The sequence below is a fragment of the Bactrocera tryoni genome, chromosome 2 (assembly GCF_016617805.1).
Source record: "Bactrocera tryoni isolate S06 chromosome 2, CSIRO_BtryS06_freeze2, whole genome shotgun sequence".
NCBI lineage: Eukaryota > Metazoa > Arthropoda > Insecta > Diptera > Tephritidae > Bactrocera > Bactrocera tryoni.
Genome location: NC_052500.1, coordinates 13,328,939 through 13,444,438, shown reverse-complemented (window position 1 = coordinate 13,444,438; position 115,500 = coordinate 13,328,939). Strand labels below are relative to the sequence as shown.

At 35.9% G+C, this 115,500-nt stretch overlaps 11 protein-coding genes and 1 non-coding gene across 19 annotated transcripts; 6 read left to right on the top strand and 6 right to left on the bottom strand.

Annotated features, from left to right (window-relative positions):
* The first annotated feature begins 273 nt into the window (after nt 1-273).
* Nucleotides 274-24,676, top strand: LOC120768668 (myosin-VIIa). The gene is made up of 16 exons (XM_040095446.1): nt 274-872; nt 11,127-11,393; nt 11,463-12,590; nt 12,671-12,812; nt 12,942-13,315; nt 13,486-14,445; nt 19,988-20,188; nt 20,288-20,688; nt 20,743-20,947; nt 21,048-21,449; nt 21,512-21,622; nt 21,684-22,525; nt 22,588-22,750; nt 23,186-23,551; nt 23,619-24,347; nt 24,403-24,676. Exons 1-16 carry the CDS (start codon nt 849-851, stop codon nt 24,577-24,579), a joined length of 6,492 nt encoding a protein of 2,163 aa, XP_039951380.1. The 5' UTR covers nt 274-848; the 3' UTR covers nt 24,580-24,676.
* Nucleotides 24,677-25,890: 1,214 nt separating this feature from the next.
* Nucleotides 25,891-28,620, bottom strand: LOC120768418 (zinc carboxypeptidase-like). The gene is made up of 5 exons (XM_040095099.1): nt 28,442-28,620; nt 27,221-27,348; nt 26,673-27,057; nt 26,223-26,607; nt 25,891-26,104 (listed from the first exon to the last, which is right to left on the bottom strand). The coding sequence occupies exons 1-5, from the start codon at nt 28,604-28,606 to the stop codon at nt 25,893-25,895; spliced, it is 1,275 nt and encodes a 424-aa protein (XP_039951033.1). The 5' UTR covers nt 28,607-28,620; the 3' UTR covers nt 25,891-25,892.
* A 761-nt stretch (nt 28,621-29,381) lies between these two features.
* On the bottom strand, nt 29,382-31,043 carry LOC120769399 (zinc carboxypeptidase-like). The gene is made up of 5 exons (XM_040096375.1): nt 30,817-31,043; nt 30,617-30,744; nt 30,166-30,553; nt 29,714-30,098; nt 29,382-29,643 (listed from the first exon to the last, which is right to left on the bottom strand). Exons 1-5 carry the CDS (start codon nt 30,973-30,975, stop codon nt 29,435-29,437), a joined length of 1,269 nt encoding a protein of 422 aa, XP_039952309.1. The 5' UTR covers nt 30,976-31,043; the 3' UTR covers nt 29,382-29,434.
* Nucleotides 31,044-32,162: 1,119 nt separating this feature from the next.
* On the bottom strand, nt 32,163-33,846 carry LOC120769400 (zinc carboxypeptidase). Its single transcript, XM_040096376.1, has 5 exons — nt 33,682-33,846; nt 33,483-33,610; nt 33,034-33,421; nt 32,561-32,945; nt 32,163-32,461 (listed from the first exon to the last, which is right to left on the bottom strand). Exons 1-5 carry the CDS (start codon nt 33,838-33,840, stop codon nt 32,253-32,255), a joined length of 1,269 nt encoding a protein of 422 aa, XP_039952310.1. The 5' UTR covers nt 33,841-33,846; the 3' UTR covers nt 32,163-32,252.
* Nucleotides 33,847-35,920: 2,074 nt separating this feature from the next.
* On the bottom strand, nt 35,921-57,696 carry LOC120767979 (C3 and PZP-like alpha-2-macroglobulin domain-containing protein 8). Of its 7 annotated transcripts, none has more exons than XM_040094392.1 (11): nt 57,613-57,696; nt 56,271-56,434; nt 51,612-52,017; nt 50,610-51,526; nt 50,242-50,503; nt 49,892-50,159; nt 47,019-47,235; nt 39,446-39,624; nt 38,468-39,366; nt 36,831-37,373; nt 35,921-36,753 (listed from the first exon to the last, which is right to left on the bottom strand). In XM_040094392.1, the coding sequence occupies exons 2-11, from the start codon at nt 56,336-56,338 to the stop codon at nt 36,190-36,192; spliced, it is 4,323 nt and encodes a 1,440-aa protein (XP_039950326.1). In that variant the 5' UTR covers nt 56,339-56,434; nt 57,613-57,696; the 3' UTR covers nt 35,921-36,189. The 7 variants fall into 7 exon arrangements, with proteins under 7 accessions (XP_039950326.1, XP_039950330.1, XP_039950328.1 ...); XM_040094396.1 differs by lacking the exon at nt 47,019-47,235 and adding an exon at nt 49,585-49,768 and having other exon boundaries at nt 57,395-57,687; XM_040094394.1 differs by lacking the exon at nt 47,019-47,235 and adding an exon at nt 48,991-49,189 and having other exon boundaries at nt 57,395-57,687.
* Nucleotides 57,697-60,714: 3,018 nt separating this feature from the next.
* On the top strand, nt 60,715-65,165 carry LOC120767981 (murinoglobulin-1-like). The gene is made up of 8 exons (XM_040094399.1): nt 60,715-61,220; nt 61,315-61,568; nt 61,857-62,414; nt 62,482-62,749; nt 64,034-64,301; nt 64,364-64,457; nt 64,578-64,753; nt 64,825-65,165. Exons 1-8 carry the CDS (start codon nt 60,741-60,743, stop codon nt 65,097-65,099), a joined length of 2,373 nt encoding a protein of 790 aa, XP_039950333.1. The 5' UTR covers nt 60,715-60,740; the 3' UTR covers nt 65,100-65,165.
* Nucleotides 65,166-67,357: 2,192 nt separating this feature from the next.
* On the top strand, nt 67,358-74,925 carry LOC120767980 (alpha-1-macroglobulin-like). Its single transcript, XM_040094398.1, has 11 exons — nt 67,358-67,847; nt 67,938-68,191; nt 70,735-71,295; nt 71,364-71,631; nt 71,738-71,990; nt 72,048-72,150; nt 72,404-72,579; nt 72,657-73,189; nt 73,358-74,194; nt 74,268-74,552; nt 74,662-74,925. Exons 1-11 carry the CDS (start codon nt 67,368-67,370, stop codon nt 74,851-74,853), a joined length of 3,942 nt encoding a protein of 1,313 aa, XP_039950332.1. The 5' UTR covers nt 67,358-67,367; the 3' UTR covers nt 74,854-74,925.
* Nucleotides 74,926-76,019: 1,094 nt separating this feature from the next.
* Nucleotides 76,020-94,826, top strand: LOC120767923 (CD109 antigen). The gene is made up of 20 exons (XM_040094282.1): nt 76,020-76,741; nt 85,128-85,305; nt 85,373-85,851; nt 85,967-86,297; nt 86,391-86,579; nt 86,759-86,853; nt 87,898-88,009; nt 88,146-88,292; nt 88,346-88,469; nt 88,536-88,673; nt 88,730-89,137; nt 89,199-89,330; nt 89,421-89,839; nt 89,925-90,272; nt 93,125-93,302; nt 93,365-93,720; nt 93,786-93,961; nt 94,037-94,160; nt 94,230-94,383; nt 94,457-94,826. The coding sequence occupies exons 1-20, from the start codon at nt 76,638-76,640 to the stop codon at nt 94,681-94,683; spliced, it is 4,419 nt and encodes a 1,472-aa protein (XP_039950216.1). The 5' UTR covers nt 76,020-76,637; the 3' UTR covers nt 94,684-94,826.
* A 224-nt stretch (nt 94,827-95,050) lies between these two features.
* LOC120767924 lies at nt 95,051-98,698 on the bottom strand. The gene is made up of 8 exons (XM_040094283.1): nt 97,724-98,698; nt 97,364-97,619; nt 96,834-97,303; nt 96,468-96,761; nt 96,006-96,097; nt 95,796-95,941; nt 95,571-95,659; nt 95,051-95,496 (listed from the first exon to the last, which is right to left on the bottom strand). The coding sequence occupies exons 1-8, from the start codon at nt 98,645-98,647 to the stop codon at nt 95,203-95,205; spliced, it is 2,565 nt and encodes an 854-aa protein (XP_039950217.1). The 5' UTR covers nt 98,648-98,698; the 3' UTR covers nt 95,051-95,202.
* A 1,431-nt stretch (nt 98,699-100,129) lies between these two features.
* Nucleotides 100,130-106,797, top strand: LOC120767206 (sodium- and chloride-dependent glycine transporter 1). 2 transcript variants are annotated; one of them, XM_040093016.1, is made up of 11 exons: nt 100,130-100,530; nt 100,588-101,026; nt 102,654-102,785; nt 102,848-103,011; nt 104,232-104,293; nt 104,357-104,480; nt 104,564-104,897; nt 104,952-105,103; nt 105,164-105,292; nt 106,052-106,252; nt 106,312-106,797. In XM_040093016.1, the coding sequence occupies exons 2-11, from the start codon at nt 100,792-100,794 to the stop codon at nt 106,624-106,626; spliced, it is 1,848 nt and encodes a 615-aa protein (XP_039948950.1). In that variant the 5' UTR covers nt 100,130-100,530; nt 100,588-100,791; the 3' UTR covers nt 106,627-106,797. The 2 variants fall into 2 exon arrangements, with proteins under 2 accessions (XP_039948950.1, XP_039948949.1); XM_040093015.1 differs by having other exon boundaries at nt 100,130-101,026.
* Trnay-gua lies at nt 102,300-102,503 on the top strand. The gene is made up of 2 exons: nt 102,300-102,336; nt 102,468-102,503. It is a non-coding gene; the product is annotated as a tRNA-Tyr (tRNA).
* A 124-nt stretch (nt 106,798-106,921) lies between the features above and the next one.
* LOC120767208 (sodium- and chloride-dependent neutral and basic amino acid transporter B(0+)-like) lies at nt 106,922-113,559 on the bottom strand. Its single transcript, XM_040093017.1, has 10 exons — nt 112,862-113,559; nt 109,976-110,104; nt 109,657-109,826; nt 109,455-109,558; nt 109,240-109,381; nt 108,828-109,155; nt 108,603-108,766; nt 108,373-108,501; nt 107,488-107,694; nt 106,922-107,347 (listed from the first exon to the last, which is right to left on the bottom strand). Exons 1-10 carry the CDS (start codon nt 113,022-113,024, stop codon nt 107,063-107,065), a joined length of 1,821 nt encoding a protein of 606 aa, XP_039948951.1. The 5' UTR covers nt 113,025-113,559; the 3' UTR covers nt 106,922-107,062.
* Between the last annotated feature and the right edge of the window lie 1,941 nt (nt 113,560-115,500).

The following is a 115,500-nucleotide window of genomic DNA, read 5'->3' as shown; positions in this document are numbered from 1 at the left end:
GTGTTAATGAGCGTAAAAATTATCGCGGAGCGCCTGCTAACTATCATTAAAGCGCATGTTTATGTGCCTGTGTATTATCAAATATTTGTTATACAACTTGGCGTATCGCTATCAGCAAAATGATAACATCGACAAATAACAACAAACATATAAAGCACTGAGGTATGTGCGTTCTCTCTTAAGATATCGACAAGGCACACACATCTACATACTCATTTCGCCACTAATTAAACGCATTCTTAACTGAGGGAAATTCAAAAGTGCGCGAGGCATTGTTGGCTACGGATCGGCGTGAAATTGATCGCAACGTGTGCAAATAGCGTTGTGCTGACGGTGGCGCAAACATACTTATACATAGAGTAATTTTTGTAATTCGGCATATACATTGCGAAGTTGCGCTAGTTTGATAAGCATATTGGAAATATCGACTCGCTTGAAAAAATTAGTTTTTTGGAAAGTGATTTAAGTGAATACGCGAACAAGCAGAGCAAAAGAAATTGCTTTGAAAATAGTAATTTAAAAGCAAATGTATATAACACGAGTTTATTCTGATATCTTTGTATAAAGTGCAAAAAAGTGTCAAAACTCCAAACAAAAAAAAACAGAGAGAGAAATAGTGAGTGATTTTAGACAACTCATTGAAAGTGATTAATGAAATATAAACGAAGTTCATCAAACAAAAGCAACAGTCAGCATAATTAATTTGAGTGTTCAGAAAACCAAAAAGTTTAAACGGTAGATAATAATAAAAAGTTGATAACAATTTAACTGCATTTCTAAGAATACAGTAAAGTATAGCCGCACAATTCTCAAAGGGCACGCTGCTGATGCCTTCAACGTATTGAAAAATGACTAGTTTTCAAAATGAACTTGTAAGTAAAAAATTTACGTTTTGAAATATAGATATAACTAATGTTGTGGCTGTGAACCTCACATATATTTTCTCTATTTTCCTAAATCGAATATTGCAATAAAGTCAGAATGATTTAAAAAAAAGAGGATATTTCGATAGTCTAATTCATAATTTTATTATAACTATTTGAACAACCATATACCAAAAACAAGCAGAAGCGTTATATTCAGCTGTTCCGAAACTATAATACCCTTCACAAGTGTATTTCTTATAGCATGAAAGGGTATCTTTAACTTGATTTTTTGGGCAAGCATGCAGAATAGCTATACGCAATAGTGGTCCGATTTCAACAATTTGTTCGAGGATTATAGTGTGACCTTAAACAATAATATCTGTGAAGATGTTTTGTCAGATAAAAAACTTTTCCTTACAAGAACTTGATTTTGATCGGCAAATTTATATGACAGCTGTATGTTACAGTAGTCCAATCTCAATAATTTGTTTGGAGAATATAGTTTTATATTCGACAGTATTCTATGCCGAATTTCGTGAAAATATCTCGGTAAACGGAAAAGTTTTCTATACAAGGGCTTGATTCTGATCGTTCAGTTTGTATGACAGCTATATGCTAAAGTGATCAAGTAAGCATCCTCTTGAAGAGAAAAGGTTGTGTGCAAAATTTCAGTTCGATATCGAGAGACTAGTGCGTTAAAGCTATATATGTATGTATATACTGTGTTCTGGTTTTACCAGTATTCAGGTTATATATGTATATGTATATAATATGCGGATATTTCGATATTTAGATATAATATTTGCTAATGTTGTATAACCAGATAACAGAAATTAATAAAATACAAAAAGATAATTTATATACATACTAGTGGATCTGGCAACGCGTTGCTGTGATATATATTTTATACTATTATTCATATAATAATCTATTTATTGCAGTGAAAATTTTATTTACTAATAAAGGCGAAAACGTTTTTGTTGGTGTAAGAATTCAAGGGATTGTACTTGAGGTTTAATTTTGAATATGTTAATACAAATCAATTTCCTTGGAAAAAATAAAGAATTTAAGGCTGCCTTCTCAATGTTTGGTTACTAGCCTTTCTGTCCAGTTAACTGATTTTTCCGCATAATAGATTGTACTTAATAAACATACACAAATTGTGGGATCCGCCAATGTGCATGAGCGCCCATTTAATAGAGATTTCACTGTATTTTTTATTTATAAATTGTTTTTACTATCATATCTTCTAAGTTGGTTCGAACTGAACAGAGTGTGCTAAATTTTGCTAAAATCGGTTCAGTAGTTTAGGATGCGATGGACGGACAAACAATTTGACACGTAATTTTTATATATAAAGGTAGCTAAAAGTGAACAAAAAAGGTTGATTGTAGAAGAAATTTTTGCTTGTTAGCTTTTAAGGTTTTTTGGAGCAAAAATTCAAAATTATAGTTTGAAATATTTGTCTGCGAGGTTATAAACTTTTTATAAGATTGCGTAAACACATATTTTCAACGTTAAAAGTGACACCCTGTACTGCAAATATTTTATGCAGAGCCTTAGATAATGACAACGCCTCACACAATTGTGTTTTTGGTAATTCATTTGGTTTTTCCGGTACTTTCCGGTATAAAAAAGAAACAAATTGTTAACAGATGTTGCGTGAAGTTTGTTTGAGTAGAGTCTAACGGTTTCAAAAATGTGTTTGCAGAGCATTAAAATTTATTTTTAATAATAACGTTTGCGCTTTTGAAGTATGTAACCATAAATAGCAGCAACAATATATGCAAATAAAATCAAAGTAGTCTCTTAAGATAAGTGTGAGTGGCAAAGGGTTCGTGAGCAAAAATCTTTAAGAAAAAATCAAGTTTATTGTTTTTAAGTGCTTTCAAGTTGAAATCATAATTTACTAAAAAAATATTGATTTATGCGATTTTGCTCAGTAATCGACACTTGCTACCTAATTTTCGATAAGATCGACTAGTAAATAATGACTTCACATTAATTGAGAAAGAAATAATCAAGTGTAAGTATATAGCGGCAGGATATCTGTATTAAATCACTGCTAAATTAGGTTAATTTATAAATGCCTGTGATATCATAAGTCGAAAGTACGAAATCGAAAAAACCTAAATAATTTTTTATTTTGTTATTTATTGCCATATATTATATTATACTCAATAAGGCCTTTCTTAAAGACTTCAGAGATATTTTTTTGATAACAAAATAATTTATTAACTTAATTAATACAGTTTTTTCTGAACATAACATAATCCTTAAAAATGGCAGTGACATAATTCAGCTTTAATATGCGCTAGTTTTGAATTAAATAAATATGATTTCATATTGCCCAGTTCATTATTCAATGCTTCCTGAGTTTCTTTACATTTAATATATGACAAATTAATATTTTATACCCTGAACAGTGCATATTAAGTTTGCCGAGATGTTTTGTGTTTGTGATGGTTGGCGTGACAAGCCAAGTCAATTTAGACATTCCCGTCTGTCTACATATATACAAACTGGTTCCTATCTTATTGAGATATCGATGTGAAATTTCGCACACGTCCTTTCCTCCCCAAGATGCTTTTCATTTGTCGGAACGGCCAATATCAGATCACTATAGCATATAGCTGTCGTACAAAGCAACAGTACAATCTTCGAAGAAATTGTTCAGATCACTATAGCGTATAGCTGCCATACCAGATCGATCAAAATCAGGATAAAGATCTTTTCATATCCTTAATATTATAGCTTTGGTGTAACCGCAGTTAAACATCTATTTTTATTAGTGCTGCTGCTGAATACTCTTATGGAAGATTGTACTTTCTCTATGTAGCTCTGCAGCTCGTATTATTTTCTTCAGCATTATATTAAAGAAGTCACACCATAGGGAGCCTCCTTGTCGGAAATATTGCTTGGTATCGAACGGCTCGGAGAGTTCCTTCCCGATACTGACATAGCCGTATTAGCTTGGCGGGATACTAAGTTCAGGCATAGCGGCATAGAGGCGGTTTCTTCTGAAGGTGGATTTAAAATCGACGCAGAGGTGCTGAGTGTCCACCTTCCTTTCAGGGGTCCTTTCCGAGACTTGGGGCATGGTGAAAATCTGGTCGATTGTAGATTTTCCAGGTCTAAGGCAATACTGATAAGGTCCAATCAGTTTCTTGACCATGAGTTCAGTCTTTCACACAATACGCTCGATAGAACCTTCTTTCGATGTTGAGGAAGTTTATCCCACGGTAGTTGGCACGGATTGTGGGGTCTCCTTTTTGTGGATTGGGCAGAGCCAATCGTCCAATTGCCAGGCTAGGTTTAGTCCGACCGTATTCTATATATAAGCTCTTTATCAGTTCATCGCCGCTGTATTTGGATAGCTTGGACGACAATCCAATGCTCCCGCCGCTTTGTTGTTATTCAAACTGGTATTTGCTATTCGAACTTCTTCATGATCAGGCAATGTAACGTCTACTCTATCGTCATCGATTGGATAATCAGGTTAGGCTTTCACTGCCATTCAGGAGACTGGAATAGTATTCTCTCCATAATTTCAGTATACTCTTGGCATCAGATACTGGATAACCTCAGGCGGTTCTATAAGAGTATGCTCCGGTCTTGAAACCTTCTGTTACTGTACCCCTGTCAGCCAGGTTGTCAAGCTCTTCATACTCACACATTTCTATTGCTAGTTTTAATTACTCTTACGAAACTTAGGTGTACGTGATTATTTCCGGCGTCATCGCATTTTCGTGTTGACTGCAAAGTATTCCTAACTATTTGCTTACAAGCAGTTGATTTATTGCCAAAAATTCCATCGTTATGCTCATAAAAGCTTAACATCACACCTAGTTTGCCAATAATTTAAAAAATAAAGGCGCCGCAGGCCTAGTTGTCAAAAAAAGTATTTCTAAACTTGCCACCAATTCATTTACGCAAACATTTCGCTCAAAATTTTTAAATTACTCACATTTTCACTGCTGAGTTGTTTAATTAGTTTTGCGGCGTCGCCATATCGATGCGCTCGTCAGTCATATCGCCGCAATCAAATCTCAGCCCGCTATCAGCTATCGCATTACGTTTGTTGGTAATTTTTTGGTATCTCAGCTTTTATTTTGCATTTGTTGCTATTTATTTATGGCTGGTCATGCCTTTTTCCGCAATTTCTATTGATATTGATTTACCATAAAAAATTTAGCAGCTGTAGTGCTTTCAACTCGCTGTGCGCCACCAAACCCCGCTGCGTAAAATAGAATACGTAACAACGTAAAATAAATTAGAAGTGCATTACATAGTTGCACTAATGTTTCAGATGTACTTATGGAAGTATTAATCATATTTACACATGCTCGTTCTATTTATAATTGGCTGCAAGTGTACACCCTGTATTTGCTTGTAGCTTTATAGAGCGCTTTGCGTTTTTAAATGCACCAACAAGCTCTCTGGGTAAATGTCAATTAATTAAAATCCCCTATGAATGGCAGTTTAAGTTCTGCTCGCCAAATCTCTAAGCAAATATTGCTGTTGTCTATAGGCTTGTGTAAATTTATTGTCTGAATATCTCGAGTGCTGTCTTACTTAATTGATATGGTGTATTCAAAAAATATATTACAAAATAAAAAAAAATAAAAAGAAATAAAAGAAATAAAATTAAAAAAAAATAAATAAAAATTTAAGAAAAAAAAATTAAGTCGCAATAAAATTATTTAACTGCTCGCATTTTTGTGCTTTACTCGTAAATCACCAAATTTATGCTTTCATGCTTATCAGTAAATGTTTGTCTATTCTTTCTTCAACATTAGATAAAATGCACATAGCTGATAAGCGCATACCTATATTTGTATGTTTGTAGAAAAACATTACAGACGCCACCCGTAGATATCATTTCTGTGAAGAGCTTATGATCTAAGGAAATATGAACATTTATCGTTACTAAATACTTTGCCATTATTTTATACCCCGTAAAAGGTAAATTAGTTTGTCAAAAAGTCATAAGAAATCCAGAAGCAAACGACTTATAGGATCTAAATTATATATAGTGTGTATATGAGATGGAGTCAAGCGTCGAATACTCTCAGCGTTGGACTGTTTTCATCCATTCGAATGACATGACCTAGCCAGCGCTGCCACAGTCTCTTAATTCTCTGAAGTACAATCTCAATGTCGTCGTATAACTCGTATAGCTCATTGTTCCATCGAATTACTATAAATCTTCCACAGAACCTTTCTCTCGAAAACTCGTAACGTCGACTCATCCAATTGCGTCATCGTCCACGTCTCTGCACCATATAGCAGGACGGGAATAATGAGTAGCTTTTAAGGTTTGGTCTTTGTTCCTCGAGAGAGGACTTCACTTCTCAAGTACTTACTCAGTCCGAAGTAGCACCTGTGGGTAAGAGTTATTCTGTGTTGAATTTCGAGGCTGACTTTATTGTTGCTGTTAATGCTGGTTCCAAAATAGGCGAAATTATCTATGACTTCGAAGTTATACTGTCAACAGTGACATGGCAGCCAAGTCGTGAGTGCGACGACTGTTTGTTTGATGACAGGACATATTTCGTCTTGCCCTCAGTTCAAAACCAGACCCATACGCTTCGCTTCCTTATTCAGTTTGAAGAAAGCAGAACTAACGGCGCGGATGTTGACGCCAATGATTTCAATATAATGGGCGTACGTCAGCAGCTGTACACTCTTATAGAAGATGGTACCTTCTCTATTTAGCTCTGCAAATCGTTTTATTTTCTCAAGCAATAGATGGAAGAAGTCATACGATAAGGAGTATAATTGTCCGAAACCTCACTTACTGACGAATCTTCTGGTGTTACTCAATGTTAACTTACACAGTGGTATTAGCTTTGAGGGGATATCAAGATCAGACATCGTGGCATATAGGCTTGATAGAACCCTATATATGATTTTTAGGAGGCTTATCCGATGGTAGTTGGCGCAGATTGTTGAGCGCCCGTTTTATGGATTGGGTAGAGAATCAGGTATGCTTTCGCTCAACCATATTCTACAAAGAAGCATGTTTTTGCATGCTCCTTATCTGTTCTTCGCCGCCGTATTTGAATAACTTGGCCCGGCAATCCATTAGCCCCCGCTGCTTTGTAGTTCTTCAGACGGGCAATTGCTATACGAACTTCTTCTTCTTCTGGAAAAGTGTTTCCTCCATAATTTCAGTATGCTCTGGGCATCAGTCACTAGATCACCTCTGGAGGTTCTACAAGTGTAGAATGGATTAAGTCATGCCCGTCTCATTGCTGGTCTATTCTGTCTGTATATCCCCAAACTAGTCTCTCTTAAAGATATCGAAATGACATTATGTACGTGTTCATGTCTCTGCAAGAAACTGCTCATTTATTGGAATCGCCGGCATCGCATCACTATAGCAAAAATCTGCTTGATCGATCAAAATTACAATAAAAAATCATTTTAATGCTAAAAGAAATGCATGGAAAGGGTATCATACTAGCTTTGGTGGAGCCGAAACTAACCTTTTTCTCTGTTTTTTTTTGTGTTTGTGTAAATACAACCAAATTTTGGTAATCTTCCAATGGATTATGAAATAAAAATTAAAACGATCATGGCCAAGGAACGAAAAACGCTTTTAATAATTTTGAATGACCATATCTAACTATATATGTATGTATGTACATAATAAAGTGCTTATAAAATTTATTAATTTATTTTACCATGACCATTTCATTATACCTAATCAGTGGTAATAATTGATTTTGACCAACTGGTTTGCAAGAATGGAAAATACTTAATGCTCACTGTAACTGTAGTGGGCACTTAATAAAGCAATTACTTTTGGGAAAAATAAGATAAGTGAAAACGCTAGCCATTATTATTAGTGTTGCTATTTAAGTATCAGTTATGGATATATATATAGTATATTTAAAAAATGTGTGATACTAGCTAGGAGTAATAATTAATTTGCCGATGCCTGATCGATTGATCGTTAGTTAAGGTTTTATACCATCTGGTTCGTATCGTTTTAAAAAAAGCGTTTTAAAAAAAGTAGTATTGAGGACGATATAACAATACTAGTGATCTTCCAACTATTGAGCGCTTGCTTTTAACTGGGTACCAGGCGTTTAATATATGTGACCTGGTCTACGAAAAGGGAGCTAACGTGCGAAAACTAGTTTTCTGAGAAAAGCTGTTAAAAATAATCGTCAGTTTCTCGTTATCTCATTAATTGTTCTCCTTTTTTTTGACACCTAAGCCCCCTTTCCGTAGACCAGGTCACATATAGTTATCGTCATATTAAGGTTGAAGAATAAGAAAAGATCCTTGTTCAAAAAATTAAAACATAATTCATAAAATTTATCAATGATTTCACTGCTTTGTGATACTGTGAATTGATCTATGTATTGTCAATTCGCACAGAGCTTTCTCAAATCAAAATTTCAGGAAAATACTTCCAGTTCGTTAATTTGATATCTTCGTTGAAATACTGTTGAAGCCAAGGTTTGGATTGATTAACATTATCTAGATTTTGCACTAGAGAAATCAAGCGTTGTAAAATTGTTTGCTAAGTTGCAACGATGTGAAATGAGTACCAAAAACGATGATGGCAGTGGACGCCCTAAATAAGATGTTTCTGACAAAAGCCTCAAAAAAGTCCAAAATAATTTCGGATTCCCGTAAAGTGAAGTTGTACGATAGAACTGAGAGTCTAAAGATATCAAGCGAACGTACTGAATATATTGTAGATGAATATTTGGGTATGCGAAAATCCAACAAAAACATATACGAATTGCCTATTCTGAGGAGATTTTACAGCTCTTTACAAATAAAAAACCCAAATTTTTGCGACGATATGTGATAATGAATGAAATAAAGTTCTATTATTTTACACCGGAGTCTAATCGACAGTCAACTGAGTGGAGACTGCACATGATGAACCGACCGCAAAGCGTGGAATGTATGGAATTAGTACTATTTTGGGCTGCTCATCGTATAAAATTCATCAAATATCTTCAAAGGGGAAAACCATTAACTGCTTCTTTGCATTGTTGGAGCATTGGATTCCATTTGAAGAAGAAAAATGTGCTGTTTTACCAATATAATGAAACATGTCACAAAGCAATGTATATGATGTCAAAATTTCATGAATTCGGCTTCGAAGTTCTTCCGCATCCGCCGTATTGTCCAGATCTGGCCTCAGTGACTATTTTTTGTTCTCAGACCTCAAGAGAATGCTCGCTGGTAAGAGATTTCGCAACAATAAAGAGCTAATCGCACAGACTGAGTCCTAGTCTGAAGCTTAAGGCAAATGTATTATAAAAATGATATTGACAAATTTTTGTGAACGCTATAATCGTTGTATTACTCTCGAAGATAACTACATACATATGTATATTGAATAATAAAATCAAATTTTACAAACACCACATTTTTTTATATGTTAGTCTACGAATTTTTCAGCACATCCGTTACATCCGTTGATTTTTATATGTAACATAAATTTAAACAATAATATTTATCAGCAAAAGCTTTTCTTAATATGAATCCCAAAATATGTCTGTTTTCATGTTCGACTTTTTTTAATTTCATAAATGAAGCCAATGGCATGAAAATACAAAGTAACTTCTTTTCTTTTGATAATTATCCGACCATGTTTTTCTGCAACATTTCTGAAATACCAAATTATATTCTCTTAAGTTCCAACTGATAAAGAAGATTAAAAACCCATTAGTTATATCCTGTATTTGCACATAGCTTACCATTTAATTACCAATGTTAAGCAAATAAATTTTGCAGTAAGTATACAAGTTCTGATACATATGTACGTACATATATACAAATATCTGAGGGTGTTTTTTTAACTATTCATTTTTTCAACCGCTAATGAAATTTCTTTGGAAATAACCTAAAAAAGTCTGTGAAAATTTGAGCCATTTTATGGCATCGCTTTGACTTTAGACATACAAGTATATTCCTTAGAATTGAACACTCTTCAAAAGTGCCCATTGCGACAAAGTTGAAACACACATCGTTGAGGTAGTACATTGCTCTAAACCTGATTTGTCCACGAAAATCGCATTTTTTTGTATTTATCTCGTAAATGACAAGAGCTATAGAAAAAATGTAAATAACAAACTAGTAGGAAATTTATTAGCTACAAAAAAAGACCAAGGGCAAAATCGCTATCATTCATACTTCTTGAGATATTCGGTTTTTTAAGTAAGGTTGTATGGAGTTTTCATAGATTTTTTATTACATACCATCTATGAAAATTTCATAAAGCCTTAATTAAAACGCCGAATATCGAATAAAAAATGGGATTTTAGTGGAAAAATCAGGTTTAGAGCCCCGTACTACCTCACCGATGTGAGTTTCGACTTTGTCGCAATGGACGCTTTTGTAAAGTGTTCAATTCTGAGGAACATATCTGTAAGTCAAAGCGATGCCATAAAATGCCTCTGAGCTATAGAAATTTCAAGATATAGAATCACGATTTTTATGTATTTTCAACGGAAAATTTTTACATGCCTTGGTCCAGTCCTTAATGTTAATATTAAGGGCTCAAATTTTCATGGAATTTTTTTTATGGTATTTCCAAAGAAATTTCATAAAGGGTTGAAAAAAATGAATAGTTAAAAAAAACGCTCTAATATGTATATATTTATAAATATGTATTTAGATGTGTACAAATATACATGCAAATATTTGGAATAGAAATTCTCTAAGTACCACACAAATTTTGAATAACAATAACTGATATGAATAAATGTCTTAATACAGGAAATTACTACTTAGCTGCTAACCACAAATATATGAAATTGTAGTCGCAATAAATCTTGCAATAGTGCTGAATGTTGTTATATGTATATTATTAATCGTTTAGACATATTTAGAGTCATACACGGGTATAATACATACATGCCTTCACATACAGACAACAGTCGCGGTTGAGCGCACATAAGCCCCCTTGGCGTATAAGCAACCACTCGTGTCGATAAAGTGGCTTTTGAGGTCTATTGGTGTGATCAACTCGAGTATGTCAACCCATAAATAAGTCTGAATGGCTAACCGCTTATTTTGTACGCTTATAAATATGCAAATGCATATATACACACATGCAGAATTATTTCGGTCCTAAAACATATGTATATAATAAGCCCTTTTCAACAGCAAACTTTTTGCAAAATACACATATATAACCCAGCCTAAATCACCTTTGCCAAATTCAATCAATAATGAAGTGTTTGTTTTTCAATTTTCGCATCTATTTTTATGCCACTAAAACAGGGCGAATGTGTGTGGGTGCGGCCACAAAATGCCGGTGACAATGAGTTTGTGGTGCCGTTTGGTGCGCGCGTCATACGCACGGAGAAGACACGCACACTTATTGCCAATGATGAGGGTAAGCAATTTTGGGTGCCCGCAGAGGATGTAATGAAAGCGATGCATATCACATCACAGCAAGGTGTCGATGATATGATTACGCTAGGCGATTTGCAGGAGTACGCAATTTTACGCAACTTGGAGATGCGTTACGCCAAACAGCTTATTTATGTGAGTGGCCTGAACTTTCAAATATACTTGTGGAAAGCAAATTTTAATTAAATATTTTTTTTCTTTTAGACCTATACCGGCTCCATGCTGATCGCGCTCAATCCCTACCAAGCGCTGCCGATCTACACGAACCGTGAGATCGCCAAGTATCGCGGCAAGAAGATCAGCGAACTGCCGCCACATATATTTGCCATCAGCGACAATGCCTTCCAGCAGTTGAAACGGGAACACATGAATCAGTGCATCGTGATTAGCGGCGAATCGGGCGCGGGCAAAACCGAGAGCACCAAGCTCATATTACAGTATCTGGCCGCTATTAGCGGCAAGCATGCTTGGATCGAGCAGCAAATTATCGAGGCCAATCCAATTTTGGAGGCATTCGGCAATGCGAAGACGGTGCGAAATGACAATTCGTCACGCTTTGGCAAATACATAGAGATACGTTTCACGGATGCGGGCACGATACAGGGTGCGAATATTGAGCAATATCTTTTGGAGAAGTCACGTATTGTGGCACAGTCGCGCGACGAGCGCAATTATCACATTTTCTATTCAATGTTGGCGGGTCTGAGTGACGCCGAACTGGCACGCCTCGAACTTTCGGATAGATCTGCTACAAAGTACCACTATTTATCACAGGGGGGTTGTCATGAGTTGCAGGGCAAAAGTGATGCTAAAGATTATGCTGGCATACGTGCTGCTATGAAGGTGCTCTCTTTTGGCGCAGAGGAAGTGTGGAGCATATTTAGTCTATTGGCTGCCATTTTACATCTCGGCAATATGTACTTCAAGGCGACGGTAGTACAAAATATGGACGCCACTGAGGCCAACGATATTGTAAGTTTACAGCGTGTAGCTTCACTGCTGGGCGTTACGAAGCAAGCTTTGGCTAATGCGCTGACATACAAGACTATTTTTGTGCATGGCGAACGTGTAGTGACTAGCCTGTCGCGTGAAATGGTCATCGAGGGACGTGATGCATTCGTGAAGTCGTTATATGGCGCGATTTTTATACGCATCGTTGAGCGCATAAATGCGACTATTAACACGAAGGATAAGTCGTCGAAACCGCTAAATACCATCGGTGTACTGGATATCTTCGGCTTTGAGAATTTCGCCGACAATAGTTTCGAACAATTGTGCATCAATTATGCGAATGAGAATCTGCAGCAGTTCTTTGTGCGACACATTTTTAAGGTTAGTTGGTTGTAATAAAATATTTTCCTGTATTTTATTAAATATATTTCATGCAAATTTTTCTTTATATAATCCCTTAGATGGAGCAGGCGGAATATGAGCAAGAGAACATAAGGTGGCAACATATCGATTTCCAGGATAATCAGGAGATATTGGACTTAATTGGCATGAAGTCGGTGAATATTATGTCACTCATTGACGAAGAATCGAAGTTTCCCAAAGGTAATTACCGATTCACTTTTCACTCAAACTAAAGGAAAAAATAGCACTTTTCACACTTTCAGTTAACTTTTTGTATATTATATATCTCTAGAAATACTAATTGATACCTTTTTTAACCAAATTTCACAGGCACCGATAACACATTGCTGGAAAAGCTGCACGTGCAACATGGCAATCGGTCCATATATGTCAAACCTAAATCTAATCAAGCCGCACTTTTTGGCATAAGACATTATGCCGGCGTGGTTATGTATAACCCTAATGGATTTTTGGAGAAAAATCGTGATTCGTTCAGCATGGACCTACTGGAGATGATTAGGAAATCAAAAAATAAGTACCTCAAGGATATTTTTCCAATTCAACTGCCATACGACACCATGAAGAAACAGTTGACATTATCCGTTAAGTTCCGGAATTCATTGGATTTGCTCATGCGCACACTCTCTGCCGCACATCCCTTCTTCATTCGATGCATTAAACCCAATGAGGATAAGAAGTCTAATGTAAGTATACTAGTTTTATCATAAGAAGATTCCGAGACTTAGACAACCCTTTATCTTAGAAAACATTATAAAATACTCCAAGTCTAAATATTTTCAACATTAACTTAAAGAAAAAGTTTTACGTTACCAATTTTCTCTAATATGTTCTCTAATTTTCTTGCCTTTTACAGTTGTTTGACCGCGAGCTCTGCGTGCGCCAGCTGCGCTACTCCGGCATGATGGAGACGGCACGCATACGACACGCTGGCTACCCCATACGTCACAGCTACAAGGACTTCGTAGAACGCTATCGCTTGCTGCTGCCGAAGCTCGGTCCAACCGGCACCATCGACTGTCGACAAGTGACCGAGCAAATATGCAAAAAATTACTTCCCGCCACGGCTGATTATCAGTTCGGCCGACAGAAAGTGTTCCTGAAAGACGTTGACGATACTTACCTGGAGAAGGAGCGTGCGCGCATAGTACTCGAATCCATTATAGCCATACAACGCGGCTTTCGGCGTGTACTCTTCCGACGTCAGCTACGACGTTACCGCGAAGCAGCGCTCATCATACAGAAAGTGTGGCGCGCCTATAAGTACCGACGCGATTTCCGCATTGCGCGACAGGGCTTCCATCGCCTGGGCGCTTGCATTGCACAAAAACAATTGACGCATCAATTTACGAGACTGCGCAGTCATGTGACCCACTTGCAGGCTTACTGTCGCGGTCATTTAGCACGACAGGCGTTTAAACAACGCCGCCAGCGTCATAAGGAACTGCAAGCATTGCGCGCCTCGGAAGAATTGCTGGTACGACAAGCGCGTGAACATCAGCAGGCCGAGCGCGAGCGGCAGTCGCGGCTCAGCGCAAATGCAGCGGCCGCAGCAGTGGCGACAGCGGCGGCTAAGCCAACACTGCACACAACTCCAATTGCGACTCAGGCGCACATGAATGGCGGAGTGGCTGTGAATGGTAAGAACGGCGTGAATACCGTGAATGGCGTAAATGGCGTTAATGGCGTACCCGTGCCTGCGCAGCGGCAAATCAAAGAAGCGCCCAATGACAATTACATCGATCTGGAGTCTTCGAAGCAGATTGTGGACGACGTGTTTGGCTTCCTCGACGACGCCGATGTGAGTCCGCCCGTCGTGTCGAACGTTCGAGAGAAATCGTTGATGTTCGAACGCGAATTGCGTCTGAAAAAGAATATACCCATTAAACTGCTATCACGTCCGGTGAATTATTATGAGGCGCCACCAGCGCGTAAATTGTCGAATCAAACGAGATTATAAGCTAGAATTAGTTGTCAGCCGCAATTAGTGCTTAAGTGTGTTTGGAACGCTGTACATAGTTGGCTAGAAGGCGTGTGTAGTTAAAGAAATTGTGGGTGTTTTATTGTTACTATAAAACGAGTGCGCCTGAAAATATGCTATAAACATTTGTAGTCTAAATAAAAAAAGAAATGTACTATATAGTATTGTAATAATTTGTTGCTGTGTGGCTTAAATTGTAGCCGCCGGTTTCCATTTCATGCTCATGACACTTTGCTTATGAAATACCGTTAGCAAACGTTGTAAACTATCACTTGCACATCTATGTACATACGTAGTTAGCCTATATTTGCCATTTATATATTAGTAATAATTTTAAGCTTAGTGTTAATTGACAAAGGCGAGCAGCATTGATGCAGCAAAAGTTGAAAAATTGTATAGCAATGTTTTTTCTTAAGCATTGTTTTGACTCATTTCCGTGTATTTGTGCACAAGCCTGTAACAATTTGCTTTAGAATGCATTTAAATATTTTATTGTGCCTTAAGGCATTTGTAAATAAACATTTTTTACATTATTATGCAATAATAGTTTATCATTGTTGTGTTTATTCCTATGAATTGTTAGAATATGGTTGTAGTGGTGTGTTGCCTTGGTTTCTTGTTGTAAGAAATAGCTGAAATTTTGTGAATTTTATGCTGGTGCTTTTGTAGAAGAATGTAGGCTAATGTCTTTAATCCTAAAATTAAATATTTATAGCTGGTAATTACCCGAAAAATTCGTACATTTGTTGGTTAGAAAGCAGATGTCGCCAAAAATCTTATTGTATATGTTCCATTCAAATTCACCATAATTTATGTATTTAGTTCGAGCTAAGCACTTATAAAATTTTTGAAAGCGAATTATAGTTTTGTTCACCTAACGGTTGGACATATCACGTAAAAGTTATCGAGATAGATATAGTGTTATATATGTTGGGTAGTCGAAAAAGTCTTTTCGTATTTATAATCAAACTTCAACTTATTTCTTTTATATTTATACTAATGAATAAATAAATAAACAAATATGTACCATTTTGGTGGACCACTTTTTGCTATTTTTCCGCTATAGACATTATTCCATCAGTGTAAATCGAAATTTCCAGAACGGAAGCAAGCGAACCATTGTTGTGCTACACGAACTGATATAGTATCGTCTTCGTAAACCTCACAAATTTCATTAGTGGTTTGCGCAGTCTTCCTTTTTTCCTACAAAAATTTTAAAACATAGCGAATTTCACTCATTTTTGAAAAGCTTTAACTTTTTTTCAACTTCCCCAAATTTAATTTTTTTTGGTTAAATGAAGCTTAAAATACGAAAAGACTTTTTCGACTACCATATGTATTAAATTGCTTAGATTGCGATTCTCATGTTGACGTTTTACACCATAAAATATTTCCCTGACTTTCATTGTTGTAAGTTGCAAGAGCATAAAATTTTCGGTTGCACCCGAAGTTAGCGCTTCCGTACTTGCTTTATTTCAATTTTGGACACTGACTGGTCGAAAGTACCTTTTGGTTTCGTATAAAATTGGGGACCTGGACTCTAGTCCATTTTTACAAATGTTTCATCGTTCATTATTATGCATTCTACAGAATTTTTTAGAAAACGTTCGTACAACTTTCGTAACCTTCTTTTTGCTATTTTTATCTTTTTTGAATATCTTTGGGTTTTAATTATTTCTTTGCTTCACTCTTTGAATCCTAATGGCACTGGTTTTAGTTTTTTTCGCCTTATCGGGCACAAAAATTGATTTCTTTTGGTGTATAAAGGTCAACCCCTTTGCTTATCAAATTTTTGAAACATCTGCGCTCAGTATTTAAAATACATGTGATATGCTTTATCAAAGATTTTCTAAAACTAGTTTTTTGGAAAAAAATATGAAAATGAATTTTTTGTATGGACAAAGTTATTTCTCAATTAATTTGCTTGTAAAAACGGCTGTAAAAATTTAATTAAATCTAAAGGTATATTCCAGTCTAGAAATTAAAAAAAATCGTTTTTTTATGTTTCCTAAGTTTAACTATTCAAGAATATGTCTACCAGAAGATTTTTCGAAATTCAAATTTTTTCGATGATAGAGGCATTTCCATGATGACCCTGATGACCCAAACATGTTCGAACGGATTTGAGACTTTAAACGCATTTATCTTTTTCAAAACGAAAATATGGGTCCTCAGGTTCTACTGTACCAATTCATATGAAATTTTTGGAGTGTACTCTTAATGGACCTTTCTATATTTATAACTATCCATATCCTCTAATTTCAATTATAACTATTTTTAAAGTAAAAAAAAGTGGTACAAAATTTGATTTTTTTTTTAATTCTTTTAAACTTTTCCGTTATTCAAGATATTGCAACAATATTCAAGTTTAGTAATTTTGTTTGTTTCATATTGCTAACAGGGTTGAAATTGTAGATATGGTCACGTGCTGATATTTGATGACATCCCTCTTTATCAGCTGGAAATGTTTAGCTTTATTTAATTTTTGATATTTTTCTGTATTGTGATAATATTCAAAAATAATGAATAGAAAAATGGATATTTTTTTACAACCTTCAAAAATTACTTGAACTTCATGCCAATGGACTAGAATACTCCTCTATCTAATTTCGTTGGCAACAAATTCTACGTCAATTCATATTTATTCAGAGATTTTCTGCAAATTCATCATTTTTTATTACATTGTTTTTGCACTGAATTTGCGCTTGTACTTACCACTCCTCGCTCTCCACCAGATACATATACATGTGTCTAGAGTTTTAACCGTTTCTATTGCTTTTGTTTTAGTAGTTTTGGCATGTATTCACAATTGTTGTTGTTTTCTTTTTTGAAGCGCAGTTATCATCTTTTCACATTAGTTAATGCTAATTATTTACAAATTTATTTATCAATTATCTGAGCATATTAGGAATTTTTAATTAAAAGTTTGATAATCGCATTTTAAGTCATGCAAGTCATGCAAGTCATTATTATTATACATACATTAGTAATGACCAACGTATTCAATTAGCGGTATTTTTCCACCAGTCAAATTTACCGTTCCCGTCTCATCTCTTTTTTCTTCAAGTCGAAGGATGTGCAGATACGATTTTTCCAGTCCTCGAAACACTTTTAATGAGCACTTTCAGCGAATTTTTATATATTCGATCGACTGACAACGGGTTCCATAGTTGATTTGTTTACATTTCAAACTCATAAGCCCATACCACATCGGCAGTTATAATGCTCTCCATGAATGTGGTATCGGAATTCGCTCGATCAAGGAAAAAGCTGCTTTATGGAGGCGAGTTCACCAAAATCAATCGAATAGGCTCGCGAGAGATGTCGAGCTCTCTTGTCGTCTCTCTAACACTTGACCAACGATTTTCAAACACCATATCTTTCACTTTTTTAATATTTTCATCAGTTGAAGAGGTCGAAGGTCGTCCAGAACGAGTAATGATTTCAATGATCTCTCGACCGTCTTTGAAGGCCTCGCACCACTCGTAGGCCTGTGTTTATGATAAAACTGAATCACCGTAAGCTTTTTCCAACATACGCACTTTTCCCCGGAGATACTTATATCCGTAATAACTCTTCTTTTGTAAGCGAAAAATAAAGTCAAATAATAATATATGTATGCATTATTTTTTTATTATTTCCGTAAATCGAGATAAATCGTTTTTAATTCTTAAAACTTCAACCAACCCTCTCTTTTCTCTTCCTGATCTCTGATCGTCCGTAAATTTTTTTCCATTCATTGCTATTTTTTCTTTCGCCTCAAATGGGCTTCAACGTACTTGAACTTCTATCAATTTTTGTCATTTTCAAAGGCTTCTCCACTAGTGTACGAAGATCTTTGACCTTTACCTTTCATAGTTTTTAGAAATCATTATGAAATACTTAGCACTTTCGTGTTCCACTCAGGTCGAAACTTTTACTTACTGCTCGAGAAATAAAACAACTAAACCTTTGCTTTTCCTAAGAAATATATTAAGCTTAAATAAGTAGTTGTATATATAGTATGCGTGAATGTATTTCCAATATATTTCCTCCACCAATTTTGCAATAATTTTGTGGAGATCATTATCGTCCTGGAATCGAACAAAAACTAACCACGGCCAGCACCGAAGTTCAATACGACAAGCGTTAAAAAAAATATTTCCAAATTCATATAACAAAGCTTTATTAGCACCCATATCAATTTATAGCGCTGATAAAACCTGCAACTACCTTCAGTGGCCACCGCTCCTTATCTAAATACTAGTTAGTAAACATTTGACTAGCTGGTAGTTAAAATAACAGGTGGCAGTTAAAATAATAGGCGTCAGTAGCGGATTATGTTTATCGAATGGCAGCGTACTAGTGTGAAATGGATTGTCATAAAATTTGAAGCATAAATAGAGTGTTTGGTCTGGAAACTAAATAAACAAATAACCCAGCAAGCAACATGAAATATTAAACTGACATTTTATTAATGTAGGTCGAATGTGAATACCTATTCTACAAGTATATACATTGCACCCGAAAATTGTAATTAAAGTCCCCGGGTAAATGATATTTTAAAAATTTTCGAAGTTGGTTGGACTGCCTTTAACTAATTTGCCAAATATGAGCGCGATCTGTCATCCAGGTTGCTTACAGCAGATGTTTAAGTCGGTACACCTCAGAAGTGCGTTGCGATTTTTACAATGGATAAAAATATCGAACAAAGAATTTTTTTAATATTTTATATTTCCAATAAAATTTCGTATGTGGAATCATTTCGAATGCTTACGGTGATTCAGTTTTATCACAAACGCAAAACCTACAAGTGCTACAAAGCCTTCGTTGATTCTTGAAGACATGTCTCGTTTTGGACGACCTTCGACCTCTTCAACTGATTAAAATATTAAAAAGGTGAAGGATATGGTGCTTGAAAATCGTCAATGAAACATAAATTTATGAGTTTGGTATGCAAACTAGTCAAAAATTATCGGAATGGAGGCAAAAACGAGACGAGACCAAAAAAACTGCTGAAAAATCAAGATGCTTCTGGAAGACATACGGTCAATAAGAAGTTCTATTTCATCGTATTGAAGGCGTTTGCGTGGAAATATCCGTCGAAAACGGCCGGAATTCTGGAAGAACAATTCATGGATTTAAACGATGATAATGCGCCATCGCATCTAACCACGATTGTGACTCAATTCAAAGCCGAAAACGCAATGTATACCATCGATCAACCACCGTGTTCACGCTGAGCTGAAGGCCGTCCCAAAAATTGCTTATGAAAAATGTTTCGAAAAAATCTCCAGAATTTACCAACAACCCCTTATTTATTACCATTGCTTTCACGATACTGTTTTCCGCTTATTTATAGCCTATAGTTTCCAATGAAAGTGTTTTATTTTTTTAGCCGCTGCGTCGTGCGTTGCCTTCGGGTGGTACAATACGCATACCAAAGCTCGAAACAAGCACGATCGATACATCGGAATATAGCTTTGCCAAATTCGCTGCGACTTACTTTAATGCACAAGCGACGGGTTATCATAGTACAAAGCCGCTAAAGAGAACGTTACTCGAACATGACTTACCTATGGATGATATTGCCGCCAAGGTAAATACTATGACTTTGAGTTAACTCGACGGCGCAGTTATATATTTAACTATAAAATTCTGCACTCTTCTCTTCTCCTGCACTTATCGTTGAAATCAGGCGATTTGGATAATGATATTGCGTTTTATGGGCGACATGGCCGAGGCAAAATTTGAAGAAGATGTGGAAAGCGTTCACCTCAATTATCCTGATAAAGAGTTTGTAGGCACTGTGGGCAAATCTAGCGTTATGCAACGTTTAACAGTTACACTCTCGAAAAGTGCCCTTCAAAGTAAAGAGTTTCAAGCGGCACTCGCTGCGTTAAACGAAACCGAATCGAAACATCAACGTTTGATACGAAAAACACTGAAGCGCAAAACGAAATTGCCGGATCTATTGCGTAAGACACTAGATAATGCCGAGGAAATCGAGTTCTACAAGCAAGTTTTGAATGTACGCAGCAGTAATTTGGAGAAGCTGCATTTCATAATTGGACATGGCATACTGCGACCCACTCTGAGGTAAAGCTTGCATATTCTATTATGTTGAATATTTTAATATTTTCATGTTTTCAGGGATGAGATATTAGCACAAATCTGTAAACAGTTAACCAACAATCCTTATCGTACTTCTTTCGCTAAGGGTTGGATATTACTATCTCTCTGCATTGGCTGCTTTCCGCCTAGTATACGTTTCGAGCATTTCTTACGTTGCTTTATACAGCATGGACCCATGTTATATGCGCCGTATTGCGAGAATCGTTTGGACCGAACGCTAAAGGTAAATGATTAAACTACGCCATTATTTGTTTGTTAACTCATAGAGTTTCTTTTCTGTTTGCTCCATTAATCTAAATCCCTGCCTTATACATTCATGACAGAATGGACCGCGTACACAACCCCCATCGTGGCTAGAGTTACAGGCAACCCGAAATAAGTCCGCCATCACGTTAAATGTATTTCTATCCGATGGCAAAATGAAGAAGTTACAGGTGGACTCAGCTTCCACAGCAAAGGAAGCAGTACAGCAGTTAGCAGAGCATATTGGACTCTTGGATCATTTCGGCTTCTCTATTGTCATCACAATCTTCGATAAGGTCATGTCACTCGGTAATGGCAATGAACACATAATGGATGCTATCTCCAACTGTGAACAGTATGCTAAGGAACAGGGCCAGAATGAGAAGAATGCACCTTGGAAGTTGTACTTGCGTAAAGAGATGTTTAGTGCCTGGTACGATCCAAGTGTGGATCCATTGGCTACATATTTAATATATAAACAGGTGGGTATAAAATTCTGAAACAAATTTTGTCTTTCTGACTTTCTGACCTTTACATTTTTCAGATAACCCGTGGCCTCAATTTTGGTGAATATCGCTGTCGCACCGAAACAGATGTAGCTATGATCTGTGCACTTGAATATTACGTGGAACAGGGAGCAAATATGGATAGTAATGTAACAATCTTAAATTTGTCGAAGGTTTTGGATATAATTTATTGAAATCATACATTTTCAGGTCTTACGTAAACTCATACCCGACTTTGTACCAAAGAATCTCTTGACAGCCGGTGAGAAAAGCTTGAGAATATGGGAAGAGCTCATAATGAAAACATTTGCCGCCAATGAGTATGTCAAATCCGGTACACCGAAACAAGCTATGGAGGATATCTGTTTGTTTGCGCAACTAACTTGGTCCATGTATTTCTCACGATACTTTGAAGCTGTACGCACGGCAGGACCGAAACTCATAACAGATAATGTAGTTATAGCCATCAATTCGAATGGTGTCTATTTTGTCGACGAAACAGAGCAAGTCTTGGCTGAACTATCCTATGCTGAGTTTTGCCAGGTGACATGTGTTTCGGTTGAGAGCTCGAATCTCAGTGAGCTACATATTGAAACTGTGCAGAAGGAAAATTTCACCTTCAAATGTTATGAAGCCTCAGATATCGTGGAGTTGATCAACTTTATGCTGAAAAATCTCAAAGAACGCTCGAAGTACGGTATTGCCATTGAGGATTACAAGCCGGCATTAGAGGACCGTGAAGGACGTTTATTCTTACTAAAAGGTGATCTGGTGCAATTCGATGCTGATATCACAGGTGCGCAAGTAATGGCGGGTAAGAAGCGATGGTTGCCAGGAATCTGTAACGACGAGTTGGGCGAATTTCCGGTGGAAGTGGTAAGCGTACTAGCAACACTAGTGAAACCATCAACAAAGTTATTACAGTTATACAAAGAGAGCGCTGAAAGCGTGCACAAACGAAATTTAAAATCGGTAAAATATACCACAATACAGCGCCAACGTATGCATACATTGAGAAAATTTGCAGCAGATCATTTTCGTGATGAGATAATGTTAGTCAAATTAACTTTAAATATATATTTCTATTTACGCATGGTTGATACGTGTTTTTTAGCAACGGCTGGCCATCACAGGCACAACTGCATACAGTGAAGTCCACAAATGATGAGCTATGGCAACACTCATACAACATGCTGAAAGCTCCACTGCTGAAAGTGCTTTTACGTGATCCAGAGAATTTCCAAAAAGCGCTTGTAATATTTTACAATATTCTGAAGGTATTTGAGTATTAGTTTTTAGATACTCCTTTAAATAAATTAGCTATTGGTTTCACTAATTGACTCAATTAGGCAATTGCCAATTGAGCCTATATGCACTAGAGTGAGGATCAGTTTTTAGATACTTTATTAAGTAAATGAGCTAATTGTTACACTAATTGACTCAATTAGGGCATTGCCAATTAAGTCTATATGCACTAGAGTGAGGATCAGGTTTTAGATACTCCATTAATTAAATTAGCAAATTGTTACACTAACTGACTCAATTAGGGAATTGCCAATTAAGCCTAAGTCTACAAGAGACATAGACAAATATATGATTTTTATAACTATATTATCTTTCGATTGCTATACCAAAAACGTTTACCTTTTTTCTTCAAACAACTACTAATTGACTTCAATTAAGACTTAATTATAATACTTTCTCTTTTTTAGTACATGGGTGACACGCCACATGGTAATCAGAGCATAAATACCGATTTCATTTTCAAACACGCCTTAGAGTGTGAAACGCTCTGCGATGAGCTCTACTGCCAGCTGATGAAACAGTTGACGGCCAATCGTTTGCAACACAGCGAGGAACGCGGTTGGGATCTGATGTATTTAGCCACGGGCGTCATGTACCCCAGCTCATTGGTTATGAAAGAGCTGCTTGAGTTTTTAAACACACGGACTCATATTTTGGCAGCGGAGTCGCTAAAACGCTTGAAACGCACGCTGGCGAACGGACAGCGCAAACGACCACCACATGCCATTGAAGTGGAGGGGATACAGCAACGTTTCATGCATATTTATCATAAGGTGCGCGCTCACATGTTGATAACTAAAACATTTATTAATTGGTATTATCCCACTTTTCAACAACTAGATATACTTTCCGGATGGCAGCGTGGAAGCTTTTGAAATTGAATCCTTTACACGCGCTGCCCACGTCACACAAGACGTTGCAAAACGTTTTGAACTCAAATCTTGCGAAGGATTTTCACTCTTTGTGAAAATCGGCAATAAAGTATTTTCCATGCCGGAAACGGAATTCGCATTCGATTTCATTAACGAATTGGAGGAGTGGATGAGGTTGAATTTACCCCGTCGCTCACGAACACAAGTCGCATTACAGTATCAACTGTATTTCATGAAAAAACTCTGGTTTAATGTGGTGCCCGGTCGGGATCGTAATGCCGATATGATTTTTTACTATCCACAAGAAGTACCCAAATATTTGAGTGGCTATTATAAAGTGGATAAAGACTTGGCGATCACAATGGCTGGTTTAATTTACATAGTTGGCTTTGGCACGAGTACAACGCATTTGCATAAGATCGGTGATGTGTTGCCACATTTGGTGCCCGAAGATCTTATAATCCTTCTGAAAGTTACCCAATGGCGCCCACGTATAATACAATGTGTAAGTGGCCTGCTGGAAGAGCATGTCGATGAATGGGAAGCGAGACAACGTTTTCTCAGCCATTTAGCAGCGCAGCAAATGTTTGGTTCGACATTCTTTTTAGTGAAGCAGAGTGGCGACCAGAATTTGCCCGACACTATATTGATTGCAATAAATAAACGTGGGTTTCACATTATTCAGCCAGAAACGAAGGTGGGTGAAATAAAATATGTTTCTTCGTATATTTAATTTGAAAACTTATATCCAGGATATACTGCAGTCTTACGGTTATGGCGATTTAAGTTTCTGGAGCTCAGGCAATACATACTTTCATATGCGTTTTGGTAATATGATTGGTGCTTCGAAATTGCTTTGTACCACCACACAAGGCTACAAAATGGATGATTTGCTTACTTCTTATATCAAATATTTTAAAGAGAAATAGAGACCCCATATATATATGTATAGTATATATCCATAATGCAATGTAGTAATAAGTAATACTTAATCTCGTACAGTGAGAGAGATATGAGTTGGGATAACAAAACCTACTGTTCTGAGAATAAAAAACAATAAATAGAACACGGAATAGAACAATTGCGATACAAACAAGTTTTACTGTGAGAATATGGTGTTAGTTAATAGACGTCATAAATGCCTCTATAGTAGACTCAATCTTACCAGAGACCATACGTCTTTATACTAAAAAAAATTTGAAGACTCTTTCAAACTTATAAGACCAAAACCATAGGTTATCCAAAAGAAAGTCTTCTTGTATTGACCAGGAGTGTACACACAACAAGTAATATATTTACCATATACATATATAAAGATAACTAAACGGCTTTGAAATCTCTTAAGTTAGTCTTACGGTTTTGACAAAGATATCGATGGAATGCATTGATCTCTTATTAATCCTACTATATTTCACGGTAAAAATGCAATTGGTTGCAGGACATAGTGAGAACCCTGATAACTAAGAAGCAGATGAAGTAGCCACAGCAGGTACTACCCTACAATTAGACTTCGGAAAGGTGAAAATTTATATACCTCCGGCTACTTGTAGAAATTTTTTCGACATGTTATAAATATAGAGAAGGCTCGGTGGACGTAATCCTCGACTTAATGGATGGATGAGTGGAATATGGGTTGCATATGAAAATTGAAAAAAAAATGACACAAGAATTCCAGTAGGAGTGCTAACAGGTCACTCTAATTGACAGAATAATGACTATTGTATAAGCTGTCAGAAGAAAGAAGAGGAGACTATAAAACATCATCTATGCGAATGTAAGACATTGTATGTATAGTATAAGAATCGCAACTTACGCCGCGGGTTTGTTAACAATGTTTCGGAGTTTGCACAAATGAAACTTTTCGCATTCGAACTTCATCAAAATAATGGAGTGGTTCAGAGAGGAGATAATAGAGAGAAAGGTTTTTAGTCGCGCTGGTCTTACGATATATTTTATATGAGCCTAGGTGCGTCGTCCGACAGCCACTCTACATACCTAGCTACCTAAAACTGTTATAAGCTACTTCATTATAATATTAATATATGTATATAAATAGGCGAATTGAAAGTACGTCAGGGTGTTGCTAAGCGAATAGATTTCTGAAGTAAACGAGAAAGGAGCATTTTGATTATTCACAGAGGAGGTCATTCATCTCATGCAGAAACAAATGATCAATGGAAAATCCACTTATTAATTTTAATAAAATTTATATTTTCAAAAATTCTAGAATTTTCATTTTTCTTTAAATTGTATATTTTAATTCCAAATATTTCAATTCCTTGGCTTTCTCTACTAGAGCCAAAATACCCGCTAGTGTATCCTCGCAATGTGGCAATATTTGTATTGCCGGCAAGATAAAACCAAATCGTCCAGTATCACGGAATTCGATGGTGTAAGAAATACGTATGCCTTGTTCATTATAAACCCAATCTCTGGTGGAACCGGTGGTGTAATCTACGTAACAATGACAAAAAATATATAACGTCAATATATGCCTCCAAACTATTTATGCACTACACTACTAATATAATGCTTTAAAACTACTTTCATAAACTCCACTTGTCATACTTACACATAGCCGTCGCTGATGTGCCATACGTGTATTCCGTGTTGTAAGGCAACGCTTTGACAGCGTCTGAGTAAGCCTTAGCCACAGCCATTAAATCATCGTGGTTATCGGCTTGCTCAGTTGTGTGTCCATACGGTGAAAGCAGCACTTGACTATACGAGTGGAAAGCGAGATAAATATTTATGCGCTCCTTAATGCTGGTTATGTAATCGGCAATAGCTTTAATCTCTGGCTCTGAGAAAGGATGAGTGCCGGCATAAGTTTCACTGCACGGATCTGCGGAAGCACCACCACTTTCCATCCAATGTGAATCACTATTACGATTCGGATCAGCGCCAATGCAACTCGAACTCTCCACTGGTTGACGAGTCTTACGCCACATGCGGTCCTAAATATATATGCCTGTGTTAAATATGTGCTATTTCTTCACTGATGTTGTAAAATGGATTATACCGTTTCATGTGTGTAGACAAAGCCATCTACATTGAGTACTGGCACAATATACCAGTCATAACTCTCTGCCAACTCACGCACATCAGCATCCGTGGAAGTGAGTAACTCGTTGATATACCATGTCGCCGTAGCCGAAGTTATCCATTCACGTGCGTGTATGTTCGATTCAATAAATATGCCAGGGTTACCCTCCTTATAAGAGATTTTAATGCCGCGTATCTGGCGTCCTTCAAAAGACGTGCCAATATCTATGTGACTGGTAACTTCGGGGTATTTGGCAAGTATGTCGTCTAAGAAAGCTTCAATTGCTGATAAGGGATAATAACTCGTCCAACCAAAGGACAGATCATCGGTAGACTTAGTGGGCTGCTCATTGTCAATTAGACTGTTAATTTAAGAAATTTCGGTGTGATTAAAGTTTAAAAGTTTGTAAGAAGTATTATATTTAAAAAATCTTTGCTACTTTTGAGGTCAGATTTGTTTTTTTTTTTTTGAATTGGTTGTATCTGAACACCAGTTTTTACATATTATTTAGTTACTATACGTACCTCTGTACATTTGAGACCATCACTTGGAACGGTAGTTGATAGGAACGTGTAACATTTTGTAGATAAATAAGCTTTTCTGGATTTACCATTATATGGACTTCTTTATCATCGCTGTGCCATAAATTAAACTAATTGGTAAAATAAATATTATTAGCTAATCGCATAAAAAGTGGTAGCAACATTCCTATAGATATCTATATGACCGATACGTGATGGAATTCGACTTACTTCGTCGATAAAACATCGTTCAATGTATGTAAGAATAACGAATACAGGGTTTGCCCGGAAAGAAAGTAATAGGGCATGGGATGCCGGCCTTGGTTAGATAGCTGTACACAAGAAAGGCCGTGTGAGCCGAGGTGTTGTCGTGGCGCAACTTCCAATCGGCTGCGATGTCCTGTCGGACCTGATTGACCCTTTGTTTGAGTCTCTTGAGGACTTCCACGTAAAACTTGGCGTTGAAACTTTGTGCAGGAGAAACAACTTAATGGTGGGCGATGACTTTGATATCAAAAAAACAATAAGTATCGTTTTCATTTTGGATTTGCTCATTCGTCAGCCCTCCAAAAAGGCCTGGTGCCACCGAAACACAGCACTTCTTGTTGAAGCAAACGTCTCTGTCGCAGAATTATCGAGTTCCACATAGAATTTAATCGCATTCTTCTGCTCTAATGAACGCTGCATTTTCGGCTTGCACCACTCACAGAAACACGTCGCGTGAAAATGTTTCTTCTGACTTTCCAGGTGCTCAGACGCAACTGAAGAGCTGCTCGTTCGTTAGCTAGGAACGCCCTCTCCCGAATCCAGTCGGTGTGCACAAGCACCGAAGTACAGTCGTCGGACAAAACTTGTATGTTATATGAAAGTATGGGTGCTCGCTGAAGGATTATATGAAGCTTGTCTGGTATGAGTATACGTTGAAGGATTATGAAGATACTGGTATTCGTTGAGGGATTGTATGAAATTATGGCTAGTTTTTTTGTATCAATAGTTAAATATAAATTGTATATAAGTATCTCCAATCCAAATAATAGATTGAACCTATTACCCACACTGCAATTAATTTTATAGCTTTGTGTCCACTTATCAAACAAATCTCTTCACCTCGTAAATATCCCTTTCTTCACACAAAGCTCCCTTACTTCATTTCATTTTCACGTACGTACTTTTTACTATGTTTTTATTATATATACATATATATATAGCGATCCTTGTACTTACTCCTTTCACGTTTTCCGCCAATCCCTCGATGACTTGACGTTGTTTTGCATTTGCAGTTTGAATTTTGAAAACCTTAAAGTTATCATAGCGCACTTTGGATGCATCAGCTAGCACCAAGCATACGGCTAAAAATCCGAAAACTAACATTACCCGTGAAACTTTCATTTTGTCTGGCTGCTCGAAAAGGGTTGACTTACGACTAAAAGCACAAGTGGATTGAAGAATTGGGAAATACCTACAATCTAATTGAAGATTATAATCGATAAGCGTAATTTATATTTCCTGATAACTATGTGACCACATTATCAAGGTATTTAAGAATTAATTATCATATACATTATTTTTCTAAACGCATTAGAATATATGTACGTACGCCTTGCGATAAGTTAAGACCCTTGAAATATTAATCAAATGCTTCATATCCGTATGTGTTGTCGCAATGAAAAATAACTAAGAAAGGAGTTTTTCTACCAGGGAAACAGAGATAGCAAGTCTATAGCTATGGTTCTGCTCTCACAACAGCCGGTTCTACGCTACCTAAATCGACCCGGATTTTATCCGGCCAAGGACTGTACTTTTAGTTATGTTTTAAAACAAGGTTCTGTGTCAGTTGCGTCCTGATTTATGCTTTCAGTTTCGTCAAGAATGCAAAAATTATATTTTTATCAGGCACTGGTCTGCTAGATTTATTAAAAGCTTTGTCTAACTTTAAGTATAGCGTCTTCTAATTAGGGAACCTTTTATTTTGTGGGTCGATGTGAGAATTCTTTTTAGAAGCATAGTTAGTAATAATATCTTTATACATACATATATTTGGGAAAAAGTAGGTCTTTAGAAAATTAGATTTGTCAGCAGATTGACAAAAAAATATCATTTTAATACATAGTAAGCATAAAAAGGACATAACTCAACTTTTTTATTAATATATTATTTTATTCATTTCATTTCATATAAAAATTTACATATATCGTGTATAAATTTTAGCCTCTCAACTTATGTGTATTTAGGCTCGAGGTAACCCAATTCGTCGGCCTTTTCCACAAGTGCCAACAAACCAGTAAGAGTATCCTCACAATGTGGTAATATCTGTATTGGAGGTAGGATGAAACCGTAGCGCCCTGTATCACGGAATTCAATTGTGTAGGAAAGCGGAATATTTGCCTCACTATAGGCCCAGTCATTGGCACAACCAGAGGCGAAATCTGTACGAAATTAAAAATTGAAAACTTAGAGCTATACTGAACACAAAAATGAAACCCCACTCATACTCACACATCACATCAGCTGTTGCGCCGTAAGTATAACTTGTTTTATAAGGCAACTGGAGTACTGCATCGGAATACGCCTTCGCCACGGCAACTAAATCAGCATAATTCGTGGGGGGATCTATTGTCCAACCATAAGGTGTAAGTAAAACCTGACTGTATGAATGAAAAGCGAGGAAAATATTAATGCGATCTTTAATGCTCGTGACATAGTCGGCAAGGCCTTTAACTTCCGACTCCGAAAATGGTTGTGGACCACCGTATGTCTCGTCACAAGGATTCGAGGAAGCGCCGCCACTTTCCAACCAATGTGAATTGTAATTGCGATTCGGATCGGCACCAATGCAACTCGAACCCTCTACCGGTTGGCGAGTCTTACGCCACATGCGGTCCTAAAAATACATATGCTCGTGTTAAATGTGTGCTATTTCTTTAGTGATGTGGTACAATGGATTATACCGTTTCATGTGTGTAGACAAAGCCATCCACGTTCAGAACTGGCACAATATACCAATCGTGATTCTCGGCCAATTTTCTAACATCTGCATCTTCTGAAGAAAGTAGTTCGTTAATTAACCAAGTGGCCGTCGCCGATGTTATCCATTCACGTGCATGTATGTTCGATTCAATAAATATACCTGGGTTACCTTCCTTGTAAGATATTTTAACGCCGCGTATTTCGCGTCCTTCAAAAGACGTGCCAATATCTATTTGACTGGTAACATCGGGGTATTTGGCAAGTATATCGTCTATGAAAGTTTCAATTGCAGATAAGGGATAATAACGCGTCCAACCGAAATCGTTAAGATCATCTGCCGTTTTAGCGGTTTGCTCACCATCAATAAGACTTTGAAACAAAAATTGTGTTATTGTTGTTTTTTTTTTACAAATAAGTGTATTTAATATTCACCTTTGTACGTTAGAAACCATGACTTCAAAAGGCATATTATACGATCGTGTATAATTTTGTAGATATATCAATTTTTGTGGATTGACCATTATGTGGACCTCTCCTTTGCCACTGTGCCACAAATTAAACTGTCAATGATTTATGAATAGTTTCTTTATAATTTTTCATGCAATAAATTAAATTATAAATTATAAACCTACATTCTTTGAATCGCTAGCTAACTGCTCGATCCATTTTTGTTGTTCTAGATTTTGTGTCCTGATTTTAAAGACTTTGTAATTATCATAACGCACTTTCGTTGCACTGACGATGGCCATAAGCATGGCTAAAATGGCCAAAACAAATATTTCGCTCTTCATCTTGAACAGTTGGCCGTTAAAGCTTAACTAACTGCAGCTCGCATAATAGAAGCACTTAAGTACATGCCGTAATCACTAGATTCGCCTTATCGAAACTTTGAATTTCTTATAAAATTAATGGAGAATAGTTGCTTCATTGTATTTGAACATAAATTAATCCAAAACTTTATAAAGATAAGTAAACGGTATTAAGCTCAGTGCACACTGTAATATTTTAATAAGTTGGGGGGAAAACAGAAAAAGTAATTGGTCAGAAAATTACAAAAATATGCTGGGTAATAAGTGGTTGTCGAGAAGATTTAGTTAGAGATGTCGGAATAATGTTTATAGTCGTAAAACTGCTTCTTTCATTTGCTGTAAAGAACTGGCACTAACCAAAACAGTCAAGTAAGGTTGAGATATCCTCGAATTAGAACGTCACAAAGACGTGTTTTGTGATCTACGAAAAAAAGAAGTACCTGAAATTCATTGAAAGCATTTGCTCTTTTGTGGTTCTTACTCAAGTTGTTACTAATGGCTGATCCAAGTAGAGGTACTTTTCTCAATAGCCTTTTTTGACAGATCGCGCGTGAGTCGTGCCAAGTTGTCAGGTTATTTTTGTTCAGTATTGTTTGGTATTCATCATGGCAAGACTTACGCCTGAACAACGTTTACAAATCGTTAAACTTTCTTACGAAAATTCACGCTCTGTAAAAGATATGTTTCGCACGCTGCAACTTATGATCAACACAATCGGCGATCTTGAGACCCTGCATTCATTATTAGATAATATTCGTCCGAATAGACCACGTTCAGCACACAGTGAAGAAAATATAGCAGAAAGTCGATTCGGCGCCGTTCGCAGCGACTCGGACTGATGTAAGGAACGACTTGACTTTAGCCGCAGCAAACATTTGAAAGAGATAGTCTTCAAAAAGTAAATTCCAAAAAATGTTCTTTCGATATATAGCAAACATTCCCCATTAAATTTGAAGTTTCTATAATTGTTCTTTAAAAAGAAGGGATCGTCGAAATGGATCACTCTTCAACTCAGTTCAATAAACTATGAAAAGTTTTCTAGCAAATTGTTTTCGATATAGGTTTTAAGATGGGGAAACGTTTACTATTTTTTTCGATATACAAAGTTCATTATTTGGATTAAAGAAGCGAGACTGACAAATAAACAGTGTCAATGAATAAAGCGAACATCATTTTCATTTAATATTTATTTATTATTATTTTTTGTTTAATTTGTAACTCGAAATTTCTTACGTGTCTCATTAATAGCGGTCGACATTTTATGTGTATTTAACTTTCAGATAGCCCAATTCATCAGCTTTCTCTACAAATGCCAACAAACCGGCAAGAGTGTCCTCACAATGTGGTATTATCTGTACTGGAGGTAGAATGAAACCGTAGCGTCCTGTGTCGCGAAACTCTATTGTATAGGAAAGCTGGATGTCCTGTTCACTGTAGGCCCAATCATTTGTTGCGCCAGAAGCGAAATCTTAAAAAACAAAAAGTATGTAAAAAATTTAATAAAATAAAGTGTTGTTCAAATAGAAACTATGGATAGTTATTTGGCCGTTATATATCTCATACTTACACATTGCACCGGCTGAAGTGCCATAAGTATATTTCGTCTTATAGGGTAACTTTTCGACAGCATCCGAATAAGCCTCCGCTACTGCCATCAAATCGTCAAAATTGTCTGGGGGCGTCTCGGTCCAGCCATAAGGTGAAAGCAACACTTGACTATATGAATGAAAGGCCAACAGAATATTCAGACGTTCCTTAATGCTTGCTACGTAATTGGCTAGAGCTTGAATCTCTGGCTCTGAGAAAGCGTGTGTACCGGCATAAGTTTCACTGCAAGGATTCGCGGAAGCACCATTATTTTCCATCCAGTGTGAATCGTAATTACGATTGGGATCAGCACCAATGCAAGATGAGGTGCTTACAGGCTGTCGGGTCTTGCGCCACATGCGATCCTAATTTTTTGTTTTTTGAAAGTTGATATTTTTTTACTATTCTCATATAAATTGAATTTATCAGCATTTAAATAGAAAGCTCATTTACCGTTTCATGTGTGTAGACAAAACCATCCACGTTCAGAACTGGTACAATATACCAATCGTGGTTCTCAGCCAATTTTCGCACGCTTGCATCTTCGGAAGTGAGTAACTCGTTAATTAACCAAGTGGCCGTCGCCGATGTTATCCATTCACGTGCATGTATGTTCGATTCAATAAATATGCCAGGATTACCCTCCTTATAAGAGATTTTAATACCGCGTATCCTGCGTCCTTCAAAGGATGTGCCAATATCTATGTGACTGGTAACTTCCGGGTATTTGGCAAGTATGTCGTCTAAGTAAGTCTCAATAGCTGATAAGGGATAATAACGCGTCCAACCGAAATCGTCAAGATCGTCTGCCGTTTTAGGGGTTTGCTCACCATCAATAAGACTTTGAACACACAATTTTTTATTGTCGTGTTTTTCCATAAAATAATGTTTTTAAAATTTACCTTTGTACATTAGAAACCATGACTTCTAACGGCATATTAAATGATCGTGTATAGTTTTGTAGATATATCAATTTTTGTGGACTGACCATTATGTGGACCTCTCCTTGGCCACTGTGCCACAAATTAAACTGTCAATATTGTGTCCATATTTTTTTTAGAGTTTTCTTTCCACAAATTAATACGCAAATTAAAAACTTACATTATTTGACTCGTCAGCTAACTGTTCTATCCATTTTTGTTGTTCTAGATTTTGTGTCCTGATTTTAAAGACCTTGTAATTATCGTAACGCACTTTCGTTGCACTGACGATGGCCATAAGAATGGCTAATATGGCCAAAAGTATTAAGTGGTTCCTCATAGTGGCAGTTAAAGCTTAACTAACTTCAGCGGAGGTAATTTAAATGCTTAAGTAGTATTCGTAGACTATTTCGAATTTTATCAGGTATTTAGTGGCTGATAAGCCGATTTAAATCTACAGTTTTAGTGGTTAATCTAAATGTCTTTTATTGCTTGCTTAATCAGCAATAATTCGGTGTTATCGGTATTAATGAATTACTAATTATTTGCTAGTTTTTTGTTTTAATATGAGTAATTAAATAACAGCAAATACGTGCATATGTGGTAATTAATGGGGTATTCTTGTCTGGAGGCATACAGCTAATTTTTGAGCTGTTGTGAAAACGACCCGTAACATTTTACTATCCATTTTTACTTGTTCTTTATGTATTAACAATGTAAGAATACCGGAAAAAGTGTAAAAATAAAATTTCATAATTTTCATAAATTAGTAGCGGATTAAGGATGAATCTAAAAAATTGACACGTGATCATACCTACGATATTTAACTCTACTAGATATCGGAAACCAAAAAAAAAGTTTCAATCTAGAATAAACTCACATTGCCTGGATTTGCGAAATTCTTTTTTATTGTTTCGAATTTTTATAAATTTTCAAAATAGTGAAAACTTAAATTGGAGGATGCGGATAGTTCCAGACATTTACAAATCTGTAAAGAAGACTCTCTAAAAATTTCACGCAAATCGGCCCAGCAGACCTTGTGGTGTTTTGGGTATGGTTTTGAAAAAATTTCAGTTCCGGCCGAACCAGTTTGGATGCCGGGTCAGCTAATACTTACATATATCTGCGAAAATATTTTGAAATTGGAAAAGTCCTCTTGTAGACATATTCTCGAAAAGTTAAACTTTGTAAATATAAAAAAACTGTCAATAAATGTCGTTGCAGTTGTATATCTCCAGTGCTACCAATCACATTGTGTCATACTGTAGTATTGGAAAACCAAAAAAAAAGGTAAATTCGGAGAAGTTGAAAAAACAGTTACAGCTGTTCAAAATAAGTGAAAATAATGAGGAAATTAGCAATATTTTGAAATTTTTCTGTAAAAAAAGGATGAATGTCATGAAAGCCACCAATGAAATTTGTGAAGTTTACGGAGACGATGCTGTATCAGTTCGTGTAGCAAAACAATGATTCGCTTGCTTGCGTTCTGGACATTTCGGTGTGTCCGCTCTGGTCGACCTATCGTTGAAAAAGTCGATGGGGTTATGGATAAGATTGCCCAGAACCGTCACAAAGGCAGCCATGATATCGCTAAGGAACTTAACATTCATCATCAAACGGTTTAGAACTATTTAAAAAAGGCTGGTTTCAAAAAGAAGCTCGATGTTTGGGTACCGCAGAAATTTTCTGTGAAAAATTTTATGGACCGAATTAACATCTGCTATTGCTGAAACGAAATGAAATCGAACCATTTCTAAAGCGAATTGTAACAGGAGACGAATAGTGAATCAAATACGACAATAATGTGCGAAAAAGATCATGGTCCAAGCATGCAGAAGCTCAACAGATGGTCGCAAAGCCAGGCTTGACGACTCCAAAGGTTATGTTGAGTGTTTGGTGGGATTGGAAAGGAATCAGTCTGGTCGAACGATTGATTCTATATTTTACTGTCAACAACTGATGAGATTGAAGCGAGAAATAGAAAAAAACGGCCAGAACTGATCAACAGAAAGGGCATCGTCTTCCATCAAGACAACGCTAAGCCACACAAACATTTGATGACTCGGCAAAAACTGGAAGAACTTGGCTGGGAAGTTTTGATGCATCTACCATATAGCCCTGACCTTACATCGTTGGACTACTATTTATTTCGGTCAATGCTAAACTCCCTTAATGGAATAAAGTTGGCTTCAAGAGAAGCCTGTAAAAATTATTTGTGCCAGTTTTTCGCCGAGAAACCAGAAACGTTTTACACTAATGGAATAAAGTCTGTAGCGAAAAAATGGCAAAAAGTGGTCGACCAAAATAACACATATTTGGTTCATTAAAGTTCATTATAAAACTAAAAAAAAATTAGTTGAAGTTTGTTTAGAAATATGAAAAGACTATTCGGCTACCCAACATTAAAGAAAATGCAGCCATTAGATTATCATATTTTTCCATTTTATTTTGGGTAAATGTATGCTTGTTTGAACTATATATAGTATACATTTGATATTCTAACAAATTTAGTTAACTACTTAATTTTGATAATTTTTTTCATACACATATACCTACATATGCACATGTAAATAACCTTTTTTCACAAATATACAGACATGATTCCGATATAAAAATTTATCACTGATATTCATTTACATTACAATTTCGCCGTTTTTAGAGTGAATTGCTTGAAGCAAGATAATGTACATTAATTATTGCTTTCCTTTGATTTTTGACACGATGAACCACAATCTTCGCCCTCACAAATATCACAAAGCGATGAGTTCACCTGATAATATTCGGTGGCACGACGATTTGTTTGGTAGTAGTCATAGATGCTGACCGCTGCGGGCTTTTGTTTGGCCACCGCATGTGTTTTGACTGCTCTAACGGGCACACACTTACTATCGGCCGGTTTCAAGCCATCGAAATAGACAATCACCATCGAATCGGCATTTTTCGTTTCAGTACGTTTAACGCGGTCCACTGCTTCAATAGCATTGAAAGCGTCAGTTTCCGCAGTGTAGCCGGAGGGTAGTGCGATCTCCATTACAGCCATATTGGATTCTTTCTCTTGATCGGCTGCATCCGCAGGTACATATTCGGCGCATACGTCCATAATTAGTAAGTTTTGGTCCTCCTTGACATTTGTTGTCACTTGGAAGCTTGGTGCTTTATCCTTTTCAGCCAAGTTATAACGGTAGGATAGTTGCACCATAGATGAGCCATTACCCTTGGCGGTGAAATCAACCGAGCGTGTTGTCTTCGGTAGCTGTGCACGGAAGAAAGCATAATATTCTTTAGGTTAGTTTAATTCAAACGACATAAATCGCGCTTTAATTAACTTACCACATGTGTTTGCAGTACCAAGGAATTTTCTGCGCTAACCGCAATGGCACCTTTATTTTCCTCACCACCGCTTGAAGTAAACTCAATGTCCATCACACCACTGCCGGCGCCAGTTTTCTCTGCAAAGCTTATGAGCGCTTGCAACCCGACCACAGTGTCTTGTGTGGAAGCAAAACCACCGTTACTGTTGCGTTGTGAGATCAACCATTTGACAATGGGCAAAGCATTTTCGGCGCCCTCTTTATCTAGTATTGCAAGAAGTATGTACGATGTGATCTCTACGTCATTACTATTTGGCTGCCAACGCCAGATGGCGCTGCTACCCTCAGTGGGAGTATCAACCTTGGACCACCACTTGCGATCGCTTTCCTGCTTAGCGAGACCTTGTAATTTAGTTAGCACCTTATCGGCTGCGGGATTTTTGGCAATTTGCAGTGCCAATGAAGCAATTGCGAGCGAGTATTGATCGTCTGTTTTATCCACGTTCTCCATTAGATACTTCATGCCATTATCGACCTGCGTTTTGTACTTTTCTACATGTTCCTGTTTAAGTGTAAAATGAAAAATTCTTATGAAAGTATTGAACATCGTTTGTAATGATTACTAAAGTACTACACAGCGACATAGAAATTTTTGGTCGAAGATTCTTTTATCTTAGGTAGGTAGACAGCCACTCTGTCTGACGATGGCTTTTGGGACAACTCGTTCTGAAATCTCTAGAAAAAACATCTTCTTACTCTATTGTCTTCTCTCTGAACCATCCAGTGCTTTTGCTGAAGCTCATCACAAGCAGCCTCCGAAAGATAATCAAGAAACCGTCAAACAAAGGTTGTGATTATTTTCTTATACAGAGCTTTGCTTTCGCTTAGAATATATTGTATAGTCTCCTCATTCGTAGTCCCCTCAATCTATTGTTCCTTTTCTCAACCATTCCGTGTTTCTAAAGAAGTTCATCACTACGAAAAGTGTTATCTTAGCAACCTTCGAAAAAGAAACCCTCGACCGAATGTTGCGATTCTTTCCCTATACAAAGCTAAATTCGCATTTCCTCTACCTTCTGACAGCTTCTACAATAGATATTGTATGGCTGGCACGCCTGCCGATTAGACGGTAACCTATTAGTACTCCTACTAAAGTTTTTATGTTATTAAATTCTAATAGTCGGCATGTGCGGCCTATATTCACATTCCTGCTTGTTGAAAAAGATAGGGATTGTTTCTGATGGGCCTCCGCTATATTTACAACATATCGATTAAATATCTACAAGTAGACATACAAGTTTTTCGTCTCCGTGGTCTAGTTGTAGGATGGTACTGCTCCAGCTATTTCATCAGCTTCACAGTTACCAAGAATATCAATATGTCCTGGAACCCGATGCATGTTTATGGTGAAATGGGTTGTGAGATCCGCTAAGAGATGATGGCGTTCCTTCACTACCCGAAACCCTAAGAAACTGTTGTGATTCTAAAACCGCTTGGCTTTTGTTATCTTTACTTATTGTTAGCTTGAAAATTGAAACCTACCTACGCTTAAAAAAGCTATTTGAGTGCTAAGTTTTCGTGAAAAGGCCACTACCTCAGAGCTGTATACTAAAACACAATAAGCTGCATAGCTCTTCTTTACTATAATCTACTTACCACATTTTCTAGGAATGCCAACAAAACAAATGCTGTCAGGCCTAACTCATTTTGATGTGCCGAATCGAAGAGTTTTCCATATTCGGGGAAACTACCATTCGGTGTTTGTTTCGACGCTAAAAAGTCCAAACCTTCTACAATAACTTTAGGATCAATATCGGTGTATTTTGCTGCTTGGTGGAACGAACGCATCACATATGCTGTCAGCCAAGTACTGCCTGCCTTATCAGATTTGCCAAAAGCGCTGTACGAACCATCATCGTGTTTGTAAGTTAATTCACGTTGATAACCAATTTCGAGGAACTTCTTTGCCTTCTCCGTAACTGCAGGCATACTCTTGGAGATCGCGTCCAAATAATGCAAAACTAATATATTCGGCACGAAATTCACCATATTTTGTTCGCCACAGCCATAAGGCATGCGCACCAGTTTATCGAGGTTCTTCAACGTTGGCCCAAGCAAATCGCCCACCACAGAAAATTCTATGTATTCCGAGTCGGGTATAGCTTCGGCTGGTATATCTACATTTAATTTCTCATTGTGCACATTTTTATCTTTAAGATTTATGAAGACGGCACGATTTTCGTATTGTGTCACACCCTCCGGTTCCACTTTGAGCATTTGATGTATTGCATCACCGGCCAGTGGTGTAGTTGCAGTGATTTTCAATGTGATCTGTCCAATCTTTTTGGGACGTATCATAAAGGAAATGCTGCGACCAGTATTTGACGCAACCGAGACACGTTTAACGCGTTGCACCACATCTAAGGGCTTGTCTTCAATCTCATTGGTGGCTTCGGTAAAGTCATACTCATTATCCGTATTCTCCATTACTACTTCCGCATCCAAAGCTTTGTCCATATAATTGAAGATTATAACGGGTATGGCAATAACTTCGCCTACGTTGACCAAAAAAAGGTGACGCGATTATTACAGAAGATTTTAGAAGTACTTTAAATGGAGTGCGTCTTAACTTACCGCGCTTTACCGAATACGGCAGATTAGTAGAGACAAAGAAGGGCTGGAACACTTGTATTTTTGTGGGATTGGCCGTAAGCGCAATGCCAGTATTGGGATTCATCGAGAAGCCAGTGACAACCCATGAAGTGATGGTGTCGGGTATCTTCTTGCTCAAGGTAAAATTGCCGCCATCCGTACTGCAGACGAAGCGTTGAAGAAGAGGAATATAAATAGGTATATGTTATTTTTAGTGGTACGGTTTGATATGTGAGACAATAACACATAACAGGCAACAAGCGAAAGCGACAAGCGTGATTTAAAGTTGGACGGAAATTGAGAGAAAATTTTTTTCATATATGCGTGCATGCAAGTGTGTTAGTTATATCCAGAACTAGGTTATATTTTGTGTGTGTAGTAAATTATAAATTTTTAAATATATGTATGTGAATACAAAAAGCAATAATTGTTGGATATGAGCAAGCAAATCCATTGAAATATCATAGCATGCAGTATGAGCTCGCTAACAATAATGGTGCACAAAGTCTAAGTGAGGCAGCAAGTACAGTTTTCAATGCAATATTTACAGTTAAAAGTGTGTACATGTGATATATGATATATTATACAAAATGATCGCCAAAGAGTAAGTTATATTAAGATGTAAGTAGTTATAATCGAAACTAGATATCGTCACCTAAAATGCAAAATAACGCATCATCAAAAAAATCGAAAATAAGTTTTTTATTGCTTACGATACACTACATCATATTACTTATATTAAATAATTAAATTTTCAGCTTCCATTGTTAGATATAAACAATATTTTCTTTGTATGTAGACTTATGAATAGTGATCGTACGTTATTTTGCATTTTGGGTGATAATGTGTGTCTGAAATTATTGAATATGAAAGCTTGTTCTCCGACATGTTTCAAATAGAAACCATATATCCTTATAAATAAACCGTTATACTTTAGATATTACCTATATTATGTAATAGTTTGAATATACTAAACCCTTAAAAGTGCTTAAAAAGTCATAATATTTTTGTATCGGAAGAAAGTTTTCGCTTAATTCAGGGATTAATTAGAATTCGAAACATGAGCATGTTTTCTAATTAACTCAAAATAATGTCTGTAAATATCCACTTTTTCTTTTACTTTGTAATGCAATATATTATATTGAGAAAGTGCAACCACAGTTGCTGAATTGCTTTTGGTATTGAGTGTGCGTCTCCATTGCCAGTGCATCACCTAATATTTTGTGTTAATACGGGTTGCCTTTTACATTTTGGGATTTGATTGCACTAGTATTGCAACCTGGCAACTCACAACATCAGAGTAAAGTGTGAGTGTGATATTTTTGACGTTATATATGTATACTCAGACAGCTGTGTTGTTTACAGTAACTTAAAATATTTATCTCGATAAAAAAATGGAATTATTTTTTCACAACTTTCGATGTGGATTAGTGTGTGTTATTTACAGTAACTTAAAATATTCATCTCGGCCAAAAAATGAACTTATTGTTAACAACTTTCGAAGTGAATTAACTCAGCAACAATACAGTGATGAATTTAAAGCAATTTGTATGTATGCAGTTCTATCACGGATCAGTGTTTGCTATTGTGAATTCTAGAGAGTTCGTAGATCACTCCAAGACGAATTTGAGAATGCGAATGTGGTCCAAAATCAGTTGCTCTTCTGAAAACTATTGATGCTGTGCACAAACTGATGTTTCTCGACAGCTGAAAAGGCGCTTAATGCGTTCAGAATGCATGTTTTGGAGATGCCTCAATCAGAATGTAATGTGTAGAATAGTATAGATCCCAAAGAAGAATATTTTGAAAAACAATAGGACGATTTTCGCTGATGAATATTTTTTTATTTTTTTTTATTTTCATCTAATCCCGAAGTATAAAAGGCAACCCATGTATTATGTATTATAGTAGACATGGAGTAACTCTTCATTTCGGAAACCTACATTTCATTATTAACGAAAATCCATGATTCTGTAAACTCTTTACGAACTGCCGGACTGCTGTTTGCAACCATTGAAGCTGTGGTCGTTGTTGTGTAAAGGAGCGGTGGATTTGTGGGTAAATATTCAGCAATAGATTCCCTAGGCACAGGCGATGGTAGTTGAAGAGAATAGTAAATAACTAAAAAATTTATAGCATGATTACTATTAGAGATGAGTGCGAAGTAGAAATAAGGATTTATGTATGTGTAGAGGAATAAGTAAAATTCAGCGATGGGCGTGCTTTCAATTGGGCACCTGAGGAAAATAGTATTTTGATACTAAATATGTATAAGAGTTCGTAAAAATTTTAATAACTGTCAGAACACTCCATTTGGACTGGATGACAGCTCTGCAAAGTCTTAGTGCATAATTTTGTTCTATAAAGGGTATTCTAAAAACTGTAGCATACTCATTAAATAAATAGTATGTAAGTATTAATATGAAAGGTATATATCTACAAAATAACACAAAATCAATTGAATTAATAAATAGAAGTTGATAATTAAATTGGCAGGCATAAATTACGTACAGCTGCATTCATTCATCGATAAATTCAGTATTTAAGAATGAAAATTATTATCCACAATAGCGGCTTGTTGCGTCACAACACTTAACAGAAATATTTATCAACAAAAAAAATCGTACGATTTCACTGAGCAAATTTTGTAAAAAATCCAATTTTCAAAAAAGTTTTCACGCGCACGTAATTCGTATTGAAATTGCTTATCGCTGCCAATATCAGATGCTGTAGGTCCAGCAGTTGTGGAGCTGGTTGTCAACCAGGTTTCTGTTGTCGATTGTTTGCGACGATTGGAGGCACCACTGATCGGCACGTTACCACCGCTGGAACCGGTCGCTGTAGGATGTCTTTTCTTTTGGTCTATGCGGATGACATGCAGAAGTGTAGAACACAAATGCATCATGGAGAAAATTTGTTAATTTTTAAGTCTTAAGCTTAATTAATCATGCAATTATTATCTTCATTAATGCAGTATTTTTATAGCCAAAACATAATTTAATTTTTCTCAGAGAACCAGTTTCAAAAAGGACACTGAAATATTGTGTCTATCGATTATTGCGATAAATTTACTTTAAATAATTCATACGAATCGATTTTTTTTTATATGTATAATTGATGATTCATGAACGTTTTCAAAACTTAGTTATGATGTGGAAACTTTGGAAATTTTGTGAAAAAAATAGGGAAGATTGAAGTAAAGTTCAGAAATATGCCATTAACAGCTAAAAAAATTTATATTGATATAAAGTTTTGCGAATAAAATTTTGAATTCAAACTCATAACGTCATTCATAGTTTTGAGTGAGTAAATATACACCATAAGAATACTAAAACCCACATTAGTTATAAACACAACGCATTGTTGAATGTTAAGTAACCAATATGAATATATCATTGTATTACACAGCAATATTGAATATCCAATTTTCTGCAAAATTGCTACGTATTGACGGTATAACTAGCGCATTCCCGGGATTAGTACGAGTAGTATCGTAGCGGTGAACTGCATTGTATCTAAGAACCAGGTATGATCTATTGCTGTCTAAGCCGGAGCGTTTCTCATTGCCACTCCTTATGATATATATGATGTTGAGAGCTGGGTTGAAGAGGTGAATACGGCTTAAATTTTTTTATAAAATATGCAAAGCGTTTTATAATTTTGTAGTGAACACAATAGAGCAGTTCGCATGAAAGCAAAAATGTGTTGAAAAGAGTTCGTAGACTGCATATGGTGGTGTTCTTAGAAATTAAAAAAAAAATCTTGAAGCGAACACAAAACTGAGAAAAGTTTAAAGAAGAAAGCTCAAAGAATCATTATGGTAAGAGCATGTATGTAATATATGTAGCTGCTTATTCAGGCTAGAAGCGTTGTGTATTTTCTTTTATCAAGTTACTTGATATAGAATAGTGATTCAACATTTGAGCACGTCCAAGAGCGCTCTACGTATGTGCGTATCGGTGGTTTAGTCGGTCGAGCTTGTAAATTTTTCGCGAAGTATTCTATATCGTCTATGGTATCTTCTCTCAAGGCAGCTGCTGCGACAATGAGATCGAGATCGTGAAAAATAAGCTCTTCTTCGGGTATCGGGCTTATAGTCCAGTAAATAAGTTCTGCCTCTTTTGTATTGAAATTTAAAGGGAAACAAATATAATGGGTGGCATTAAATGTAAGCTATAATCCTTTGTTAGATCCGTTAAAGTGTTACAATGAAGGTAAAGTGATTAAGACAATAAAATATATACCACATTGTCCAAAACTTCGATCTGCTGTGCCATCTGTTGTGTAGATAAGAAGCCTACTCTACTAATCGCCCTACACACGCTGAGACCAAAATAACGAGGAAACTCGCCAGAGCTAAGATTTTCACTTTCATATATACAGGATTTATCGGGAAAGTAATAGGACTGAGAACAATTCTTTAAAAACTTTAAAAATATGCTCTTTCTGCGTCGATGCAGCGCTAACAGCGCGATTTCCAAGCATTGTCTTGTCGGTCCCGATTGACACTTCGTTCGAATCTCTTGAGGACTTCCATGTAAAACTTGGCGTTAACGGTTTGTCCAGGAGGAAAAAATTCATGGTTGATGATGCCTTTGATGTCAAAAAAGACAATGAGCATCGTGTTTACTTTGGATTTGATCATACTTCAGGTCTTTATCAGCGACCTCTTCCCGGCCCTCCAAAAAGGCCTGGTGCCACCGACCAAAAATGTTTGTCCTGACTCTCCAGGTGCTCGGAGACAACTCACCAGCCGCTCGTGCGTTAGCTATGAACGCTTTCAACCGAATCCAGTCGGTGCGCGCACGCTCCGAAGCACATTCGTGGCGGAAAAAAATCAGTCCTATTACTTTCCGGACAAACCTTGTAATTCCATAAACAATCACAAGTGCTATGTTATCGATGTACCCATGTTAGTTAATATAACAGTTATATATATGTCGTTTACATTTAAATTTCCCAATGCGTTAAATTGATGTGTTATTTAATTAATATATTAAATATATATATTACTCAATATTTTCGTATATCCAGTCTTCCAAAAAATTTTTACGTAATTTTGGTGCTACAGGTACTGCTGTAAATGGTCGCCCTATTGATGAAGCGGCCAGCATATGTCTGGGTGAGGGATAATTCGACCCAATTCTAAACATGACGCGTGGTTCCAAATTAAACCGGTTTTGGAGAATGGGATAATGATAGTCTGCAAGTGTGAACAGTTTGTCAATCTCATTATGTCATTCTTTTAATTATGAATAGATTTGTAAAATTTGCTTTCCGCTTAACATTATTTGAGAAACTACAGGATTACCAAGTTATAAAAAAGGCTTATTTTCATAGTTGCTCTCGCTGAACGCTTTAATCATTCTAATTAACTTTTCATGACACAATATTAAACATGGGAAACTACTTATCAAGTTCTAACTAATTCTACATATAAATACTATATACTATATAACGTAAACTAATACATACATTACAAATGCACAAAAAGAGGTAAAACACACAAGTGTGGCTAGAAAATATTTTATGTACCTAATTCTTTGACTAAAGATCCAAATTTCGGCAAAATTAGAGCGTAAGAGCATTGAGTTCTCACTAGCTTTATCGCATTTTGCCAGTTCCATTGCTTGTAGTGGCAGTGCTTCACATAACAGATCCTCGTCCGTTGAGTCAAGGTATTTATATTCTGAAGCTAATAAGAAATACTGAGAGGACTTCGCAATGGCAGAGACTTGCTGCTTGATGAACAATTAGTAAATGGTAGGGAAAAAGTTTTTACTTTTAGATAAAACATGAAAAACATAAACTTCGGTTGTACCGAAACCATAATACCTTTCACGAATACAAAGGATTTCTTACAAGAATTTGTTTATGTTTATTTAATTGTGACAAAAAAACGCCAGGAAATTGTACTTACATTCCACGAGTATATGATATTTCGAAAAAATGTATTTTTATAAGTTGGTAGGACTGTCTTTAATTAATATGCCTAATATGACCGCGATCTCTCAACCAGGTTGTTTACAGCAGCTGCTTAAGTCGGTACATCTCAGTAGAGCGTTGCGATTTGTACAATGGATAAAAATATCGAGTAAAGAATTTGACAAAAATTTGGTATTTCTAACCAAATTTCGAATGCGGAATCGTTGCGAATGTTGGAAAAGGCTTACGGTGATTCAGTTTTATCTAAAACACAAGCCTACGAGTCGAATGATTTTGGTGGACACTTTGGGTATGAAACGCGTTCTTGCTCGATTCGTCCCGATAAAACTGATTTTTTTTAAAACGTTAACAGGCCTCTTTAGACATACTTGTACTTGATCGTGTGAATTCCGATCCCACATTCATGGAAATCATTATTACTGCCCCTGAGACATAGGCTTATGAGTTTGTTCGAGAGAGACAGAGGTCAATAAGGAGTTCTATTTGTCCGTATTGAGGCGTTTGCGTGAGAACATGCGTCGAAAACGGCCGAAATTGTGGAAGAACAATTTGTGGACTTTACACGGTGATAATGCACCATCTGCAACTATTTTCAGTCAATCGAAGAGGTAAAACGAAATTCGCTGAGGAGCTGAAGGCCATCCCAAAAAGTGCTTTTGAAAAGTGTTTCGAGGACTCGAAAATCATAGGCATATGGGCAAAATAAATATTGATGAACAATTAAATATGTGGTGTTCTATTTACAATTTCTGGGCACTTTTTTGTCACAGTATATATGAATATGCTTTGCTGAGAAGCTCTGAATGAGTCGGTCACAAATTAAATGGCTTAGAACATGTTTGATATACGAATGAACATAGGTATATAAATTCAATATATGAGGTAGTTATTACCCAACACACCGAGAGAGATAGACTGCGAAGTTATGATTATACTTAACATATACTCGCTTTAGGAACGTTATACATCAGATCTTATAGCTTTGAAGTATTTCCCGCACAACTCACCTATTTTAAGATCATGCCACTCATAACTTCAAAGCTACTGCACCTATCGTTTTGAATGGTGAAATTTTGAACACTATTTCTATACATAACTTTCTAGGTAATTTCTTTTTTCTTCAATTTTTTTAATAATATAATAAAAAATGTATCGATTTGTGCGCAAAGTGTTCCCAAATAGCGTTACATGGGCATAACAATTATATACAAATGAATTTTTTTGATTTCAGATAATCCAGCACCGTGCTATTAAATTTTTTCTGAGACGCTCCACAGTAATTTCCGTCATTGCCGTATTTTTTAATATATGTCCATGAAAACTATAATCTACTATTAGTTTTTAAAAATAAATTTTAACTGTCTCAAAAAAATATTTTTTTTTGATAATGGAGCTTGTTTTACATGGATCAACCTCAATGCCACTTAACTGATTTAGCATTTATACCGAAAAAGCCATACGTGTTTTAGCTACATATGAGTATACTTAAATTTAAAAACAGGGTCCGCCAACACTTTACCACTAACATATTACATGCATATACGAGCATTAACGAAGCGGCGAAGAGCGAAAAGCTCTAAAGCACATAACAATCAAAAAATAAATTTACATTTCTTGATTCATGAATATCCAGTTTTCGATAAAATTTTTTCTCAAGATTGGCGTTATAGCAGTTGCTCCAGCTAATGGTTGCGGTGGTGCAGGGAGGGCTGCAGGGAGGGCTACAGGCATAAACTCGCCGGCGAAGAAAGTGGCTTCCGGGAGAGGTCTTCCAATTGCACCAAAAGCATAAACTGGTTGTTGAAACGCGTCAATGTAAGCATAGACTATGAACAAAATATTTTTTTAATTCTTTTTTATAAATATTTCTTACAGTTACTTGTAATACATTTTTTTCATTATGTTCAAAGCATTATTCTTAGATTATTTAGGCTCGTGTTGCGTCATATTTCAACGGTGAAAATTCTTAAACATTGATATGTAGCGAAGATCGCAGATCGAGTGCAAAAGATATTAAGACACATTGTTGTTTTTGATATAAAATAGCAATAAATCATATGTTCTCATGCAGAAAAACTAGAAAAGTCTTCGACATTAGCTTGCAACAAAAAAATGGATTCAGCGTAGGAGAAAGTGGCATATAATGTTGTAAAGATACAGTGTGTTCTAAAAATACGGTGCATAATTATTGATAGAGTGAAAAACAATAAGTAAGAAGTGTTAAAAAAATGTTGTGGTTAAATGTGCAAGATGTAATTGTTGTGGCGGTTGTATATTTTCTCTAAACAATGTCACTAACGGGTCAATTGAAATGCGTGTAATATGTTTGCGTATGTATGTACAAAATGAAATGAGTTGATTTAACCTGTGTGATTTGGAAGAAGAACTAGGTAGTCAAAATAGTTGTGTTTTACATATAACGTAATGCCGACAATCAAAATCTCGAAATTTGGAACTCCGACAGTCAAAATACCGGCAAATCGAGTAAGTCTGAAGTGGATGTGCTTTTGCCAATTGCCTACATACTATATATACATATTTGTAAGATATCATGAACACGGGACTTTGGGCTTATGTATGTTTTTGTGCATAAAAGTATCTACACTCTAATTTCTAACTAACATTTCACCATCACCAGTTGAAAAACTATCGTAAATCCAAGCTTCAGTAAAGTCCTTACGAATTTTCGTAGGACGTGGTAAACTTGGTGAGAATCTCGGCGCAAACGAATTTTGTACATTAGGTGATGGATGATGCATATAGTATACCAAACCCGTTCGCATATCATCCGTACGTGCTCTCAAGAAATAATAACGGGGTACACCTATAAATAGATATGCAAAAAGACTACTGTAATTTCACATGCTGATTCGCATATCCAACAAAACTGTTCCACAATAAGCAACATTCAATTGTTAAGAGGAAAATTCAGTAAGCAGGCCACCGCATACATATATACTTAAAAAAATATTGTACAACGAGAAGTTTGAGTAATTTACAGGATTTGTATACACACGGAGCTGTAATTGGTCAAACGTAAAGTAGTTGAAGTAGATGATAACTGTGAATCGGGCTTATGCATTCATATAATTTTTTTCGCAAGCTATCCATAAGTAGCTGAAAGAATGTTTCCAGCATAGAGATTAAATATGAGTTCAACATTATAAACGTTTAATTATTTCGTTGTTTCAAAAAAAAACTCGCAGGGTTGCAATTTTGTTAATATAAATATATATCTTTCTAGACGAGTTTCTGATAAAAACAAAATTGGGCATACACTTATAATAATTGAAAAAAGTTCGAAAACAGTTATCTGTAGGTCAAATTTCTAATGAAGGTAGAATATGTGGTCCCGAGAAAACCGACCGCTGTTATAAGATCTACTAAAAAGTGCTTAGTCGCATTATAATTGCTAGTACTTAGTGTTCTTTTTCGTTTTGTTATCGGCTGTTGCTATTTTTACTGTTATTGTTATGTTTTTGTTATTTTTATTTAGTTTTGCAAAGGTTACGTTTTTTAAGTGCTCCGCATGCATACGATTCCTTTAAATGTACACACGATGTAATCTTTCTTTAACCAACCCTTCAATGCCACTCGTAGAGTCACTTTCATGCCAAATCCACACTTCATTGAAATGTTTACGTACTATGGGAGTGGTCTCGGATGTTTGCGTCGACACGCTATTAGCATCGAAACGATCTATGGAGTCTGTTTCATCTTCTGAGTCAAATAGAGTGTCTAAGGCTAATTCGAAATCTGCTTCAAGCATATATAAAGGTTCTAGAAAAAAAGTAAATACCATATAGCTAACAACAAAAAAAAAACAATCTAAGTATAATTTTAGCGGAGATAGGTAGAGTTTGTGTAAGTGAAAGTTATAGGCGTGTCGTTTTGTACCACTCTAAATATCTAGTGTCCTTCACCGCGTTTATAAATAGACTCAATTAGTTTCCAGTTGTTTTGAACGTTTTAAAGCATAACTACTTCATTCCTAGGCAGCGTTATTTTATTTTTAAATAATCTAAACTGAACCGCACATGCTAAATATTTACAACCGTAGAACCATTGGCAACGATCGAAATCTCTACAAATATTATTTTTAGTCACCACTATTAGGCATAAGAGTTGCTTGAGTGTGCACGTTTTTCCTTGTAGCAAATACACTGGAAACGAACCTATTAAGCAGTGTCCAAATCCAGCTTTCTAAAAACATTTTCCGTATTGGCAATACGCCATAAGCTGAAGGATCAATTGTCCGATCCGTAATATCTCGATGCATGGGCTCATCGTTGAGAGCAACTTCAAAATACTCATCGTTTAGCACGCTATCAGCAAGTGCCAGTGGTGATGGGTATAACTCTTGGATTAACATAGACACATATGTTTAGGCGCTCAACATTATTAAGGTAATATTAAAGGATTTCTTACAACATAATATTAAAAAAAATGCTTCATGGAATTCTAATTTAACTTTGCACTTACCATCATTGTAGGGATAATTGGCATTTGTCATTGTTACCACACCGGATTCCTGTCCCGGATAGCGTCCATAGCCTCGCATCCATGGTGTGCTAGCATCATAGTCGCCTAAAGTGTTGAATATCTGTTCCTGGGTTATATCATTGCCCGATTTGAGTAATAGCACGCTCTGATCAACACCTAGCAAACCGACAAAAGAATCAGGATCTGTTGTAATATGAAGCTGTACCTGCTCGCCAGGTTTCGCTTGGGGTTGAGCGCTAATATCGATCTATACAAAAGAAAATATTAGTAGAAAGTGGAAAGTGGAAGGCGTAAATTTGATTTAACTTTTTTTTAATTTTACGACTTACGGTATTTTCGAACTGTTTTTCAAACTGTATCGCCTTTTCTTCGAAACGCAAATTATTGTCGTAGACATAATGTACGTATAAGCTGGCTTTCGGTATCATTTCGAAGGTGGGTATAAATTTGATGGTCTGCGATTGTCGTCCCTCCGGCACATCGACATATTCGCTCTTCAAGATATTGCCGCGTGCAACGATGGTGTAAACAAAGTATGGGATTTTTTCACTCGATATTACCTCCACCACAACGGGCTTACTCAGACGAGGTCTGCAAATAAATTATCAGTTGTGAATGCATATAATTATAAGTGTTTTAGTTATATAGAAGGTATTCTCTCTCACACTTATATTTACAAAATCGTTTCTGTACTTACTTCTTTGTGTTCACCGTCAATTTTAGCAATTCCGGTGTATCGATTGTAGGTATAAATTTAGATATTGAGCTAAGATATGTTGTAGTATCTAAGAATTCACATTTTACGGTATAATAACGGTCTGTTTCGGCCAAAGTAAACTCAAATGTAGCCATGCCATGCTCGTCAAGATTTGACTCAAATTCCATAATTTTATCTGCTTCCTTTGGAGTAGTAGCTTCATCTTTAGACAGATAATCTCTAAACATATAATCACGTGGCGGATGCACAATCAATTTGGCTTTATTCTTTGTATCAGACACCGGCGAGCCATCCACATTCTTCACAACAACGGTAATTTTGGTCGGTTTGCCAGGTTGATAATTGGTCGGCACGTTAACACCTTCGATGCGATAGCGCTCGGAATGCAAGTTAATAGTAGCTGTGGCATTTTGTGTATTGCCAGTGAGTTTCTCCTTCATCGTAGCCAATACTTTCAACGGCGGCACATATGTGCGTTCACCACCGATATTTAAGTCTTTACTTAAATCAAACTCAACGTGTCCTTTGCCGTCGACATAAACCATTTTGGTTGCCTCTGGTTGAATATTCATGCCATAATGATGATATAGGGGTTTAATGGATACCGTTGCCGTGCCTTCAACAGATTTACCGTAGGTGTACTTTGAGCGTACGGTCACCTTAATGACGCCATCAGGTATGGCTACATCCTTGGCGGTTTCAATAGACACTTCAAATTTAGGCAATACATATTTGGCCACCTCAAAGGACTTTGAAACCGGTGATTGACCCTCAATAACGACCTCGATATTCCAATCGCCGAGCACAGGTTGTTCGGAGAGTTGAAATTCACCGGTGTAAACCCCTTTAGTCAACTTTACGTTCTGCAATTGTTTAATACGATTCCGTGCGCCATCCTATGTAAAATATAAAATTTGACGTTATAAAAATTGTAAAGTATAAAAAGCGTTTAGTTTCAGTTTATTTTCGCATAATACGTACATTAATCAGTATCGAGATGGGCTGCTCAATTTTTGCTGGACGCGTATTGGCATCCAAAAATAGTACACGAAACTGTACTAAGTCACCTGGTTTATATGTGGCCTTATCCGTTTGTATGAACGTGGCTGGCTTGTAGTCGGCATAATTTAGCTTTGTTGAGTTCTCGAAGATCAGCCCGGACACGCCTTTCGCAACCAGACTATAAGCGCCATCCTGCAGTTGTGGCACATCAAATTCAACATTTTCAGTGGACATCGGCTGCAGCTCTACTGTTTTTGTCTCATTATACGAGGGACCCATAATGCTAACATCTATTTTGGTTGGCCCTTCGGCCTTGTGCACTGAAACGGCTACATTGTATTTAAATTTGGAGCGGATCGTGCCAGGTCCGATTACAGAGTAATGCCTGTGTAAAGATAAATGGAAAAAAATATATTTGGTTTATTCATTTATTTTATTTTTTTTTTTTTCATATTATTGTTAGTATAATGGCTTTTAATGTGTTTTGTGTGCTTAGAAACTTGTCTAACTTATATTGACTGTTGATTAATTTTAATAAAAAGGTCATTGAACTGTTTCAAATACAATCGTGCATCTCGTTTTTGCTGAATTAATTTATGCACTTTTTTGTATTTATCAACAAATTAATTACATAGAAAATTTTGTTTAATATTCATTTGAAGTAGGTATAAATACATATTGGGTAGTCGAAAAAGTATTTTCGTATTCGTGCTACCAATCACACTGTGTCATATCATATAGTGTTGGAAAGGTTAGATTTTAAGCTTTATTTATCCAAAAAAAATTTAATTCGGGGAAGTTACAGCTGTTCAAAAATGAGTGAAAATAACGAAGAAATTCGCTATATTTTGAAATTTTTGATTTGATTGGAGATGAAAGTATGCAAATATTTCATCGTTGCTTTAAATTAATGATCCACCAATAAGTATACACACATGCCAGGCCGAAATGAACAATCAATTCAAACAAGTTTCGACGCCTAAAAGATTCTATGGTACATATACGAACGAACACACACCTAGAACTTATGCGAGTGTATGTGTACTGCCCTGCAGCTGTTTAGATTTCATAGAAGTAAAAAATTATTTAAAATTCCTATTAATTTGCTCAGTATTAATTAAGTCAATAGGTCAGAGCTAGCATCTGATAACCTCTGCCCATGAGTTTTTTCCAGCATTAGTCACGAATCGTTTTGTTTGTTGTATATTATGCCGGCTCGTTAAATAAAATATGCAAAAAAAGAATGAAAGTTTCTAAATAAATAATTAAGCTATACTATCTCATTTCATACGTATGAATATATGTATGTGTATGCACTGTTTCTTCTTGTTTTATTTACGACGTGTTCGAATCGCATATTGATTTTAGTTCATAATCGCGGTTCGGTGTGTGTGTGAACCCTAAAAGGGGGTCAATTATTATACCAAAACAAGAAAAAACAACATTTACTTTGGCTGCACTGAAGTTATAATACCCTTCACAGGAGAATTCTTATAGCATAAAATTACATAAAAAGATCTTTATCTTGATTTTGATCGGCCAGCTTGTATTGCAGCTAAATATGCTATAGTTGTGCGATCCGAACGTTTTCTTCGGAGGTTGTAGTACTTTCTTGGATAATAATCTTAACAAATAAAAGAATTTTATACAAGGACTTGAGTTTGTTCGGTCTATTTGTATGACAGTTATATAGCATATAGCGATCCGATTTCATGTATTTTTTCGTATGTAGTATCAATGCCTTAGACAATAACCATTGGAAATTTTCATGAGCAGCACCTTGGTAAGACAAAGTTGGGTGCAAAACTACATATCGATATCTGAAAACTGAGGGACTAGTTCGTATATACGTACATATACAGACTAACGGACAGGCAGGTGGACATGGCTAAATCGACTCAGTTCATCAGCTGATCATTTAAATCTACATATACCTAATAAAGTTTCCTTTAAGGTGTTACTACATCGTGACAAATTTAAAATACCCTATTCTGGGTATAAAAAATGGAATCCAAATAAAAATTAACATAATATCATTATACACTAGGTTATTAATCAGTTTTTATTAAGCAACTGTAAATAGTGTCATTGTTTGATTGCGCTTGAACTTGATCGTATGAAAGTCTTAGGATGAAGTCATTGAGTTTTTGAGCACATAAATAATAAAATAATATGATGCTGAAAATAGTTTTGACACCCTCTAGACAAGTCATAGCCATCGTTCGATTAAAAACAACAAATTATGTACGTAATATATGTTTATGTGTATGTATATATGTAAGTAAACACAATAACAACCAAGCTCTGAGCTATAATTCAATTTAGCCGGTTTTTACGCTTTTATTTGTTGTGAGAAAGGCTTGGCGCACAGCGAGAAAACAGCTGATGCTAATAGATACACATATGTACGTAAAAATAAATAAATACCTTGTAGGAAATTTCAACAACGCCGCAAAGATGATAGTTTTACACCAATTTTGTTTTAATTTGGGATTTATTTGCAGAAGAGCGAAAAAAGGCAAACAAAACAATTCAGTGCGAATTTTTTGGGTAGTCGAAAAAGTCTTTTCGTATTTCTTATCAAACTTCAACTATTTTTTCCTACATTTATTTGGAATCTCTTCATTATTTTCACTCATTTTTGCACCGCTGTAACTTTTTTCAACTCCCCAATTTTTTTTTGTAAATTGAAGCTTAAAAATCTCACCTTTCCAACACTTTATGGTATGACACAATGTGATATACGACTGCATCTATGTACATACATCTATTGACAACATACGAAAAGACTTTTTCGACTACCCAATATACAATTTGTATTTATACAAATATTTTGTGATTTTAGCCCATTACTTTTTTCTTGACTTGAATTAAAAATATTTATAATTAATTAATAAAAAAGTAATGACAATTTAAATTTAATAAATAAATAATAATAAATTATTTTCACTATGCAGTGTTTAATTTTCTCTGCATGGCACCAAGAAATAAATAACCTTTTAACACACACATGTACCTTGTAAGTACCGGCTAAGTGCTACGTGCGCGCCTCGCAATTGCGAAGGGAATTCCCAGCGTACAAATCATAATAATGATGTTTTGCTTTGTACAATGTTTCTACCCGCTGGCATTGTTTGACGTAAATAACATGCAAATCATGTACTTATGTACACATACACACATATATACATATATACGAAAATATTTCCGAGAACGATTAAGTTTTTCTAACGAAAGAAATGCCAAATAGTTTCTATTTGTGCTATTGAACACTTTAAAAATTTATTTTATTATAAACTTCATCGTTGAAAAAAAAAACCTTTTTCTTTAGACGTCTCAGCATCATTAAACAATAATTATATTATTTTTTTATATTTATATTTTTTATATTTTTTGGAAGAATACTTGTACATGTACCTAAACTTTGAGATGAAATTATCAGCGAAACTCATTAGCGTAATTGATTTTTGGTGTTTTTTTCAGCTTTATTGAACTTTCCTGAAACACGTATTAAGCTTAAATTGATTTTCGGGTTTTTCTAACATTTCAGAAATTTCTATGGAAAACCTTTAATAAATATATGACAACGTGAATTGCATTAATATCAAATTTAACTAATTTTGTTTCGAAACCATAAAGTCATTTTAAATCTCACATAATTCCCTTTTTGATGACATTATTCCCATGATTTTTACAGCTCGTGGCGGCCATGTTTATTTACGGATTCGTGTCAAATGTCGTAAGTGTGTTCAGTAAAGTTTCCCATTTCATCATGCCACCTTTCACTTTGGTACAACGATTGGAAATTGTTAAAGCTTAGAAGAGAACGTAATTCCGGTGGCTACTGTAAGAGATCGTCGCGCAAAACACGGTCTACTTCGATGAAGGCCCATTTCGGGCTTAATGGCTTCGGCAACAAAACAAAATTGTCCTTATTAAGGTCAGTCAAATCCTCATGGGCTTCAGGAAACGCAACTGCATTCCCAAAAATTGACCGTTTGGTGCGAATTGTGGTATGGCGGCATCATCTGGCCTTATTTCTTATTATAACATGATGCTGACTGACTTTTTTCCCTAGGAATTTGATGAATTTGACGCGGACGATCTCTATTTACAACGAGACGCGCCGCTTCATGTTGGGTGAGAAATGGCCCCCAGGCCGCCAAGATCATGTGATTTAAGGCTTACAGATAATTTTCTCTAGGGGTATGTTAAATCAAAGGTTTACGCCAAACAACTAGCAACGCTTGAGGTACTCGAAGGCAATATTCAGCGCTCTATAGCCGAAATTTCAGACGAAATCCTGCACCGGGTCATCGAAAAATGGCGAAAACGTATTTTTCGACAAGCAAGTTTTATCAAAATATCTCTGCACCAGGATTTCAACGTTTTTCGTCATATATATAAATATATATATCTATCTCGAGTAGTTTTAGGTAATGCATACAACCACTAGGTAAACAAAACTATTATACTTTGTAGCAACTAGTAGCAAGAGTTCAAAATTTCGATCACTAAATTCTTTAAAGTTACAATATTTTCATTTAAATATTTATCTTTGTGGCTGCAAATATGTTTCCATGTTTATTCATGCTAAAATATATTTTTTTTTGTAGAGAGTAAAAATTAGTTACTTACCCGGCTGCGCATACCAAAGCGACGATTTGTATAATTTCAAAAACGGCAATACATAGCCGACGCGACATCTTGTTATCGTTCAATTCTTCAGTGTGTTTTTATTTCTAATTATGAGCTTTTCTCTTTTCAATAGTCATATATGTATATGTTAACTCAACTTCGATCTAATCAGATGTAGAAATGTAAACATGTTGGAAAAAACATAAATATGGTATACATAATTAACTAAGTATGTATGTACATATCATCAGCTAAAATGCAAAGAATGTCACCTCACTTTTCATAAGTTTACAGGCGAAGGAAAAACGATATAAAAGAAATCACTGATATTGAAGCAAAATTCGAGTTTTGGTTATAAAATGGTTATATATTGGTTATCATAAACTCATATTGAAATAGAATTAGACTTTAAAATTGTTATATGCTGGTTATTATATTTGACAACGATTTTCAATTTTTTTTTGATGATACGTTGTTTTGCATTTTAGGTGACGATATGTATGTACGTGTATGTAATATTGATGTGATTCCTGATAGATTGAACATTTTCATTACTTTGAGTGCTGATTGATATATGTATATATACATACATATGTATGTACATATATGATATAGAGTATAGAAGTAATTAAGTGGTTCGAGGAGAAAAATGCATTCTTTACATATACATACATATCTATATACTTTTATGTAGACACATTTGTAGAGATGCCATACATAAGTATGTAAGTATTATGGCAATGTAACTTAAACATTTTTTCTTCAAATATCAGATATGGGCAATTATTACAAAAGCGGTTTCTGAACCAACATAACATACATATATACAGTTTATATTACACACATGTACACATGTATTTTGTCAATATCACAGAGTGCATTTAGCATTTATCAAAGTTTGATTGACATTTTGCCGACCACATTCGATATATATTTCTACAAACATATACTAATTTCCAATATATGAAGAAGTATGCAGTCAAATGAACGTCCATTTCAAGCGTTATATTTATTAAGTTGCTAATCAATTAAGCAACAGTAAAAGTGAGAAACAGAAACATCAATATATGCATAATTTTATACATAAGAATATAATATATTTTAGAATATATGCATATATGTACATATATAGTATATGTATATGCGCCGCCAAAGGTCTAGATCTAAGTGCAGCTGATTGGCTTGCGCTATCACTTTCCCGTTTCCTGCAAAAAACCAAGCCGCAGTTTTGAGTAATATATTTATATTTCAATCACCACATGCATGCGAAATGCTCATAAATGTGTCACTAAGCACTAATGTTTAATAAATTTAAATATCAGTATATTATATTTCACTTTACAATCTCAAAATAGTTCACTTGTAGAATCACAAAACACGATCGAACTATCGTATGTAGACAAGCGCTCGCGTCAACAGTTGCATTGCGAATGACCAGCAGCTGGCTACGAGCTCATGCTTATGGGCTTTCGCGATATATTGTATTTCATTTGTTATAAGTTTACCTCACTTTTGTTTTATTTTATTAATCGTTCTCTTCTTTTATAACCTGATCAGAAGGAAACTTCGAAGACCCTATACAGTGCATAGATATTGGGTAGTCGAAAAAGTCTTTTCGTATTTTATTAATAGATGTCGTGGCAGTCGTAGTGCTTCCAGTGCTTCCAATCACATTGTGTCACATCATATAGTGCTAAAAAAGTGAGATTTTAAGCTTAATTTAACCAAAAAAAAAAAATGAATTCGGGAAAGTTAAAAAAAAAAAATTTACAGCTATTCTGAAATGGGTGAAAACAATGAAATTTTTGTATAAAAGAGGGAAGTATGCTGGCCTTACAAACTGAACGATCAGTATCAAGTTTTTGTAAGGAAAACTTTTTTAATTGTGAAGGGTATACTAGCTGCGGTGCAACTAAGATTTACTTCTTTCAGATTTAGCTATAAATGTATTATATATATTTGTTATAAGAAATGCACCTGTGTAGGGTGTTACAGCTTCAGTGCCGCCGAAGTTAACATTTTTCTTGCTTTTGTTTTAATTATCTCTTCATAAGGCCTTCTTCTCATTGTGCTGTTATTTGCTTATGTTTGGACTTTTGAGTTGATTTGTCTTGAGTTGCTTTTTGAAATTTTTCTTTGGCTTTTGTGTGTTTTTGTTTTTTTGTCATATTGTTTTTTGTTGTTTGTGCACCGCTACATGTTGTTTCAATACATTATACTCAGAAGTTAAACAGTTAAACATGTGTCTGTATGTAATGTATTTTTTTACCTTTGCTTTTGATTTGTTTATATTGATTATATTTTTCCCGACTTACTCATTGTTTACATTCCGCTTTTGTTTTTAAATACACATGCTTTACAAATATATACAATAAGACACATTACTAGTTTTAAATCCTCAACCTTGCCTCTGCGTTTTTACCTAAATATTTACTTATAAATGCCACAGCAGCCGGCAAGAATATCCACAACCTGCTTGTAATGCATTTTTACACAACAAAGTATTGTGCACTCTTTACAATATGTGCTGAGAAAATGAGAAACACTTGAGGAAATCTCTCAGAGATTGAATTGAAAGTTCAAAAACAATTCTCGAGCCACTGTGTAAAGTTGATTTCTTTGCAGTGCGGTTTTCCATATTTTTTTACAATTATCATGTGAGTTTGAAAATTTCTTCTGCTCATAAATACCACTTTCAACATTAATTAACAGCGCTTTGTGAGAGAATTGAGTAGCGAAACCACGAAGCAACTTATTGGTGAAGCAGTGCATAGCCGAAGACATTGGTAAACATAAAATCGATCTCTCTGTGAACCGATTTGCGAAAGCTCATCTTACGAAATCTCCAAAAATGATATAGATAGAGGTTTTGAGAATCTTAAATTCATTACGCTATTATGGTACAATCTTGTTTCTACATTCTTGGAAACCATTTAGCACTTTTTCTAGCAATTTTTTGAAAGTGATAGTAGCTCGAAAATATCTATATAAAATTAATCATATGTATATTATTATATTTAATTATTATGCATAATATATAAAATATTATACTTAAGTTCACAAATATTTAATTGCACTTCTCTTTAAATTGGGTTTATTGCTTTACTTTGAAAGCCGTAACTATCGCCTTTAACATTTCCGTATATAACCAAAATAAGAAAGTGTAGCTGTAGTATAGGTAAACTGTGGCAATGTAACATTGTCTGATATATCAGATTCATATATTGTATATTATACTTTCTAAGAAAGAATCGAATGATTTATATTGGCGTTAATTTTGGGTAGTCGAAAAAATCTTTTCGTATTTTATGAATAAATCTCGTTACAGTCGTATAACTCCAGTGCTACCAATCACATCGTGCCATACCATATAGTGTTAAAAAGCTTCATTTAACAAAAAAAAAATTAAATTAAATTCCGGGAAGCTTCCTTCTGAGGGTCCGACGTTTTCGGGCCAAATTTTGTTCAGCGATGAGATCACATTTCAGTCAGAATGGGTATACATATAAGCGAGCAAAATTGTTGCATGTGAGACGAAGAGCAACCTAAATAGATTAAAGATCAGCCATTTCATACAGAAAAAATAACGGTTTGGTGTGGTTGTGCCGCGCCACTTCCCACACATCGCATCAATCAGTGAATTTATTAAGAAAACACATCGGTGAGCAGATAATTTCACGTTTTGGGCCTGTCGATTGGCCACCTAGATTGTGTGATATCACACCATTAGACTTTTTCCAGTGCGAATATGTAAAGTCGAAAGCCTACGTGGACAATCCCGCAGTAACCGATTCAGGCCTTGGAGCAAAGCATCACGCGTGTCAGTTACCAGTCTAAATGCTCGAACGAGTTACCGAAAATTGACCAAAATCTGACAGATCTAAATAGAGGGTGTCCCAAAATTGACGCAAGATTTTAATTAAATTTATCGTCATTTATCTAGTAAAGTGTTGACAACTCTGTGCTAAAAAAACAAAAACAAATCGACAACTGACAGTTGAGGCTTCACACGTTACATGATAGAACAACGCGTCTTCATTCTAGAACAATATTCCAAAAATGCTGAAAGCTTAGCGGCCACATTTCGAAAATTTCATACAAAATATGATCGGAATAGTGTTCTACCTTCGTCAACTTAGAAGATTGATTGAAGTGGCGGCAAATTTAATTCTTGCGTTAATTTTGGTACACCCTGTATAATATCAGCGTGCAAAAATTAACAGTTGCTTTGTTGGAAAAAAGACAGTTGGCCGACTTGATGGTAAGTAGTTCGTAACTAGTTGATCAAAGAAAGGCTTCAGCTGCGCTTACACCTGTACACATACATACAATTACATACTCACATATACATCAACATTGCTTGCCATATATTCAGTGATATTCAATACATTTTTATACGTACAAGAGGAGCATACATCAATTTGAATAATTCACACATTCATATCAGTACTTAGTCGGCCTTTAACCAGAATGTACAAATTGTCGGAGCTGCTGCCGATATTGGGCTTAGCGATTACGGTAATTGTCGAGATACAGGCGGATGGATATTATACTATAACGTCGCCGGGCAGCATAAGACCCAATACTAAATACAGTATATATGTGAGTGTTTATGAGGTACAGGACAATGCGAGAATCGGTCTCACTCTGAAGGGGCCAGATTATAGCAAAAATACCGAAATCGTGGTGCCACCTAATTCCGGAGAAAGTGCAACTTTTGAATTCGGTGATATTAAAAATGGCATATATACATTGATAGCGCAGGGACTGTCGGGAATTATTTTTGAAAATTCCACGAATCTGGAATACATAGAAAATCCACCAATGGTATATTTGCAAACTGATAAGGCAATGTACAAATTCGGAGATACCATACAATTTCGTGCAATATTCCTAGATCAGTACTTGCTACCAGCAAAGGTCAACCAACAAATATCTATTGTTTTAAAGGTATGTAGACAGTGTACACGTGTACTCATACATACATATAATATAATTATGTTATTATACGCTATAAATGTGTATGTATTTTTTGTTGTTCTAGGATTCGCAGAACAATACAGTTGAACGTTTTGATGATGTAGTGCTTAATACCGGTGTATACAAGGGAAAACTTAAGTTAGCTGAGCAAGTCATTGCGGGCGAATGGTCTATACAAGCGTTTGTAGGGCAGCAAATGTTGGCGGAAAAAATTATCGAGGTGAAAGATTATGAACCGCCATCATTTGAAGTAGCCTTGGACATACCCAGTCATGTGACTTTAAACGAGAATGAATTCGTCGTAGGTGTACGAGCGCGGTAAGTTAATTCAAAAATACGTACATTGATTCAAATAAAGGTTAGGCTTACAGCATGCTGGACCATTTATTGGCACAGTATGAGACTGTGTAAGAAAAATAGTAACAAACAAGTAATTTGAAAATGAATTAGGTTTGATTATTTTTAAGATTTAAGTATAAATATGGCTTGTTAGATTTTCTGCTCGAGCAATAAGTTGAAGAAATGTAGGGAACTTCGAAGAAGCTATAATATTATTATACATATATACATGTTTTAAAACGAAGTCCGTTTGTTTGTTATTTTTAGCTATGACGCTAATAGTCCTGTATCAGGAAGCTGCGTATTGAATATAATTCCAGAAAAAAAGCGCGCCATAAGAATGATACATCAACTTGAAAATGGGAATAAGGAAATACCAATATACATGTATGAAATAGGTAGAAATATACAAAATGTTATTGTAAATGTCACAGTTGAAGATACAGTACATAATATACGCACCATTTCAAAGGTGGTAAGAATTGTACCACATCTGCATGTAATAAGCATGCCATCAATGTCATATGAATGCCATGAACCAAATGAAGTATTCCTATATCGCGCTCTTATTTACAATTATAACGGCGATCCGATTGATGTGGATGATAATGTGCTTGTAACGTTGAATCCGGGTACCAATGGCGGCGCTGAGACATTTGTTAGCCACGTCAATGATGAGGGTTATATTGATGTGAAAATTGAGTGCTCTAATTATAGAACCATCATTGTAACTATCAATTACGAAGACTCACAAAAATCGGGAAAAATTGAACTAAAGCAACGAAATGATAACAGCAAGGAAGGAATTCATGTTAATACACAGTTGTAAGTTAAGCCATTCGCAACCAATATACATTTATTTTCTTTCTTTATGTAAATACTGTCTCTTCAGCCCAACTATTGATGGGCCCATGGAAGTGCATTTAGCATCGCGAGAGCCATTCTCCAGTTTTATTTGTGTGATTGTTGGACGTGGTAATATTGTATATAGTAATATTATTGAAGTTCCCAACGGCGGCTGGAGCCAAACACACACTTTCTTTATAACACCGACTTATGAAATGATGCCGGAAGCGCATATGTTTGTGAATTTTATAAAAAGCGGCAAAATGGTTTCCTATGAAACAACATTTTCGGTAAAGAGCGAATTCAAAAATACGGTAAGTTTATATTGGGGTTGCCAATAGGGATGATATGATTTCTAAGTAACGTTTCGCCCATTTTAAATATGTCATGATCTGTAATTATTTTTTCTTATATTCAGTTATGTTTACAATTTCATCGTGAAAAGTTATACGCAAGAACAACGTTTACAAATTACTCAATTTTACTATCATTCTCTAAATGCAACTTTTCGTGCACTTTTGCCATTTTATGGTCGCAATAATTGTTCACCTGTGACGCTAATCGTCGAAAGATATTTCTGTCGTTTAGGCAAGTGTTGTTGAAGACCGCAATTTGTCGATTCCAAAACGTTCTCAAGAATTGGGACTGTTTCAAAACCCAACCTGGCGGATTTTGAGAAAGGACATTATAACATATTTGGGCTTGCGTCCTTATAAAATTGTTCTCACTCAAGAACTGAAGCTATTGAACCTCCGTAAACGTCGTGAATTTGTCTTGGAACAACTTGAAAGCGATAACAATTTTTTTAAGAAAATCATCTTCTCCGATGATTCTCACTTTCATCTGAGTGGTGCGGTAAATAAACAAAACTGTCGATTCTGGTGAATACTTACTTCTTTTGAAATGAAGCTGGTGACACCGTTACCGTCAATGGAGAGCGGTATAAATCGATGATAACTTTTTATGACAGCAATTGGAAAAAGATATCTTGAGAACAACTGTTTCTAAAAGACGGGGCTATGTCCCACAGAGCACGTGCAACAACCGAATTATTGCGAGAAAGGTTTGAAGATTCGATTATTCCAAGAAATTTTGACATTGAATGGCTTCCAAAAAGTTGCGATTTAACACTATTAGACTATTTCTTGTGTGGTTATTTGAAGTCATTGGTCTGTACCAAAAAAACAGATTTTCTTCCAGCTTTCGAAGTCAATATTAAATTTGCTATTCATGACATACGACTTGATTTAGTGGAAAAATTACTCGAAAATTGAGTTCATCGAATTCGCTTCTGCAAAAGAAGTTGTGGAGACCATTTGAATGATTTTATATTCAGAACCTAAGTGTATCGATTCTACTTTACACTAAATAAAAATAATTAAAAATTCATTAACCATTAGTGTGTGTTTTTAAGAAATCCTATCAGTCTTATTGGAAACCCCTGTATATGTGATCGTACTTCTCTTACGCGCTTTTAATGTACGAAAAAATAATACTGAAGAGGAATATTAGAAATTTATCTGTGAATATACTCTGAAGAGAAAAAATATCAAATAAAATTAAAATATCAAATCTTTGAAAATGTAAAATATTTGCAGCTCACCTTCGACACACCAGAAATCATCAAACCGGGTACTATTCTTTCTTTAAGTATATTTACTGAACCAAATTCTTATGTTGGTTTATTGGGTATGGATAAAGACGCTTTAATGTTACAAACAGAAAATAATTTGAATACCAGAAAAATTTTCAATGATTTATCAAATGTGCAATCTAAGACACCAAAAGCGTATTTGCATATAAACTCCCCGTATCCAGGTGAAACTGCTGGCCTTGTAACCTTGACAAATGCCAATTACTATTTGGGTATAAATATTAGTAATATTTCATTATGTTCATCTATTTATAGTTATAAACCTCATTTCTAGTACACGAACCTGTTGCGAAAGAGAAAAACCTCATTTCAAAACATTTCACGCCACGTAATTATTTCGAAACGTTTGCTTTCGTCGATTATGTAAGGTATGTACTCGTAAATTTACTTTTTAAAGAAACGAAAATACCTGTTTCAGCACTTTCCCAAATAGTTTAATAAGCTTGGGTTCTTCTGAAAACCAGACATTTATTTTTCTGTTATTGCAGCGTTACTGGTTATGATGAAGTACCTACAAAGTTACCAACGACTTCCTTCAAATCTTGGGTCATAACAGGATTTGCGCTTAGCCCAAAAACAGGATTCACGCTTACGACTTCATTGGCGATGAAAACTGTGAAGAATATATATGTTGATATCGACTTGCCAAATTTTGTGAAGAAGGGTAAGGCCACAAGGTAAAAATTAGAACTTTATGAATTTTCTTAACTTGAAATTTGTTTTACTCGGTTTTAGGCAGAACTGTTATTTTGGAAGCTGAGGTTTACAATTACTTACAGAAGAGAATGCGATGCGCTGTTTCGTTGGAAAATAAAAAGAATGAATTTGAATTTGTTACGGAAAAGAAATTCGCTAGAGGAATTGCTTATTCGGATGACATTCAACCCGGAAAATCCAAAAAAATTGATTTTCAAATACGACCTAGAGTTAGGGGCATGATTACATTGAAGGTATATGCTTCATGCCCTCTCGCAAGTTATGTGAATATTAAGAAGCTGAGAGTTTTATAACAAACAATGTAGTGCATTATCTTTACAGGTGGAAAAATTGTATAATAAAGGTTGCAAAGTATACATTCATCTGTGTTTAATTTGCTCGGCATGGTGCCTAGGCCTGTGAGTTCTTAATGGCACCGGGAAGGTTCTCCGCCTCGGAGTTTTCTATTTTTTATTAGCATTAACAGAAGAAAGAATAGGTCAAAATCTCGCTTCCTACTGATTGAAAAAATATCTCATTTGACAGATTTTGTAGGAAATTGAATGCTCTGCAAAATGTTTTTATACGATTCTTCCATAAACCTAACCGTTGGTTGAAATTGGAAAATTTTGTTTTCATATGTGTTTTAAAACTCAATAAAAAAAATTTAATTGCATAAGTCATAGTTTTTTAGAAAATTTAGTTTTGCAGGAATCTTACATTTTGTCTGGTATAAACTCTACCGGATGTTCCTTATATCCTAATAATATATTAGAACGTTTGCACGCAGTGAGTCCAGGTTCACACGTGAATCATGTCCGTCTTGTTGGAAATAGAGGTCGTCTGCGCGATTTCATCAAATTTTGGGAAAAAAGTCGGTCAACATTGTGTTATGATGCTCGCTATTGATGCCCACGGAATTTCCCGCCTCATTACGAAAGAAATAAGACCCGATGATGTTGCCATACCATAATCCATATCAATATGTTGATTTTCGGGGTTACAATTGCGTTTCCTGAATCACAAGACGATTTGATTCCCGCCAACAACGACAATTTTTTTTGTCGATGAACTAAGCCAGACATGGGGCTCAGCTGAGAAGATTTGCAATGCAAGTCGTAGTTGGCTTCCATCTTTACCAGCGCCCTATTGCCAAACCAAGGCGCTTCCAAGGTCTGTCGGCTTCAGTTCTTTTGCCAACCCAATCTTATATGGATGCAGAGCCAAATCCAAACACAAAATTCGCCATGTTGTCCTCGAAGAGAGAGCCAATTGTGCAGAATGACGCTGAACCGATTGATTGGGATTAGCCTCAATACTAGCCTGAATGACAGCAATATTTCGTGGCTTTTTTTTAAGAGTAATAAAGCACACTATCGTGCAGATTATAATCATTTTAGAATTTTGCAATTATGCGTTGAAAAGCGCCCTCAAAAAAAGCATTATGATGACAATATTTTGTGCGAATCGCTCCTACAGTAGCTAGCTGAAGAATCTCGGACAACTGCCAAGGGTTGTACCAAAGTGAAACATGTCATGATGAAATGACAAACCTTACTGAACATATTGACTAAATTTGACACAAATCTGTAAAGAAACATGACCCCCACAAGCTGTCAAAAACATGCCATTCCTTTCGACAGACGCTCTACTGTGATCCCCTGTACCAAATTTAACTTTGGTAGCTTTGTTTTTGGCATAGTTATAACATTTTATAGATTAACGATCAAAGGCATTGTCCCATTTGTAATACCAAACTTCCGAGGGTGCCATGGAACATCTGCATCAATCGCATCAAATATATTTAAATTTTTATTCACATGCGGATTTCATCTTGTCTCCTCATGCAGATCATTTTTATATGCACAACTCTATATCGCGGATAGTTTTAGGCAACACAAACAACCTTTAGGTTAACAGGTTGCTCATATTTCAAGATTATAAGAATGTTACACTTAATAATCTGTATGTATTTTATTTCAAAGTAATTTCACGTAATTTATTCCATGTAATTCTTCTATTCCTTCTATTTCACAAATTTGTTTAATAATCACAACCGGCAAACGGTTACCTTTCTGACTGAATTAGGAGATATGTATTCAGACGTAGAATTACTCCTAGACAAACACAGTCTTATATGCTTGAAATATATGATAACCGTTGGCAATTTTGTTGATAAGCTTATAAAAACCCCAACATGAATATAGTCTTTATAAAACAAATAGTATGTTTCAATATTTTGCTGTTCTCCGCCGAAAAAAGATAGGTACTAAAGTAATTTACAAATGTTCATAGAATATGTATACAATATACATATGATTGGTAGCACTGGAGATATACGACTGCAACGACATTTATTGACAAAATACGAAAAGACTTACCCAATATATACATACATAATATTAGAAATATCATTTGAAAGTGAATACTGAAATGTTGCATATTTACAATAAGTAAAAATTTCCTATAGGGTCATCACGTAATATACATATAAACATTTGTACCAAATGCATAAGAATTTTCAAATAAATATCAGCAATATGCAAAATGTAGCTTTAGTGTTTTACGACTTTGCGCTCGGTATGGTGAATATTTCAGGAGTGCTGCCCATATTGGGCTTAGTGATTGCGGTAATTGTCGAGGTACAGGCGGAAGGATATTATAGTATAACGTCGCCGGGCAACATAAGACCCAATTCTAAATACAGTATATATGTAAGTGTTTATGAGGTACAGGACAATGCGAGAATCGGTCTCACTCTGAAAGGGCCAGAATTTAGCAAAAATACCGAAGTCGTGGTGCCGCCTAATTCTGGACAAAGTGTAACCTTTGAATTCGGGGATATTACAAATGGCACATATGTATTGAAGGCGCAGGGACTGTCGGGGATTATTTTTGAAAATTCCACGAATCTGGAATACGTAGAAAATCTACCAATGGTATATTTGCAAACTGATAAGGCACTCTACAAATTCGGAGATACCATACAATTTCGTGCAGTATTCCTAGATCAGTACTTGCTACCAGCAAAGGTCAACCAACAAATATCTATTGTTTTAAAGGTATGTAGACAGTGTACACGTGTACTCATACATTTAATATAATTATGTTATTATATGCTATAGATAAGTACGTATTTTTTGTTGTTATAGGATGCACAAAATAATATTATTGAACGTTTCGATGATGTTGTTCTTAATACCGGTGTATACAAGGGGAAACTTAAGCTAGCTGAGCAAGTTGTTGCGGGCATATGGTCTATGCAAGTTTTTTTGGGGCAGCAAATGTTGACGGAGAAAATTATCGAAGTGAAAGATTATGAATTGCCACTATTTGAAATTGACTTGCAGATGCCTAACTATGTGTCGCTGAAAGATAAAAACTTTTTAATTAAAGTAAAAGCACAGTAAGTTGCATTGCATTTATAAGAAAACTCTTAAATATATTTTAAACTTTGGGATTTTATATGCGTAAGTTAATGCCCTTATTATGGGGACATTGACAGGCAATATGTGGGATATCGTTAATGCCAAAATGGACCTTGATAATAATTGTTGTCAATTAACTGTCAGTTTGGTTGTTTAACAACTCGGTTCTTAATACAAATCGAATTGTGATCTCATATGACAATGAATCGTAAGAGCTTCTGTACACCTGCGAAGTGTATTCGGTATGTGAATTCCTGCTAAACGTGTCCTTTTTATATTGTGACGTACTTTTAAATGCTCGCAATTTTCAAAGATCAAAGCCGAGCGATATTTTGAGGTGTTGATTTATATTAAACTTTAAACTGTAATACACTTCAGAAATGCAAAATATTACTTACAATTCCGACGACAGACGGTTCTACGGCTCCTCCGCGGCTGGATGAATTTTTCTGCTGCGTTAGCGCTAGAAGGCTTCATCCAAACTACACCTCGATTAGATGCAATACATGCCGTGACTGGAGTCAGTTAGACCTGCTCAGACCATAAGATACAAAGGGAGTGGGCCACAAGTTACATGAATCCATACTGCTAACGCACTACTGCGTTCATCTGGCTTTTCCCAGCCACTCGAGTTGTCAAGAAAAGGATCCTTACGGTCCATAGCAGCTCAAACAGGCAGCATGACTCCCGTTCTAACCAGTAAACCAAACTACAAGGAACTTTTCAAAGTAAACAGGACTTAAAAAAAACAGAACAAATGGTTTTATAGGCAAAATCAATTTATTTTATTCAAAATAGTCTCCTTCTGCTTCAATACAGCTTTTTGCACGGTTCAAAAGCATGTCGAATGAGTGGTTTAACTCGTTGGCTGGAATGGTCGCCAGTATGCATGCCTTTTGAATGGTCTCTACGTCTGCATAACGCTTTCCTCTCATGGGAAGAAGTCGGACGGTGCCATATCAGGTGAATACGGGGAATGGTTAATGATTTATATGTGACTTTTGGTCAAATAAACCTTTTTAATGATGTCCTTCGAATGTTGGATTCTGAGCAAATTTTGGTCGTCAGTCAATTTGTGCGGAAAAACCCGTGCACACACCTTTCGTAAGCTCAAATGTTCGGTCAAAATGCGATAAATCGATGTTTTGGAGATGTTAAATTTCATTTCCATGAATTTCAATGATGATTTCGACTGATTTTTGATGAATTCACGCACTGTCTCGATGGAATTTCCGGTGATCACGGATTGTTGATCGTCATTTATGTCCTCACGACCACTTTGAAAACGTTGAAATGACTCGCGCACTCTGCTACGGGATAGGTAATCATCGCCATAAACTTGTTTCACCAATTGAAACGTTTCGGTAAAAGTTGTATCAATTTTAATTTAACGCACCAGTCGACATATAGATGGCGCCACCAGGGGGCTCGATTCAAAAAGTCCTGTTTACTTTGGAAACCTGCTTGTACATCACGCTCCAATCCGCGTGCGAGAATCACTCAGCAACTCCTGGTTCCTCGCACAGTCCATTCCGTGTCAGACCGCTATTCGTCGGAACGTCACATCTGTCAAGTGCAAGTGTTTTGTACAGATTGGTGTCATTTCAAAAAGTTTTCTGGCATGCGCACCACACGTGAGTGGAGTGTGTTTTATGTTGCCCGGTGTTGCAACAGAGTGCCTCCGCAACACCCTTTTGTGACGTCGTCATCCGACTCCACACTGCAATAACAGACCCTGTGGACTCTACGGATGCAACAATCACCACCTACACGCCACTAACTCATACCGAGTATCACTCATGGATGCTCGCGAGGAACTAGTTTACTACAATTCAACTGTAACGGAACAAATGGCAACTGAGTAAGATAGGAGAGCCCCATTCATGAGCTGGGAACACGCATCGATAGCGGCGGTCTAAGAAACCAAGTTAAACAGTCGCTTCTTCTATCTTCTGAGCGAGATAGTGGTGGAGGCCTGGCCTTCATACCGCAAAATACCGTGAAATATCGTCTCATCTATGGCGACATCGACCGTAGGGATACTACCCTTGAATGTTAGAATACAGCTATCCCCTCAGGCGCTGTCCAGCTCCAAATATTTAATATATAAATCCCCTTATCATATGTTGCCCAACAGATTATCACATAGCTAACATAGGTGCGTTACTTCGTGGTGAAAACTGTTTGGTAACAGGCGACTTTAAAGTGCATCACGATCTTTGGCATTCCTTTCTGTCAAACGATCATAGCTGATGGAGCTAGAGTGACAGATAGACGATTCGACATTCAGCACAATGAATGATGAAGCATCCACCAGAGTACATATATATATCCACTACTTTAAAACGCACATATATATTATATGTATTTTTTTTTTATAGGGTCTGCAAAGTTTCTAAACCCATGAAAACTTAAATAATCCCATAGAGTAGATCTTAGAAATTACAACTTTTTACTCTTTTTTTATTATTCCTTAGGGAATGAACTTATTTTAATATAAATAAAATGATAATTTTTATAGCTACACCTTTGGCAAACCGATATTTGGTACCTGTGTACTCACATTCAATGTAACGAGAAATAATGTACTAAAAAAACAATATAACTTGCAAGAGGGTGAGTTGGATATTCCAATCAACGTAAGGGACCTTGGTGGAAGGCTAAGAGTCATTCCCATAACTGTCGACGTTCTAGATGGCGCAACACAAACCTCACGTAAAATCTCGAAAACAATAAAAATTGTAGCCAGTCATTTTGAAATAGAAACACCCGACGTTGTTCACGAGTGCAATGGAGAAGATGAGACATTTGTCTATCGTGCTCGTATTTCACATAAAAATGGAAACCCGATCGATCGGGAAGTTTACCTCACACTTGATATGCGTACAAAAGATGAACTTATAAGTGATGAGATTGTAACTTATGCAGAAAATAATGGCGATGTTGATGTGAATATTGAATGCGCAAACTACGTCAGCATAAATTTAACAATCAAATATGAAAACTCAGAAAGCACGGGCGTTATACAACTATATCATAACAAGGAAGGCGGCGAAGGCGGACTATATGTAAAAACACAATTGTAAGATAACGAACACTTTCATGCTACACAGATATTATCGATATAAGTAAGTTTATTTTTAACTCTAGTCCCACGGTAGACGATGCAATAGAAATACGTCTCGTATCGCCTGAGGCCTTTTCCAGCTTTGTATGTGTAATTGTCGGACGTGGCAATATTGTATATACTGAGGCCATCGAAGTACCCAATGGCGGTTCGAACCATGCACACACTTTCTCTGTTACACCAACTTACGAAATGATGCCGGAAGCGCATATGTTTGTCTATTTTTTCAAAAACGGAAGGATGATTCATTATGAGACGAAATTCAACGTTAAGAATCAATTTAAAAATACTGTAAGTAGAACAGGTGACAGCGTTTTTGTATACAATAGTAAAATTGTTTCAAATATCCTTACTATATCTAAATCCATTTATATATGTTTAATTGCTTCGTTTTCAGATTTCCATCGATGCGCCAGATGTGGTCAAACCAGGCGCATATATTAACTTAAATATCGACACGGAGCCAAATTCGTACGTTGGCTTATTGGGTGTGGACAAAAGCGTGTTGCTGCTAAAGTCAGGCAATGATTTCGACGCCAAAACAATTTTTGACGATTTAAGGAATGTGAATAGTACAATATCAGGAAGTCATGGACTGCCAGGCATAACAGCTGGCCTTGTAACAATGACGAATACCCATTACAATATAGGTGGGGTAGATTAGCGTTTACAGTTATTTAATAAATAATAGTTGTCTATTTTTCTAGACAAGGGAATCATTGGAGATAATGGTTCGGTAAATCAGTTGGGCGCCAAACCAATTGTGCGTCGAAATTTCTTTGAAACTTTTGCGTTTGTAGATTTTACGAGGTATGTATAGCTGTGATTGATTACTTCGTGAAAGTATGATAAGTAGAGATGTAGATTTTTCCAGTATACAATGCCAGTTTACATAGTATGCAATGAGTTTAGCTCTCTTATAAAACTATATAATACAGTATAAATCGAAAACTTAACGCTTAACTATTAGTTAAGTAACTTAACTATAACTTAACTCTACCTTCCAAATTTGTTATAAAATTTGTTGCAATGGATACTAATAGATAAGTATTTCGAATTTCAGTGAGGATGGCCATGATGAAATGAGGCAAAAAATACCTGATACCATAACTACTTGGGTGCTAACAGGGTTTTCTCTTAATCCAAAAACTGGATTTACGCTCACAACAACACCAACGAATATAAGGACTTTTTTGAAATTTTTCCTTACTGTTAAACTGCCACAATCCGTAAAATTAGGCAAGTAAATCCCATATTGAAGCCATTGAACTTTAAATAAATGTATGTATAACTATATGGAACTTAATATTTTATAGGCGAGATTATAGAGCTGGAAGCAACGATCTTTAACTATTTACGCGTAAATGTACCCGCTACTATCACATTGGAAAGGCTAAACGACGAATTCGAGTTCTTCTTAAATCCCAATGAGAAACAGCATGCGGTGAGAGTAAATGTGAGGCCAGAGAGAACACAAACCGTCAAGTTTAAAATACGCCCCAAAGTGGTTGGCATGATAACACTCAAAATGACGGCGCAAAGTATCTATGAAAACGATGTGATTGTTAAGCAGTTAAAAGTCGAACACGAAGGTATCACGGAGTGGAAAAATGAAGACCTCTATATAAATGGAGAAGAAAGTAAATCAGTACAACTCAAAATACCACAGAATATTGTGCTTGGCTCAGAACTGATTGAGATTTCTGTTATGGACTTTATAATGGGATCCATGTTGAATTTGATTAACAATGGTGAGAACTTCGCGCAACTAATTACCAGCCCATCAGGTTGTGGCGAGCAAAATATGATACATCTAGTACCAAATTTGATGGTACTAAAATATTTACAGGTTAGATATGTTTTTGGTTAATACATATACTCGCTTATAACAATTTTCTGTTATCAGCATTGATAATTATTTTAGAATAAAAACAAGTTGCGATTTACACGGCAAGTTGTCGTTAATTAAATAATTATCATTTAAATTTATGCCATTATCTCTTCTCTTCTCTTCTAGAGCACAAGTGCAACGAATAAGGCAATTTATGATTCAGCAAAAAGTTATCTGCAAATTGGCTATCAACGAGAACTCACCTACAAAGTTCCTGATCATTCGTTTAGTACCTGGGGTAAGGCGCCAGGTAATACGTGGCTTACGGCTTATGTTATACGCATTTTTAACGAAGCGAAGTCGTACATCTATGTGGATGAAAATATTCTTAAGAATGGACTCGCTTTTCTAACGAGCAAACAACAAGCCGATGGCAGTTTCAGAGAAGATGGCAGTTTATATGATTTTGTTACGCTCAATAAATTGAGTGTCACTGCATCTGTGGTGCTCACTCTACTGGAAAATACGCAATATTTAGATCAACATAAAAAAGTTATAGATGACGCTATAGGATACATTAGAAATAACGTGAAGCAAAATAGCGATATGCGTGCCACTGCATTGTCTTTATATGTGCTGCATTTGCGCAAGGATCCCATGGTTGAAGAGCTTTTGGGAATATTGGAAGCGAAAGCAATGACTAGCGGTGACCATAAATGGTGGCAACATGGCCAGACGCCAGCGAATATTGATGTTTATATAACCGGTTATATATTAATAACAATGTTGGAATTGAAAAAACCAGTTACACCCATTATCAAGTGGATAGTGTCAAAACGTAATAGTAACGGCGGTTTTGCATCGACTTTCGAAACGGAGGTAGGTCTGCGCGCCTTATCTATTTATGCCGCCAGATATAAGGAACATGGCACTACTTTGGATATTGATGTTTACTCGCATAAGCAATTGGTGCACACGTTCACTGTTGGCGAAAAGAATAAAGATATTAACAAGAAAGTTGAGGTAATTAATAATAATAATAAATTTGAAATTAAATTTTGAAGACACATTTATTGCAAACTCTCATACCACACAGCTTCCTAAGAATACTCGTGAACTGCAGTTCACTGCAACGGGAAGCGGCAAAGCGACTTTCCAAATTTCGTATCAGTACAATACTTTGGAACCCTTAAGCGATACTTTCCACTTAAATTTTACCATATCTGATAACGCGACTGCGAGAAAAAACTTGAAAGCCTGCATGCAATTAGTTGGTGAGAAACTTGAACAGTCTAATATGGCAATATTGGAAATTAACCTGCCAACAAGTGACGAATTTGGCGTCGACTGTTGTGACATTAAGCTGCCGAAACAAGCAAAGGTAAATATGCTTACAAAACGTCTAACTAGAGGGTTAAGGTTCTAATCGACAAGATTATCCAGCGTCAGTGCATTTACTTATCTGCTAACGTTTTATTGTATATTTTTAGAAAATGATTCGAAAATCAAAACAACAGCTTCATGTGTACTTTGAAGGTATAAGGCGAGATGACAGTGATTGCGTAGAAATACCAGTGTCAAAAGAATTTGATGTAGACAATCTAAAACCGGCGGTGATTAGCATGTATGATTACTACGAAAAGAATTTGGTTGATAAATATTTTTACCAAGTAACGCCATAATTGTATTTGATTAGTGCGATGTATTAAAACTAATTCAGCTTCTAAAATAAACCGTGTGTGATATGAATAAAATTTTGAATTTATTACAGAGTTACGAGCATTTGACCGACTCGACTATGTCGTATAAAGACTACACTAGTGGATCAATTTTGTTTTTAATTATTTTCTAGCAAAGATGTCCGACAGTATGTCTAACACGCCCACAGTAAGAAGTCTAAAGGTGTTTGGAAATTGAGAAGAGTCTCTTCGCGACTGATATTAATTAAGTTACATATTCTCATTTTCGTACTCGTTAAGACGGAAATGCATCACTCAGTGGCGGAGCCACGAGTTATTTTGACACCCAAAATCGCAGATTTTAATTCATATTCAGAAGAGTTTAGGTAGTAAAGTCTATATTAAAAATATACTTTGGAAGAAAAATATGAGAAGAAAATTTTGAATCCGCTACTGGTCACTCAAATTATTTTTAAGGGTTATATGCACATACAAGTCAGAAAAAATATTTTTCCTCTGATTAAAATCTGAAAAATATACATAAAAAGTGCTTGCTATTTCAAGTCAATCGTTCTCCTAACCTTCGACAAAAATATTTTATGCCACGGAAAGCAAATACATAGTTATGTGTGTTTGAAGACAAAGTACACAATTTCAAAATGGGCTATGACATTATAGAAAAAAGTCCTTGAATGAATGTCTGCAAAAAGCATATCGGACATTAGTAGCTTCATCGAAACCACAAAATAGTTTGAAAGAGAAGGTGAAACGTGATAACAATTTTAAAAAGATCTATGAGTAGTGCATCAAAATGGCACAGCTAGTGCCAATTGAGCCCGAAATACAACAGGGCTGCACTACTCTCTACCTACCTACCTAGAAAAAAATATGTATATAGAGAAATTTCCAAAAACTTTAGGTAGTAACTTATCAAGTTAAGCCAAACCATGGACTAAAACCCCACTACGCAGACGTCAAGTCATTATAAACTTTCCGTCGCAAAAGTTTCAACTGAAAAAGCTTTCATCACACAGTAGCTTGCGTATCGAGTTAGCCAAGTAACTACTGTTAAAAAAGCTCAAGCAAAGCAAGCTCAGCTTAGCTGCTTGGGATCCAGTTTCGTTGCTAACACTTAACATGGTCAAAATCAGTATCGAAACTGAACGCAACAAGCGCACAACAAAGAAACCCGCAAATGCGCTGGCGCAAAGCAAAACGATAGTGACGGTGTTAGTGACCACTAGTAAATGCGTAGAGAGTAGAGCAGCAGTGAATGTGAATTTAGCTATATATGAATGTGTTACAAAATACACCTATTGCAAAATACATACAAGTATATGTGTATATAGTTATATATATGTAATGTAGGGATGCAAGCAAACGCATACTAAATAAGTCAATGAGATTGCCCAATATTAAAAGGCAAATTGTGAATGGTGAATAAGTCAATGAGCGTAGAAGTGATCGCATCATCGCATCAATTTAACAACAACAAGCGCACGCTTAATATGTGCACACACACACGCACACCTACAATCACAGCACTGCACAAGGAACTTAGAAATAAAAACAAAACACCGACCACAAAAGCGTCAGTAAGACATTAAAACCCCTAACAATATTTTATTGCAAAAACAATATTTGCATATACATATGTACATATGTATATCCATACATATATATCCAAAATATAATCACTACACCTACGCAAAAGCATCGGTTGTAAACGACAACAAATACATAATTGTGAATAGTTAGTGCAAAAACAAAAACAACAAAACCAAAATATGTTATGTTATCAGCGTAAAGCGTCGCTGAGCTGCTTCACCTCTGTGCTCTTCGTCTTCATCGCAACGTTGCTGCATTGGACACAGTTGACCGCTGGTCAGGGGTTAGTAAATTGTTTTACAAAACATTAACCATATACATGTCTATGTACTTCTGTAAGCTTATGTGTGTGAGTTAAAATTGTGTAAAGAAAACGCCAAGAAATAAATGAATGAATGTGCCGAGTGCTCGTTTGATGAACAACTTGTTATTTCAGTGAGTGCACGTAGGTGTTAAAACTCACATTCCTATGGCCAAATGAATATACAAGTACATACATATCTGTTAACTTTGTTGTTACAGCTGCTAGCCAAGTTACATTGCTCGAAATTAGTCACTTTGCTCGTTGATTTTGTCTATTTTTCTATTTGTTCTTCCTGATAAATTTGCAATGTGCACATTTCTCAAATAGTGTCGTTATTACGTATTTATTTAACATTGAGTCACTCTAAGGTTTTACGAAACATCGCAAACATTGCTTGTTGGCTGGTTTTTGGTCATGAAGTGATCTCATACGGAGCGCAGCACCTCGCATTGTGCACAACAGTTCGGCTTTTGCAGCATGCTTTGACGAAACAAAAGACTTAAGCGACAAACGAGCAAATTGAGCGCAACAAAAACACCCAAAAAGAAAAACCAAAGCAAGAAAGCGAAAATGAAACAAATGCAGAAAAACAAGAACGGAAAGTAACATTAGTAGTGCTATGGTTTATGAATCGGGCGAACATAATGCTAGGCCATACTGCCACCAAAACTTCAAAATATAAACTTAAATTGCCATGGGTTAAATTAAAACATGATTTGTTTATGTTACAATCGACAAGTATAGAAAATTGTGTTACAATATACAAAAAAGCCTACAACAAGTGTGCGGTCAAGATTATGTAACGATGCGATCCGTTTCGAAAATTCTATGTAATGGTTTTTCTAATCCAATTTTTCATGTTTTCTTGCTTTCTGTGATAAAGAAAGACTTAAAAAAATGCATGCCATATTTCAAGTAAATTGGCTGAAAACTTCAGTTATTATGGCAACTGTATCGAAAAAGTATTTTGGCCCAGCTGCTGTTACATTAAGGGGTCAGTAGGGTAATCTAAAAAAAAAAAAAAATTTTTTTGCATTTTCTTTTCCTTTATACCCTTAAATTAATGTAGAAACCCACTTTACCATTGGAAGGTTTCGAAAAAGGCCCAAAAATAATAATACCGATAAGACGATAACCATTCACGTACTTTTTAAGAATAAATTGGGTTTTTGTGTTTCAGATGATCCAAACATAAGAAATCGTGTCCGCCAGTGAAAAAACGCATCTCATTCACCTAGCCATTTCTCCGACAGATGTCATCAAAGAATTCCGAAAAAATTTGTTTATACACGATATACCTCATGATATGTGAAAAAAGTTCTATTATAGAAAAAATTAAAAAAAAAAAATTAAAAAAACAGGCCAGATTACCCTACTGATCATACTATCGCTGGCAACTGCAAAGCCGAAGAGCTAGCCATAGGGGGGAATGAGACCTCCATTAGCATCCTGCATTCTGGCACTGGACCAATGTATCGCGCGTGAGCTTAGCAGATGTTGATCGACGACTAGCTATTGAGTCACTGCGAGATTCTTTTGGCCTGGATTAGAACTAGGAAATCTCCTGAACTACCTGCCTTTAGCAAAGTTCATCTTGCCGCAACGATAGGAGCTCTTACTGTACACTGTTCAATAGATATTCATATATGGAAGAGCATGAGGTGGAAACCACCACACACTTTCTCCTCCATTGCCCAGCCTTTGCAAAACTGAAGTTGAAACATCTCGGCAGTCTTAACTTCGGCGAACCGGAAAACATGGCCGAACTTGACATTAATCGTCTCAAGAAATATAGAAGATTTAGGAGAACGAACCCGCGTTCTAGGCTGCCCAATAGAGATCCCTGTTAAAACCGACCTCTTTACCTAACGTAATTGGCTTCTAAAAATGTAAACTTTTTTCCTCTGAACAATTTTTTTCAGAATCTGTGTGGAAATGTTCTTCGAAACAGCTGAGCCAAACGCATTAAAAATTTCACACGCTTTTTCTAGATATATTTTTCAAATACTGATCTATGTTATAACATATTTATTAATAATTTAAATTTTTTAAGCCCTCTGAAGTGTAATTTTTTTGACAAATATTAACTCTTTGTGAAAATTCAATATTTTGACTTGTTCTTTGATTATTACCCATATCAATCTACAGTTATAATAATTTTTTTAGATTATGGGATTTTAGATCATTTTAAGCAGAAAAATCTTTCTCACCGCAGGCAACATATTTTCGGTGCCCTCCTGGAGATCGGTTATGAGATAAAGAAAATCCAAACATTTTTTTTAAATAAATCACAAATTTTTAAACTACATTAAATTCAATTCTGTAAATGTGGATTATTTATTTATTGAAAAACATGCCACTTTAAAAAATTTTTACGAAAAAATCATTTTATAGTACTTGCAAGAGGAAAAACCACTATTTGCTATAAAGATGATCCGATTTTTGAATTTTGATTTATCAAAGATAATTAGCACTGTGTTACTATTTTTGTTCAATTATTGTGTAAGAGATGAGAAAGAGCGCTATAACGCTGTCCATAAGTTCGGTATCCATATGTTCGGAAGTAATGGATTATCTGTTCGACTAAAATTTATGAAGTTTTGCACTTTTACCTAAATTACTAATATAACATAGGGGATGGATAGGATTTATTACTCGGTTAATGATTAATCAATATACATACCTGTAGCTTTCATGCTCAGCCACTTAGTAGCAAACAGAGATCTCTAATTTTATCTATATAGTGTATAATTTAAAGTAACCAATTTATTTTTTTTCTGAAAAGACTTTTTATTCTGAACACATTTATGAAATTGTTATTGAAGAGCTTTACGCCTACATGATGAGTTAAAAAAAAAAAACAACCACAAACTATGCGCAAAAAGTCATTGAAACTTGACTTTAATGGGAATGCGTATACTTCATTCTTATAATTGCAAATATCATGAAATCCATGTAGGTTTATTTTAAACAAACGCATACACATTTTATATATATTTCTGCTAAAATAACTTTACGTAATTAACTGAGGTGCAAACAAAGTTATGTGCATATATATATATATGTATATGTATGTATACTATATAATAGCTGCCTACACCTGTTCGAAATATTTCAGACTTCGACATTTCGGATAATCATGACGGCTTCTAAATTAATTATTTTTTAATTTAAACATTTCTAATTGTAAATTTTGTACGAAAGCTACATAAATTGAAGTTGTTTTTTGCTTTTGCAATATTTTTTATACACATATGTATATAAAATCCATTTAAATATATATATATGTATATATCATTATTTTTGTTGTAATCAATTAAAAATTTGCATATGTACTAGGGTGTTTCATTTAAATTTCGCAGACACATAAAAATTGTGTTTTTTATGTTGAAAGTAAAATTCTCTGAAAATTTGACTTTTGACTTTAAGTACTTCCTTTTCGATTTTTAACATTTTTCGAATACTATATTTTTGAAAAAAAACAACCATTCTGTAATAAAAAACATTAAAACAATTAAAGGTTTGAATAAAATTTATATAAATGTTTCCAATGTCATTGTTATGTATATATTGGGTAGTCGAAAAAGTTTTTTCGTATTTTATCAATAGATGTCGTTGTAGTCGTATTTCTCCAGTGCTACCAATCACATTGTGTCATACCATATAGTGTTGGAAAGATGAGATTTAAAGTTTCATTTCACCAAAAAAGAAAAAGTTACGGCTATTCAAGGATGAGTTAAAATATAATGAAGAAATTCGTGTAACACAACAATGGTTCGGTCGCTTCCGTTCTGTAAATTTCGAAATTTCGATTTACACTGATGCAAGTTTTAAGCTGATGGAATAATGTCTCTAGCGGAAAAATGGCAAAAAGTGGCCGACAAAATTTTGTTCATTATTGTTCATTACGAATTTAAAAAAAATAAGTGGAAATTTGATTAGAAATACGAAAAGATTTTTTCGACTACCCAATATTTAATGATTATTCTACAAAATTACAAGCTCATAGCGTTTTAATTGAAGGCAGGCAACCGTTTTATGTGAGATATGTGATATAGTTATATAGGTTTTATGTGAGATATGTGATATAGTTGTCCGATCTCGCCGATTGCGACAAATGATCAATAGTACCTCAAACATCACCTTTGTGTTAAATTGCACTCAGATATCGAAAAAACTGACGAAGAAATTTTTATAATTCTGAAAACTTAATCTTCACCCCAAAAATCACTGGCTCGAAACCGGTGGTAGACCCGTATCTTGTAGGCAAAGGTGTTCAGAATGTTCCGTAGAACATTTTACGCATAAGCGTTTTAATAGAAAATACGACCCGCTCTCATGTATGTATATGGTTTTACTTGCATGCATATATAAAACCAAAATTGATTATTAACTTTAATTGGCCATAACGATTTTTTTTCTTTTCGCAGATGTTGCAAAACTCGCAACTTTACTCTTTTTAGTGGGAAACATAATTAATGTCTTCTTCTTCTTCTTACATAATAGTTAATCCCAACGCTTACGGCACCTGTGACCAAAACTATTTTTGCTGATTGTTTTGTCAAACCAAAAAAAAATATGACAAATAAAACTAATTATGCAAAACATATGTATGTAGATATGTACTTTCCAGCTTCTGAAATATTTAACGTGCTGAAATATTGGTGAAATTTCTTAAAAAAATACTTTTCGAAATTCATTCCATAACTAACTTTTAACGCTTGACCTAATTGTACTTATGTAATCCGCATATCTCATATACTATACAAATACCTGCAAAAATGTAACTATTGCCAGTTAGGACTTATCTTTTCCATTTTCGAACAATCCTACACGTTCTGGTCGCATTTTCGTTCCGGCTGCTTCCTACATAGCTATTTTGTGCTTAATCACATACAAATATATGTATGTTTATACATTTATTTTTAAGTAGAAAAACGCCAGCGCTATGTCTACTATTACGAGTGGCAACTAATCTGACCAAAAATGTTGACGAGTCATAGATACATATGTCCAGTTAGAAGACCGCTAAAAGCTGCAAAGTAAAAGCAATGAAAACAAGTACAGACAGCACACACGCATACATATAAGTAGATAAATGGCAAAAAATATAGGTACAAGTATAATAAGCGTGTTCACACACAAATATGTATGTATGTATTGCAGACTGGAATTTAGCGCACACAAAAAAGTAATAATTAAATACGTTTCCTTTTGGTATTGCTGTGGGAAAAATATTTTTGGTAAAAAACAAGCTTAATTAAAAACCTAATAAAACATTAGCATTACAGAAATAGTATGATACACTGATTTTACGATAAAATAGTTTCCATATAAGTCGCTTTGTATTTCTGCATTATGCTATAGTGGAACGATCAAATAAAAAAGTTTTCTATTTTGAACTATTTTAGAACTTGATTTTGATCATTCAGTGCGTATGGTAGGTATACGCTATAGTAGTTGTAAAGCATTCAGAATATTGGTATGGTAGCTAAAAATGGAAAAGACATTAGCGGTAGGGCGTATAGAAAGCATACAAAGATCTGTAAGTATATGCATCAGTGGAGCTCTTTGAACAATGCCAAGTCAGACAATAAAAATCATTTTACATTCACTGTCAACAGACTTGTTCTGTAAGCAAGTGGCAACGAATTCAGCCCTTAGATCAAAGGGATGCTCCCAATTAGTCGCCGTTCATAAGGGCATTCTCAGTAAGTTCCCGTTTCTACCCAATACCACGGATTTTCGTAATCCTATAGAATTCAACTTAAATTGAGTCTCCACGAAAGAGTGAGAAAGGGACTAGGTGGATAAGGGCGCAGGGATAAGCATCTATACGGATGGGTTCACACTACTTAATCCAGTGGTGCCTTTTCAACAAAATTATATACGAAAATTGTCTTCCATCTACCAGGACACTGCAAGGTTTTCTAAGCAAAGGTCAGAGTAATTAAAGAAAGCCTTCTTAGTCTGACAAGTATTGTGTGCACATAAATGAATATATTTATATGTAAAGATAGTCAAGGGGCTTTGGATTCACTAACATCTCTTAGGGTGCAAAAATGCTTTGATCTCTTAGTGGATCTAGCATTATATTTTACGATAAACCTGCAATAGATATTCCTGTTAACTGTGAAGCAGATGAAGAACAGCCACACCCTACAATCAGACCCCGGAGAAGAGGAAATTTACATGCCTCTGGACACTCGTGAATGGGATATGGGCCGCATATGTCCACTATTGAAAAGGAATGACATAAGAACTCTTAAAGGAGCGCCAACAGGTCACCATCTAATTGACAGACATATCAGCAAATTGGAAACACCATATACTGACTATTGTACAAGCTGTCAGGAGGTAGAAGAAAAGGAGACTATGGGAATATATATGGAAAAATAATAATTTATAATGATAGCCTTCATCAGAAGCACGGAGTGGTTCAGAGAAGAGACTATATATAGACGATTCACGTTTAAAGTGTTCAATTAACTCAAAACGGTTTCCCAGGAGTAGCCATTTGAATTTGCCAGAAGTCAGAAGAAGTGGAGGTTGCGGCACGATAGTGGTTGAAAATTTGACAAAAAACTTATCAAGAATCAATCCAGTAGCGATAGTGCATTATCGTGGTGCCAAAAACCAAGTGTTGTCGGCCCATAATCCCGACATCTTTTTACGAAAAGCTTCGCGCATGGCACATAACACTGAAATAGTGATATCTACTTAACTCCATCTATGTATATATACTCGTATACCTTCACTAAGGCATGAATATTCATTTCTTTCTTCAACTAATGAATCATGATCATTATAATGGTTGTTTACCATGTGAACAATAATTTGTATATACAGTACTCAAGACGCATATGTTCACAGCCTCGCGCACAATATTTTTTGCATAATTGTGGTAAATATAAATGTTTGTGGTTACTTCCGCTTCCGTGCGGACTTTTATTGTGGTAATTTAGATATGCAATATAAAATAAAATGTAAATTGCACATATACAAAAGCATACATATTTAACATGCAGTTATCCACAAAGGCAGGGATCCATAAGTCTTCAGGCAGCTTTGAACGGCTAATGGATTTTGAGAGCCTCTACAATTTAAACACTTTTTTTTATTGATTCCCCACTCAATGTTAATTCTTGCATAAAAATTGAATCCCATCCAAAATATTTTGCAGACGCCAGAACAAGTAATAGTCCGAAGACTCCAAGTCTTGAGAATGTTGTCGATGTGATAGCACATCCCAATCAAGCTGCAAACACTTTTGGCGAGTCTTCAATCTTGTATGAGGTATCGCATTATCCTGGTGGAACCCTACACCTTTTCCTTTGTTCAATTCTGGCCACTTCTGTTTGAGTGCATCACACAATTTGTCCAGCTGATCGCAGTACACTTCAGAAGTAATTGTGGTATTGTCGAGCAGAAGCTCAAAATAAACGATTCTTTTGATATCACACCACCAAACAGACAACATAAGTCTTTTTTGAAGTGGTTTGAGCTGGTTCATCGTTTAGACCATGATCTTTTGCGCTAACATAACATTTATTTGGTGACTATATGTCTTCGAAGTAGTTTGAGTCCAAGACTATAATTTCTTGCGCTTTAAGTTCTTGTAACCAACCCACTTTTCGTGGCCAGTAACATTGCGCTTCAAAAATTGATCATTTCTTTGACGTTTGCAAATACGACAAATCAAATTATTTTCTGTAAGAACATTAGGAACCCATAGGTATAGCAGGCTTCGAAATTATTCTTAGATATTTCATGTGCTTGTGAATGTTCGCGTTATACACAAGTAATATTTTAGCAGTTTCCCGAGTTGTTATGCGATGATTTCCATCATAATTATTTTATTTTAGTCACATCGGCTTCAAGAGTGCTTCCAAAACGTGGTGCAACCTCAAAATCGAAATTGCCGGAGTGAAATTTTGCAAACCGATTTGGCATTGATATTGATTGTAAAACAGCGAAATATGCCAATAACGCTGTTATATATCTTCCATTTTCGATTGGCCACCAAACAAGTACTATTCCGAAGTATTTAAGAACTTTGTTTTACAAATATATCAGCCCTTCTATATCAGCTGTTAAAATATGTAAAGGTAAAGCGGCTAGGTGTAAAGTTGGAAGCGAAAAAATTCAATAAGATCAACTGTTGTCATCAAACTAAACTTCAAATTACTTTGAATGACTTCCCGAAATACTGCTTGAGTTTGCAGTTCTAAGCCTGTTGAACAAATCAGTAAGGTTTTTTTATCACAGACACACTCGGAATTTTGTAAATGTAATCCCTTTTAACTTTAAATAAATAATAATTATACGAAAATTATTTAAACTTTATTTCCTTTTTTGCTTACAGTATTTATTCAATAATTGCGCCCAACACGCTGCGACCCAACGCACAATATCATGTAGCGGTGAGTGTACATAAAGCGCCCGAACCAGTCAAAGTAAAACTGGGTATAATCGGTAGCAGCTATACCGACTTCAAATTCGCGGAAGTGCGACCATACTCCACGGAGTTGGTGTATTTCGAGGTAAACAAACGATTTTCACTTTTCTGTACCTTATCACTATCAAGAATACCTTCAATCCGCACATTAGATACCAGCACTAAAACGTGATCGCTACAACTTAACGGCTGAGGGTCTGAGTGGCGCTATATTCACCAATGAAACGCAGCTCAACTTCGACACAAAACAGTTCACAGTATTGGTGCAAACCGACAAAGCAATTTATCGGCCTGGGGATTTGGTGCATTATCGTGTGCTCGTATTGGATGCCAATTTGAAACCAGCACGTAATACCGGACGTGTGCATCTAATAATACGGGATGCTGGCGATAATATCATACAAAACTACAGAGATGTACGTTTAACAAATGCCGTTTATAGCAATGAGCTACAATTGTCGGACTATCCGAAAATGGGTGAATGGTCGCTGAATGTTGAGGTGATGGAGGAGTCACACCGTGGTACATTCGAGGTGGTTGAATACATATTGCCGAAATTCGTGGTGGACATCGATACAGCAAAACATGCGATCTACAAAGATGGCAAAATTCGCGCAAACGTCAAGGCAAAGTAAGTAAATGTGTTGTCATCAAATCGTAGCGCAAAAAAACACCGTTTGATCGTGTGTTCTTTTGCAACTCGTTTAACAAAGAAGCGATTAGTATAAAAATTGGTTTCCTTCTAGTTATGCCTACGGTGAACCAATTAAAGGCGAGGCTACACTCTCCATTTACCCAACCTTCTTCGGTTCGTTGCAACCGTTTGTCAATGATTTGATTACGAGAAAAGTGGTGCCCATTGACGGCAATGCCTTTTTCGAATTCGATATACGCGACGAGCTCAAACTCAAGGAGGATTACGAACGCGAATATTTGTTGGATGCGTTAGTTGAAGAAAAGTCCACTGGTTCGGTGCAGAACTTCTCTACTGTGATAACGGTGCATTTAGATGCATACCGTGTTGAGACTGTACGAATTCCTAGCTATTATATACCGGGTGTGCCATTTGAAGTGACGGTAAGTAAATACAAACGGGGGTGCTGAAATAGAGCACAATGCAGTCGATAATAAATATTATAAATAAATAGAAATATTAAATTTTGATTTCAGGCAAAAGTTGTACGCAATGATGGTGCTCAACTCAAAGACTTTCCACCCGAGGCGACAGCATATCTAACTAATGTCTATGGTAGCAGTGAAATGTACAATAAAACTGTATATGGTATCAATACGAATGGTGAATTCAAAATGAAATTTACAGTGCCAGAAGGTGATAAGGATGAATATCATTCCGTTATTGTAAGTTGTGGGTAGAAAGCAATGATGAAAAGACGGTTTAGAAAGCAAAAGTAAAAAATGTTATTTCTAGTAATCACTACTAATTCAAAGAACAAAGATTCGTAGTTTCTTTCTTCGAGATACATATACATATATGTATATATATAGTAGTATTTAACATTCAATCTTCTTCTCCACAGGTGAACTATATTGGCATTATTACGGACGTAGGGAAAATACCACGTAAACACTTGCATAGCAAAAATTATATTACCGCAAAAATATTGAATGACAAGTAAGTAGAAAGAAATCAATATCCATTTCCCTTCTGATCAGAAATGTCCATGCTGATCAGAAAGAAGTATTTTAGAATGCCAATTTTTCTCTTCATTAAGTTTGTCCGTTCCTCTCTATATACCTGAATTAGTTCCTCAGTTTTTGAGATATAATTCGGAAATTTTGCACATGTTTTTTTCTCTCCAATAAGCTGCTTATTTGTCAAAACCATTTATATTGGACCATTATAGGCCATATTAACTAACCGACTAGCCCAGAGTGAACCCTAAGAGGCCATCTGAACTACCGGCTTTTAGTAAAGTCAATCTCTCCGCAATTTTATATGTTCTGACTAACACTGTCCAATGGGTTCGGCTACGGTGAGGCTAAATATTCAGTCGGATGTTCTTTGCTAAAGCTGTTTAGAGGTAGAATTGTCTAGTCAATATCTTTTTTGTCCGGCTTCTGCTACACTGAGATTGAGATATCTCGGTAGACACATCTTTGGCGAACCTAGCGAATAGTCGATTTAATATTAACTGCCTTAATTTTGTGGTTAGCTCAAAACACTTTGTCGATCTATAACGATCTTGTGATCCACTTTTAGGAGTTCGCGGGTAACACAAAGGACGAATATCCATTCATGATTAACTTTTTTTTGGATCAACCCTACGACCTAACCGATCAAAATGAAGTTCTTATATGGAAAATTTTTTTAATTGACAAGTTATCTTCACTAAACGATGACTACACCTCTGGACTTAGCAAGCGAACTCCATCTGGTATCGCAAAGTACCAAAATGGTCTATGCGTGTCTTATTGGTCTACCAGATTGACCTAACCTAACCTATCATGAAGAAATAATGCTTAAATTATTATCCAGAAAGTGGCAGAAGCTCTCAATATATTGTTCCATATTCTATGGCTCTCATAAAAACTGACCGATCAAAGTCAAGCATAAGATCTTGTATACCATTTTATACTATAAGAATTGCATCTGTGAAGGATATTATAGCTTTGGTGAAGCCGAAGTTAACGTTTTTTTCCGTTTCTTGTTTTTTAGGCCTATGATAAACCAGGATGTCGCGGTAGCTGTTCGTTCCAATGAACCCATGAAATATTTTGTGTATCAAATTGTAGGGCGTGGCGATATTATAACATCTCATGCTGTTCAGGTACGAACTTTATATCTATATAAAATTTAGGAATATTCATTATAACCAATATAATCATTTTTAAATGAATAATATTATTAATATACATATATAAATACATTCAAAATAAATTAATAATAAAATAAACTACTTTTAGGTGGATAACAGCAACTATCATACTTTCAAATTTTTGGCCACATTCGCTATGATGCCGCGCGCCAAGCTCCTCATCTATATGGTGGTGAATGGAGAGTTTATCTACGACGAGCAAGTGATCGAGTTCGAGCACACTTTGATAAACAATGTGAGTAAATATAAAAAAATATTATTAATATTTATTATGAATTTCGTTGTTAGGTGCAAGTGGAAGCGCCGCTTAAAGCACCGCCAGGCCAAGACATCGATATAACAATCACAACAAAACCTTACTCGTATGTCGGACTAATGCTCGTTGATCAAAATGCGGCGAATATAAGAAAAGGTAAGCGATTTTTTTTCCTTTTTTAGCTCAGCTGAACTTATCTTAATATATAACTTTGCGTTTTAGGCAACGATCTCAGCTATGAGGGGCTAATGACAGCGTTAAAAACCTATGAACTGCGCGATGTCAATACTCAAAGCGGTTCGCCTGGCAAAGAATCGGGCGTTATAACAATGTCGAATGCGGATTTCATAATCGAAAAGGGTAAGCACCTTGCAGTTCGTATGTATGGCGGTAATAGTCATTTTCGTCATTTCCAGAACCGGAAACCACACCGAATTTGTTGCGTGACTATGACGATGACGACAATAAGTTGACTACAATACGAAAGACTGATATCGGGCCAGCACATCACATCGAAGTGAACACTTTGGCACCGGGGAAGGGTCGTTACGCTTTCTCTTATACGCCCAAACCCTATTGGCATAATCCGCGCATATATTTGATGCATGAACCGGCGGACACTTGGCTCTTCCTAAACATGTCGGCGGGTAATGAGGGACGTACGACCTTACATCGTCGCATACCTAGTTCCATGACTTCATGGGCGCTGTCCGCATTTTCACTAGATCCAATAACCGGTTTGGGTTTGACGAAATCATCGAAAACACTGCAGTCATATAAGGAATTCTATATTACCACCGAAGTGCCATATTCGATTAGAAAGGGTAAAGACGTTACTGCATATATCCATTTATTTCTATTTATCATAAATTTATTTTTACGTAGGAGAGACCATCGCTTTGCCATTCGTTATCACCAACAATAAGAACAGCGATTTGGACGTGGAAGTCACATTTTACAATACCGCGCAGGACTTTGAATTCCCACCACTCGACAGCAACGGCGATCCCACACCAAGTAAATAATGCACATCAATTTCGAATATAAAAATTTTGCACGCAACAACTCACCTACCGCAACATTTTCTAAACATCGCCTTTTTTCCAGAAATCGAATTGTATCGAAGTCGCAAAGTGCGTGTGCTAGCGCAATCTGTGAAACCTGTCGCTTTTATTGTGAAACCCAAACGTGTCGGCGCCATTAATGTTAAGGCTGTGGCCAACGCTCAGCTGGCTGCCGACACGATCGAAACGACACTACTTGTCGAATATCCAGGCGCAACGGAAACGGTTAATCACGGCTTCCTCTTTGAGCTCAGCTCAAGCCCACAAACCAAAACGAACATCACCATCAAGGTGCCACGAAATGCAATTGCCGACTCAACCAAAATACAAGTGACTGCCGTCGGTGATGTTATAGGTAGTTTGCTGGGAAATATAGAGCATTTGATATTGCTGCCTACGGGCTGCGGTGAACAGACCATGGTGCACTTTATGCCCAACTTATTGGTGCTACGTTATCTGCAGGTAATAGTTACATCGAAAATAAGTTTTTACCAAATAAAACGTCTGATCAACATTAATTTGAAATGAAAATAATAATTTTTTTTAGCGCATCAGCCAACTGACCCCGGCCATTGAACAGCGTATCAAACACAATCTGGAAGTGGGCTATCAGCATTTACTCTACTACCGACATATGAACGGTGCTTTCAGCGCTTTTGGCATAGAGCAGAAGCGAGGCTCTACGTGGCTAACCGCCTATGTGGCACGTGCGTTACGGCAAGCAGCACCGCATATTTACGTGGATGAGGCGATTGTGAGAAGTGCTTTGGAATATTTAGTTAGCACACAAAATGCTGACGGCGGCTTCGAAGAGAGAGGAGATGTATTCGAGGATTTCGGTGATGAAGGCTTGAGCTTAACGGCATTTGTAACGTTGGCCTTTATGGAGAACGTGGTAAGTGAAATGAAGCGATTGATCGCACAAAATTAATTAATTTCCAAACAAAGAAAAAATTATGAAAGAAATAATAACAAAAAAATAAATAATAAAAATAAAAAATTATTGAAAATAAAAACAATCAAAATTTTCAAAAATAAAAAAAATATGTAACAAAAATATAACATAAAACAATTATATAATAATATAAACAATTCCAAAAAAGTAATAATAATGATATAAAAAACTAAATAATAAAATAAGTAATAATAATGATATAAAAAAACTAAATAATAAAAAATAATAAAAATTTAAAAGAAAAATAAATAATTATAATAATAAATAATCTCAATATATATATATGTATAAGAAAATGAACAATTTCAGAAAAAAATAATAACGAAATACTATATAAATAAAAAAGTAAATAATAAAAAAACAATAAGAATAATTAATTACAAAAAAAATAAATAAATAATTAAAAGAATAATTAAAAAAAACGTAAATAGTAAGTAAACCGACAAATCCAGATCCATAAGATTTGTTAGAAAAACGAAGATCATTATACGTAGTATATGGAAGTTGGGGTAGTATCGACCCGATTTCATCTATTAACTAGATATTATCATGCCACATACTAAAAAGCTATTCCTTGGGTTTTGAGCAACCTCACATACAATCACCAATTCAATCCATTTTGGATCCACAGAAATACGGATTTTGTCTCAATTTCAATTGTATATCTCACACATTGACCGATATTTTTAGTCAGAAGTCAACTATAGGTACCAAGGGGCTTCAATAGCTTTGATTGGATTTGGACGATTTTTGATCATGAGGTGGAATATTTTAAATGATTTATTAGTGCAAAATTGTATCCCGTTATTTTAGTTACATCTTGATTTGTGTACTGGAAGTGAAAGAAATAGGCGTGGTTGTTGTCCAATTTCGCCCATTTTCACACTGTCACTGTTATACAGCGGTTTTACACCTATTATAAGTAAGCATGTAGCAACAATTCGTTCATATGTACACATATGCTTATATACATAAGTACTTTTAGACATCTAAATCATGCCTTATCCGAAGATGATCTAAAGTCAAGGCTTTTCTTTAATGAATTTGTCAACAAACTTCTATCCTAAATACATAAATTTCTATATCATTGCCCTAATTCATACCAACGATTTCGGAATAAACTCTGTAAGAGAGGTCAAATTTCCTTATCGTTCATGTCTTCTTTATTGTATCTAACTCTGGAAGTTTATTCCAAACTAAGGTACTAACCGATAAGAAAGAAGGGGCAGCAAACGAGCATTAAAGAGAGCGAAAAGTGAGGTGAGGAGAGCATCTCTTGAAAATTTAGACATAAACATTTAAGGCATCTAAAGCCATCAGATCTGGACTGCCGATTGTCAAAAAATAATTATTTAACAAAAACTAATCGTTTATGTTCAAATTTAAAAGTGTTGGACTCGTAATAAATAGAGAAATATCTGGAAATCCTCCCACACCCCATTTCCACCCCCTCATTTAGGATAAAGAATCATTTTGACGATTTTCTCTTCAAAAACCGGCAATTTACATCACATTTTTATTATTATAAATTTCTGTGCAAATTCAAATTTAAAATTTCTTTAATAAAAATGTGCCCCATATGATTCTGCACATTTCTGCATTTTTATATTTTCTCTACGACCAGTAGTTTAGAAGTTATAAGCATTTTTGTATTCGCTTGTATTCGGCGGCTGCTTGCTTCATGCTTCTGGTCGCCTGGTAGAAATCTGAGATTTTGGCACCAAATTGAATGCAATTTTTCTGCAGCGGCGGCGGATGCACCAAAAATTTGCGTGGGGCGTTGCATACGCAAAGGGGTCAAATTGGGAACACGGAAGCGGGACGTACTCCCGGGCCGGAAACCGGAACAGATCACCGACCGGAAATGAAGTAACGGTATCACACTTCCGGTGTGGGACCCAAACCGGAAGTCACAAACCGGAAACGGATATATCTGGCCGGAAACCGGAACTGAGCGCCGAGCGAAAATGGAATAACGGTCCAACAATTCCGGTGTGTACCCGAACCGGAAGCAGAACATGTTTCCGGCCGAGCAGATGTCCGCTTCCGGTCCACAACTTCCGCTTCCGGCGCATCCGTTTCCGGTTGGTGACTTCCGGTTTAGGTCCCAGACCGGAAGTGTGGTACCGTTATTTGATTTCCGGTCGGTGACTTGTTCCGGTTTCCGGTCCATGGGTATGCCCCGCTTCCGTGTTCCCAATTTGGCCCCTTTGCATATGCAATGCCCCACGCAAATTTTTGGTGCATCCGCCGCCGCTGCAGAAAAATTGCATTCTATTTGGTGCCAAAATCTCAGATTTCTACCAGGCGACCAGAAGCATGAAGCAAGCAGCCGCCGAATACAAGCGAATACAAAAATGCTTATAACTTCTAAACTACTGGTCGTAGAGAAAATATAAAAATGCAGAAATGTGCAGAATCGTATGGGGCACATTTTTATTAAAGAAATTTTAAATTTGAATTTACACAGAAATTTATAATAATAAAAATGTGATCTAAATTGCCGGTTTTTCAAGAGAAAATCGTCAAAATTATTCTTTATCCTAAGTGAGGGGGTGGAAATGGGGTGTGGGAGGATTTCCAGATATTTCTCTATTTATTACGAGTCAAAAACTTTTAAATTTGAAAATTTTGTCCAGTTTAGGTGATATCTGGTTGCTAATAAAAACTGGTACAAAAATAATAATTCAAGAAAATAAATGATAACGATAAATAATAAAAAAGTGTTAATGGTTATCTGTGTACATAACATAAAATTTAAAATGTTTTAAACTCATTCCTCATTTCCACAGAAATCCTATCCCGAATACACGAATCTCCTCAACAAGGCTTTAGACTACCTAACTCGTGGTCTGGATAATTCTAACGATTTGCATGCAACAGCCATTGGTACTTACGTGCTATCCCGCGCCAATCACAACTCAAAAAGCGCTTTTCTGCAACGGCTCGATGCAATGGCCGTCAATGAAGGTTTGTACACCGCTGCAAATTTTCCACATCACCACCTATCTATTAACGGTAATTTCTTACAGATGGCAAAAAGTGGTGGAATAAGACAGCGCCAACCGCCGAAGGGCCCTCACCCTGGTACAATCGCACACGTTCGGTCAACATTGAGATCTCATCATATGCGGCGCTCGCGTTGCTCGAAAACAATCTGATCGGCGACGCTTTGCCAGTGCTGAAGTGGCTGGCGGATCAGCGTAATGTCTTCGGTGGTTTCGTCTCTTCGCAGGATACTGTGGTTGGCATACAAGCGCTGATGTCCTTTGCCGAACGCTTTTCGAGCCAAGCGAATAATGTACAGATCAATGTCCAATATGGACAGGGCGCGGAGACTATGCTTATTGTGAATGCGCAGAATTCGCTGGCGCTGCAAAGCTACGAGGTGAGTGTACAATTGATTATAATACAAAAATTTCTAGTATTTAACCAAAATTATTTCGGCCACAGCTACCCAATACCATAAAAAATTTAACCATATCGGCTACAGGGCGTGGCATGGCGTTCGCACAACTTAGTTACACTTACAATACGAATGTGACGAGCGCGTGGCCGAGGTTTGTGTTAGATCCGACAGTGAATCGCAACTCACATTCGGATTACTTGCATTTGTCGGCTTGTGCTAGGTGAGCGTTAAAGGAGTAAACTCAATTTTTTTAGGAAATTCTAACACATTTTTTTAATTTTTTTGCACTACTTAGTTTTGTGTCCGTAGAGGGTGATGCTAGTCGCTCTAATATGGCTGTAATGGAAATATATTTACCCAGTGGCTTTGTCGTCGACACCGAGACATTGCCTACCCTGGAATCCAGCGAAAGGATTAAGGTAATGACTGCATTACATTTTTATTTGTTTTCGGCTATCGAACTTTAATATATTCTAACGAATCTTCAGCGTGTGGAGACGCAACGCCGCAATACAGTCGTCGTAATTTACTTCGACTATTTGGATAGACGGGAGGTTTGTCCAACTTTGCATGCTTACAAAACTGTCAAAGTAACCGGCCATCAGCTGGTGCCAGTAGTCATGTACGACTACTATGATAATGGTAAGAACATAGTCCAAACATATACATACATATATATTAGCTATTCATAACTATAAAACTATATCGTACGCAGCTCGTCGGGCGCGTCAATTCTACCGTGCGCCAAAATCCGTTGTTTGCGATATATGCGAGCACGCCAACTGCGGCACGCTCTGCGAGAAGGCGGAGAAGCGCGCATCTCGTCCCGTCGGTGGCAGTGATGGCGATGTGGAAAGCAGATCTGGCAATGCAGCTGCGCGCAGCATAGCCTCAGCGATCTTGCTGCTAACGCTGGCAGTGTTTGCAGCGAATTTGACATAACTGTTTAATTCAAATTGCAATATATACTAATTTTACAAAACAAAACAAAAAAAATACAAAAACAAAGCTTTAACAATTACAACGTAACAACAAGTGATACTAAACAGTGTGCGGTGCTGTGCATAGAAGCACATTTGCAAACATTTTACAAAACATTTGGGAGTCATATAAGGTATGCATGTTAAGAATGTTGTTAAAAATTTATTTTGACAGATTAATATATATATAAAAGAAATGTAAATGAAATATGTTCATTATTACATTTGAAAATCGAATATGCAAACGTAATGTATGTATGTATATATACTATTAAAATGTTAACTAAATATGTATTTAGTAATATAAGCGCCGAACTACTATTGTAAAAAAAACAAATTTCTAACACCGAAAATTTCCCACAACTTTCCCTAACTCAGTTCTTTCTATACAGAAAGAAATAAATATTTCTAATAATACTAAACTTAATGAAATTTACTTTTTTTTTAAGTCTTATGACACTCTAACGAAAAAGTCTTGAATTTACGTTTTTCGTTTGGGCTTTTTACTTTCCATTAGGCTCATTATGGTTTTGCGTAACTCCTCTGTTTCACTCAGCTCTAACTCGTAATTGCGTATTTGCTCATTTTTGTCCTGGATTTGCGCCTCCAACACGGATATAACGTCGTCGGATTTCTTCTTTGCATCCTTCTGTTCTTCGTAAAGCTTGTGTGTTTTGCTCAACTCTCGTTCGCGCTCGTCAATAAGACGTGATTTCTCTTTTATATCTAATTCGAAGGCAGCGATCGACTTTTTCAGCTTTTCTATGCGTGTTGCCTAAAAAATTAAAAACGAAAAGCAAAAAAATTTAAATCCATTTCAATACGGCGAAAGACATAATCAGTATTTACATTTTCTCGGGAATTGGTTAGCATTTTCTCTAGCTCCTTTGTTTTTGTAGTCAGTTCCTCCTTCAGCTCGCCATTCTCCTTTTGCAATACTAGAAAATAATTTTGAAGAGTTTTTAGATCAAATAAATAATTAAAATTGTTAAATAATTATGAAAAGTAAATATGATATATAATAAATATGCATATACATACATATATATAAATATACATTGCTTTTTTTATTACCTATAACTTCGGAGACTTTAACGGTCAAGCGCTTTTCGCTTATTTGCAACGACTCCGATTGTTCTGACAACTTTTTCATCAAACTCGCCAAATTGTGTTTCAAATTGTCTTTTTGCTGTTTCAAATCTTGACATTGCGTTTGTAAGCTGTAACCAAGTATTTATATAAATTAAAGTCCGTAATTATTTACATTAGGTTAGTTTAGCTTACCCCTCTTGACTGACGTGTAGCTCGAAATTCATCATTTCATATTTTTGCAACTCAGCATTTTGCAAATTGATGCGCTGCGTTAAATTTGTGATCTAAAAATAAAAAAATTTATAAAAATAGTAAATATAATAATAAAAAAATTAACCACAAAAACAAAAACAAAAGAAAAAATTATACAAAAATTAAATAAAATATAATTAAAAATAAAAAAATCATTAAAAATAAAAAATAATAATCAAAAAATTAAAAATATTTAAAAAAAAATAAATAATAATAAAAAAATAAAATCAGAAATTAAAATCATAAAACCAAAAACAAAAAATAAAAATTATAAAAAAATTTAATAAAATATTATTAAAAAAATAAACATAAAAAATAAATATGTAAACACTTCACTTCTTAAATACACTTCTTAAATAAACACTTCAAATTCGCTACACATAACTTAACAACACCACTTACCTCCTCACTAGCGATTTCCAAACGCCTTTGCATGCAACTCTCAGAGCAGCTAAAAATTTCACTTTTGTAATTGAATAACTCAATAATCTGCGACATAGCGACATTCTGTAACTGATTGTTACGATGCGCGCTGCTTATCAGTTCAATCAGCGCATTTAGACGTTCTTCCATTTCCTTGCCCACAAACGTTTTGTGACTTTTCATTATAATATTCAACCTTTGCCACTGATCACTGTCTGCTGTGGAGTTATTATTGCCGCCAACACCTTTGTAGGGTGTCAGTTTCGAGATTTGCTAAGGATAAAAAAATAATACATATACATATATGTAAATAAACGAACAAAAATAAGGTAATCGACCACTTACATTTGCAACTTCGACCTGTGGGAAACGTTCGAATTGCGAAATTTGAAAAACGGCTCCGCACACCTCCTCACTGCCACCGACCATGGCACGTGCCAATGCATTTTGTATGGTTGCAAATTGCAGGAGCGTGCAACATTTCTCAAAATACGCCTTCTTCGCCACACCTGCGAAATTAATTAATAAAAGCAGGCAGTAGGTGTATTTTTCGATCTCTTCTGGTGTTGTTGCATTCAGCGGTATATCTGTGCGGCCACTGCTTATTAGCGGTGCAAACATTTTGTCAAAATATGACTCCGTTATACGTGATAAGACCAACTTTTCAGTCTTTGGGTGATGTAATAGCGATGATAGGAGTTGAAGGATAGCGGATATGTGGCGTGCGCTAGTTTCTGGTTTTTCGGATATACTAATTAATTGCACGATGTACGAGGGATCGCGTGCAATGCGTGCCGGTATCGACTCCTTAGGAACTGGGACAAAATTATTTCAAATAAATAAAAATCAACAAAAATTTGTAAAGAGATAAATACCCAATGTTATTAAACCATTTAGTAAGTGCACAGTATCAACACCACATATATCGGAATCCAGCCACTTGCCAAGCAATTCAAATATTCTTGGTACATTTGAGTCCAGACTTATTACATTTTCTTGGCTATCAATCGGAGGAATTGTGCTCAGTTGTAAGATATAGCGTATCAGTCGGAAAATTAAACTTAGGCATGTATGCTGTTGCTTAGAGATGTGCTCTTCTGCATCTTCTATGAGACCGCAGGACTCCAATTGCTGAAATAATACCGATTAATATAATAAATCAAATTATTAAACGTAAATAAAAATAGATATACGACCGTTTAATATTATAAGTCAATTAAGTTAGAAATACATACGTTAAGTAGACGCTCCACATCTTCACAATAATGTGTATAGCTTAGCATTGAGCGATGTAGACACGAGTGTGACTTGGAATCCAGTAGAAAGTCAATTAAATGCTGTAAGTACGGCACGTTCCAACTTTTGATACATTCCTCAACGGTAGCAAACGTTGAACGTATAAATAACTCCAAATCTTTTTGATTCGGCGCATGCGTATCTTCACTGAGTATGATCAACATTTTACTTGCCAGCATACCAAAGCTTTGTATACGTTTCGTAAAATTTGAAATATTCACCGAACGTAAGAATAGAAACATCACCACAAAATTTTTGTAACACAAATTGATTAACACGGACAGCGCCGACTGTGCCAGGCTGTCCTCGCTTTCTTCAGTGGCTTGATATATTAAATTTACCAGCTGTTCGAGTAGAACTATTAAATATGGTTCCTCCCAGCTTATTTGTATGCCATATGTTAAATCCTGCATGAGCGTTAATAACTTTTGAATCTTCTCTTGTCCATGCGAACGTTTAAGCACAAAAGATAACAACGGTACGAAACGAAAATCCTGCACTAATGCGCGACGTGCGGTCAAATTGCGACTTAAATGTTGCAAAAGCGCGACGCAGGCCCACAGTGCATCAGAGTCTGCAGCTAAATTGCCCATCACTGCATGCAAGTCTATGAAAAGTTTGGATGTTTCCAATTGTAAGGGATTAAATAATTGAGGTTGCACAGTTGTGCTCAGTAAAGAAGCGGAGCGATTTAGCAATGCCAATGATTCGATAGTTTGTTGGTTTCGGTAATTTGTGGCATGCGTACAAAAATCGCGCACATAACTAAGCGCCTGCTGTGTGGCCGAATCATTTGCAGATTCACCAAGTGTGGTCAGAGCTGCGGCAGTTACACTTCCGTTTGCGTGCTTGGTAGGCGCCATCGTATGTTATATATATAAATAGGCAATATTGATAATCACTCTATAAACGTAAATAATACAAAAAACACAAAATATGTACAATTGCAATCAAATTTTAAACCAAAGAAACATACAATTATGAAATTTGCGCCAAGCTGTCAAAAATTCCAACGAATGAATGACAGCCAATTGAAGATAATGCAGTGCTACAGGGTGTCATCGAGAAGAAGAGATTTCTAGTGTTAATATGATTTTGATTCTTAATAATTATATATTAATTTGTTTAAAAAAAAATATATATATCTTAACGACCCTAGTAAATAAATTGTGTTATTGAAATTTGGCTTTGCTTTCAAAAGAAAAATTAAAGGATACAGAGTGCTTAATAGAAATGAAAAATAAGTGTAAAGTAATATTTTTCGTACTGTACACACTTTCACGAATTTTACTTCGTATTTATTCAGAATTTGCCGCGTTAGGCGACAAAAAAACATAAAGCATGAATTTAGGCAGCACAGATGCTGTAAAGTATACTAAGTGTTAAGTTAAGAGCCTCTGCATTATTGCATATTTCAATGCAAATGCAGATTTATGTATGTATGAATATGTGAATTTTTGTGAATAATTAAGAGCATTGTTTGGCGTATGGATTTTTCTAAAAATAAAAACAGCGATGAACTAAAATTAAACAAGTAAGGGGAGAAAGTATTCGTGTGAGCAAAAAATTGTAGGGTTGATGTATATTCTGTATATATTACGTGGAAAATATGCATATAAAGCAGCGTTAAGTGTGAGGTGGGCGTTGTTTTAGGCAATTTTTTTGAATTTTGTATCATAAATTTCTAATTACCTGTTTCTTATGGAGAGTGATCTGCTCAAACGAATATATGTAGGTATCAATTTTTAACCACTACTGTTATCGACCCAATAAACTGTTAGTTGCATATAAAGCGTTTATTCTCTTTCCTTGCATTAGACCCCTGGTATAATTCTGAATAGATCAGCAACACGTGTTCTCACATTCACACATATTTATGTAGCTCCACACAAATACATATGTATGTTCACAACTACATATGTATGTGCATACCATAATACACACATATGCACATATATGTATGCCACAGTTAATGCTTAATTTTAAGCGCAATTTCAAATGATCTCAATTTAGTTTTTGTAGGTGTTAAATCTTTCGTCTCGGCGCAGTCATTGCTAAATTCACTTAAGTAGTGCGACTATTTTAACAGAGCGCCTTCGCAGGCAAAGAAACCACACTGCATGTTTGAATGTGTGTGCATGTGCTACATGAAATTGTGCGACGTCACCACCAAGATTTCCATCAACTAGCCGCGCCATTTGTGAAGTGTCATTTGAATGGCAATAAAATCTCAAAAAGCACACAGACACGCTCAAGCAGCAGTGTGGGAGCGCATGATGATTACTATTTAGAAAATTGCTTGCTATAAAAAGCAAAAGCGGGCAGACAGATGGGCAAGTGTTTAGAAAAAAATACGCAAATTCGTTGTTGATTTTATGGACGTACACTAAAAACTGCACGCCTCAAGAGATTTTGAGTCAGTTATCGATGGACGGCGCACGTGTGATGTACTCAAGTGATCGGTAACGTTAAGTACAGTGATGGCACAACTGATAAGAGCAAGCAATTTAGAGCTGTGAGGGTTATTGAGTAGTGCTAAAATTTTGGTCCTTGCGCGTATTCCTTTTAAAAGTAATTATTCTTGTGTAATAAGTTTAGAGATATAACAACAAAAAAGTTAACAAGTGATAAATGCTGTGGGATACAAAAACTATATTACTCATACGCACTGCTGGGTAATTCATGCGTAAATATTATGCATATACATATGTATAAATAAAAAGAAGCTGCTGTGATATAAGTAACGGTTTGTTTTATAATGAATTTTATCAAAAATGTTTATAAAATTATTTAAAGTTGTTAGTGTCGGTTGTTAAACTCTGGTGTACTGTACGGATGTGTGATATACAAAATACCGTGTACCGTGTAGAAATCGTGTATATTCTCAAGCAAAAGCACTGCCAATATTAAAAACAAGTTTTAAAAACTTGTATTTTGCTGTTTCCAATTGTGTAAAGTACTTATTAGATCAACTTTTTGCGTAACTAAGTACAACAATTTAACTAAAATGTTCAGCCGCAGCAACTCGCATCCTGGCAATGGACCAGCCGACGCTTACACACAAGTGCCCACGAATATCACGTCCGCCAAGTCCATAAACGCCGGTGCAAAAACCGCCGAGCGTGATGCTAATCGCGGTCAGTGGGCCTCAAAAACAGAGTTTATGTTATCCTGCATCGGCTATGCGGTGGGCATTGGCAATGTATGGCGTTTTCCATATCTCTGCTATCGCAGCGGTGGCGGTAAGTATGCGCATGGAATTAAAAAAATAAATAAAATAAATAAAATGAAAAAAGGTAAAGAAAAACAAGAAAAATGTAAACTTCATTATAAAATTCATCCCATGTGGATTTCTTAAGGCATAAAAAGTTATTTCTTTAGTTTGTATGGCAGCTATATACTATAGTGAAGTCCGATCTGAGCAATATGTTCGAAGAACGTAGCGCTGCCTTTTGTAATAATACATGCCAAATTTTGTGAAGCTACGTTGTCAAATAAAAAAGTTTTCAGTTTGTATGACAGCTATATGCTATAAAAGTCCAAACAAAACAATTTCTTTGTAGCGCATCTCAAATTTCATGAGGATATCCCGTTAATTAAAAAAGTTGCCCTACGAGGACATGATTCCGATGATGGTCCGTTTTCGGCGATTCCGACAAAGGGGTAGCTGCTTGAGAAGAAAAGAACGTGTACAAAATGTCAGATCGATATCTCAAAAAATGAGGGAATAGTTGGCGCATATAGACTTGTTTTTAGATTTTTTTTAAATCAACTCAGCTGGTCACGCTCATCATTTAAATACGTATATATTAGTATAAATTATATAGGTTTCCTTCGTTGCAAACCCCATATACCCTGTTTACCATAAATAAAATACTTAACTACTTAGTTTAAGCCGTTCTCGATTCATTATCATAACGATTTGATTAACGTTTTTATTTAATTTTTTCTTGTTGCGCACATTAGCACTACCTTTAGTCTAGTGTTCATTATTAAATTGCTTACAATTGTTAATTTAGTTTTTATTTATGCAAATACAGCAATCACAGCAGCAACGAGCAACTCACACAGCTGCACACACACGCGCAGACGCTGACGTACGCCGCAAGAATACAAAATTGCTTCGCACCATAATTGCAGTAATTTTTCTATTTATTTTTGCTTACATTTATTCCGCTATGTTTTTGCTCAGCCGCTGTTTGTTTTTATGCGCTTTTATACAATTCTTTGTCTGTTGCTTTCGTCAAATTCACATTGCAAGCTATTTTTAGTTTGGACGCAAAGAAATATGCAAAAGCGTGCTGCAGTTTCACACACGTACAGGCATACCTGCACATGGACAAATGAATACACATGGACACAGATACATGCACATGTGGGTGGTGGGGGCATTCGTTGAACTTTTTGTGTATGGAATTGCTTCCTTCTTGGCATTGGTGGTGTGCGCGCGCGCTGACTTTCGCTTGGCGCACCAACGGTGGCCTAAGCGTGCTATTTTCCTGCCGGTAAGCAACGCCTTCGATAGCTCAGTTGGTAGAGCGGTGGACTGTAGAAGTTCAGTTGTTAAATAGAGTGGCGGTGCTGTGGAATAATCGATCCCAATGATGAACATCATCAAGGTATTGGGTTAATTGATAAAACGCTTCGCATTGCCATTTTCTACTGCAATCTTGATATGTTGAAATCCATAGGTCGCTGGTTCAAATCCGGCTCGAAGGAGGCTCAATTCTTTTTTTCCCTTAACTTCCCTACTTTCATTTTTTACTTGTCATTTTTGCGATTTTTTGTTTTACAATTTGAAGTCATGAATTTTTCTACTTTCTATCATTTCTCTATTTTTCCTTTCCAAATTCGCTGCTTGTTTTTTAGGCGCATTCTTGGTGCCTTACCTGTTAATGTTATTCCTTTGCGGCATTCCATTATTTTTCATGGAGATTGTGATGGGACAATTTTCCAGCATTGGCTGTATTGGTGTCTTCCGCTTGGCACCGTTATTTAAAGGTTAGTTCAAAAATAAAAAATATTTCTGAAATTATTATTTCAGGTTTTTTTTTCATTTCCAGGCGCCGGCTTTGCTATAGTGATTGTCAACTTTATTTGTACCTGTTACTATTCGGTGATCATCGCCTATCCAATTATGTTTTTAAGTAAATTGTTTTCGTTAAAATTACCTTGGATTGATTGCCAGAATGTGTGGAACACAGATCATTGTGTGGAGGTTATGGATGTAAGTGCAAAGAAGTCAATACTAAAACTCACAAATGCACCTTGGCCCAGAAATTTGGTTTCTGAGGAAAATCGAACCACAACACATATACCACAATTTTGAATTCCATATGATTCTTTCATGATCCAGTGCACAATTCAAGCACCATGATAATATTAGGATAAAACTTTCCACAAATAATGCCTTTGTGGTATGCCATCTCCAGTCAAAAAATTGTCAAAATCGGACAATAACTGTTCAAGCCCCATCTTCCAAATATGGGGATTCCAGTGCCTGGTTACAAAAACTTTGGGTAAATCTGTAGGATATGTTATTGAAATTCGTAGAAAGTCCTTTCCTGCGATGCCTGTATGTCAAAAAAGAATCGAATCGAGTCTTTACGGGGATTTATTTATTTATTTATTAGTTTTGATCCTTGCAAGTTGCAAGCATATAATAGGTTCGCTTGCAGCAAAACTGATGAGGCCTTCCTTACTTATAATGTAAGTATAATGTTTGGCTAATTACTGACCACACAGAGCGTACGAACTCTCTATGTCCGTACATGAATGGATGATATTTTAATTTCTTCACTAGCTAACTCCTATTTTAGAATATCTGTGATAAGCAGTCAATGATCGTTTAGCTGCATATGTTTTGCCCTATATTTTATGTCATAACTTCATTCCAGCATTTAAATTTTTTCCGCCCGGTCCACCAGCGACGCGGCAGAATTCAATTCAGTAGGCAAATCGCTGCTTCGCTACCAGGCGCCCAGAAACAGCCAGTAGGGATCAGTTAAAATTTTAAACTTCTGCAATTATGGATCGATTTCGATGAACAAGGTGTCGTTGAAAAGAGCAAAGCTTGGCGTATCCCATTAATTAATGCATTTTAAAAATGTAAGTAAGTTTAGCGGCAAATTAGAAAGAAATATAAAATAGCTGGTTCTTGATTGAAAATTGGTTTATTACGCGCTTCGGAAGCGCGCAGTCAGCTCGTTCACCAGCATATGACCTTTGGTATTCCTTAGTATTTTATTCCCAACCCATTCTGTGCCGTATCAGATTTAAAGTTAAGTTCTTTTGGATGACATAATATTTTCAGGACCAATATTTTTTACGTTCTAAACGTGGCTTAGACTCAACACATTTTGGTTGTGTTTAAAAATAAAAAAACTGTCATCACTAATGCCAATCAAATTAATTATATACCATATACATTTCTGATACTCCTAACAGTTAGCGAAGCGCAACTTTACACATCACACCGGGTTTCGCACGCCAGCCGATGAGTTCTTTCAGTGGGTATTAATGTTAATTGCTGGCACATGCATGAAATCTTACTTTAAATATTTGAATTACAGTTTCGAAATTTTGAAAATATCTGGGAGCATTGAGGAATTAGGCGGCTTGGTATGGCCACTGTTTTATTGCTTGATCTTTGCGTGGCTCTCGGTGTATGTCTGCATCATACGCGGCATAAAAACGGTAGGTATTTTTCCCCAACTTCAGAATTTTTAATTTATAACTATTTTTATAATTTATATACAAACATTCCTATATTCCTCCAGGTCGGCAAAGTGGTTTACTTCACCGCAATTTTTCCTTTCTTCATACTCTTCGTATTATTTATACGCGGCGTAACGCTACCTGGCGCCTGGAAAGGTATTTTGTTCTACATCAAACCGGAATGGTCACGGTTGTTGGATCTAAAAGTTTGGGCCGACGCTGCAATACAGATATTCTTTTCGTTGGGACCGGGTTGGGGAGGCATTGTGAATATGGCTAGTTTTAATAATTTTCGCAACAACGCTAGAGGCGATGCGTTCGTTATACCGATTGTGAATTGTGCGACTAGCATATTTGCGGGATTCGTGGTTTTCTCCGTGTTGGGTTTCCTTTCGCGTAAGTGCGCAAAAATCAAACTTCCTACTTTTGTTAATGCTTTTGACCTAACAGACCAATCCGGCATACCAGTGGCCACGGTGGCAACATCTGGTCCCGGCCTGGCATTCGTCACATATCCACAGGCGATCGCCATGCTGCCAATGCCACATTTGTGGGCTGCCCTCTTCTTCTTAATGCTCTTCCTTCTAGGTTTGGATAGTGCGGTAAGTGTTGGCTGAAACTATATAAAGTTGTACATATTTTGTAATGAAATATATTTTCAGTTTGTTCAAATCGAGGCGATTATATCGTCGATCATCGATGAAATACCAAAGCTGCGACAGCATAAAGCTCTCGTTACATTGGGATCGGTTATGATCATGTTTTTAATGTCAATAATTATGGTAACAAAGGTAAGAAATTACTATATAGTTTAGGTTGATTCTACGCTCAGACTTTTTAACGCTCTGAAATGAGAATTGTTGAGATGGTTTTGCGTTTGTGTATTCTTTAAGGTCAGATACTTCTTGAATGTACTTTTTCGTATAACTTTATGTTCAGCTATAATCAGCCGGGTAGTATTTAGAGCTCAACCAAACATTATAGGAAGATTTGTGAGGCTGTTTATGTAGAAGTTACAAATGTATTATACTCTCAGTATATATATGACCTCAAAATCTCTTATGTACTCATTCCGCAGTTGTTTTGTGATCGCAGTTCCAAGTAATAAATTTACTTGTAAGCCTGGAAGAGATAGCTTGGACAGTATAATAGCTTGTATGGTCTCCAGCGTCCTCTCATTTTGTTGAACTCTCACAAATAATGAGCTGGAAAGTATTCATGATTGATATGCAGAAGGGGTTTGTGCTTGTTACTTTTAGTATAGAAAATTCTTTGATAACTTCTTCATTCATAATCTTAAAAGTTCTCAGGAACTCAGTTTATTAGTCCGAAACAGCATCTTGATATTAAAAATCTTTTTTTACACCCAGAAGCGTTTATTTCGATAATACTATATTGATCATTTAGTCTACATCTTCCTCTAATATGGCAGATAACTCCCACTAATCTCGAGTATATTTATTTTAATTGTAATTTATTCTAGGCAGTTTATGCTTGCCACCTAAATAATCGCTTTAAACAATCATAAATCATATGTTTTCGCTTTCCAGGGCGGCATGTTCATACTTCAACTGTTTGATTGGTATTGTGCGTCAATTTCGGTAATACTCATATGCATTTTGGAAGTGGTTATGGTCGCCTGGATCTACGGCGTGGACAATTTCATTGCCGATATTTACTTTATGATCGGCAAGAGACCGGGAATCGTTTGGAAGTTTTGTTGGACATACATCACGCCTGTTATATTAATTGTGAGCACAGGCAAATTATCATAATTTTAAATTAATATTTGGCGTTTTTTCCTAAATAGGGCATGTTCTTCACTAGCATCATATTTAATCGCGATATAACCTATAATGGTATTATATACCCACCTTGGGCCATAGCACTCGGTTGGCTGAGTTGTTCCATTTCCATTGCATGCATTCCAGCATATATGATTTATGCATTAGTGCGAGGCCAGGGCACGCCACTGAAGACTGTGCGCAGACAATTACAAGCCGTTGATTGGACGCCGGCAAACGAGGAGTATCGCCTGGAGTACGAGGAATATCAGCGTTCACGTAAGTTAACCAGTGAACTGCATAAGAGCAGAGTGGAGTCGATGGCTAAAGCGCAAGTGTGACGTCACAAAATGTGCGTAGACATTTGCCTTATATATAAGATATATGTATGTAAAGCTTGGTAATGATTATGTAGCAGAATTTTTTTGAGTATTAACATAAGTATATATTATGCATATTTACAAAAATAATAAGAAATTACAAATAATTTGTATAAGCAAAAATATAATATAAACATTTATTAATAAAAAAAAGAATTATGAATATTATAAATTCATCTTTGGCTTTAAGGTAACGTAAAAATATGAGTTCAAATTCGTATTGATTTCTTTACAACAATAAAAACTGCTAAATCTGTAAATTAATACGTGTATACATATACGGTTTGTTCTTGTCTACAAATCACAATTTAATTTCTTCAATAGTAAATATATACATACATATACACATTTTATATGATTACACAACCAACAGACGTAGATCAGCATGATTAACTCGTTATGGCACAACTTCATCTTCCATCTGACTCAACTGATGCGTAATATCCATATTGCCCATGGCCTCCTCATAACGTTGACGCTCCTCCATTTCAAGCGGATACCAATCCAATGGCCGACAGCAGCGGCGAAAACGCATTTTGAATGGACCCGATGTTTGTAGGAGCACATAGATCATGTAGCCGGGTAAATAGAGCCACGGTAAAATGATGAGGAAAACCGCAGCTATGTGAACTACAATTGAGGCGACACTGTGCTCGAAGAACGCAGCGACCACCGAAATTAACTGTAATTGAAAGATTTTAGTGGTAATGCAAAGTTTTTCAAGCTTTCAATAATGAAGCTCATGAAGTTGTTTGGAAATATGAGTGCATTGATATTGAAATGTGAAGCTGTAAGTACATATGTATGTGTAAGCCAACTCACTAGCAGTAGGATGAGGCAGATCGGCGCAACAAACCGCAACATATTTACTTTCCACGTAGAAAAACGTTGACCCAACATGAATTCTATATCGCGCTGAAAGCGTATGCGGCCGTAAATCCACAGTACGACCAGAAGCAGAAAGAGATTCAGTGATGTTTGCGTGAATAGTGTATCCATTGACATGGCGCTGAAGAAAACGACACCGTGCTGCAATTGTAAAGGGAAGAAAAATAAGTAGGTCACATGACTGTAGTGGTAACGCATTATTTGTGCTGTGTCGTATCATATTCGATTGCGTTAGGCTAAGTTGGGTTAGGTTAGGTCAGGTAAATACAATGATGATGATGATGAGGACACGAATAATCCCGCTTGTACAGCAATAGACGCCTATTCGCTGTGATACCCAGATCTCCAAGGTACTGATGAAAGTATGGCGACCTAGATGATTCAAACTTAATCTGCCGAAGACTGGACGTTGTAGGAGAAAGCTTTACTTTCTTTATTTCTTCCATATGCTATGGTTACATCACATCGCAATGCAGCATATCATATTTCATGACATCACAATACTCAAAAGGTGGTAATATAAAAATGTGGCATTTCAGCTTCTCACATATCATCACATCACATCATATCAGATATCATCAGATCATATCTGTCATTACATCATATGATCACGTCACATCATCACATCATATCATAACATAATAGCCAGTTTTTTTATTCATTATTTTTACCTTTCGTCATCATTAATAATTGAGCGTAAAAAATTAAGAAAGAAAAATTTAATTGCCATGTTGTGGAATCCTACAGCAGATTTCTCATTCAGTTAGTGTTTAAAGATTTTCCAATAACAAGTCTCTTTACAAAATGAATCAAACTTACATTGGAGCACGTGTACAGAGACAAAACGGCTAGTATGCTAATGATGCCGAAAGTGACTTCTGTTCTTCGCGCACGCAGAATTTCGAATTCATCGAATACGCTTTGGAAAACAGAGAATAAGCTTGTGATCTGCAAGAAAGAAATCAAAAATTGATTACTTATATGCATATTATATAAAAGTAAATAGAGCTTTAAATAGCTCTATTATATTAGTATAGATAAATCTTTACCATCGTAATCAGCGCCATAAGTGCGAGCATGCCAAAGAAAATCATTGACCAGAGATTTGGCCAACTCATCGTGGTCATTACGCTGCCACTCGATAAATACAAAGCCCAGTGATGATTCACATACACATACAAATTATCTACCTCATCGTAATGTTCGATGATAGCTGTTAAAAATGAGTTCTCTAAATATATTTTTTAACTTTAGAATTTTCGAATTTTACTTACATTGAAAATAGCCCTGAATTATGTGCGTTAAAATGCCGTAAGCAATAAAAATGCACATTTGTCCTATACAAATAAGCCAACTGAAATTCATAATGTTTGTTTTGAAACGATTAAAGCTAGCCAAAGCAATAATGGAACCCCAACCGGGACCAAAAGCGGATACGATAAACAGCAGTGTATTCGGTATGCCTTCAGCCAATTCACGCGGAGTTGCTATGAAATAACTGAATATATATTTGAAATCGAGTGATAGCAGCAGGAAACGTATAACCGAAATGATCAGCAAAGCCAGCGATGCCCAAATGGTGTAACGTAGAAATTTGCTCATCTGCAGAAAGCAAAGAAAATGGAGATAAAGCGTGAGAAATGCATACGTTAAGTTATGAGTGCTTTAAAATAATGCTATACGTACCAACTCGGTATTGTAGAAGCGATAAAAGACGGCAGCGACAATGCCCCAGCTAAGCATTGTGCAAAGTAGCAGCTCCCACGAAAACATAAAAGGACTATGGTACTCATAGTTGTCCATAATATCGTCACCACCGAAAATCGAGCTGCATTTTGGTATTTTAATAATATTTGTCAGTGTGGAAGTGTGAAAGATTATTGCACTTGGCGTTAACTTACTTGAAGAATAATACAGACGGCACTTCATAGCCAATATATTTATAGGAATCGTTGGTCTTTGCCATGCTAGCATTAATTTCCACTACATCCTTAAGTTTGCAGGACTATTGCCATATGTTTTTTATTTTTTATTTTTTTGTTTTGATAAAATAAAAAAATTGTTTTGTTAAAATATATATTTAGATACTGTTATTATATTTACATGTTCAACATTCACTTCGGTGCTGTTTATGAACCACTTTTCCATGCCCTCACAGCTCCAAGGTATTGTAGGGCGCATGGAGTGGAAGAAATAGAGTAACGGCACCGCAGCGAACATACTGTAGTAGGTGAGCACTGCCAAATTGACGCCCAAACTTATATAACCCAAGCCTAAAAGTAGAATAAAGTGCTTGCAATTTATTCTTTTTCAATATGCGAAATGAGATTTTTTAATATTAAATATTTTTTTTATATTTAACATTTTGTTATATTTATTAGTTTTTAAAATTAATATTTTTTTAAATTTGAGTTTTTTATACCCTTGAAAATTGGTGATATACGAAACACCGATATAAAACCACTGCTGGAAAACTGTCCCATAAATGACTGAATCACCATTATTGGCACCACAAAAAGAAACATACAGACGACGTACGGTATAACAGCACCTGTGAAAGATATTTGAAATGTATTTAAAAGCAACATGTTATTTAATTTAATAATTATACTATAGCTAAATATAAATAAAAACATTAATCAATTACATCTCGCTTCAAATTTACTGCCATCTGATTCGACATCGCTTCTTTAATATACGGCGGTAGTAATTTACTTGATTACAATTAATTATATGAGTAATTATGTGCATGTAAAACAAGCCTACTACAGTTTGCCAACATTTGAGCCCTACAAGATAACAGAAAGTGAGAGAGAGAGATTCTGAACATGGAAAAATCATTACGAAGATTACACCTATGGGGTGCAAAAAATGGACTAGATGTTCCCCCAGGTAAAACGGAGCTGATGTTTTTATCAAGAAAAGCAAAAATACCTCGATTTAATCCTCCTTACCGCAAAATACCTAGTTTGGTTAAAATCAGTACCAAAATGAATTAGAAAATAAACATTGAAAAATTAATAATGCACCTGCAAAAGAATACTTAGCAAAAGACGTGGCCTTAAACCAAATATACGAGTAGTATGGATTTATACGGCCGTCATTAGACCAAATCTAACTTGTAGAGCACTGGTTTGGGGGTCAGCATTAAAGACATAATTGATATCAGTAAATTATATATAATACCAGGAACAGCCTGTGCAGGGCCCGTCGACGCGTATAATTGGAAAGTAACAGCACGTCCTGCTATCAGAACTAAGGAATTAGGACGTTAGAACCTGAAAGGTTACGTACATAGTACTATTCTCAAGCATTTAAACATAAGTAAATCAGCCTAGATCTTCCCAAAAGCGAGGTGAGGATTCCCACTAGATGTAAATGAAGAAGTAGTTTTGTAGGTGAAGAGGGCAAGGCTGGAGCCAATACTATGTCCGCTGGGAAGGATCAAAAGAAAGCTTTATATAGATTTTTAACAAAAAACAAAAAAAACTGAAAGACAACAAAGTAGATATAGCCCAAATATGACAGGATGAGAATCAAGGAACTACTTTTTAGGTGCAATAAAAGCATATACAGACTTTCAGCTACTATTGAATTGGCATTGGCCTTGGAAACCATGCGCTAGAAATATATAACAATATTATACTTCCCGTAGCTGCAAGCTAAAAGGGAATACGGAAGCGGTTTTCCACTGTTTCTGTGAATTTCCAGCTCTATTACAAGCCCGACACAAAATACTTGAAAACCATTAGGCAACAAACATTGAATTATTGTACACAAAAGCATAACGGATATATGGAAGTAGTTTCATTGAGAGCACCAAATGGTTTGAGCGCAGCGTTGAAACGGAGTAGCAAGATTATAAAGGTCCTACAATTGTGTATCAAAATGGTAAATCCAATACTAATTCAGCCCATGCGGGCAGCGCTTCTAACTTTAAGCCCACATACTTTGAAGAGGTACATATTAGTTTATATTAGGTTTACCACGAAGTTTGAAAATATTTACAATTAATCAAGGACACGAGCTGAGTCAATTTACACATGCATGTTAGTACGTCTGTCTATCTATATATACGCTTACTAATCTCTCAGTTTTTTTAACTTTTTATTTCAGAAAATATCCTAACAAGTTTATATATGGATTATCTCGCAAAGCAACGCTATATTTACATTGCTCAGATCGGACAGTTAAATGGTATATGGCGATCATACCGACTGACCGAACAAAATTTAGAAAAAGATATTTTTATACTTTTTAATGCTGTATTTTTATACCCTTTAATACAAGGAGAAATGCAAGCGTGAAGGCTGTTATAGCTTCGGTGCAGCCGAGATTCAAATTTGTTTTATTTTCAATAAATAGAAATGAGCAGATAACTCTTCAGTCATGATTACTAATATAAAAATATAAATATAAAATATTTTTAACCATACATTTCAACACCTACTGTAAGTTTATATTAAAATAAATTAAGCTTATCTCTTTGTCAAAGGTTATTGTGCAGTTATTTATTGACATGTATATAATATATGAATTCAAATAAATTAGAGGCGTAAACATATTCAGATAGACAGCGCTTATCACTAAAAAGCATTAGTAAAGGTCTATTGCGAAAAGCGTTGGCATCCAAGTACATAAATATATATACTATATGCTGTTGAAAAAAATAATAATATAATGCAATAAATTGAAAATTAAGCTACGAATTCCTAGTTCTTATTAATTATTATTATTATTTTTCTTTTTTATTGAGTTTTAAGAAAAGCGCAAATAAAAAGTCTTTATGCAATGAGATTTGCCTGTTCGAATATATTTTCTATTTCATTTAAACCTTTATTTTGTTAAAGTAATTTATTAATAGTTCTGCGTATTTTTTTTTAACTGGAAAAAACTTTGTTCGGTATATTTTTGAAATTTAAACCACTTAAATTTTACAGCAATGATGCTTCATATTATTATACATATGTCTATGTTCTAAGTGTATATTATACATTCGTGGTGGCTGCAAATATTTTTACGAAAAATTTGCTGTTAAATTTAATTCAGAAAACCTTTGATAACCACTTTTATTACGCGGAATTCCCTTCCGGCCAAAAAAAAATAATTTTGTAAACAAATTTTTACTAAATATAATGACAAACGCGTGCTTCAGAGCCAATTATCACACAACCTGCTATATATATATTTAGTACACACACACACACACAAATATTCACTATAGCACACCCAAATATTTATATATAGCAACACTGTAACACATTTGAATGACAAAAATATAAATACAGATGACGCTGCGTTGACTTACCGCCCATGTGTTGGTAGATGAACCAGCCCATCGATATGACATCCATGCGGAAGCCCAAACTAATGCAGGTGTATACGAAATCACTTGGCGCCGCCCAATAGCCACGGGTCAGGTCGGGTTTGTGTGGCCTGCGACCACTATCATATGAGGACTCGTAAACCATTTTCTACGCAAAATTTTTTATCACTTTCACTTTTTAATATTTTTTGCTTCAATATTTCTTTTTTGTAATGCAATTTAGTTGCAGTGGCAAATTGAAAAGTTGTAAACAAGGTGGTTTTGTCAGTGCGTATCTTAGATGTCGCGTTGATCCGTGCAAGTGTATGGTATGCAAACGAGTCGACGGCAAGCGCATCGACACTGAAATGAGTGCCAAGTTTATGCCACACTAAATGTTTGCCTGCCGTCGTACATTAATTACATCAATGCGATAATAGAAACCACAAAATTCACTTAAATACCGTTGTATATAAGAAATACTATATACGAATATGTAAAAGTTATAAAAGTATGAGCAATATTTTAATTAAAACGTGAGCAACAACAGCGGCTAAATGAATAGAAAACCACACTAAATTAATACTCGGATGCTCAGTGTCATTTACTTGCCTTTATCATGAACACACATATGTGCACATATAGCATTTATACTATACATACACACATATGTACTTGTATGTAAGCATGTATCGGTCAAATATAATTTTGCAACTCATATAATATTTAACTGTGCAACAAACAATATTTTCCTGCTGCGACGTTGTTGTTGCTATTATTATTGTTACTATTCTTGTTTTTATTTTTACATATTTTTTTTGTTGTTTGGTATCTGTGTTCTTGTTTTGCTTTTGATAACCGTTGATTCTAGTTGTACTTCAATGCTGACTTTTTCGTGTGTTTCGGTTTGCAAAGCTCGCGCTGATCTGTGCGCTTTCCGTAAATATTCGTACGTTGTAATTAGTAGCAACAGCTCCGGCGCATTACTGAGCCGCGCCGATCATTCTCATCATCGCATTAAACAAGCATACATACATACAATTATTATTATTATCTTATGTGTGTGTGTGTACACTATTTATATATGAATACTATGCAATATAATTGTTGCTTTTGCTTTCTTTCTATTGTCGTTGGCGGCGAATAAGCGATAACACTGAGCGCATGCAATTTTTCGAAATACCGCCGTTGCCTGTGAACTTCGTTGATTTATCAACGAAAATTGCAATGCTTTGTATGTACATATGTATGTAATAATATAGTGCTGTAGGCATATGAAGTTCAAGGTGTTTACATAAGTATGTATGATGTACATGCATTCGGTACTCAATGTATAGAAAACCAAACAAAAAACAAGTAAGAAAGCGCTAAGTTCGGGTGCAACAGAACATTTTACTATACTCTTGCAACTTGCAAGAATCAAACAGATTAATAACTTAAGATGTAAAACGTCAACCAGAGGATGGGAATCTAAGCAATTTTATATATACACATACTAGGTATATCTAACTTATACTTGTACATACATTGGTCGACAAATTCAGCATAAGATTTGATAGAAAAACGAAGATCATTATACGTAGTATATGGAAGTTGGGGTAGTATCGACCCGATTTCATCTATTAACTAGATATTATCATGCCACATACTAAAAAAAATGTTACCTGAGTTTCATTGAGCTACCTCACCTACAATCACCAATTCAATCCATTTTCGATACACAGAAATACGGATCTTGTCTGAATTTCAATTGTACATCTGACACATTGAACGATATTTCCAGTCAGAAGTCAACTATAGGTACTGAGGTCCACATATTCGGTACCAAGAGGCTTGAACAGTTTTGATTGGATTTGGACAATTTTTGGTCATAATGGCATACACTAAGGCATTATTTGTGTAAAGTTTATTAAATTGTGGGCGTGATCCACAAACTCGTAAAAATTATTGTACTTAGAGACCTGCATACCAAGTGTCATCAAAAATTTAAAAGTTTTGGACTCGAAATAAATAGACAAATACTTGGAAATCCTTCCACACCCCATTTCAACACTTACTCACCTCACTTAGGAGAAAGAATAATTTTGACGATTTTTTCTTCAAAAACCGGCGATTTGGGACACATTTTTATTTTTGTAAATTTCTGGGTAAATCCAAATTTAAAATTTCCTTTATAAAAATATGCCCCATGGGATTCTGCAAATTTCTGCTTTTCTATATTTTCTCTACAACCAGTAGTTTAGAAGTTATAAGCATTTTTGTATTCGCTTGTATTCGGCGGCTGCTTGCTACATGCTCCTGATCGCCTGGTAGAAATCTGAGATTTTGGCACCAAATTGAATGCAATTTTTTCTGAAGCGGCGACGGATGCACCATAAATTTGCGTGATGAGAGTAGCATACGAAAAGGGGCGAAATTGGAAACACGGAAGCGAGACATGCGTACGGGAAGGAATTGGAAATATGACACCGAAGGGAAGTGAAATTACGGTACTATACTTCCGGTCCGAAAACGAAGAAGGAAGTCATAAAACGGAAACGGATGTAAATTATACTTCCGCTTTACAACATCCGGACCGGAAGTAAGATTACGGTACACTATTTCCGATTTAAAAGCCTAACCGGATGTTAGACATCGGAAAT

Excerpts from the sequence above, each read along its gene's own strand:
- LOC120768668 (XM_040095446.1), top strand. The coding sequence starts at position 849 with ATGACTAGTTTTCAAAATGAACTT. Across the intron at positions 20,689-20,742 it reads ATACTGCGACCCACTCTGAG|GGATGAGATATTAGCACAAA; the intron begins GTAAAGCTTGCA and ends TCATGTTTTCAG. Across the intron at positions 22,751-23,185 it reads TATTTTACAATATTCTGAAG|TACATGGGTGACACGCCACA; the intron begins GTATTTGAGTAT and ends TCTCTTTTTTAG.
- LOC120768418 (XM_040095099.1), bottom strand. The coding sequence starts at position 28,606 with ATGAAAGTTTCACGGGTAATGTTAGTTTTCGGATTTTTAGCCGTATGC. Across the intron at positions 27,058-27,220 it reads ATGGTCTCAAATGTACAGAG|TCTAATTGACAATGAGCAGC; the intron begins GTACGTATAGTA and ends TTAAATTAACAG. Across the intron at positions 26,608-26,672 it reads TTGTCTACACACATGAAACG|GACCGCATGTGGCGTAAGAC; the intron begins GTATAATCCATT and ends ATATATATTTAG.
- LOC120769399 (XM_040096375.1), bottom strand. The coding sequence starts at position 30,975 with ATGAAGAGCGAAATATTTGTTTTGGCCATTTTAGCCATGCTTATGGCC. Across the intron at positions 30,554-30,616 it reads ATGGTTTCTAACGTACAAAG|TCTTATTGATGGTGAGCAAA; the intron begins GTGAATATTAAA and ends TTTGTTTCAAAG. Across the intron at positions 29,644-29,713 it reads CGCAACAGCTGATGTGATGT|ATTTCGCCTCTGGTTGTGCC; the intron begins GTGAGTATGAGT and ends AATTTCGTACAG.
- LOC120769400 (XM_040096376.1), bottom strand. The coding sequence starts at position 33,840 with ATGAGGAACCACTTAATACTTTTGGCCATATTAGCCATTCTTATGGCC. Across the intron at positions 33,422-33,482 it reads ATGGTTTCTAATGTACAAAG|TCTTATTGATGGTGAGCAAA; the intron begins GTAAATTTTAAA and ends GTGTGTTCAAAG. Across the intron at positions 32,462-32,560 it reads CACTTCAGCCGGTGCAATGT|ATTTCGCTTCTGGCGCAACA; the intron begins GTAAGTATGAGA and ends TTGTTTTTTAAG.
- LOC120767979 (XM_040094392.1), bottom strand. The coding sequence starts at position 56,338 with ATGTCGCGTCGGCTATGTATTGCCGTTTTTGAAATTATACAAATCGTC. Across the intron at positions 51,527-51,611 it reads CCATCTCGATACTGATTAAT|GATGGCGCACGGAATCGTAT; the intron begins GTACGTATTATG and ends TATTTTACATAG. Across the intron at positions 39,625-47,018 it reads ATATTCATGAATCAAGAAAT|TACGGATGGCGGCAATTTTA; the intron begins GTAAATTTATTT and ends CTTCGTCTGCAG.
- LOC120767981 (XM_040094399.1), top strand. The coding sequence starts at position 60,741 with ATGTACAAATTGTCGGAGCTGCTGCCGATATTGGGCTTAGCGATTACG. Across the intron at positions 61,221-61,314 it reads AAATATCTATTGTTTTAAAG|GATTCGCAGAACAATACAGT; the intron begins GTATGTAGACAG and ends TTGTTGTTCTAG. Across the intron at positions 62,750-64,033 it reads AGAGCGAATTCAAAAATACG|CTCACCTTCGACACACCAGA; the intron begins GTAAGTTTATAT and ends AAATATTTGCAG.
- LOC120767980 (XM_040094398.1), top strand. The coding sequence starts at position 67,368 with ATGGTGAATATTTCAGGAGTGCTGCCCATATTGGGCTTAGTGATTGCG. Across the intron at positions 72,151-72,403 it reads GCGTTTGTAGATTTTACGAG|TGAGGATGGCCATGATGAAA; the intron begins GTATGTATAGCT and ends TTCGAATTTCAG. Across the intron at positions 74,553-74,661 it reads AGCTGCCGAAACAAGCAAAG|AAAATGATTCGAAAATCAAA; the intron begins GTAAATATGCTT and ends GTATATTTTTAG.
- LOC120767923 (XM_040094282.1), top strand. The coding sequence starts at position 76,638 with ATGTTATGTTATCAGCGTAAAGCGTCGCTGAGCTGCTTCACCTCTGTG. Across the intron at positions 86,580-86,758 it reads ATGAATATCATTCCGTTATT|GTGAACTATATTGGCATTAT; the intron begins GTAAGTTGTGGG and ends TCTTCTCCACAG. Across the intron at positions 88,010-88,145 it reads TAACATCTCATGCTGTTCAG|GTGGATAACAGCAACTATCA; the intron begins GTACGAACTTTA and ends AACTACTTTTAG.
- LOC120767924 (XM_040094283.1), bottom strand. The coding sequence starts at position 98,647 with ATGGCGCCTACCAAGCACGCAAACGGAAGTGTAACTGCCGCAGCTCTG. Across the intron at positions 96,762-96,833 it reads CACAGGTCGAAGTTGCAAAT|CAAATCTCGAAACTGACACC; the intron begins GTAAGTGGTCGA and ends TTTTATCCTTAG. Across the intron at positions 95,497-95,570 it reads TAACCAATTCCCGAGAAAAT|GCAACACGCATAGAAAAGCT; the intron begins GTAAATACTGAT and ends TTAATTTTTTAG.
- LOC120767206 (XM_040093016.1), top strand. The coding sequence starts at position 100,792 with ATGTTCAGCCGCAGCAACTCGCATCCTGGCAATGGACCAGCCGACGCT. Across the intron at positions 101,027-102,653 it reads CTGCTATCGCAGCGGTGGCG|GCGCATTCTTGGTGCCTTAC; the intron begins GTAAGTATGCGC and ends CTTGTTTTTTAG. Across the intron at positions 102,786-102,847 it reads CTTGGCACCGTTATTTAAAG|GCGCCGGCTTTGCTATAGTG; the intron begins GTTAGTTCAAAA and ends TTTCATTTCCAG.
- LOC120767208 (XM_040093017.1), bottom strand. The coding sequence starts at position 113,024 with ATGGTTTACGAGTCCTCATATGATAGTGGTCGCAGGCCACACAAACCC. Across the intron at positions 109,382-109,454 it reads CCGTCTGTATTATTCTTCAA|CTCGATTTTCGGTGGTGACG; the intron begins GTAAGTTAACGC and ends ACCAAAATGCAG. Across the intron at positions 107,695-108,372 it reads CTCTGTACACGTGCTCCAAT|CACGGTGTCGTTTTCTTCAG; the intron begins GTAAGTTTGATT and ends TTACAATTGCAG.